At 43.1% G+C, this 108,805-nt stretch overlaps 2 protein-coding genes across 2 annotated transcripts; both read left to right on the top strand.

Moving 5' to 3' along the window:
* Positions 1 to 3,901: 3,901 nt before the first annotated feature.
* Positions 3,902 to 17,515, top strand: LOC128702595 (structural maintenance of chromosomes protein 4-like; the record flags this gene model as incomplete). Its single annotated transcript, XM_070080825.1, has 4 exons — positions 3,902 to 4,093; positions 6,999 to 7,231; positions 8,744 to 8,927; positions 15,993 to 17,515. Coding segments are annotated over 4 exons (822 nt in total), but the record flags the coding sequence as incomplete, so codon positions are not given.
* Positions 17,516 to 23,474: 5,959 nt separating this feature from the next.
* Positions 23,475 to 108,799, top strand: LOC138851576 (ankyrin-1-like; the record flags this gene model as incomplete). The annotated part of the gene is made up of 5 exons (XM_070080824.1): positions 23,475 to 23,519; positions 49,116 to 49,562; positions 54,632 to 54,940; positions 85,518 to 85,843; positions 108,271 to 108,799. Coding segments are annotated over exons 1-5 (1,656 nt in total), but the record flags the coding sequence as incomplete, so codon positions are not given.
* Between the last annotated feature and the right edge of the window lie 6 nt (positions 108,800 to 108,805).

Below are 108,805 nucleotides of genomic sequence, written 5' to 3'. Positions count from 1 at the left end.
ATATAAAGGGACTATACATGCTCTCCTCCAATCCCTAGGTACCTTCCCCTCTTTCATACATTTATTAAACAAAAGTACCAACCACTCCAACACTATATCCCCCCCTGCTTTTAACATTTCTGTCATGATCCCATCAGTTCCAGCTGCTTTATCCCCTTTCATTCTACGTAATGCCTCACGTACCTCCACCACACTTACATTCTGCTCTTCTTCACTCCTAAAAGATGGTATACCTCCCTGGCCAGTGCATGAAATTACCGCCTCCCTTTCTTCCTTAACATTTAAAAGTTCCTCAAAATATTCTCGCCATCTACCTAATACCTCCCTCTCCCCATCTACTAACTCCCCTACTCTGTTTTTAACTGACAAATCCATACTTTCCCTAGGCTTTCTTAACTTGTTTAACTCACTCCAAAATTTTTTCTTATTTTCATAAAAATTTCTTGACAGTGCCTCTCCCACTCTTTCATCTGCTCTCCTTTTGCACTCTCTCACCACTCTCTTCACCTTTCTTTTACTCTCCATATACTCTGCTCTTCTTATAACACTTCTGCTTTGTAAAAACCTCTCGTAAGCTACATTTTTCTCTTTTATCACACCCTTTACTTCATCATTCCACCAATCACTCCTCTTTCCTCCTGCCCCCACCCTCCTATAACCACAAACTTCTGCCCCACATTCTAATACTGCATTTTTAAAACTATTCCAACCCTCTTCAACCCCCCCACTACTCATCTTTGCACTAGCCCACCTTTCTGCCAATAGTCGCTTATATCTCGCCCGAACTTCCTCCTCCCTTATTTTATACACTTTCACCTCCCTCTTACTTGTTGTTGCCACCTTCCTCTTTTCCCATCTACCTCTTACTCTAACTGTAGCTACAACTAAATAATGATCCGATATATCAGTTGCCCCTCTATAAACATGTACATCCTGGAGCCTACCCATCAACCTTTTATCCACCAATACATAATCTAACAAACTACTTTCATTACGTGCTACATCATACCTTGTATATTTATTTATCCTCTTTTTCATAAAATATGTATTACTTATTACCAAATTTCTTTCTACACATAGCTCAATTAAAGGCTCCCTATTTACATTTACCCCTGGCACCCCAAAATTACCTACTACTCCCTCCATAACATTTTTACCCACTTTAGCATTGAAATCCCCAACCACCATTACTCTCACACTTGATTCAAAACTCCCCACGCATTCACTCAACATTTCCCAGAATCTCTCTCTCTCCTCTACACTTCTCTCTTCTCCAGGTGCATACACACTTACTATAACCCACTTTTCACATCCAATCTTTATTTTACTCCACATAATCCTTGAATTTATACATTTGTAGTCCCTCTTTTCCTGCCATAGCTTATCCTTCAACATTATTGCTACTCCTTCTTTAGCTCTAACTCTATTTGAAACCCCTGACCTAATCCCATTTATTCCTCTCCATTGAAACTCTCCCACCCCCTTCAGCTTTGTTTCACTTAAAGCCAGGACATCCAGTTTCTTCTCATTCATAACATCCACAATCATCTCTTTCTTATCATTTGCACAACATCCACGCACATTCAGACTTCCCACTTTGACAATTTTCTTCTTCTTATTCTTTTTAGTAATCTTTACAGGAAAAGGGGTTACTAGCCCATTGTTCCCGGCATTTTAGTTGACTTTTACAACATGCATGGCTTACGGAGGAAAGATTCTTATTCCACTTCCCCATGGATATAAAAGGAAAAGTAATAAGACCAAGAACTATTAAGATAAAATCAAAGAAAACTCAGATGAGTGTGTATAAATAAACGTGTACATGTATGTGTAGTGTGACCTAAGTGTAAGTAGAAGTAGCAAGACGTACCTGTAATCTTGCATATTTATGAGACAGACAAAAGACACCAGCAATCCTACCATCATGTAAAACAATTACAGGCTTTCGTTTTACACTCACTTGGCAGGACGGTAGTACCTCCCTGGGTGGTTGCTGTCTACCAACCTACTACCTAAGAATTTGGTCAACTGGAATAATGTAATTGGCCAAAAATAGGAGTCAGTGGGCAAAATTGCTGATGCGTAAATATCGCTGACACATCAAAATTTGCGAGAGCATAATTTCATCAATTTTCCATCAAATTTCATACTTTTTGTTTTATTGCCTTTAAAAAAAGATTCTCTACCATTTCATAAGAAAAAATGACAAAAATTATTTTTGAAAATTCTTGGATCCCTTGGACAAGGCGTAGAACTACGGGACAGACCCTCAAAAGGTTAGTAAAGGTAGGGAAGTTTTCATTGCATTCGTTGATTTAGAAAAGGCATATGATACAGTGGATAGGGGAGTAATGTGGCACATGTTAAAAGTATATGGAATAGGTAGTGAGTTACTAAATGCTGTAAAGTTTTAATGAGGATCAGTGAGGCTCAGGGTGTGTAGGAGAGAGAGGGAGATTTCTTTCCAGAAAAAGTAGGTTTTAGACAGAGATGTTTAATGTCACCATAGTTTAACATATTTATAGATGGTGTTGTAAAAGAAGTAAATGCCAGGGTGTTGGGGAGAGGAATGGGATTAAATTATGGGGAATCAAATACAAAATGAGAGTTGACATAGTTATTTTGCTGATGATACAGTACTTTTGGGAGATTTTCAAGAGGTTGCAAAGTTTAGTGGACAATATTGTGATTGTGTGTAAAGGTAGAAAGTTGAAAGTGAACATAGATAAGAGTAAGGTTGATAAGGGTATCAAATGAGTTAGGTAAAGAAAAATTGGATATCACATAGAACAGAGGGAGTATGAAAGAAGTGGTTGTGTTGAGATATTTGGGAGTTGACATGTCAGCAGATGGGTTAATGAAGGATGAGGTTAACCATAAAACTGATAAAGGAAAAAAAGGTGAATGGTGCATTGAGGTATCTGTGGAGACAAAAGATGTTATCCATGGAGGCAAAGAAGGAAATGTACAAGAGTATAGTGGTACCATCATTTTTATGTGGGTGTGAAACATGGGTTGTAAATGCTGCAGTGAGGAGGAGGCAGGAGGCAGTAGAGATCATGTGTAAGGGCAGTGTGGTGTAAATATTTGCAGAGAATCCGTAATGTGGAAATTAAGAGGAGGTGTGGAGTTGTTAAAAGTACAGTGGACCCTCGACCAACGATGGCATCGTATAACGTTAAATTTGACTAGCAATACATTTTAACGTTAACATTTTGCCTCGACTAATGCTAAAAAAAACTCGACTAGCAATATTCGGTCTTGGGTACCAATTAATATCGTTAGTCAAGGGTCCACTGTATTATTCAGAGGGCTGAAGAAGGGTTGTTGAAATGGTTTGGTCATTTAGAGAGGATGGAGCAAAATAGGATGACTTGGAGGGTGTATAAATCTGTAGTGGAGGGGAGGAGGGGTAGGGGTCATCCTAGGAAAGGATGGATGGAGGGAGGGGGTAAAAGAGGTTTTGTGTGCAAGGGGCTTGGACATGCAGCAGGCATATGTGAGCTTGTTAGAGAGTGAATGGAGATGAATGGTTTTTGGGACTTCATGAGCTGTTTGAATGTGAGCAGCATAATATTTTGTGAAGGGACTCGGGGAAACCAGTTAGCTGAACTTGTGTCCAGGAGGTGGGAAGTACAGTGCCTGCACCTTAAAGGAGAGGTTTGGGATATTGGCTGTTTGGGGTGACATTTAAACTGTCATATCTGAGCACCACTGCAAAGACAGTAATTTTGTGTTTTTTTGGTCACCCTGCCTTGGTGGGAGATGGGCGAAATGTTGAAAAAAATATATATACTGTATGTGCATTGTAATTAATTTTTCTCTACTCTCCTGTGCTGTTTAAATATTAATTTAAATGTTGCTAAACATGTCTATATTTAAAAATTCTTTGTTAATTTAGCTGAGTCAACTTGAGCTGACTGAGATCCCAGTTGACAGAGAGGAAGTGGATGATGCTAAGTTAGTTGTCTTGGAAGCTGAAGCTCTAGATGAGCTCGACCCCAAGAAGCTCCAGTACCAGCTTACCATCTTGGAGGAGAAGCTGGCGCGATCAACACCCAACTTGGCCGTTCTTCAGGAATATTGCAAGAAAGTAATGTTAAACACATTTTTAATTGTCAGTGTTTGGGGAAATACATGAAAAAAACTAGCATGCTAGCTTGATAACATGCTAGCTTGATAACATGCTAGCTTGATAACATGCTAGCTTGATAACATGCTAGCTTGATAACATGCTAGCTTGATAACATGCTAGCTTGATAACATGCTAGCTTGATAACATGCTAGCTTGATAACATGCTAGCTTGATAGCATGCTGGCTTGATAGATTGCTGGCTTGATAGATTGCTGGCTTGATAGATTGCTGGCTTGATAGATTGCTGGCTTGATAGGGTACTTGCTTAATAGGATGCTAGTTTAATCCATTTTTGTCTACACACACATGCACTCTTTCTCCTTTCTCTTGCTCATTCTTGGTCACTTTCTTTCTCTCACTCTGGCACTCTTCCATGCTCTCTCTATGCCTTTCTTTCTCTCTCATGGTCACTCTTGGCTGCTCATCTTCTTTCTCTTTCTCTCTCACACTCTTTCTGTTTCTCTTTGATTCCCTGTTTTTCTCTCTCCCATTTTTTCTCGCAGAAATAATGCGAGGAGTTGTGACTCGACCCCCACCACCACAACTAGGCGAGTACATCCATAGATACATGTATGTGAACACGCAATAAAGATGCAAAACAGCCACAGTGGAGGTTGAATGATTGCTCTAGGCCTTTCATGTTGCAATCAACATATTTAGGAGCTTGCAATGTTGCAGAAATGAGTAGGAAGCAGATTAGGTAGGAGCCAGGACCAGGCTTCTACCTCATTCAAGCTAGAACCTTCCCCTCAACTAATCTGGGCTTCCTACTCATTTCTGTAACATTGAAAGCTTCTGATGTTTTGATTGTAACATGAAATACCTAAATCTATCACTCATCTCCCCCTGTGGTTGTTTTGCATTTACTTACTGTATATGTATGTCTTCTTTCTTTCAACACACCGGCTGTATCCCACCGAGTCGGGGTGGCCCACCAAGGCAGGGTGGCCCAAAAGGAAAAAACGGAAGTTTCTCCTTTTACATTTAGTAATATATACAGGAAAAGGGGTTACTAGCCTCTTGCTCCCGGCATTTTAGTCGCCTCTTACAACACGCATGGCTTACGGAGGAAGAATTCTATTCCACTTCCCCATGGAGATAAGAGGAAATAAACAAGAACAAGAACTAGAAAGAAAATAGAAGAAAACCCAGAGGGGTGTGTGTATATATATGCTTGTACATGTATGTGTAGTGTGACCTAAGTGTAAGTAGAAGTTGCAAGACATACCTGAAATCTTGCATGTTTATGAGACAGAAAAATGGACACCAGCAATCCTACCATTATGTAAAACAATTACAGGCTTTCGTTTTACACTCACTTGGCTGGATGGTAGTACCTCCCTGGGTGGTTGCTGTCTACCAACCTACTACCACAGGACGGTAGTACCTCCCTGGGCGGTTGCTGTCTACCAACCTACTACCTAGGATGGGTACAAATATGGGCCTTAATATGGGTACAAATGCTTAATTTTGTAATTTTGGTATTTGTTAATTGTTTGGAGGAATATAATTGTAATTACTTTATAAAAATGTTCCTAAATAGTCTGTATAGTTTGTCTGAAATACAGTGGACCCCTGCTTTATGATCAGCTCCCAATGCGACCAATTATTCAAGTGTATTTATGTAAGTGCGTTTGTACGTGTATGTTTGGGGATCTGAAATGGACTAATCTAATTCACAATATTACTTATGGGAACAAATTCGTTCAGTAATGGCACCTGAACATACTTCTGGAATGAAATAATATCGTAAACTGGGGGTCCATTAACATTGCATGTTAATGGCTTTGTGTTGTGTCTAACATTGTTTTGTTACATGTAAACTATGCCATCTTTGTTCACCACAAAAGAAAATTTAAAAAATTGAATATTAATGTGGCAATTCTCTTAAAAGTGAATGACAATATAATGTGGTATTAATAAGAAAGTTTGAAGCATTGGAAGATGTGGATGAGATATAAGGTCGTTAATGTTCAGCGCATGTGTATGAATGTGACAATGTGTTAGATGAGAGCAAGTTGTTTGTGGAATTTGTTCTTAGAATGCCAGCAGACTGGCAAGCCATACTGTGATCGCTTGTCTCTATCTACAGGAGCAGATCTATGCTCGTAGTGTCCAATCTTTAGTATTTAATCGACCATAATTTCATTCAATACCCAGCAGTTGTAGCAGTTTCTACGCTCTCTTCTACACTTAGTGCAGACCAAACTTTTAGTACATTTTTGGCAGCTCTTCTTTCTTAGGGTAATTATAGCCTCTTGTTCTGCCAGGTGATGGGGTAAGTAAGTTTTTTTTATTATCACACTGGCCGATTCCCACCAAGGCAGGGTGGCCTGAAAAAGAAAAACTTTCACCATCATTCACTCCATCACTGTCTTGCCAGAAGGGTGCTTTAAACTACAGTTTTTAAACTGCAACATTAACACCCCTCCTTCAGAGTGCAGTAAGTAAGTCTTCTATGTAAATTTTTAGCATTTGTCTCCTCTTATCCTTTTATTAACTTGAGATGATCTATTTTTTCAGCTTTCCTTCAGCACTCTTATATCTCAGGAAGTTACTTCACAGCTCATTTCTGAACTTTTTCTAGCTTATCCACATTGTTTTAAGTCGCTTGGAAGGTTAGTATGGACAAGTTAGTGTCTGCACACTGAACATATTGCGAGATGTTGTGGGTCGGCATTGGGCCTAAATGTGTCCTGGAAAAACCGCTGGAGAATAATGATAAATGTGTTTTCTTTGAGTCTTCTAAACTGTTCCTTGTTAGTGTTCATATAAGCTTTGCTCTGCTTTCTAAATAAAATGATCTCTGCATTTTGTCAGACTAATTTGAACATAATAACATCACTGGTATTTGTGTTTTCAGGAAGAGATGTATTTAAAGCGTGTAGCCGAACTTGAAGAGATTTCTCGCCAGAGAGATGAGCAAAGGAAGTACTATGAGACATTAAGGAAGCAACGTCTCAATGAGTTCATGAAGGACTTCGCTGTTATATCTAACAAACTGAAGGAAATGTACCAGATGATAACCTTAGGAGGAGACGCTGAGCTGGAGTTGGTCGATGCTCTTGATCCATTTAGTGAAGGAATTGTTTTCAGGTAAGAAACATTTTGTGGAAATAATGTTCATTGTGAATTTTCTGTTTGCAAACTAACCTGAAGTGGCTAATAAAAAAAAACCTTTGGTATAATGCCACCCAAATCCAAACTCTCTCAATAACACTGGTTGACTACAAATAAACGCATACAACCTTCTACTTGAAGCTTGTTAATGGAACTACAAATGTCCAACTAAATGATTAATGGCTCTCCCATTGCAAGACAAAAGAAAGGAAAATTCATAAGTCTTTACCTCAACAGCAACTTTAAATTCAACAGCTGCATTCAACATATAACAAAAAAGGTTGACATTATCTCCAAGATACATTACTATGTACCTCAAACAGCACCACTTACATAATACTACTCTGTAATCTATCTCTACCTCACCTGTGCTGTTGGATCACTACAACAAATTACCTAAAGTCAATAATAACTCTACATATAATGGCTGTATGAATGATCACCCAGTCTACTGCCAGACAACACAATCCCTCACTCCTCAAAAGCTTAAATCTACTTAATATACATAAAATTCACTCATACTACTATGCACACTACATATATAGGACAGTCAGTTCTAATATTTATCCTACTTTAAAACTTTCTTGATAGCTGCAATAGAACTCATGGGTATAATACTAGACACAAATAAATAACAAAAAAGGCACAATACCATGACTGGAACGATACACAAATAACCTGCACATAAAATAGAGAAGCTTACAACGACGTTTCGGTCAGACTTGGACCATTTACAAAGTCACACAGTGTGACTTTGTAAATGGTCCAAGTCGGACCGAAACGTCGTTGTAAGCTTCTCTATTTTATGTGCAGGTTATTTGTGTACTAGACACAAAAATCTATAATATTCCTTGTGTCTGACTTGTTCTGTGTAAAAACTCAATATGCATAAAAGGACCTAAAATATGTAACTCCTGAAGGTAGCAGATGTTCCCCGTCAGCCAGCCACTTCCAAGCTGCTGTGAGCAAGCTCCTCCCTGTCTTACTGTCATCCTCACAACAATTATCTCGTCATATTTAGTATCACAGCGTATAACTACCTTCATTCCTACCATAATTTTTCTTATAATTTTTATTTTGAATTACTGAATGCTTTAAATATTGTATAATGTAAATATTGTTATTGTCATGTACCTTGCTAGGACTTTATGTCCATATACAATGAGTCATTCTCACTGTGTCAGTTCTACTGTCAATATCATTAATATCCTGTATAGATACATGTAAAATACTATTTCTTCACTTTCTGTAATAATGTAATAATACACCTAACTAGTTTCACTCTTATTCAAGCTTTTATTAGATTATATTTTAATTAATGAAGTAATCTTAAATGATCAGTGGAGTAGTAATGTTTTTCTTGCCACCTCTGAGGACACTATATATTTCGGGGCCGTTTTTATTTTATTTTTTTTGTGTATGAAATTAGTAATTAATGATTTAAAAGTTCGTGCTTTGTTAAAAATTGTAATTACATTTCTTTTTCAGCGTTCGCCCTCCGAAAAAATCTTGGAAAACCATTGTTAATTTATCTGGTGGTGAGAAGACATTATCATCCCTGGCACTTGTATTTGCTCTCCATTACTACAAACCAACATCATTGTACGTCATGGATGAGATTGATGCTGCTCTCGACTTCAAGAATGTCTCAATTGTTGCCCACTATATTAAGGTATGGATACCTTGGTGACTCTTTATATAAACTTCTTTGAAAAATATGTACTGAGGACCATCTATCTTTAAAATTTAATTCTATCAATTAAAACCTAAACTGTGATCAGAATTATCTTCAAAACCACAAGTGAAGTTACTGGAATGGTTTATTAACTACAGTAGGGCCCCACTTATACGGCAGGTTAGGTTCCAGGCTACTGCTGGAAAGCAGAGCGCCATTTTTTTCCCACTTATAAATGCCAGATAGCGAGTTTACACTAACATATATTAAGTTAGTAATAGAATTAGACATTAAAACAATAAAAAAGTAAATTACACACACAGTACACTAATTATTTACTTCAAAATATTCGTAGTCTTAATGTAGGGCAAAAGGTGAGTAGTATTTACTGTAAGAAGTTAGGTGTAGTAGCCCCCCTGGCCACCCCCCACCCACATATAATATACTATGACGATGCTTGAAGCTCCATAGTGATAAAATGCATATGCTGTACACTTACTACTTATCTTAAAATATTTGTAGTCTTAATGTAGGTGAAAGGTGAAAAGTATTTATTTGTAGAAAGTGGCGTGGTAGGTAGGGTAGTGTGGGGAGGCCAGCCTGGCCACCCCACTCACTATGTAAACAAAGGGACGATGCAACTGGTTATGGTTCATACACATTCATACGAACACCTTACATTGTGTACAAGTTGTCGCCACAGTGGTACAGTAGAATGAATAAAGACCAACACTTTCATTCTCATGTAATTTTTAGAAGGAATGAAGCTGACAGATTATTACTTTTATTACAAATTATTATTATTACAAGTGGCAGATGTTGCAGGTGTATGGTGCAGGAGGTAGGTTACTGAAAGCAGTGAAGAGTTTTTTATGAGGATAGTGAGGTTCAAGTTAGAGTATGTAGGAAAGAGGGAAATTATTTCCCAGTAAAAGTAGACCTTAGACAAGGATGTGTGATGTCACCGTGGTTATTTAATATATTTATAGATGGGGTTGTAAGAGAAGTAAATGCGAGGGTCTTGACAAGAGGCGTGGAGTTAAAAGATAAAGAATCACACATAAAGTGGGAGTTGTCACAGTTGCTCTTTGCTGATGACACTGTGCTCTTGGGAGATTCTGAAGAGAAGTTGCAGAGATTGGTGGATGAATTTGGTAGGGTGTGCAAAAGAAGAAAATTAAAAGTGAATACAGGAAAGAGTAAGGTTAGGAGGATAACAAAAAGATTAGGTGATGAAAGATTGGGTATCAGATTGGAGGGAGAGAGTATGGAGGAGGTGAATGTATTCAGATATTTGGGAGTGGAAGTGTCAGCGGATGGGTCTATGAAAGATGAGGTGAATCATAGAATTGATGAGGGGAAAAGGGTGAGTGGTGCACTTAGGAGTCTGTGGAGACAAAGAACTTTGTCCTTGGAGGCAAAGAGGGGAATGTATGAGAGTATAGTTTTACCAACGCTCTTATATGGGTGTGAAGCATGGGTGATGAATGTTGCAGCGAGGAGAAGGCTGGAGGCAGTGGAGATGTCATGTCTGAGGGCAATGTGTGGTGTGAATATAATGCAGAGAATTCGTAGTTTGGAAGTTAGGAGGAGGTGCGGGATTACCAAAACTGTTGTCCAGAGGGCTGAGGAAGGGTTGTTGAGGTGGTTTGGACATGTAGAGAGAATGGAGCGAAACAGTGACTTCAAGAGTGTATCAGTCTGTAGTGGAAGGAAGGCAGGGTAGGGTCGGCCTTGGAAAGGTTGGAGGGAGGGGGTAAAGGAGGTTTTGTGTGCGAGGGGCTTGGACTTCCAGCAGGCATGCGTGAGCGTGTTTGATAGGAGTGAATGGAGACAAATGGTTTTTAATACTTGACGTACTATTGGAGTGTGAGCAAAGTAACATTTATGAAGGGGTTCAGGGAAACCGGCAGGCCGGACTTGAGTCCTGGAGATGGGAAGTACAGTGCCTGCACTCTGAAGGAGGGGTGTTAATGTTGCAGTTTAAAAACTGTAGTGTAAAGCACCCTTCTGGCAAGACAGTGATGGAGTGAATGATGGTGAAAGTTTTTCTTTTTCGGGCCACCCTGCCTTGGTGGGAATCAGCCAGTGTGATAATAAAAATAAAATTATTATTATTATAATCATAATAAAAAAGAAGCGCTAAACTCACAAGGGTCGTGAATTGCTATATGTATATAGTGAAGGCATATGAAAGGAATATTTATCTACAGTTATCCCCCAGTGTTTGACCAGAGAAAACATAATTCTTTCGACAAACCTACAAAGCCTCTTTGTAAACAAATCTCATATTTTCAAGTTTTATTCTGTGGGTGTATGTATAATGTTTATGTGCTATATAATTTTGAAGAAAATATCATAGCTGGATTAATGAAAATGTCTATATTAATGTAAAATAAGACATTTAACCCTTTCAGGGTCCAGAGGCCAAATTTCAAAGTGCGCACCAGTGTCCAAGAATTTTCAAAAAATAATTGTTATTTTTTCTTATGAAATGGTAGGGAATCTTTTTCTGAAGGTAATAAAACAAAAAGTGCGAAATTTGATGGAAAATTGACGAAATTACGCTGTTGTGAATTTTGATGTGTCAGCGATATTTATGCATTGGTGATTTTGCTGACTTTGACTCCCATTTTAGGCCAATTATATTACTCCAGTTCGCCAAATTCTTAGCTATTTCACTAGTATTACTTCTTTTCTACCGATTGAACACAGGAAATCGCCAACCGTTTCAACTACAAAATAAAGTGATCGGAAATTTGCAACTTGGCCAATTTAATGCAAAGTTCAAAATATTCCAATTTCAAAATAGGGTCCAGAATAAACAATGTAGGTATTCCTGGCACTAAACTAACATTTACTCTGTTCATTAGTTATGTTTTCAGGCTTTACAAATGAATTCCATTTTTATTTTTTATTCACATAATGAATTTTTATTCAAACCAAAAAATAGAAGATTTACTGTTATGCAATATTGTAATAATTGTATAAATAATATCACCACATTTGTGAACGTATATTAGACCCACCAGCTGGCGTGTATTAGATGTGTGGGATCATTTGTTTACTCTTGAACATCGGCAAAAATTTAATATTTCTGCTATTTTTAGTTCAGTTTCAAGCCATTTCCATTACTAAAACCAATCAAAATCATCTCTGTTTTTGTAATATACAGTAGACCCCCGGTTAACGAACTTTTTTCATTCCAGTAGTATGTTTAGGTGCCAGTACTGACCGAATTTTTTCCCATAAGGAATATTGTGAAGTAGATTAGTCCATTTCAGACCCCCAAACATACACGTACAAACGCACTTACATAAATACACTTACATAATTGGTCGCATTTGGAGGTGATCGTTATGCGGGGGTCCACTGTATCTTCCATTCTATCAAACGAGACCAAGAAATCGCAAATACAACTTCAAAAAAACATATGAAAAAACACTGCAAAGTCGCTGTTTTAATTGAAAATTACAGTCTGTTTTTTTCTCTCATTAAGCACTGTGTGCTGCAGGATTTTTTTTATGTGGTGCACACATACCACATAGATGTATTCTCTCATATCTAGGCCCAAATTTACTGCTCACAGCTTATCAGAGTGAGCTGAGCTCTTGGCGTAGACTTACAGTTTGGACCCTCAACGTATAACCGTAGATCTATGGCACGGACCCTCAAAGGGTTAATGTGTCAAGGAGATTATTATTATTACGTAGTACATATTATGGCATCATGAGTAGAGAGGGAGACTTTGTGATTTTAATGTGTACTTGCATGCCAGCACAGTGTGTAAGTATATTTAGGTACAGGTACACATAAGCATAATTATCAGAGTACATGTAAAATACACAATAACTTTAAAACACTTGAAATTTTGGAAAGTTTCCAGACACAGCAGATGTGCTCACTGTGAATGTAAACAAACCGGGTGGGGCGCGCCATATTTGAAAGACCTCTTATCATATAGCTAATTTTTGTCAAAATTTAACATCGCCGTATTAGCGGAACGCCATAAGGCGAAACGCTGTAAAGCGGGGCCCTACTGTATTTATTAAATATTAAAGGTAAGGATGAACCAAGGATTAAGTAATTATTTCAGGGGATGTATACATGGTAATATTCATGGACGTACACATGGTAATACTCGTGGATGTACACATGGTAATACTCGTGGGTGTACACATGGTAATACTCGTGGATGTACACATGGTAATACTCGTGGATGTACACATGGTAATACTCGTGAATGTACACATGGTAATACGCGTGGATGTACACGTGGTAATACTCGTGGATGTACACGTGGTAATACGCGTGGATGTACACGTGGTAATACGCGTGGATGTACACGTGGTAATACGCGTGGATGTACACGTGGTAATACGCGTGGATGTACACATGGTAATACGCGTGGATGTACACATGGTAATACGCGTGGATGTACACATGGTAATACTCGTGGATGTACACATGGTAATACTCGTGGATGTACACATGGTAATACTCGTGGATGTACACATGGTAATACTCGTGGATGTACACATGGTAATACTCGTGGATGTACACATGGTAATACTCGTGGATGTACACATGGTAATACTCGTGGATGTACACATGGTAATACTCGTTGATGTACACATGGTAATACTCGTGGATGTACACATGGTAATACTCGTGGATGTACACATGGTAATACTCGTGGATGTTCACATGGTAATACTCGTGGATGTTCACATGGTAATACTCGTGGATGTTCACATGGTAATACTCGTGGATGTTCACATGGTAATACTCGTGGATGTGCACATGGTAATACTCGTGGATGTACACATGGTAATACTCGTGGATGTACACATGGTAATACTCGTGGATGTACACATGGTAATACTCGTGGATGTACACATGGTAATACTCGTGGATGTACACATGGTAATACTCGTGGATGTACACATGGTAATACTCGTGGATGTGCACATGGTAACACTCGTGGATGTACACATGGTAATACTCGTGGATGTACACATGGTAACACTCGTGGATGTACACATGGTAACACTCGTGGATGTACACATGGTAATACTCATGGATGTACACATGGTAATACTCGTGGATGTACACATGGTAATACTCGTGGATGTACACATGGTAATACTTGTGAATGTACACATGGTAATACTCGTGGATGTACACATGGTAATACTCGTGGATGTACACATGGTAATACTCGTGGATGTACACATGGTAACACTCGAGGATGTACACATGGTAACACTCGTGGATGTACACATGGTAACACTCGTGGATGTACACATGGTAACACTCGTGGATGTACACATGGTAATACTCGTGGATGTACACATGGTAATACTCATGGATGTACACATGGTAATACTTAGACTGGCACATTTACCTATTCATTTTATTGTTTATCTTATGAATCTTGTATTATCAATTTTTTTTTTCTTTTGACAAGTGGGCCGTGTCCCACCGAGTTTATTAAAAGATTGGTTGGGTGCAAGTGCTTTACAAATTTGCATTGTTTTTCAAGAGGCAGTAAACCCGTGCGTGGTATCGATCAAGAGGAATGATAGAGGCTTGTTTGTCTTCCTGCTACTTGTAGTTCTTTCTTGTGTCATTCAGCCTCTTGTTAAATGAAGCAGAGAATGATTATTATACAGTGTCAGTAGAGTAATGACTGCTAGTGTACCTGGAGTATACCTGGTGAGGGGTTTCTGGGTTCAGCGCCCCCATAGCCCAGTCTGAGACCAGGCCTCATGGTGGATCAGCTTCATCAACCAGATTATTACTGCTGGCTGCATGTAAACCAACATAGGAGCCACAGCCCAGCTGGTCAGGTACTGACATTAGGTGCCTGTCCAGTGCCATCTTGAAGACACCCAGGGGTCTATTGGTAATCCCCCTTGTGTATGCTGGGAGGCAGTTGAACAATCTTGGGCCCCTCAGTGGTGGCAATATAAAACTTACTTTAATAAATTTGTTGAGTTAGGCATAAGAATTAACAACTGGGCATCTACACTGCAAACTGAATTGTTTGCAATCCTAATGGCACTAAAGCTAACCTATGACACTGAGCTTGACTCTATCATCATTACCCTATTCTATGTCATCATTGAAGGCTCTTGACTCATATAATGACTCCAACAACATGCTCATTGGAGAAGCCAGGTATAGATACTCAAAAATTAGGGGCAAAGGAATTAATGTACAATTGCTATGCATCCCATCACACATTGGATTACTCCTTCATGATAAAGTTGATATGTTAGCCAAGAAGAGTACCCAGAAGGAGAATGTAGAATATAACTTTCGTATAACTGTGTCTAGCATTAGGAAAAATATTATAAGAGAAGTAAATAATGAAAATGATTGTTATAGGAATGCAGTTAGAAGCCTGAGTAGATCTATAACCCACTATGATAACATGAACGTAGATAAGTATGTTTATGGAGCAACTTGCAATGTGAACAGACTGACTGATGTTGTAGTGGCCAGGCTTAGGCTTGGTTACAAGTACTTCTGGCAGTTTGGGAGACACACAGATGATGATCAAACTAAATGTAAATTATGTGATCAGGCATATGGTCACTGTCTTGAACACTATGTGCTTAATTGTCCACTTATTGAGGAATACAGAGACAGACAGTATAATAACCTATGTGACATGTCAAGATATCTTATTAATGAAAATAAGATACCAGATATACTAAGCAAATTTCCTAAATTTGCTTGTAACAGATAAGTGAACTAGGCCCCTTTGGGGCCTAGTTCCTAGGCCTTTTGTGTATCCATATGCTCTTGCGGTACCGTCCACAGGATGGATATGGGGTGCACAATAAACTAGCCACTTCGATGGCAAAATCTAAAATCTTTGTCTCCAAATGGGCTTCTCTATTTCCTCATATTAACATGAGCCAGAAACAGCAGGAGCAAATAGAGACAGCAGAAATTACATTAGTTTATTTTGGGTGTAAAATTAACTTACAATATAATAATGTTTTGTGTACTTTATATTTTACTAAGATATTGTTTTCTTGTCAAACACAGGAGCGCACAAAGAATGCCCAGTTTGTCATCATCTCACTACGATCACAGATGTTTGAGCTAGCAGACAGGCTAGTCGGAATCTACAAGACATACAATACCACAAAGTCTGTAACAATCAATCCTTCCAAAATTGGCGGAAAAATTAGTAGTGACAACAGTGAGAAATCCAACACTGGTGCTGCTGTGAGCCAGACACAGCACTTCCAGCTTTAACTGCAAATAGAGTTTAGAAGAGAGATTATTGTGTGGAAATATTTGTTAAATATCACAATATAACTTTTGCTAATCATAATAATCTTGAAATACTGTACTGTACATATATTTTATAAGTCAACACAGTATTTAAGTACAAGGTGGATGACAGTGTAAAGTGCCTCTAACAGCAGTCATTGTCAATATGAGGTGGATGACAGTGTAGAGTACCTCTAATAGCAGTGTCAGTATGAGGTGGATGACAGTGTAGAGTACCTCTAATAGCAGTGTCAGTATGAGGTGGATGACAGTGTAGAGTACCTCTAATAGCAGTGTGAGTATGAGGTGGATGACAGTGTAGAGTACCTCTAATAGCAGTGTCAGTATGAGGTGGATGACAGTGTAGAGTACCTCTAATAGCAGTGTCAGTATGAGGTGGATGACAGTGTAGAGTACTTCTAATAGCAGTGTGAGTATGAGGTGGATGACAGTGTAGAGTACCTCTAATAGCAGTGTGAGTATGAGGTGGATGACAGTGTAGAGTACCTCTAATAGCAGTGTGAGTATGAGGTGGATGACAGTGTAGAGTACCTCTAATAGCAGTGTCAGTATGAGGTGGATGACAGTGTAGAGTACCTCTAATAGCAGTGTGAGTATGAGGTGGATGACAGTGTAGAGTACCTCTAATAGCAGTGTCAGTATGAGGTGGATGACAGTGTAGAGTACCTCTAATAGCAGTGTCAGTATGAGGTGGATGACAGTGTAGAGTACCTCTAATAGCAGTGTGAGTATGAGGTGGATGACAGTGTAGAGTACCTCTAATAGCAGTGTCAGTATGAGGTGGATGACAGTGTAGAGTACCTCTAATAGCAGTGTCAGTATGAGGTGGATGACAGTGTAGAGTACCTCTAATAGCAGTGTCAGTATGAGGTGGATGACAGTGTAGAGTACCTCTAATAGCAGTCAGTATAATATGGCACCTATAACAACAGTCATTATCAGTATAATAAATATTTGACTTGTTATTAAGTAATATTGTGCCTAGTGTGTCCTACACTGTAAGAGCTTTGATGCAGGTGAGAGAGGTCTTGATCCAAGGAAGTGGAGCTTGCCTTCCCTTGTGTACACTGACTGCCTCTCATTCCTCGTCCACTGAATGACCCCTACGGGATTAGCACTTGCTACCTCATAATAATAATAATACTCTAGTGTTTGTTTACACATTCTTGGTTTAAATATTCATGGTGTAGGTGTTTGTAAATTCTGTTTTATTGTTTATAATTTTAATAATTTTTATTATAATGTTAGTAGTCAGTAAGAAATAATATTCATTATTGTTTTGATAACCCTAAGAACAAAGTTCTCTTGTTATTTATATATTGAAGAACATTGTTCTGGTATTGATGGTACCTTATATTGAAGAACATTGTTCTGGTATTGATGGTACCTTGAAGAACATTGTTCTGGTATTGATGGTACCTTGAAGAACATTGTTCTGGTATTGATGGTACCTTGAAGAACATTGTTCTGGTATTGATGGTACCTTGAAGAACATTGTTCTGGTATTATTCTTGCCATACTGGAGAACTGTAGTGTTATTAATGATTTATTAAAGTTTTTTGTTATTATTGATGATACTTTATATTGAAGAACATCATTCTGTTATTTATATCTCATATTGAAGAACAAGGTTGTTATATACCATCCATGATGAACAATGTTTTCTTTTATGTTGCAAAAGTTAAACTTGGAAACATTTTAAAATGGTTTGATTAATGTTTATAATTAAAGTAGCAGCAGATTATTTGTGTCTATATAAACACTAATGAAACATTTATGGAAACACATAACATGTGCATATTTTACACATTATAAGTAGAAGGTTGGTAGACAGCAACCACCCAGGGAGGTACTACCGTCCTGTGGTAGTAGGTTGGTAGACAGCAACCACCCAGGGAGGTACTACCGTCCTGTGGTAGTTGGTTGGTAGACAGCAACCACCCAGGGAGGTACTACTGTCCTGTGGTGGTTGGTTGGTAGACAGCAACCGCCCAGGGAGGTACTACCAGCCTGTGGTAGTAGGTTGGTAGACAACCGCCCAGGGAGGTACTACCGTCCTGTGGTGGTTGGTTGGTAGACAGCAACCACCCAGGGAGGTACTACCGTCCTGTGGTAGTTGGTTGGTAGACAGCAACCGCCCAGGGAGGTACTACCGTCCTGTGGTAGTAGGTTGGTAGACAGCAACCACCCAGGGAGGTACTACCGTCCTGTGGTAGTAGGTTGGTAGACAGCAACCGCCCAGGGAGGTACTACTGTCCTGTGGTAGTTGGTTGGTAGACAGCAACCGCCCAGGGAGGTACTACCATCCTGTGGTAGTAGGTTGGTAGACAGCAACCGCCCAGAGAGGTACTACTGTTCTGTGGTATTTGGTTGGTAGACAGCAACTGCCCAGGGAGGTACTACCATCCTGTGGTAGTTGGTTGGTAGACAGCAACCACCCAGGGAGGTACTACCGTCCTGCCAAGTGAATGTAAAACGATAGCCTGTAATTGTTTTACATGATGGTAGGATTGCTGGTGTCCATTTTTCTGTCTCATAAACATGCAAGATTTCAGGTACGTCTTGCTACTTCTACTTACACTTAGGTCACACTACACATACATGTACAAGCATATATATATATATACACCCCTCTGGGTTTTCTGCTATTTTCTTTCTAGTTCTTGTTCTTGTTTATTTCCTCTTATCTCCATGAGGAAGTGGAACAGAATTCTTCCTTCGTAAGCCATGCATGTTGCAAGAGGCGACTAAAATGCCGGGAGCAAGAGGCTAGTAACCCCTTTTCCTGTATATACAGTGGACCCCCACATAACGATTACCTCCGAATGCGACCAATTATGTAAGTGTATTTATGTAAGTGCGTTTGTACGTGTATGTTTGGGGGTCTGAAATGGACTAATCTACTTCACAATATTTCTTATGGGAACAAATTCGGTCAGTACTGGCACCTGAACATACTTCTGGAGTGAAAAAAACATCATTAACCGGGGGTCCACTGTATTACTAAATTTGAAAAGAGAAACTTTTGTTTTTCTTTTTGGGCCACCCTGCCTCGGTGGGATATGGCCGGTTTGTTGAAAGAAAGATTTTACACATGTGCGTATTTAACATGTTTGGCTATTTTACACACATCCTCATGTGTAAAATATCAATACGTGCAAAATATACACATTTTACATGTACATTTGGCACAAACGGATATTCTACACATGGGTATTAACAAGGGAGATATAAATAGTCCTCAGGATATCCCTTCGAGAGAACCCACAGTAATGGATTCAAATTAGATAAGTTTAGATTTAGAAGGGATATAGTGTTCTCCATGGGGAAATGGATAAGAATTCTTCCTCTGTAAACCAGAGTAGGTTGGTAGACAGCAACCACCCAGGGAGGTACTACCGTCCTGCCAAGTGAGTGTAAAACGAAAGCCTGTAATTGTTTTACATGATGGTAGGATTGCTGGTGTCTTTTGTCTGTCTCATAAATATGCAAGATTACAGGTATGTCTTGCTACTTCTACTTACACTTAGGTCACACTACACATACATGTACACGTTTATTTATACACACTCATCTGAGTTTTCTTTGATTTTATCTTAATAGTTCTTGGTCTTATTACTTTTCCTTTTATATCCATGGGGAAGTGGAATAAGAATCTTTCCTCCGTAAGCCATGCGTGTTGTAAAAGTCAACTAAAATGCCGGGAACAATGGGCTAGTAACCCCTTTTCCTGTAAAGATTACTAAAAAGAATAAGAAGAAGAAAATTGTCAAAGTGGGAAGTCTGAATGTGCGTGGATGTTGTGCAAATGATAAGAAAGAGATGATTGTGGATGTTATGAATGAGAAGAAACTGGATGTCCTGGCTTTAAGTGAAACAAAGCTGAAGGGGGTGGGAGAGTTTCAATGGAGAGGAATAAATGGGATTAGGTCAGGGGTTTCAAATAGAGTTAGAGCTAAAGAAGGAGTAGCAATAATGTTGAAGGATAAGCTATGGCAGGAAAAGAGGGACTACAAATGTATAAATTCAAGGATTATGTGGAGTAAAATAAAGATTGGATGTGAAAAGTGGGTTATAGTAAGCGTGTATGCACCTGGAGAAGAGAGAAGTGTAGAGGAGAGAGAGAGATTCTGGGAAATGTTGAGTGAATGCGTGGGGAGTTTTGAATCAAGTGTGAGAGTAATGGTGGTTGGGGATTTCAATGCTAAAGTGGGTAAAAATGTTATGGAGGGAGTAGTAGGTAAATTTGGGGTGCCAGGGGTAAATGTAAATGGGGAGCCTTTAATTGAGCTATGTGTAGAAAGAAATTTGGTAATAAGTAATACATATTTTATGAAAAAGAGGATAAATAAATATACAAGGTATGATGTAGCACGTAATGAAAGTAGTTTGTTAGATTATGTATTGGTGGATAAAAGGTTGATGGGTAGGCTCCAGGATGTACATGTTTATAGAGGGGCAACTGATATATCGGATCATTATTTAGTTGTAGCTACAGTTAGAGTAAGAGGTAGATGGGAAAAGAGGAAGGTGGCAACAACAAGTAAGAGGGAGGTGAAAGTGTATAAACTAAGGGAGGAGGAAGTTCGGGCGAGATATAAGCGACTATTGGCAGAAAGGTGGGCTAGTGCAAAGATGAGTAGTGGGGGGGTTGAAGAGGGTTGGAATAGTTTTAAAAATGCAGTATTAGAATGTGGGGCAGAAGTTTGTGGTTATAGGAGGGTGGGGGCAGGAGGAAAGAGGAGTGATTGGTGGAATGATGAAGTAAAGGGTGTGATAAAAGAGAAAAAGGTAGCTTATGAGAGGTTTTTACAAAGCAGAAGTGTTATAAGAAGAGCAGAGTATATGGAGAGTAAAAGAAAGGTGAAGAGAGTGGTGAGAGAGTGCAAAAGGAGAGCAGATGAAAGAGTGGGAGAGGCACTGTCAAGAAATTTTAATGAAAATAAGAAAAAATTTTGGAGTGAGTTAAACAAGTTAAGAAAGCCTAGGGAAAGTATGGATTTGTCAGTTAAAAACAGAGTAGGGGAGTTAGTAGATGGGGAGAGGGAGGTATTAGGTAGATGGCGAGAATATTTTGAGGAACTTTTAAATGTTGAGGAAGAAAGGGAGGCGGTAATTTCATGCACTGGCCAGGGAGGTATACCATCTTTTAGGAGTGAAGAAGAGCAGAATGTAAGTGTGGTGGAGGTACGTGAGGCATTACGTAGAATGAAAGGGGGTAAAGCAGCTGGAACTGATGGGATCATGACAGAAATGTTAAAAGCAGGGGGGGATATAGTGTTGGAGTGGTTGGTACTTTTGTTTAATAAATGTATGAAAGAGGGGAAGGTACCTAGGGATTGGCGGAGAGCATGTATAGTCCCTTTATATAAAGGGAAAGGGGACAAAAGAGATTGTAAAAATTATAGAGGAATAAGTTTACTGAGTATACCAGGAAAAGTATACGGTAGGGTTATAATTGAAAGAATTAGAGGTAAGACAGAATGTAGGATTGCGGATGAGCAAGGAGGCTTCAGAGTGGGTAGGGGATGTGTAGATCAAGTGTTTACATTGAAGCATATATGTGAACAGTATTTAGATAAAGGTAGGGAAGTTTTTATTGCATTTATGGATTTAGAAAAGGCATATGATAGAGTGGATAGAGGAGCAATGTGGCAGATGTTGCAAGTATATGGAATAGGTGGTAAGTTACTAAATGCTGTAAAGAGTTTTTATGAGGATAGTGAGGCTCAGGTTAGGGTGTGTAGAAGAGAGGGAGAATACTTCCCGGTAAAAGTAGGTCTTAGACAGGGATGTGTAATGTCACCATGGTTGTTTAATATATTTATAGATGGGGTTGTAAAAGAAGTAAATGCTAGGGTGTTCGGGAGAGGGGTGGGATTAAATTATGGGGAATCAAATTCAAAATGGGAATTGACACAGTTACTTTTTGCTGATGATACTGTGCTTATGGGAGATTCTAAAGAAAAATTGCAAAGGTTAGTGGATGAGTTTGAGAATGTGTGTAAAGGTAGAAAGTTGAAAGTGAACATAGAAAAGAGTAAGGTGATGAGGGTATCAAATGATTTAGATAAAGAAAAATTGGATATCAAATTGGGGAGGAGGAGTATGGAAGAAGTGAATGTTTTCAGATACTTGGGAGTTGACGTGTCGGCGGATGGATTTATGAAGGATGAGGTTAATCATAGAATTGATGAGGGAAAAAAGGTGAGTGGTGCGTTGAGGTATATGTGGAGTCAAAAAACGTTATCTATGGAGGCAAAGAAGGGAATGTATGAAAGTATAGTAGTACCAACACTCTTATATGGATGTGAAGCTTGGGTGGTAAATGCAGCAGCGAGGAGACGGTTGGAGGCAGTGGAGATGTCCTGTCTAAGGGCAATGTGTGGTGTAAATATTATGCAGAAAATTCGGAGTGTGGAAATTAGGAGAAGGTGTGGAGTTAATAAAAGCATTAGTCAGAGGGCAGAAGAGGGGTTGTTGAGGTGGTTTGGTCATTTAGAGAGAATGGATCAAAGTAGAATGACATGGAAAGCATATAAATCTATAGGGGAAGGAAGGAGGGGTAGGGGTCGTCCTCGAAAGGGTTGGAAAGAGGGGGTAAAGGAGGTTTTGTGGGCGAGGGGCTTGGACTTCCAGCAAGCGTGCATGAGCGTGTTAGATAGGAGTGAATGGAGACGAATGATACTTGGGACCTGACGATCTGTTGGAGTGTGAGCAGGGTAATATTTAGTGAAGGGATTCAGGGAAACCGGTTATTTTCATATAGTCGGACTTGAGTCCTGGAAATGGGAAGTACAATGCCTGCACTTTAAAGGAGGGGTTTGGGATATTGGCAGTTTGGAGGGATATGTTGTGTATCTTTATACGTATATGCTTCTAAACTGTTGTATTCTGAGCACCTCTGCAAAAGCAGTGATAATGTGTGAGTGTGGTGAAAGTGTTGAATGATGATGAAAGTATTTTCTTTTTGGGGATTTTCTTTCTTTTTTGGGTCACCCTGCCTCGGTGGGAGACGGCCGACTTGTTGAAAAAAAAAAAAAAATAGCAATGAGTTTCTTGAAGAATGCTCTCTCATTGAACAGGTATTTTCTGAACTTCTCTATCCTTGTCACTTCACTAGAGACTGCAGACGCCAGGCATATAACATAATTAAAGTAGCAACAATAGAGATGTGTACCTTGCTTTGTGAAGACTTGTCTAGTGTGCTCTCTCTGAATCTGAACCAAGATGGCCTCTATTGAGCAACTTGACCAGCTTAAGGAAGAACTGAGGGTAGCTAAGTTCAAGATACAGAGATTGGCAGAGGAAAACAAGAGGATTTATAGTAGTTGTCAGTCCTCGGGTCAGGAGAGGGAACCTAGAAGTGGCCAGACACCATAGAAGGAAGTAGATTATAAGGTGTGTTTTGCGGATGATGCAAAGGTACAGACCAACACTACCTTAGTGTTCGAGAACTGTTGGTGTGGCTCCTGTGTGTACTGCATGAGGAAACTTAGCCAAAACTCCCACACTGGAAACATCTTGTATTTGATTTCTATGGGTAGTAGGTTGGTAGACAGCAACCACCCAGGGAAGTACTACCGTCCTGCCAGATGACTGTGAAACAGAAACCTGTAACTGTTTTGCATGATGGTAGGATTGCTGGTTTCTTTTTCTGTCTCATAAACACGCTAGATAACAGGGATATCTTGCTACTCCTACTTACACTTTGGTCACACTTCACAGACACGCACATGCATATATATATACATACATCTAGGTTTTTCTCCTTTTTCTAAATAGCTCTTGTTCTTCTTTATTTCTTCTATTGTCCATGGGGAAGTGGAAAAGAATCTTTCCTCCGTAAGCCATGCGTGTCGTATGAGGCGACTAAAATGCCGGGAGCAATGGGCTAGTAACCCCTTCTCCTGTAGACATTTACTAAAAAAGAGAAGAAGAAAAACTTTATAAAACTGGGATGCTTAAATGTGCGTGGATGTAGTGCGGATGACAAGAAACAGATGATTGCTGATGTTATGAATGAAAAGAAGTTGGATGTCCTGGCCCTAAGCGAAACAAAGCTGAAGGGGGTAGGGGAGTTTCAGTGGGGGGAAATAAATGGGATTAAATCTGGAGTATCTGAGAGAGTTAGAGCAAAGGAAGGGGTAGCAGTAATGTTGAATGATCAGTTATGGAAGGAGAAAAGAGAATATGAATGTGTAAATTCAAGAATTATGTGGATTAAAGTAAAGGTTGGATGCGAAAAGTGGGTCATAATAAGCGTGTATGCACCTGGAGAAGAGAGGAATGTAGAGGAGAGAGAGAGATTTTGGGAGATGTTAAGTGAATGTATAGGAGCCTTTGAACCAAGTGAGAGAGTAATTGTGGTAGGGGACCTGAATGCTAAAGTAGGAGAAACTTTTAGAGAGGGTGTGGTAGGTAAGTTTGGGGTGCCAGGTGTAAATGATAATGGGAGCCCTTTGATTGAACTTTGTATAGAAAGGGGTTTAGTTATAGGTAATACATATTTTAAGAAAAAGAGGATAAATAAGTATACAAGATATGATGTAGGGCGAAATGACAGTAGTTTGTTGGATTATGTATTGGTAGATAAAAGACTGTTGAGTAGACTTCAGGATGTACATGTTTATAGAGGGGCCACAGATATATCAGATCACTTTCTAGTTGTAGCTACACTGAGAGTAAAAGGTAGATGGGATACAAGGAGAATAGAAGCATCAGGGAAGAGAGAGGTGAAGGTTTATAAACTAAAAGAGGAGGCAGTTAGGGTAAGATATAAACAGCTATTGGAGGATAGATGGGCTAATGAGAGCATAGGCAATGGGGTCGAAGAGGTATGGGGTAGGTTTAAAAATGTAGTGTTAGAGTGTTCAGCAGAAGTTTGTGGTTACAGGAAAGTGGGTGCGGGAGGGAAGAGGAGCGATTGGTGGAATGATGATGTAAAGAGAGTAGTAAGGGAGAAAAAGTTAGCATATGAGAAGTTTTTACAAAGTAGAAGTGATGCAAGGAGGGAAGAGTATATGGAGAAAAAGAGAGAGGTTAAGAGAGTGGTGAAGCAATGTAAAAAGAGAGCAAATGAGAGAGTGGGTGAGATGTTATCAACAAATTTTGTTGAAAATAAGAAAAAGTTTTGGAGTGAGATTAACAAGTTAAGGAAGCCTAGAGAACAAATGGATTTGTCAGTTAAAAATAGGAGAGGAGAGTTATTAAATGGAGAGTTAGAGGTATTGGGAAGATGGAGGGAATATTTTGAGGAATTGTTAAATGTTGATGAAGATAGGGAAGCTGTGATTTCGTGTATAGGGCAAGGAGGAATAACATCTTGTAGGAGTGAGGAAGAGCCAGTTGTGAGTGTGGGGGAAGTTCGTGAGGCAGTAGGTAAAATGAAAGGGGGTAAGGCAGCCGGGATTGATGGGATAAAGATAGAAATGTTAAAAGCAGGTGGGGATATAGTTTTGGAGTGGTTGGTGCAATTATTTAATAAATGTATGGAAGAGGGTAAGGTACCTAGGGATTGGCAGAGAGCATGCATAGTTCCTTTGTATAAAGGCAAAGGGGATAAAAGAGAGTGCAAAAATTATAGGGGGATAAGTCTGTTGAGTATACCTGGTAAAGTGTATGGTAGAGTTATTATTGAAAGAATTAAGAGTAAGACGGAGAATAGGATAGCAGATGAACAAGGAGGCTTTAGGAAAGGTAGGGGGTGTGTGGACCAGGTGTTTACAGTGAAACATATAAGTGAACAGTATTTAGATAAGGCTAAAGAGGTCTTTGTGGCATTTATGGATTTGGAAAAGGCGTATGACAGGGTGGATAGGGGGGCAATGTGGCAGATGTTGCAGGTGTATGGTGTAGGAGGTAGGTTACTGAAAGCAGTGAAGAGTTTTTACGAGGATAGTGAGGCTCAAGTTAGAGTATGTAGGAAAGAGGGAAATTATTTCCCAGTAAAAGTAGGCCTTAGACAAGGATGTGTGATGTCACCGTGGTTGTTTAATATATTTATAGATGGGGTTGTAAGAGAAGTAAATGCGAGGGTCTTGGCAAGAGGCGTGGAGTTAAAAGATAAAGAATCACACACAAAGTGGGAGTTGTCACAGTTGCTCTTTGCTGATGACACTGTGCTCTTGGGAGATTCTGAAGAGAAGTTGCAGAGATTGGTGGATGAATTTGGTAGGGTGTGCAAAAGAAGAAAATTAAAAGTGAATACAGGAAAGAGTAAGGTTATGAGGATAACAAAAAGATTAGGTGATGAAAGATTGGATATCAGATTGGAGGGAGAGAGTATGGAGGAGGTGAATGTATTCAGATATTTGGGAGTGGACGTGTCAGCGGATGGGTCTATGAAAGATGAGGTGAATCATAGAATTGATGAGGGGAAAAGGGTGAGTGGTGCACTTAGGAGTCTGTGGAGACAAAGAACTTTGTCCTTGGAGGCAAAGAGGGGAATGTATGAGAGTATAGTTTTACCAACGCTCTTATATGGGTGTGAAGCATGGGTGATGAATGTTGCAGCGAGGAGAAGGCTGGAGGCAGTGGAGATGTCATGTCTGAGGGCAATGTGTGGTGTGAATATAATGCAGAGAATTCGTAGTTTGGAAGTTAGGAGGAGGTGCGGGATTACCAAAACTGTTGTCCAGAGGGCTGAGGAAGGGTTGTTGAGGTGGTTCGGACATGTAGAGAGAATGGAGCGAAACAGAATGACTTCAAGAGTGTATCAGTCTGTAGTGGAAGGAAGGCGGGGTAGGGGTCGGCCTAGGAAAGGTTGGAGGGAGGGGGTAAAGGAGGTTTTGTGTGCGAGGGGCTTGGACTTCCAGCAGGCATGCGTGAGCGTGTTTGATAGGAGTGAATGGAGACAAATGGTTTTTAATACTTGACGTGCTGTTGGAGTGTGAGCAAAGTAACATTTATGAAGGGGTTCAGGGAAACCGGCAGGCCGGACTTGAGTCCTGGAGATGGGAAGTACAGTGCCTGCACTCTGAAGGAGGGGTGTTAATGTTGCAGTTTAAAAACTGTAGTGTAAAGCACCCTTCTGGCAAGACAGTGATGGAGTGAATGATGGTGAAAGTTTTTCTTTTTCGGGCCACCCTGCCTTGGTGGGAATCGGCCAGTGTGATAATAAAAAACAAGACACACTACAGTCTTACAAGACACACTACAGTCTTACAAGACACACTGTAGTCTTACAAGACACACTGTAGTCTTACAAGACACACTACAGTCTTACAAGACACACTGTAGTCTTACAAGACACACTACAGTCTTACAAGACACACTGTAGTCTTACAAGACACACTACAGTCTTACAAGACACAGTCTTACAAGACACACTACAGTCTTACAAAGACACACTACAGTCTTACAAGACACACTACAGTCTTACAAGACACACTACAGTCTTACAAGACACACTACAGTCTTACAAGACACACTACAGTCTTACAAGACACACTACAGTCTTACAAGACACACTACAGTCTTAATAGACACACTACAGTCTTACAAGACACACTACAGTCTTACAAGACACACTACAGTCTTACAAGACACACTACAGTCTTACAAGACACACTGTAGTCTTACAAGACACACTGTAGTCTTACAAGACACACTACAGTCTTACAAGACACACTACAGTCTTACAAGACACACTACAGTCTTACAAGACACACTTCAGTCTTACAAGACACACTGTAGTCTTACAAGACACACTGTAGTCTTACAAGACACACTGTAGTCTTACAAGGCACACTACAGTCTTACAAGACACACTACAGTCTTACAAGACACACTACAGTCTTACAAGACACACTACAGTCTTACAAGACACACTACAGTCTTACAAGACACACTACAGTCTTACAAGACACACTACAGTCTTACAAGACACACTACAGTCTTACAAGACACACTACAGTCTTACAAGACACACTACAGTCTTACAAGACACACTACAGTCTTACAAGACACACTACAGTCTTACAAGACACACTGTAGTCTTACAAGGCACACTACTGTCTTACAAGACACACTACAGTCTTACAAGACACACTACAGTCTTACAAGACACACTACAGCCTTACAAGACACACTACAGTCTCACAAGACACACTACAGTCTCACAAGACACACTACAGTCTTACAAGACACACTACAGTCTTACAAGACACACTACAGTCTTACAAGACACACTACAGTTTTACAAGACACACTACAGCCTTACAAGACACACTACAGTCTTACAAGACACACTACAGCCTTACAAGACACACTACAGCCTTACAAGACACACTACAGCCTTACAAGACACACTACAGTCTTACAAGACACACTACAGCCTTACAAGACACACTACAGTCTTACAAGACACACTACAGCCTTACAAGACACACTACAGCCTTACAAGACACACTACAGTCTTACAAGACACACTACAGTCTTACAAGACACACTACAGTCTTACAAGACACACTACAGTCTTACAAGACACACTACAGTCTTACAAGACACACTACAGTCTTACAAGACACACTACAGTCTTACAAGACACACTACAGTCTTACAAGACACACTACAGTCTTACAAGACACACTACAGTCTTACAAGACACACTACAGTCTTACAAGACACACTTCAGAACCCAAGGAATAAATTTCTATCGATATTTCCCCTGAAGGTGAAGAGAGGGTCCGACCTCTCTCATCAACATCAACATCAGCGACAGCGGCAACAGGAACCTTGTCCTCTATTTTTACTTCTACCTGAGGTTCCCAGCAGCCCAGTGATGACCTAATCAAGACCCGCATAACACTAACATGTGTGGATACCCAGAATGATATAAAGCAACTGCAGAAATCACCCAAACGTTCACAAATTACCAACTAATAGGACTCGTTCTAGCAACTCCTACCCCATTGAAGTGATACTCCACAACATTCACCCATCACCCATCGCCTACTATTCACCCGAAGCCACAGCCAATGGACAAGGGTCAGAACAATAAAAGAAGATCCAGTAACCAGCTAAGGACTCCTAACATCAAAGGTGAGAGCAGTAATAACACGAGGAAAACTTGTGGTACTGCCAGCCAGGACACAACCCTCATCACCCACTGGCACCACCACAACACACGACAGACGACAACAAACATGGCCGCCGCTACACTCCAAGATAACTCCTTCCCAGTATTTGATGTCAAGAAGATCACCGACCCAGAAATAGCTAAACTCCTTATGATTCAGAACCAAACGATCACCAAACTAACTCAGGAAATGCAGGAACTAAAGGCTAGCAATGCAGATTACCTCAACAAGATCACTGCTCTAGAACATAAACTAGACACTCTAGAACAACAAAGCAACATCCACACCCGGTCCCTAGACACCATCAACACTTTAAAAGACCAAGTCACCCTACTTACTACCAACATTACAGAGGAAAGATCAAGAGTGGACCAACAACTTGCCAATGTCATAACCAACTTCCAAGACCATAATGACCAACAGCAGCTATCTGACGCTGTTGTAGTTAACAGCAAACATCTCCCACCCACAGTCACCCAAGAGACCTGCATGGAGACCACCCTACAGCTTATCAAGGACCACCTTCGCCTTAACATACGTAGTGATGACTTAAAGGATTGCAAACTGATGGGCTATCATGCAGGTAAAAAAAAAACAGTGCTGTTAAAATTCCAAAATAGCTTACAAAGAAACAACCTACTAAAAACATCTATTACTATGAAAACTGATGTTTACGTCAATGAGTGCCTTACCAAAACGAGACAAAACCTTCTTTATCGGCTAAGAAAACTGCGCTATGCCCAAAAAATCCACCAATGCTTTGTGAGGGATGGAAAAATAGCAGTTAGGAAACAGCCCACTGGAAAGAGATACTTCATCTCCACAGAACATGACCTTAAAACATTCCTAAGTGAGGCTGGTCTAACAGAATCAGAGTAAAGTGCAGATAATACCCATAGTCCACCGTTAGTGTTATATTGTCATAAATTTGTGCCCCCCTAAAATTCTAATACTCCAACTACTTTTAATTGTCATTGTTGTACTCGACGACCATTCTACCTCATAGTCTTAATTGTATTAAATATCTACAGAATCTATCTCCTTTTTTACAACTTACCACATCACTGTTCCATCTTATTTTTTTATAAACTAACCATAACTTGTCTTCAATAATTCTACCTCACTTTAAAAAATACTCAATTGCCCAATTTTATTCTAAATCCCTATTATTGCCCAATTTTACTTTAAACTATATTGATCAAACTTCTTTTACTGACCATTTTTATTCCATACTTTTTTAAACTAGTATTTTCAACTACAACTTTTATATCATCCTGTCTACCATCTTACTAGCATATTATAACCAAGTCATTGCCATTTTTATTTTTATCAATTCTTTTTTTTATTATCTTGCTACCTTAATTTGTGTATTTTATCCTGTCAATTTAAATCTAATTATACTCTAATTCTTGTAAACAACTTATATAAGACCTTAGTGCAATTACAATTGAGAGTCTTGTTCCTTTATTATATTATTAGATTAATCACAGTTTTACTCTAGCTCATTCTAGCTCAATACATAATCAATACCAAATTCACTATACTAGACCATAGTGCAATTACTAGTGAGAGACTGGTGCTATTTGTAATTTGTATTTTTATATTATTAGACTAAACCTAGTTGTACTATAGCTCTTTATAGCTCAATACATAGTCAATACCAATTTCACTATATTAGACCATAGTGCAATTACTAGTGAGAGACTAGTTCTATTTTTAATTTGTATTTTTATATTACTAGTTTATACCTAGTTGTACTTTAGCTCATTCCAGCACAACACACAGACAACATCAACTTCATTATGTGTAGTAGTGACTATACCCTACATGACCAAAATACTCTAGCTATATACTTGTCCAAACTTCCAACCACTTCAGATATCAGTAGTAGAACTCAACACACAACTCAGGATATAAATAATCATAATTCTAAACCTAGAAGATGATTGATCACGTCGACCCTGATCTAAACCTCCATAATCTGCCACCCAATCAAAACCTATTGGAAAGTAACTGCCTTTATTACACAGCATCACAAGCCACCACTATCCTAAACAATGCTAAAAGTCTATCAGTACTTAACTACAACATCAGGTCCTTAAGCAAACACTATGATGACCTCCTAGCACTCCTTGAATCACTAAAGACACCCTTCTCCTGCATTATTCTTACTGAGACCTGGCTTAAGCAGGACACAATAGATATCTACCCTCTACCAGGATACACAGCAATCCACAACTGCAGACCAAACCAAGTTGGGGGTGGTATTGCAATCTATTACTCTAACCAATTATCTTGTCTTAGCACCACTTGCTTTAGTGATGAATATGGGGAATACATTTTTGCTAATTTTACTGTAAAAAACCTTAAGACGCCTATAACAGTCGGTGCCATTTACCGGATACCTCACACAAACATCCCAAATTTCAGTGAGAAATTAAAGTCACTAATAACAAACAGACAAATGAATAAGCACCACCTTCTCTTAGCTGGAGACTTCAACATCAACCTTGGCTTACTAGATGATCAGCCTGTAACTGATTTCATCAACAATATGAACAACACACTTCTCATACCAACAATAACTAAACCAACCAGGCTCACTGAGACAAGTGCAACCATAATAGACCACATATGGACCAATATACTAGCCCCCCTTAAAGAGGGAGCAGAGATATTTTGTGAGCCATTAACAAAGATCTTCAACGCATCATTTGAAACTGGGCAACTCCCTGAGGTATGGAAAATGGCAAATGTAGTCCCAATTTTTAAAAAGGGAGACAGACATGAGGCACTAAACTACAGACCTGTATCACTAATGTGTATAGTATGCAAGGTCATGGAGAAGATCATCAGGAGGAGAGTGGTGGGGCACCTGGAAAGAAACAAGTGTATACCTGGAGTTTACCTGGAGAGAGTTCCGGGGGTCAACGCCCCCGCGGCCCGGTCTGTGACCAGGCCTCCTGGTGGATCAGAGCCTGATCAACCAGGCTGTTGCTGCTGGCTGCACGCAAACCAACGTACGAGCCACAGCCCGGCTGATCAGGAACTGACTTCAGGTGCTTGTCCAGTGCCAGCTTGAAGACTGCCAGGGGTCTGTTGGTAATCCCCCTTATGTGTGCTGGGAGGCAGTTGAACAGTCTCGGGCCCCTGACACTTATTGTATGGTCTCTTAACGTGCTAGTGACACCCCTGCTTTTCATTGGGGGGATGGTGCATCGCCTGCCAAGTCTTTTGCTTTCGTAGTGAGTGATTTTCGTGTGCAAGTTCGGTACTAGTCCCTCTAGGATTTTCCAGGTGTATATAATCATGTATCTCTCCCTCCTGCGTTCCAGGGAATACAGGTTTAGGAACCTCAAGCGCTCCCAGTAATGCGCGCCGTGAAGGTTCTCTGTACATTTTCTAGGTCAGCAATTTCACCTGCCTTGAAAGGTGCTCTTAGTGTGCAGCAATATTCCAGCCCAGATAGAACAAGTGACCTGAAGGGTGTCATCATGGGCTTGGCATCAACAGTTTTGAAGGTTCTCATTATCCATCCTGTCATTTTTCTAGCAGATGCGATTGATACGATGTTATGGTCCTTGAAGGTGAGATCCTCCGACATGATCACTCCCGGGTCTTTGACGTTGGTGTTTCGCTCTATTTTGTGGCCAGAATTTGTTTTGTACTCTGATGAAGATTTAATTTCCTCGTGTTTACCATATCTGAGTAATTGAAATTTGGAATATGTAGCAACAGTGTGCAAGGAGGCTGAGGAGAGGTTTGTACCCAAGGGTAACAGGAATAATGAAAAAGCCAGGATGAGCCCATGGTTCACCCAAAGGTGCAAGGAGGCAAAAACCAAGTGTGCTAGGGAATGGAAGAAATATAGATGGCAAAGGACCCAGGAGAATAAGGAGAGCAGTCGTAGAGCCAGAAACGAATATGCACAGGTAAGAAGGGAGGCACAACGACAATATGAAAACGACATAGCAGCGAAAGCCAAATCTGACTCGAAACTGTTATACAGCCACATCAGGAGGAAAACAACAGTCAAGGACCAGGTAATCAGGCTAAGGAAGGAAGGAGGAGAGACAACAAGAAATGACAGTGAAGTATGTGAGGAACTCAACAAAAGATACAAAGAAGTGTTCACAGAGGAGACAGAAGGGGCTCCAGAAAGACGGAGAGGTAGGGTATACCACCAAGTGCTGGACACAGTACACACAACCGAGGAAGAAGTGAAGAGGCTTCTGAGTGACCTAGATACCTCAAAGACAATGGGGCCAGATAACATCTCTCCATGGGTCCTGAGAGACGGAGCAGAGGCGCTATGTGTACCCCTAACAACAATATTCAATACATCTAACGAAACAGGGAGATTGCCTGAGGCATGGAAGACTGCAAATGTAGTCCCAATCTTTAAAAAAGGAGACAGACATGAAGCACTAAACTACAGACGAGTGTCACTGACATGTATAGTATGCAAAGTCATGGAGAAGATTATCAGGAGAAGAGTGGTGGAACACCTAGAAAGGAATGATCTCATCAACAGCAGCCAACATGGTTTCAGGGACAGGAAATCCTGTGTCACAAACCTACTGGAGTTCTATGACATGGTGACAGCAGTAAGACAAGAGAGAGAGAGGGGTGGGTGGATTGCATTTTCTTGGACTGCAAGAAGGCGTTTGACACAGTTCCACACCGGAGATTAGTGCAAAAACTGGAGGGCCAAGCAGGGATAACAGGGAAGGCACTACAATGGATCAGGGAATACTTGTCAGGAAGACAGCAGCGAGTAATGGTACGTGGCGAGGTGTCAGCGTGGGCACCTGTGACCAGCGGGGTCCCACAGGGGTCAGTCCTAGGACCAGTGCTGTTTCTGGTATTTGTGAACGACATGACGGAAGGAATAGACTCTGAGGTGTCCCTGTTTGCAGATGACGTGAAGTTGATGAGAAGAATACACTCGATCGAAGACCAGGCAGAACTACAAAGGGATCTGGACAGGCTGCAGACCTGGTCCAGCAATTGGCTCCTGGAGTTCAATCCCACCAAGTGCAAAGTCATGAAGATTGGGGAAGGGCAAAGAAGGCCGCAGACGGAGTACAGTCTAGGGGGTCAGAGACTACAAACCTCACTCAAGGAAAAAGATCTTGGGGTGAGTATAACACCAGGCACATCTCCTGAAGCGCACATCAACCAAATAACTGCTGCAGCATATGGGCGCCTAGCAAACCTCAGAACAGCATTCCGACATCTTAATAAGGAATCATTCAGGACCCTGTACACCGTGTATGTTAGGCCCATATTGGAGTATGCGGCACCAGTTTGGAACCCACACCTAGCCAAGCACGTGAAGAAACTAGAGAAAGTGCAAAGGTTTGCAACAAGACTAGTCCCAGAGCTAAGAGGTATGTCCTACGAGGAGAGGTTAAGGGAAATCAACCTGACGACACTGGAGGACAGGAGAGATAGGGGGGACATGATAACGACATACAAAATACTGAGAGGAATTGACAAGGTGGACAAAGACAGGATGTTCCAGAGATTGGACACAGTAACAAGGGGACACAGTTGGAAGCTGAAGACACAGATGAATCACAGGGATGTTAGGAAGTATTTCTTCAGCCACAGAGTAGTCAGTAAGTGGAATAGTTTGGGAAGCGATGTAGTGGAGGCAGGATCCATACATAGCTTTAAGCAGAGGTATGATAAAGCTCACGGCTCAGGGAGAGTGACCTAGTAGCGATCAGTGAAGAGGCGGGGCCAGGAGCTCGGACTCGACCCCCGCAACCTCAACTAGGTGAGTACATACACATATACATACATACATACATACATACATACATACACACATGCATATGGACATACGTACATACATACATACATACATACATACATACATACATACATACATACATACACATGCAAAGTCATGGAGAAGATTATCAGGAGAGTGGTGGAACACCTGGAACGGAACAAGATTATATATGAAAACCAGCATGGGTTCATAGAAGGCAAATCCTGTGTCACAAACCTTCTGGAGTTTTATGACAAGGCGACAGAAGTAAGGCACGAGAGAGAGGGGTGGATTGATTGCATTTTCCTAGACTGCAGGAAGGCCTTTGACACAGTTCCTCACAAGAGATTAGTGCAGAAGCTGGAGGATCAGGCGCATATAACAGGGAGGGCACTGGAATGGATCAGGGAATACCTGACAGGGAGGCAGCAACGAGTCATGGTACGTGAAGAGGTATCACAGTGGGCGCCTGTGACAAGCGGGGTCCCACTGGGGTAAGTTCTAGGTCCAGTGCTATTTTTGATATATGCGAACGACATGATGGAAGGAATAGACTCTGAAGTGTTCCTATTCGCAGATGATGTGAAGCTGATGAGAAGAATTAAATCGGATGAGGATGAGGCAGGACTGCGAAGAGACCTGGACAGGCTGGACATGTGGTCCAGAAACTGGCTTCTCGAATTCAACCCTGCCAAATGCAAAGTCATGAAGATTGGAGAGGGGCAAAGAAGACCGCAGACAGAGTATAGGCTAGGTGGACAAAGACTACAGACCTCACTCAGAGAGAAAGACCTTGGGGTGACCATAACACCGAGCACGTCACAGGAGGCACACATCAACCAAATATCCGCTGCAGCATACAGGCGCCTGGCAAACCTGAGAATAGCGCTCTGATACCTTAATAAGGAATCGTTCAAGACACTGTACACTGTGTATGTTAGGCCCATACTGGAGTATGCAGCACCAGTCTGGAACCCACACCTGGTCAAGCACGTCAAGCACGTCAAGAAGTTAGAGAAAGTACAAAGGTTGGCAACAAGGCTAGTCCCAGAGCTCAGGGGTATGTCGTACGAGGAAAAGTTGTGGGAAATCGGACTGACGACTGGAGGACAGAAGGGTCAGGGGAGACATGATAACGACATACAAGATACTGCGGGGAATAGACAAGGTGGACAGAGATAGGATGTTCCAAAGAGGGGACACAGAAACAAGGGGTCACAACTGGAAGCTGAAGACTCAGACGAGTCACAGGGACGTTAGGAAGTATTTCTTCAGTCATAGAGTCGTCAGGAAGTGGAATAGCCTAGCAAGTGAAGTAGTGGAAGCAGGAACCATACATACCTGGAGTTTACCTGGAGAGAGTTCCGGGGGTCAACGCCCCCGCGGCCCGGTCTGTGACCAGGCCTCCTGGTGAATCAGAGCCTGATCAACCAGGCTGTTACTGCTGGCTGCACGCAAACCAACGTACGAGCCACAGCCCGACTGATCAGGAACCGACTTTAGGTGCTTGTCCAGTGCCAGCTTGAAGACTGCCAGGGGTCTGTTGGTAATCCCCCTTATGTGTGCTGGGAGGCAGTTGAACAGTCTCGGGCCCCTGACACTTATTGTATGGTCTCTTAACGTACTAGTGACACCCCTGCTTTTCATTGGGGGGATGTTGCATCGTCTGCCAAGTCTTTTGCTTTCGTAGTGAGTGATTTTCGTGTGCAAGTTCGGTACTAGTCCCTCTAGGATTTTCCAGGTGTATGTAATCATGTATCTCTCCCGCCTGTGTTCCAGGGAATACAGGTTTAGGAACCTCAAGCGCTCCCAGTAATGTGCGCCGTGAAGGTTCTCTGTACATTTTCTAGGTCAGCAATTTCACCTGCCTTGAAAGGTGCTCATAGTGTGCAGCAATATTCCAGCCCAGATAGAACAAGTGACCTGAAGGGTGTCATCATGGGCTTGGCATCAACAGTTTTGAAGGTTCTCATTATCCATCCTGTCATTTTTCTAGCAGATGCGATTGATACGATGTTATGGTCCTTGAAGGTGAGATCCTCCGACATGATCACTCCCGGGTCTTTGACGTTGGTGTTTCGCTCTATTTTGTGGCCAGAATTTGTTTTGTACTCTGATGAAGATTTAATTTCCTCGTGTTTACCATATCTGAGTAATTGAAATTTCTCATCGTTGAACTTCATATTGTTTTCTGCAGCCCACTGAAAGATTTGGTTGATGTCCGCCTGGAGCCTTGCAGTGTCTGCAATGGAAGACACTGTCATGCAGATTCGGGTGTCATCTGCAAAGGAAGACACGGTGCTGTGGCTGACATCCTTGTCTATGTCAGATATGAGGATGAGGAACAAGATGGGAGAGAGTACTGTGCCTTGTGGAACAGAGCTTTTCACCGTAGCTGCCTCGGACTTTACTCTGTTGACTACTACTCTCTGTGTTCTGTTAGTGAGGAAATTATAGATCCATCGACCGACTTTTCCTGTCATTCCTTTAGCACGCATTTTGTGCGCTATTATGCCATGGTCACATTTGTCGAAGGCTTTTGCAAAGTCTGTATATATTACATCTGCATTCTTTTTGTCTTCTAGTGCATCTAGGACCTTGTTGTAGTGATCCAATAGTTGAGACAGACAGGAGCGACCTGTTCTAAACCCATGTTGCCCTGGGTTGTGTAATTATGGGTTTCTAGATGGGTGGTGATCTTGCTTCTTAGGACCCTTTCAAAGATTTTTATGATATGGGATGTTACTGCTATCGGTCTGTAGTTCTTTGCTGTTGCTTTACTGCCCCCTTTGTGGAGTGGGGCTATGTCTGTTGTTTTTAGTAACTGTGGGACGACCCCCGTGTCTATGCTTCATCTCCACAGGATGGTAAAGGCTCGTGATAGGGGTTTCTTGCAGTTCTTGATGAACACGGAGTTCCATGAGTCTGACCCTGGGGCAGAGTGCATGGGCATGTCATTTATCGCCTGTTCGAAGTCATTTGGCGTCAGGATAACATCAGATAGGCTTGTGTTAACCAAATTCTGTGGCTCTCTCATGAAAAATTCATTTTGATCTTCGACTCTCTGTCTGGTTAGCGGCTTGCTAAAAACTGAGTCATATTGGGACTTAAGTAGCTCACTCATTTCCTTGCTGTCATCTGTGTAGGACCCATCTTGTATAAGTAAGGGCCCAATACTGGACGTTGTTCTCGACTTTGATTTGGCATAGGAGAAGAAATACTTTGGGTTTCTTTCAATTTCATTTATGGCTTTTAGTTCTTCCCGCGATTCCTGACTCCTAGAAGATTCCTTTAGCTTAAGTTCGATGCTTGCTATTTCTCTGACCAGTGTCTCCCTACGCATTTCAGATATATTGACGTCTTTTAGCCGCTCTGTTATTCTTTTCCGTCGCCTGTAAAGGGAGCGCCTGTCTCTTTCTATTTTACATCTACTCCTCCTTTTTCTTAGAGGAATAAGCCTTGTGCATACATCGAGTGCCACCAAGTTAATCTGTTCTAGGCATAAGTTGGGGTCTGTGTTGCTTAGTATATCTTCCCAGCTTATATCGGTTAGGACTTGGTTTACTTGGTCCCACTTTATGTTTTTGTTATTGAAGTTGAATTTGGTGAATGCTCCCTCGTGACTAATTTCATTATGTCGGTCTGGGGCTCCGCACATACATGTCTGAACCTCAATTATGTTGTGATCTGAGTATATTGTTTTTGATATGGTGACATTTCTCATCAGATCATCAATGTTAGTGAAGATGAGGTCGTAGGCTCTATTATTTGCTGGTTTAAATTGAATTTTGTGCAGAGATTTAAAAGCTCGTGTGAGTGTGAGTTTTCGTCAGAGCTGCCTCCTGGTGTTATTACTGCAACAATATTATTTGCTATATTCCTCCATTAGGTGCCTTAAGTTGAAATCCCCCAGGAGCAAGATGTTGGGGGCAGGAGCTGGAAGATTTTCCAGACAGTGGTCAATTTTTAACAGCTGTTCCTGGAATTGCTGGGATGTTGCATCCGGAGGCTTGGAGACTACCACAATGACTAGGTTTTGGTTCTCGACCTTTACTGCTAAAACTTCCACTACATCATTTGAGGCATTAAGCAGTTCTGTGCAAACAAGTGACTCTGTGATATACAGGCCAACAACCCCCAACCTAGTAGCGATCAGTGAAGAGGCGGGGCCAGGAGCTGAGTCTCGACCCCTGCAACCACAATTAGGTGAGTACATACATACATACATACATACATACATACATACATACATACATACATACATACATATATACATACATATATATGCATACATACATACATACATACATACATACCCACAGTGGGCGCCTGTGACAAGCGGGTTCCCACAGGGGTCAGTCCTAGGACCAGTGCTATTTTTGGTATATGTGAATGACATGATGGAAAGGATAGACTCAGAAGTGTCCCTGTTTGCAGATGATGTGAAGTTAATGAGGAGAATTAAATCAGATGAGGACCAGACAGGACTACAAAGAGACCTGGACAGACTGGACACCTGGTTCAGCAACTGGCTTCTCGAATTTAACCCTGCCAAGTGCAAAGTCAAGAAGATTGGGGAAGGGCACAGAAGACCGCAGACGGAGTATAGACTAGGTGGCCAAAAATAACAAAAAGGCACAATACCGTGACTGGAACGATACACAAATAACCCGCACATAAAAGAAAGAAGCTTACGACGACGTTTCGGTCCGACTTGGACCATTGACAAAGTCACACTAACAGAGGTGGAGCAGGACGGCTATATATAGGCAGGAAGAGGTGGAGGTAGTAGTAGTAGTAGTAGTAGTAGTACAAGAATTGTATACAATACCGACAAGATGAAATTAAGACACATGCACAACACCCGGGCATCCCCATCGTAGACGCTTCACCATCCAGCCAGCCACTGGATGGCGAATCGTCCACAACAAAGACAACCAGACGCCGCACATGTGTCTTAATTTCATCAGTAGTTGTAGTATTAGTAGAAGAAGAGGTAGTAGTAGTAGTAGTGGTAGAAGTGGGAAATAAGGATGACGAGCCAGTCAAAAAAAAAAAACAAAGGAAGGGGAGCACTGCAAGAGAGCTAGATGCCCACAGAGGGAGAGCAAGCGCACAGAGATGCGTGAAAGGGGAAGTGGTGAAATAAAATAAATGAAGAAGGAACAGAAACACGAGACAGGAGAGAGAAAGACAGCCCAGAGGAGAAAAGGAAAGAGGAAAGGGGAAGAGGAAGAAGAAAAAGAAAGAAAAAATGAGGATTCAGGTTAAGTCACGGGTGTTCTGAAGTTTGGAGCATTTTACAATGTAGTGGGAGAGGAAGGCATCTACAGAGACGAAGCCAGGGCTAAGGTTCATACAAGGAAAGTTGAGTATTAGAGAGGATTCAACTAGACGGCGACTGTTCGAGTTGGAAGTAGGGAAGACAGTTTTAGCAGAAGACCAGTCAATAGGAGTAGCAAGATATCCCTGTTATCTAGCGTGTTTATGAGACAGAAAGAGACACCAGCAATCCTACCATCATGTACAACAGTTACAGGTTTCTGTTTCACAGTCATCTGGCAGGACGGTAGTACTTCCCTGGGTGGTTGCTGTCTACCAACCTACTACCTTAATTTTATATTCGTTTAAAAGACTGATTTTGTTTTGGGCATTGAAAATGTGTCAAGTTCGGAGACTCCTGAGTTAAGATGTGGTTCGGAGACTCAAGTTCGGAGACTCCTGAGTTAAGATGTGGCGGAGTTCGGAGACTCCTGAGTTAAGATGTGGCGCTCGTAGTGTCAAGTTCGGAGACTCCTGAGTTAAGAAGTGGCGCTCGTAGTGTCAAGTTCGGAGACTCCTGAGTTATAAAGTGGCGCTCGTAGTGTCAAGTTCGGAGACTCCTGAGTTAAGATATATTATTATAATCAAGAGGGAAGCGCTAAACTCGTAGGATTATACAGCGCCTGTGGGGGGGATGTGGAAGGTATTATGGTTTAATTCAGGGAACTGGAGCACACATCCAATTCCCTAGATCAAGAGCCCCTCACCAGCATTAAGTAACCTTCCTGAGTAGGGGTGGGTTAAGTAACCTTCCTTGGGTAGGGGTGGGTTAAGTACCCTTTTTTGGGTAGGGGTGGGTTAAGTAAGCTTCCTTGGGTAGGGGTGGGTTAAGTAAGCTTCCTTGGGTAGGGGTGGGTTAAGTAAGCTTCCTTGGGTAGGGGTGGGTTAAGTAAGCTTCCTTGGGTAGGGGTGGGTTAAGTAAGCTTCCTTGGGTAGGGGTGGGTTAAGTACCCTTCCTTGGGTAGGGGTGGGTTAAGTAAGCTTCCTTGGGTAGGGGTGGGTTAAGTAACCTTCCTTGGGTAGGGGTGGGTTAAGTAAGCTTCCTTGGGTAGGGGTGGGTTAAGTAAGCTTCCTTGGGTAGGGGTGGTTAAGTACCCCTTGGGTTTTAAGTAAGGGTAGGGGTGGGTTAAGTAAGCTTCCTTGGGTAGGGGTGGGTTAAGTAACCTTCCTTGGGTAGGGGTGGGTAGGGGTGGGTTAAGTGAGCTTCCTTGGGTAGGGGTGGGTTAAGTAAGCTTCCTTGGGTAGGGGTGGGTTAAGTAACCTTCCTTGGGTAGGGGTGGGTTAAGTAAGCTTCCTTGGGTAGGGGTGGGTTAAGTAACCTTCCTTGGGTAGAGGTGGGTTAAGTAAGCTTCCTTGGGTAGGGGTGGGTTAAGTAAGCTTCCTTGGGTAGGGGTGGGTTAAGTAAGCTTCCTTGGGTAGGGGTGGGGTGGGTTATAAGTAAGTAAGCTTCCTTGGGTAGGGGTGGGTTAAGTAAGAGGGTAGGGGTGGGTTAAGTGAGCTTTCTTGGGTAGGGGTGGGTTAAGTAAGCTTCCTTGGGTAGGGGTGGGTTAAGTAACCTTCCTTGGGTAGTGGTGGGTTAAGTAAGCTTCCTTGGGTAGGGGTGGGTTAAGTAAGCTTCCTTGGGTAGGGGTGGGTTAAGTAAGCTTCCTTGGGTAGGGGTGGGTTAAGTAAGCTTCCTTGGGTAGGGGTGGGTTAAGTAAGCTTCCTTGGGTAGGGGTGGGTTAAGTAACCTTCCTTGGGTAGGGGTGGGTTAAGTAACCTTCCTTGGGTAGGGGTGGGTTAAGTAACCTTCCTTGGGTAGGGGTGGGTTAAGTAACCTTCCTTGGGTAGGGGTGGGTTAAGTAACCTTCCTTGAGTAGGGGTGGGTTAAGTAACCTTCTTTGGGTAGGGGTGGGTTAAGTAACCTTCCTTGGGTAGGGGTGGGTTAAGTAACCTTCCTTGGGTAGGGGTGGGTTAAGTAACCTTCCTTGGGTAGGGGTGGGTTAAGTAACCTTCCTTGGGTAGGGGTGGGTTAAGTAAGCTTCCTTGGGTAGGGGTGGGTTAAGTAACCTTCCTTGGGTAGGGGTGGGTTAAGTAACCTTCCTTGGGTAGGGGTGGGTTAAGTAAGCTTCCTTCCTTGGGTAGGGGTGGGTTAAGTAACCTTCCTTGGGTAGGGGTGGGTTAAGTAACCTTCCTTGGGTAGGGGTGGGTTAAGTAACCTTCCTTGGGTAGGGGTGGGTTAAGTAACCTTCCTTGGGTAGGGGTGGGTTAAGTAACCTTCCTTGCTTTGGGAGGGGTGGGTTAAGTAACCTTCGTTGGGTAGGGGTGGGTTAAGTAAGCTTCCTTGGGTAGGGGTGGGTTAAGTAACCTTCCTTGGGTAGGGGTGGGTGGGTTAAGTAAGCTTCCTTGGGTAGGGGTGGGTTAAGTAAGCTTCCTTGGGTAGGGGTGGGTTAAGTAAGCTTCCTTGGGTAGGGGTGGGTTAAGTAAGCTTCCTTGGGTAGGGGTAGGTTAAGTAAGCTTCCTTGGGTAGGGGTGGGTTAAGTAACCTTCTTTGGGTAGGGGTGGGTTAAGTAACCTTCCTTGGGTAGGGGTGAGTTAAGTAACCTTCCTTGGGTAGGGGTGGGTTAAGTAACCTTCCTTGGGTAGGGGTGGGTTAAGTAACCTTCCTTGAGTAGGGGTGGGTTAAGTAACCTTCTTTGGGTAGGGGTGGGTTAAGTAACCTTCCTTGGGTAGGGGTGGGTTAAGTAACCTTCCTTGGGTAGGGGTGGGTTAAGTAACCTTCCTTGGGTAGGGGTGGGTTAAGTAACCTTCCTTGGGTAGGTGTGGGTTAAGTGACCTTCCTTGGGTAAGTAAGCTTCCTTGGGTAGGGGTGGGTTAAGTAAGGGTAGGGGTGGGTTAAGTGACCCTTGGGTAGGGGTGGGTTAAGTAAGCTTCCTTGGGTGGGTTAAGTAAGCTTCCTTGGGTAGGGGTGGGTTAAGTAAGCTTCCTTGGGTAGGGGTGGGTTAAGTAAGCTTCCTTGGGTAGGGGTGGGTTAAGTAAGCTTCCTTGGGTAGGGGTGGGTTAAATAAGCTTCCTTGGGTAGGGTTGGGTTAAGTAACCTTCCTTGGGTAGTGGTGGGTTAAGTAAGCTTCCTTGGGTAGGGGTGGGTTAAGTAAGCTTCCTTGGGTAGGGGTGGGTTAAGTAAGCTTCCTTGGGTAGGGGTGGGTTAAGTAACCTTCCTTGGGTAGGGGTGGGTTAAGTAACCTTCCTTGGGTAGGGGTGGGTTAAGTAACCTTCCTTGGGTAGGGGTGGGTTAAGTAACCTTCCTTGGGTAGGGGTGGGTTAAGTAACCTTCCTTGAGTAGGGGTGGGTTAAGTAACCTTCGTTGGGTAGGGGTGGGTTAAGTAAGCTTCCTTGGGTAGGGGTGGGTTAAGTAAGCTTCCTTGGGTAGGGGTGGGTTAAGTAAGCTTCCTTGGGTAGGGGTGGGTTAAGTAAGCTTCCTTGGGTAGGGGTGGGATAAGTAAGCTTCCTTGGGTAGGGGTGGGTTAAGTAAGCTTCCTTGGGTAGGGGTGGGTTAAATAAGCTTCCTTGGGTAGGGTTGGGTTAAGTAACCTTCCTTGGGTAGTGGTGGGTTAAGTAAGCTTCCTTGGGTAGGGGTGGGTTAAGTAAGCTTCCTTGGGTAGGGGTGGGTTAAGTAAGCTTCCTTGGGTAGGGGTGGGTTAAGTAAGCTTCCTTGGGTAGGGGTAGGTTAAGTAAGCTTCCTTGGGTAGGGGTGGGTTAAGTAACCTTCTTTGGGTAGGGGTGGGTTAAGTAACCTTCCTTGGGTAGGGGTGGGTTAAGTAACCTTCCTTGGGTAGGGGTGGGTTAAGTAACCTTCCTTGGGTAGGGGTGGGTTAAGTAACCTTCCTTGAGTAGGGGTGGGTTAAGTAACCTTCTTTGGGTAGGGGTGGGTTAAGTAACCTTCCTTGGGTAGGGGTGGGTTAAGTAACCTTCCTTGGGTAGGGGTGGGTTAAGTAACCTTCCTTGGGTAGGGGTGGGTTAAGTAAGCTTCCTTGGGTAGGGGTGGGTTAAGTAAGCTTCCTTGGGTAGGGGTGGGTTAAGTAAGCTTGGGTAGGGGTGGGTTAAGTAACTTCCTTGGGTAGGGGTGGGTTAAGTAACCTTCCTTGGGTAGGGTGGGTTAAGTAAGCTTCCTTGGGTAGGGGTTAAATAAGCTTCCTTGGGTAGTGGTAAGTTCCTTGGGTAGGGGTGGGTTAAGAAACCTTCCTTGGGTAGGGGGGTTAAGTAAGCTTCCTTGGGTAGGGGTGGGTTAAGTAAGCCTTCCTTGGGTAGGGGTGGGTTAAGTAACCTTCCTTGGGTAGGGGTAGGGTTAAGTAACCTTCCTTGGGTAGGGGAAGTAACCTTCCTTGGGTAGGGGTGGGTTAAGTAACCTTCCTTGGGTAGGGGTGGGTTAAGTAACCTTCCTTGGGTAGGGGTGGGTTAAGTAACCTTCCTTGGGTAGGGGTGGGTTAAGTAACCTTCCTTGAGTAGGGGTGGGTTAAGTAACCTTCGTTGGGTAGGGGTGGGTTAAGTAAGCTTCCTTGGGTAGGGGTGGGTTAAGTAAGCTTCCTTGGGTAGGGGTGGGTTAAGTAAGCTTCCTTGGGTAGGGGTGGGTTAAGTAAGCTTCCTTGGGTAGGGGTGGGTTAAGTAAGCTTCCTTGGGTAGGGGTGGGTTAAGTAAGCTTCCTTGGGTAGGGGTGGGTTAAGTTAAGTAAGGGTGGGTTAAGTAAGCTTCCTTGGGTAGGGGTGGGTTAAGTAAGCTTCCTTGGGTAGGGGTGGGTTAAGTAAGCTTCCTTGGGTAGGGGTGGGTTAAGTAAGCTTCCTTGGGTAGGGGTGGGTTAAGTAAGCTTCCTTGGGTAGGGTAAGTAAGGGGGGTGGGTTAAGTAACCTTCCTTGGGTAGGGGTGGGTTAAGTAACCTTCCTTGGGTAGGGGTGGGTTAAGTAACCTTCCTTGGGTAGGGGTGGGTTAAGTAACCTTCCTTGGGTAGGGGTGGGTTAAGTAACCTTCCTTGAGTAGGGGTGGGTTAAGTAACCTTCTTTGGGTAGGGGTGGGTTAAGTAACCTTCCTTGGGTAGGGGTGGGTTAAGTAACCTTCCTTGGGTAGGGGTGGGTTAAGTAACCTTCCTTGGGTAGGGGTGGGTTAAGTAACCTTCCTTGGGTATGGGTGGGTTAAGTAACCTTCCTTGGGTAGGGATGGGTTAAGTAACCTTCCTTGGGTAGGGGAGGGTTAAGTAACCTTCCTTGGGTAGGGGTGGGTTAAGTAACCTTCCTTGGGTAGGGGTGGGTTAAGTAACCTTCCTTGGGTAGGGGTGGGTTAAGTAACCTTCCTTGGGTAGGGGTGGGTTAAGTAACCTTCCTTGGGTAGGGGTGGGTTAAGTAACCTTCCTTGGGTAGGGGTGGGTTAAGTAACCTTCCTTGGGTAGGGGTGGGTTAAGTAACCTTCCTTGGGTAGGGGTGGGTTAAGTAACCTTCCTTGAGTAGGGGTGGGTTAAGTAACCTTCGTTGGGTAGGGGTGGGTTAAGTAACCTTCCTTGGGTAGGGGAGGGTTAAGTAACCTTCCTTGGGTAGGGGTGGGTTAAGTAACCTTCCTTGGGTAGGGGTGGGTTAAGTAACCTTCCTTGGGTAGGGGTGGGTTAAGTAACCTTCCTTGGGTAGGGGTGGGTTAAGTAACCTTCCTTGAGTAGGGGTGGGTTAAGTAACCTTCCTTGGGTAGGGGAGGGTTAAGTAACCTTCCTTGGGTAGGGGTGGGTTTAGTAACCTTCCTTGGGTAGGGGTGGGTTAAGTAACCTTCCTTGAGTAGGGGTGGGTTAAGTAACCTTCCTTGAGTAGGGGTGGGTTAAGTAACCTTCCTTGGGTAGGGGTGGGTTAAGTAACCAGGCGACGGAAAAGAATAACAGAGCGGCTAAAAGAGGTCAATATATCTGAAATGCGTAGGGAGACACTGGTCAGAGAAATAGCAAGCATCGAACTTAAGCTAAAAGAATCCTTTAGGAGTCAGGAATCGCGGGAAGAACTAAAAGCCATAAATGAAATCGAAAGAAACCCAAAGTATTTCTTCTCCTATGCCAAATCAAAATCGAGAACAACGTCCAGTATTGGGCCCCTACTTAAACAAGATGGGTCCTACACAGATGACAGCAAGGAAATGAGTGAGCTACTCAAGTCCCAATATGACTCAGTTTTTAGCAAGCCACTAACCAGACTGAGAGTCGAAGATCAAAATGAATTTTTTATGAGAGAGCCACAAAATTTGATTAACACAAGCCTATCCGATGTTATCCTGACGCCAAATGACTTCGAACAGGCGATAATTGACATGCCCATGCACTCTGCCCCAGGGCCAGACTCATGGAACTCCATGTTCATCAAGAACTGCAAGAAGCCCTTATCATGAGCCTTTTCCATTCTATGGAGAGGGAGCATGGACACGGGGGTCGTCCCACAGTTACTAAAAACAACAGACTTAGCCCCACTCCACAAAGGGGGCAGTAAAGCAACAGCAAAGAACTACAGACCAATAGCACTAACATCCCATATCATAAAAATCTTTGAAAGGGTCCTAAGAAGCAAGATCACCACCCATCTAGAAACCCATCAGTTACACAACCCAGGGCAACATGGGTTTAGAACAGGTCGCTCCTGTCTGTCTCAACTATTGGATCACTACGACAAGGTCCTAAATGCACTAGAAGACAAAAAGAATGCAGATGTAATATATACAGACTTTGCAAAAGCCTTCGACAAGTGTGACCATGGCGTAATAGCGCACAAAATGCGTGCTAAAGGAATAACAGGAAAAGTTGGTCGATGGATCTATAATTTCCTCACTAACAGAACACAGAGAGTAGTCGTCAACAGAGTAAAGTCCGAGGCAGCTACGGTGAAAAGCTCTGTTCCACAAGGCACAGTACTCGCTCCCATCTTGTTCCTCATCCTCATATCCGACATAGACAAGGATGTCAGCCACAGCACCGTGTCTTCCTTTGCAGATGACACCCGAATCTGCATGACAGTGTCTTCCATTGCAGACACTGCAAGGCTCCAGGCGGACATCAACCAAATCTTTCAGTGGGCTGCAGAAAACAATATGAAGTTCAACGATGAGAAATTTCAATTACTCAGATATGGTAAACATGAGGAAATTAAATCTTCATCAGAGTACAAAACAAATTCTGGGCACAAATTAGAGCGAAACACCAACGTCAAAGACCTGGGAGTGATCATGTCGGAGGATGTCACCTTCAAGGACCATAACATTGTATCAATCGCATCTGCTAGAAAAATGACAGGATGGATAATGAGAACCTTCAAAACTAGGGAGGCCAAGCCCATGATGACACTCTTCAGGTCACTTGTTCTATCTAGGCTGGAATATTGCTGCACACTAACAGCACCTTTCAAGGCAGGTGAAATTGCCGACCTAGAAAATGTACAGAGAACTTTCACGGCGCGCATAACGGAGATAAAGCACCTCAATTACTGGGAGCGCTTGAGGTTCCTAAACCTGTATTCCCTGGAACGCAGGAGGGAGAGATACATGATTATATACACCTGGAAAATCCTAGAGGGACTAGTACCGAACTTGCACACGAAAATCACTCACTACGAAAGCAAAAGACTTGGCAGACGATGCACCATCCCCCAATGAAAAGCAGGGGTGTCACTAGCACGTTAAGAGACCATACAATAAGTGTCAGGGGCCCGAGACTGTTCAACTGCCTCCCAGCACACATAAGGGGGATTACCAACAGACCCCTGGCAGTCTTCAAGCTGGCACTGGACAAGCACCTAAAGTCAGTTCCTGATCAGCCGGGCTGTGGCTCGTACGTTGGTTTGCGTGCAGCCAGCAGCAACAGCCTGGTTGATCAGGCTCTGATCCACCAGGAGGCCTGGTCACAGACCGGGCCGCGGGGGCGTTGACCCCCGGAACTCTCTCCAGGTAAACTCCAGGTGAGTAGGGGTGGGTTAAGTAACCTTCCTTGGGTAGGGGTGGGTTAAGTAACCTTCCTTGAGTAGGGGTGGGTTAAGTAACCTTCGTTGGGTAGGGGTGGGTTAAGTAACCTTCCTTGGGCAGGGGTGGGTTAAGTAACCTTCCTTGAGTAGGGGTGGGTTAAGTAACCTTCGTTGGGTAGGGGTGGGTTAAGTAACCTTACTTGAGTAGGGGTGGGTTAAGTAACCTTTCTTGGGTAGGGGTGGGTTAAGTAACCTTTCTTGGGTAGGGGTGGGTTAAGTAACCTTTCTTGGGTAGGGGTGGGTTAAGTAACCTTTCTTGGGTAGGGGTGGGTTAAGCAATTGACTGAAACAACTCATTGATCAAAAGAGACACATTTGCAGGTGAATCAAAAGAGGGAAGTGATTTACATATCAACTGGTTTATCTGCTGAGTGGTTTACCTAGTAACTGGTGTGCCAGCTGAATGGTTTACCTAGTAACTGGTGTGCCAGCTGAGTGGATTACCTAGTAACTGGTGTGCGAGCTGAATGGTTTACCTAGTAACTGGTGTGCCAGCTGAATGGTTTACCTAGTAACTGGTGTGCCAGCTGAATGGTTTACCTAGTAACTGGTATGCCAGCTGAGTAGTTTACCTATCAACTAACACACTGGTAGTACTTGGTTTTCCAGCTCATTAATCAAATAATCACCACACAGTATCTTTAAAAAAAATTCATACACCAATTTAGTTCATTTATAGGAACAAGTGTCAAATAAACGTATTGATGTTGCAGGAGTGACGTCGCTGCACCTGGCAGCTAGACGAGGTCGCTCGACCTCTGCCAGAGCCCTGATCGACGCCGGAGCAAACCTGGACGCCCAAGACAATGCTCTACGGACGCCTCTACATGTCTCTGTCCTGGGGGAGGCCACAGAAGTTATGAAACTACTACTGGAAGCAGGTTGCAACTACAATGCCCTCAATAATACCTCCTTCACGGCTATGCATGTGGCGGCCTTGTCTGGTAATGAAAAGGCTATTCAGGAACTGTGTGCAGCTGGTCTGAGCCCAGAAGAGAGGGATGAGTTAGGTCTCCTGCCTGAGGAAGTTGCTGAAGCATGGGGCAAACATAACACCGCTTGGCTCCTACGTAAGATGCCTAAAAGCAAGGACAATAGCGGCCCTAAGCCTATCCGACAAATGTTGGTAAGCTGCTCCTGACTCACCAAATCGTAATAACACGAATGTAAACAAATTACGGATTATTATTATTGTTATAATCAAGGGGAAGCGCTAAACCCGGAGGATTATACAGCGCCTGGGGGGGATGTGGAAGGCATTCAGGCTTAATTCGGGGAACTGGAGCACAGATCCAATTCCCTAAATCAAGAGCCCCTCACAACATCAAGGAACCTTCCCTGAGGGGAACAAATTATGGAATGGGTGGGGTTTGAAACCTTATTATGTGAGTCCTATACACCTTCTGTGGTGATAAATTAGACACGTGTGCGACTCTTGGATATCTTTATTACCTGGAGTTTACCTGGAGGAAACGTTTCGCCACACAGTGGCTTCATCAGTCCATACGTAGGAGAAACTTGAAGAACAGGAGGAGAATGAGGTAATCAGTCCCTCGACCTTGAGTCGATGTGTTCAGTGCATCAATCTTGAATAGAACACGGCATATGAGCGGAGAAGCAGCTTATAACCCGTATGGCAGGAGAGGTGCAGCAGTCATAGGTCGTGTAACATTTGTTCAATGTGGAAGTAGGTCGTGCCCAAGAATTAGGCAAGCGAAGAATTCCCAAGTATTAAGATCCCAAGAAGTTGCAGTGTCTGACAGGTTTGTTGATGAATGGTTCAGAGAACAGACATGTTGATAAATTAGACAACATGTAGGTTCTCTGAACCATTCATCTACAAACCTGTCAGACACTGCAATAAGTAAGTAAGTAAATTTATTCAGGTATACACAATACAGTTACATAGAATTATCATACATAGCAGCATATGTGTAGAGAACCTGGGATAACCCAAAAAAGTCAGACAGAGTGACTTATTTCCATTGGGGTCCTTTTACCTTATTATTATAATATAAAGGTTATAATATTTTCTTATTATTCTATAATGAAGATAACATCTTATTATCATACTAAAAAGACTATCTACTACATGAGGGTCATTAAGACTATCTACAATACGAGGGTCATTAAGACTATCTACTACCCGAGGGTCATTACGACTATCTACAATACGAGGGTCATTACTAGGGATAAGGTAAAATTTACACGTATTTTAGCTAAAAAATAGAAAATCATTCCCCTCCCTTTCTGTTGCTTCGTTCATCAGACACTTTTTGGCAGTCTTCTTGAACTGGTTCAAGCTATGACTGGCCTTGACATTTGTGGGTAGTCTGTTCCATTCCTTTATTGCTGTACAATAAAAGGTGTTTGAAGCCTGGCCACTGACTGTGGGTACTACAAAGTTGTGCTCTCTCCCCCTAGTACTATGATTGCTTTGGTTCCCAACCTTGACAAAATTGACAGCAAGATATTCTGGACACTGTTCGTGAGCAATTTTATAAACATGATTTAGCTTCAGTTGTTTTACTCTGTCTTCAACATTCAGCATATCCAACTGCTGTAATTCATCCTGGCCTACATGTTCTCTTGGTCCCAGCCCCAGGATGAATCTTACGATTTTGTTCTGGGTGATTTGCAGTCTATCTTTCAGTTTTTTTGTCAAGGCAGAGTACCAAGAAGAGCAAGCGTAATCCATATGGCATTGTATAAGGGCTAGACATAGGGTCCTGCGAGCCTCAGTAGGTAGACACCGTGCTTGTCTATACAGGAACTTCAGCCTGGCATTCGCTTTCTTTACTACACTGTTCCCTATCAATTCTCCTGACATGCATGGGTCAAAGGGGATTCCCAGATATTTAACTGATGAAACCAAAGTGATGGACTCCCCATTACACTGAACATTAAAATTATTTACCCTTCTCAGTTTATGTTTCGTTCCAAAGAGAATGGCTTCAGTTTTCCCTAGGTGTAATGATAGTTTGTTGTCTACTAACCATTTGCTGCAGGACTCCAGTTCCAGTGTTAAAACATTAGCAATATCTTGTGGGTCTTTACCTGTCACTAACAGAGCACTGTCATCTGCATACAGTAGGAGTTTGCACTTGACACTGATAGGCATATCATTGACATAACATAAGAATAGTAAGGGACCCAGAATACTACCTTGGGGAACTCCACATGTTATCGGCAGGGGTTCTGATTCTGTTTTGTTGATTTTGACTATTTGTCTCCTGTTGCTAAGGTAGGACTTAAACCAGTCTACAGAACCTATACCGATAGCTTGAAGTTTATTACATAATATATTGTGGTTGACAGTATCGAAGGCCTTTTGCAGGTCTAAGGTTACCATACCTATGAGGTTCCCTTTTGACATTTCAGTTCTCAGGTAATCCATCAGATTAATAAGGGAGGTATCGGTTGAGTAGGATCTTCTAAAGCCCGATTGATAGCTATGGAGAATGCTGTTGTCATTAAGGTACTTAACTACTTGAGAATACACCGCCCTCTCCAGAATTTTAGATATTATACTGAGTATACTAACAGGTCTATAGTTGCTTACATCAGACCTATTATTTTTCTTGAAGATAGGAGTAACTCTGGCCTCCTTGAACCCCTCTGGTACGGTATTAGTGGTGATTGATAGATTTATTATGTGAGCAATAGGGATTGACAGTTCAAAAGCACCATCTTTTAGGAACTTAGACGGGATGTTATCAGGGCCTGTGCTCTTAGTTGGGTTTAACCTGCTTAGTTCTTTTTGAATGAAGTCATGAGATACACTTACTAGTTGACAACTGTTTGGGGTTACCCCTTTATTGGTATAGTATGTTTGAAACTTATCAGAGTCTGTGTTAAAGGTATTTGATGCAGCTGGTAGTTTACTTACTAGTGTTGATGCAACAGATGTGTAGTAGGAATTAAAGCAATTTGCCACCTTAGATGTTTCGTGGCATACCTCATTATCGATAGTGAGTACTATGTTAGACCTATCTACTGGCTTATGGCTATACCCCAACTGTTTTAGTTGTTGCCAGAGCTTTCTGGGGTTATGCTTATATTCTTCAATTTTTGAGCAATAGTGCTTTGCCTTTGCTCCTTTTATAAGCCTCTGTACTCTGATCCTCACCCTTTGGAATTCATTTAGTGCTGCAATATCCTGTCTGTTTGCTTTAAATCTTTTTAGCAGCTGGTCTCTGAATTTCATATTATCTAATATCTCAGTATTCATCCAGGGTTCAGTTCTTCGTTTAATCCTAACCTCTTTAACTGGTGCAATATTATCAAGGATGGTAGTGAACATTGTTTTGAATTTTTCCCAGGCATCGTTTACGTCCGTGCAACTTGTTATCTCTGTCCAGTCACAATTGTGTAGCCTATTTACCAGTGTTTCTTTACTGTAGTTTCTAGTTGACCTCATTTTTATTGTCCTGTGTAGGCCTATCCTATCCCTAGTGATTTTCCTGGTGCACAACATGTCGGTTCTCTGAACCATTCATCTACAAACCTTCTGTGGTGTATGGAAATATATCTAGGTGGATGAATCTTATTAGAGGCAGCTGGCTAATTGGCTTGCGCACTGACCTCTGACTTTTAGGACTCCCTGGCAATGAGTTCAAGTCCCTCCCGCTTCGTGAATTGTTGACAAGCTTGCCAGCTAACTGGTTATGTACTAGTTGTATACTAGCCTATATGCAATTATTATTAAACAAGTGCCAGTAGTTCAGTGTAAATGGTCGTAAGGTTCAAGCCTCCTTCCTCTTACCTGACCACCCAGGTTATTGGTGATTGCGTTAAGCAGGTGATGTTGTACCTAGCTATATATATTCGTGAATCTGTACCAGCGCTTCCCTTTCGTGAATCAAACCTGATTTTCTTCCATTGGCCAGGAAGTGTATGGTCTGCCACCAGCCTGGCGCTTCCTCATCTACGTAATAACAATGTACTTGGTTAGGTTATATTTGTATAGTCTGACCTTGTCTTACTACACTGCGTACATGTGGTGTTAGCCACACTGTACCTGTGGTGTTAGCCACACTCTGTACCTGTGGTGTTAGCCACACACTGTACCTGTGGTGTTAGCCACACACTGTACCTGTGGTGTTAGCCACACTCTGTACCTGTGGTGTTAGCCATACACTGTTCCTGTGGTGTTAGCCACACTCTGTACCTGTGGTGTTAGCCACACACTGTTCCTGTGGTGTTAGCCACACACTGTTCCTGTGGTGTTAGCCACACACTGTTCCTGTGGTGTTAGCCACACTCTGTACCTGGGGTATTAGCCAAATTGTGCTTGTGGTGTTAGCCAAACTCTTCATGTGGTGTTAGCCACAGTGTGTACCTGTGGTGTTAGCCACACACTGTTCCTGTGGTGTTAGCCACACACTGTACCTGTGGTGTTAGCCTGTGGTGTTAGCCACACACTGTACCTGTGGTGTTAGCCACACACTGTACCTGTGGTGTTAGCCACACACTGTACCTGTGGTGTTAGCCACACACTGTACCTGTGGTGTTAGCCACACACTGTATTAGCCTGTGGTGTTAGCCACACCACTGTGTACCTGTGGTGTTAGCCACAGTGTGTACCTGTGGTGTTAGCCAAACCTGTGGTGTTAGCCACACACTGTGTGGTGTTGGCCAAACTCTTCATGTGGTGTTAGCCACAGTGTGTACCTGTGGTGTTAGCCACACACTGTTCCTGTGGTGTTAGCCACAGTGTGTACCTGTGGTGTTAGCCACACCATACCTGTGGTATACACTGAAAGCAGCACTGTATACATACAGATTTAGGTATACGTGTTTCTAAGTATTTACAAACTTGGAGGTTACTACTAACACTGCGTGTTAATTTAAAACTGTTGATGTACAGGTGAGAATCAGTCGTAATATCTCACATGAATATATAAAAATTGTCTCGGAAGTAAATGATACCCATATTTCTCACCTTGTTTAAAACAGGACGAGTATCATACTTACTTACTTACTTACTTACTTATACATGTTTGTGTTTGATTATAGTAAGACTAAGTGATTTATTCAATAATTGTCTTATTTGTATAATAATAATGATATAAAATATATATTGTTATTAATAATAATATGTGATATAAAATCACTAATGAGAATTACGTTTTATATATATAGTTTTCTGGTTATTGTGAAGTCATAAGAAATATTAATTACTAATATTTACAGAGAAGAAGCTGGGAGGAATATGAATCAGAAGGTGAGAAAACTCTCAGTTGGGTACATCAAGAAACCTTGGTCTTTATTAAAGAAAACATTCCTGAGAACCGTGATGGACATTACCAGAACCCTGAGGGTTTGACGGCCCTCCACGTGGCTGCCAAGTTGGGCCACACAGCTATAGCAAGGGTGTTGATGGACTCGTGTGGGGCCCTACCTGGAGTGCTGACCTATGACTGCCAGACTCCTGCAGACCTGGCACGGCAGGCAGGTCACAGGGACCTGGCCAAAATTATCACGGATGCTGATCAGCCTCAGGTACATAATGTTAGTCTTCTTATCTGGAGACATTCTATTTAGAGGGGAGGGGAGGGTGTAGGGGGAGGGGGAGGGGAAGGGGGGTGATACTACAGTTCAATACTGCAAGTATTCCCACCCCTCCATCAGAGTGCAAGTACTGTACTTCCCACCTCCACCCCTCCATCAGAGTGCAAGTACTGTACTTCCCACCTCCACCCCTCCATCAGAGTGCAAGTACTGTACTTCCCACCTCCACCCCTCCATCAGAGTGCAGGTACTGTACTTCCCACCTCCACCCCTCCATCAGAGTGCAGGTAGTGTACTTCCCACCTCCACCCCTCCATCAGAGTGCAGGTACTGTACTTCCCACCTCCACCCCTCCATCAGAGTGCAGGTACTGTACTTCCCACCTCCACCCCTCCTTCAGAGTGCAGGCACTGTACTGCTCAAATCCAGCTAACCGACTTCTCTGAATCCCTTCATAAATGTTAACTGGCTCACACTCCAACAGCATATTATGTCATAAAAGCCATTTACCTCCACTCACTTCTAACATGTTCACGTACGCTTGCAGGATGTCTAAGCCCCTCACTCACGAAACCTTCACTCCCTCCTCCAACCTTCCCAAGACGACTTCTACCCCGCCTTCCCTCCGCTACTGATTTATACGATCTCCAAATCATCTTATTTCGTTCCATCGTCTCTAAATGTCCGAGCCACTTCAACAACCCCTATCCAGTTCTTTAGATAATACCTTTAATAATCTCACAACTCCTCCTAATCTCCAGGGTACCTCAGCATAATATTCACACCAAACATTGCCTGAGACACGACATCCCCACTGCCTCTAGCCTTCTCATTTCTGCAGCATTCGCCACCCATACTTTACACTCAAATAACAGCATTGGCACCATTATGCTCTCATAGAGTCCCCTTTTGCCTCCATGGATAACGTTCTTTGCCTCCACAGATTCTTCAAAGCACCACTCACCTTTCTTTCCTCGTCAGTTCTATGGTTCACCTCGTCTTTCATAGACCCATTTGATTATAAGTTCTATCCAAAATATCTGATCACATTTAATTCCTCCATACTCCTTCCCTTGAATCTGATCAACAATCGTTCATTACCTAAATTTTTGTTACCCTCATCACTTTGCTCTTTCCAATATTCACTTTGAATTTCTTTTACATACCCTCCCAAATTTGTCCACCAATCTTTGCAATTTCTCTTCAAAATCTACCAAAAGCACCGTGTCATCAGCAGAAACCAATGGTAACAGCTCCCACTTTGTGTTAGATTCTTTATCTTCCATACCAGCACCTCACTCCCACACCCCTGCCTTCACTTCTCTTACAACCTAATCTATAAATATATTAAGCAACCATGGTGACATCACACATCCTTGTCTAAGGCCTAATTTTACCGGGAAATAATCTCCTTCTTTTCTCCATACTCTAACCTGTGCCTCACAATCCTCAGACAAACTCTTAACTGCTTTAAGTAGCCTACCACCTATTCCATATTCTTGCAAAATTTTCCAGTGCTCTCCTATCCACCCTATCATATGCCTTTTCAAAATCACTTCTTTCAATAATAACTCTATCATACACTTTACCAGGTAGTCTGAACATGCTTCCCTATAATTCTTACACCCTCTTTTATCCACATTGCCTTTATGGAGAGGAATTATGAATCCTCTCTGCCAGTCCCTAGTTACCGTCCCCGCTTTCATACAATTCATCAGTGACGAACTTCAGTTCTACACGGTTCTAAACTGACGAATTGAGTATCATTCAGGCTCTGCAGCTCTGTTAACCTTATGGATAAACCAGCATTTACCTATGAGTGGTCAGCCTCTAGAAATAGAATTGTTTTCCCATTTGCTGCTTCCCCTAGACTCATTTTCTCTGTATGTGATGGAATTTTCCTACTGATACATGCCAGATACTTTTTAGATCAGAATATTAAAGTCTTTTATAATGATATGATACGATGGTCAGTTATTGATATTCATCATGTCACAATGTTGTGGTTGCTAGGGCACTGCTAAATATTTAATGTCATTGGGCTTTTATATGCTCTCTACTGCTACTGTTTTTAAATCTTACCTTCAACTTTCTGGTACCTGACACTGGTCTGCTTGATACCAACTCATTCTAACTAGAGTAGTTCCCTAGAATGGATCTACTTGGACTTCCTAGTTATTTCTGCAACATTGTAAGTTCCTGATGATGCATTGATTGCACCACAAAAGGCCTAGAGCTATCATCCAACTCTAGGATTTTCCAGGTGTATATAATCATGTATCTCTCCCTCCTGCGTTCCAGGGAATACAGGTTTAGAAACCTCAAGCGCTCCCAGTAATTGAGGTGTTTTATCTCCGTTATGCGCGCCGTGAAAGTTCTCTGTACATTTTCTAGGTCGGCAATTTCACCTGCCTTGAAAGGTGCTGTTAGAGTGCAGCAATATTCCAGCCTAGATAGAACAAGTGACCTGAAGAGTGTCATCATGGGCTTGGCCTCCCTAGTTTTGAAGGTTCTCATTATCCATCCTGTCATTTTTCTAGCAGATGCGATTGATACAATGTTATGGTCCTTGAAGGTGAGATCCTCCGACATAATCACTCCCAGGTCTTTGACGTTGGTGTTTCGCTCTATTTTGTGGCCAGAATTTGTTTTGTACTCTGATGAAGATTTAATTTCCTCATGTTTACCATATCTGAGTAATTGAAATTTCTCATCGTTGAACTTCATATTGTTTTCTGCAGCCCACTGAAAGATTTGGTTGATGTCCGCCTGGAGCCTTGCAGTGTCTGCAATGGAAGACACTGTCATGCAGATTCGGGTGTCATCTGCAAAGGAAGACACGGTGCTGTGGCTGACATCCTTGTCTATGTCGGATATGAGGATGAGGAACAAGATGGGAGCTAGTACTGTGCCTTGTGGAACAGAGCTTTTCACCGTAGCTGCCTCGGACTTTACTCTGTTGACGACTACTCTCTGTGTTCTGTTAGTGAGGAAATTATAGATCCATCGACCGACTTTTCCTGTTATTCCTTTAGCGCGCATTTTGTGCGCTATTACGCCATGGTCACACTTGTCGAAGGCTTTTGCAAAGTCTGTATATATTACATCTGCATTCTTTTTGTCTTCTAGTGCATTTAGGACCTTGTCGTAGTGATCCAGTAGTTGAGACAGACAGGAGCGACATGTTCTAAACCCATGTTGCCCTGGGTTGTGTAACTGATGGGTTTCTAGATGGGTGGTGATCTTGCTTCTTAGGACCCTTTCAAAGATTTTTATGATATGGGATGTTAGTGCTATTGGTCTGTAGTTCTTTGCTGTTGCTTTACTGCCCCCTTTGTGGAGTGGGGCTATGTCTGTTGTTTTTAGTAACTGAGGGACGACCCCCGTGTCCATGCTCCCTCTCCATAGGATGGAAAAGGCTCGTGATAGGGGCTTCTTGCAGTTCTTGATGAACACAGAGTTCCATGAGTCTGGCCCTGGGGCAGAGTGCATGGGCATGTCATTTATCGCCTGTTCGAAGTCATTTGGCGTCAGGATAACATCGGATAGGCTTGTGTTAATCAAATTTTGTGGCTCTCTCATAAAAAATTCATTTTGATCTTCGACTCTCAGTCTGGTTAGCGGCTTGCTAAAAACTGAGTCATATTGGGACTTGAGTAGCTCACTCATTTCCTTGCTGTCATCTGTGTAGGACCCATCTTGTTTAAGTAGGGGCCCAATACTGGGCGTTGTTCTCGATTTTGATTTGGCATAGGAGAAGAAATACTTTGGGTTTCTCTCGATTTCATTTATAGCTTTTAGTTCTTCCCGCGATTCCTGACTCCTAAAGGATTCTTTTAGCTTAAGTTCGATGCTTGCTATTTCTCTGACCAGTGTCTCCCTGCGCATTTCAGATATATTGACCTCTTTTAGCCGCTCTGTTATTCTTTTCCGTCGCATGTAAAGGGAGCGCCTGTCTCTTTATATTTTACATCTACTCCTCCTTTTTCTTAGAGGAATAAGCCTTGTGCATACATCGAGTGCCACCGAGTTAATCTGTTCTAGGCATAAGTTTGGGTCTGTGTTGCTTAGTATATCTTCCCATATTCTCCAGTCTAGTAGGCTCTATTATTTGCTGGTTTAAATTGAATTTTGTGCAGAGATTTAAAAGCTCGTGTGAGTGTGAGTTTTCATCAGAGCTGCCTCCTGGTGTTATTACTGCAACAATATTATTTGCTATATTCCTCCATTTTAGGTGCCTTAAGTTGAAATCCCCCAGGAGCAAGATGTTGGGTGCAGGAGCTGGAAGATTTTCCAGACAGTGGTCAATTTTTAACAGCTGTTCCTGGAATTGCTGGGATGTTGCGTCCGGAGGCTTGTAGACTACCACAATGACTAGGTTTTGGTTCTCGACCTTTACTGCTAAAACTTCCACTACGTCATTTGAGGCATTAAGCAGTTCTGTGCAAACAAGTGACTCTGCAATGTACAGGCCAACCCCCCCCTTTTGCCTGTTCACTCTGTCACATCTGTATAGGTTGTAACCTGGGATCCATATTTCATTGTCCAAGTGATCCTTTATGTGGGTCTCAGTGAAAGCCGCGAACATTGCCTTTGCCTCTGCAAGCAGTCCACGGATGAAAGGTATTTTGTTGTTTGTTGCTGGCTTTAGACCCTGTATATTTGCAAAGAAGAATGTTATCGGACTGGTTGTATTGTTGGTACTGGGGGGGGATTTTTTTTCCGGCATTAGTATCTGTATCTGTTGGTTTGGAGTGGAGGCCATCGACTGTGGTTCCACTCCAGGAATGACTGGATTTGGTGTACGATTTCTGCCATTTCCTGCCAGTTTTTTTTCCTTCCTGGCACTAAAAAACCTCTCCCTCTTGAGTGGCTGTGGCTACCCAGGTTTTCCCATGGCCTGGATGTTTTGTATCTTTTTGTCCCCTTTAGATGGTATGCCTGGCAATTTAAGTTATAGCACAGTCTTTCCTGTACTGAAGAGGTACACATTTCAGGGTGAAAAAGCTTACAGGAAGGGAGTTTGCATTTTCCTGTTGTCATATGGGCATGGCATTTTCTAGGGTGGTAATAGTTGCACGTCCCATCTGTTTTTCCAGATTTCCCATGCCAGCAGATACCAAGTGCATAGTATGTGCACAGGCTTGGTTTCCGTTTGCCTTGGGTTTCTGTGACTGTATTCCCTGTTTGTGCATGTTTGCCTGTCTTACTTCCATCCTCCCTAGCACCAACAATGGAGCTCCCACCATCTACCCTCTCTGAATAATATTTTACTAACCCCACGCCTCCTAGTCTCCAAGCTACGGATTCTCAGCATTATATTCACTCCACACATTGCCTTCAGACACAACATCTCCACTGCCTCCAGCCTTCTCCTTGTAACATTCACCACCCATGCGTCACACCCATACAAGAGCATTGGTACCACTATACTCTCATTCGTTCCTCTCTTTGACTCAATGGTTAATGTTCTTTATCTCCACAGACTCCTCAGTGCACCACTCACCTTTTTCCCCTCATCATTTCTGATTCACCTCATCTTCCATAGACCCATCTGCTGACAGGTCCACTCCCAGATATCTGAGTACATTCACTCCCTCCATACTCCCTCCCTCCATACTCCCTCCCTCCATACTCCATCCCTCCATACTTCCTCCCTCCATTCAATCTTATATCCAATCTTTCATTACATTTTTTTTGTTAATCTCATCACCTTGCTTTTTCTTATGTTCACTTTTAATTTCCTTCTTTTACATACCCTTCCAAACTCGTCCATCAACCTCTGCAACTTCTCTTCAGAATCTCCCAAAAGCACAGTGTCATCAGCAAAAAAGCACAGTGTCATCAGCAAAAAGCACAGTGTCATCAGCAAAAAATCAGTGTCATCAGCAACCATGGCAACTTCAACTTTGTGTCATATTCTTTATCTCTTAATCTTGCACCGCTTACCAACACCTGAGATTCGCTTCCACGGTGACATCTCGCATCCTTGTTTATGTGAACTTTATTCATAAACAAAATACATTAGCAAAGACACAATGGGAAGGAGAGCAACATGAAAGCCACCTCAGGGCCTACATCTCAAATACTTCATAAAGCTCCCCAGCAGTGGGTCGTGTGCCCAGAATGCTGCAGGCATTTTCCCCTCTGGATCACAGAACTGTCTCTGAAAGAGGAAGCTGGTTGCTCTGGGGTCCTTGGTTTCCATGGTGATTTTTTTCACCTAAGCCTTTCAGGAATTCTAGAGCACATTTAACCCATGCTCGAAAGGTCTCTGACCCTACTAATAAATTTTAGCAAGGTGGCAGTCCTCTGTCTTCTGGGTCTCTCTGGGTCTCAGTGAAACTGGTGGCCCCAACCTCTTCGACTTCAGAGTATGACAAGAAGGTGTCAGCCAACGCAGAGGCACAGGTGTAGTCCTATGCAATCTGCTTACCATCCTTCCAGGGTAGCATAGTGACTCCATTTGGACACGTTTTTCTTCCGTCAGACCACAGCCCATTACCCATTCTGCTGGGTAATGGGCTGTGGCGAGACTAATCTTGATGTCATTGACCTCCTCATGTTTGGTATACTTCCTTTCTGATGTATGACAGATGAGACCATGTAGTCCAAATTGATCTGTTAAAGCCTTGCCCCAGATGCACCTATGTTTGGTGAATTTTGAGGTGGCTAAGAGGAGAGCTACACCAGTCCCAATGGCCTATGGGTCGAGTCGAATGCTAAAAGGAAATTTCCTGAATGTAGTGCCATCATCTCTAGGAGACAAGCTTTGTCCTTTCCTGAAGCGATGTTGAGCACTGCGTTGGCGATTTTTCCATGATTTCTTTGTCCCAGTGGGACTGTTTATGCTCCCTAGGAAGAGCTGGTCTGCTTCAAGAGTCAGCAAGGCTCTCCCATTGCGTGGCTGCTTCGATGAACTTGGGGTCTTGAGCTCCTAATGCATCTCTCAAGCGTTCGAGGACAATCTTCTATACTAACTCACTTCAGGCCATACATGAAGACAGAATTGCAGGTAGTGCTACCTGTGTTGCCTTGCTCACCCCTATACCTCCTAGTCGCACTGGGAGAGTTGATTGATCCCATTGGTAATCCTCCGGTGACAGATTTAATGCCTTAATAAAGACAGACTTCAGGAGTGCGTCATATTCACTAAGTGTTGGGTTGTCAAAGGAGGGTGCACACCTCACGGCGCGCATAACGGAGATAAAACACCTCAATTACTGGGAGCACTTGAGGTTCCTGAACCTGTATTCCCTGGAACGCAGGCGGGAGAGATACATGGTTATATACACCTGGAAAATCCTAGAGGGACTAGTACCGAACTTGCACACGAAAATCACTCACTACGAAAGCAAAAGACTTGGCAGACGTTGCAACATCCCCCCAATGAAAAGCAGGGGTGTCACTAGCACGTTAAGAGACCATACAATAAGTGTCAGGGGCCCGAGACTGTTCAACTGCCTCCCAGCATACATAAGGGGGATTACCAACAGACCCCTGGCAGTCTTCAAGCTGGCACTGGACAAGCACCTAAAGTCGGTTCCTGACCAGCCGGGCTGTGGCTCGTACGTTGGTTTGCGTGCAGCCAGCAGTAACAGCCTGGTTGATCAGGCTCTGATCCACCAGGAGGCCTGGTCACAGACCGGGCCGCGGGGGCGTTGACCCCCAGAACTCTCTCCAGGTAAACTTCAGGTAAACCTCATGAGATTAGTCTTGGCAGAGTTAGACATCTTGTGAGAAGATACAGGGCATCATGGGCATCCAGATCATTTATTTTCTCCTCCCTCCTCTTCAGGTGATTCAGTTTGTCCATGAGGACTGTGTTGATGGCCAGATAATTAAGCAGTACTCCCAATTTGAGGCTCTAGGATGGGATGGTAGAGGTTTCAGGAAGGATTGTTCACACAACTGTAATTATTTTCTGGTTTGTTGTGATGATTTCGCACTTGTGACTTCACCTGTTGTAGGTCCTCTAGGAAGGACTCTTCCGTACCTGCCAGAGTAGGAAGGTAGTTCTCTTACCGCCATGCAGAAGAGAAATGGAGCAAGTGGGTCACCCTACTGAACCCCATTTATGAGGGAATTTCATGCTCACCAAATAAAAGAATTGAAGATATGCTGTAGCCAACTGAAATGAAGGGAAAAAGACTGGGGAAATGCTCTCAAACTGCTGCAAGATCATATATATTTTCACCATATTATAGGCATTCCTAAAGTCTATGTTGACTAAGGCCTTGTCTTCTGGTAAGTCCCTGATGTAGGCCCTTTCTGCATGAGCTGCCGCTTCATTGCCTTGAGAGACCACAAAGCCCACTTGGTGTGGCTGGAGTAAACTGGCGGCTTCTTTGCAAATGTTTCTTACTGCTTCTTTGGCAATGAGGCGGTGAAGTGTTACCGACAGCAATGGGTCTGATTCCCCCATCACATAGTGTTGGAGTGGTTGGTATCTTTGTTTAATAAATGTATGAAAGAGGGGAAGGTACCTAGGGATTGGCAGAGAGCATGTATAGTCCCTTTATATAAAAGGAAGGGGGACAAAGGAGACTATAAAAACTATAGAGGAATAAGGTTATTGAGTATTCCAGGTAAAGTGCACGGCAGGGTTATTATTGAAAGAATTAGAGGATGAGCAAGGAGGTTTCAGAGTGGGTAGGGGATGTGTAGATCAAGTGTTTACACTGAAGCATATATGTGAACAGTATTTAGATAAAGGTAGGGAAGTTTTTATTGCATTTATGGATTTAGAAAAGGCATATGATAGAGTGGATAGGCGAACAATGTGGCAGATGTTGCAAGTATATGGAATAGGTGGTAAGTTACTAAATGCTGTAAAGAGTTTTTATGAGGATAGTGAGGCTCAGGTTAGGGTGTGTAGAAGAGAGGGAGACTACTTCCCAGTAAAAGTAGGTCTCAGACAGGGATGTGTAATGTCACCATGGTTGTTTAATATATTTATAGATGGGGCTGTAAAAGAAGTAAATGCTAGGGTGTTCGGGAGAGGGGTGGGATTAAATTATGGGGAATCAAATACAAAATGGGAATTGGTAGTTACTTTTCGCTGATGATACTGTGCTTATGGGAGATTCTAAAGAAAAATTGCAAAGGTTAGTGGATGAGTTTGGGAGTGTGTGTAAAGGTAGAAAGTTGAAAGTGAACATAGAAAAGAGTAAGGTGATGAGGGTATCAAATGATTTAGATAAAGAAAAATTGGATATCAAATTGGGGAGGAGGAGTATGGAAGAAGTGAATGTTTTCACATACTTGGGAGTTGATGTGTCGGCGGATGAATTTATGAAGGATGAGGTTAATCATAGAATTGATGGAGGAAAAAAGGCGAGTGGTGCCTTGAGGTATATGTGTAGGCAAAAAAACGTTATCTATGGAGGCAAAGAAAGGAATGTATGAAAGTATAGTAGTACCAACACCCTTACATGGGTGTGAAGCTTGGGTTGTAAATGCTGCAGTGAGGAGGCAGTTGGAGGCAGTGGAGATGTCCTGTCTAAGGGCAATGTGTGGTGTAAATATTATGCAGAAAATTCGGAGTGTGGAAATTAGGAGAAGGTGTGGAGTTAATAAAAGTATTAGTCAGAGGGCTGAAGAGGGGTTGTTGAGGTGGTTTGGTCATTTAGAGAGAATGGATCAAAGTAGAATGACACTGAGAGTGTATAAATCTGTAGGGGAAGGAAGGAGGGGTAGGGGTCGTCATCGAAAAGGTTGGAGGGAGGGGGTAAAGGAGGTTTTGTCGGTGAGGGGCTTGGACTTCCAGCAAGTGTGCATGAGCATGTTAGATAGTGAATGGAGATGAATGGTATTTGGGACCTGATGAGCTGTTGGAGTGAAAGCAAGGTAATATTTAGTGAAGGGATTCGGGGAAACCAGTTATTTTTATATAGCCGGACTTGAGTCCTGGAAATGGGAAGTACAATTCCTGCACTTTAAAGGAGGGGTTTGGGATATTGGCAGTTTGGAGGGATATATTGAGTATCTTTATATGTATATACTTCTAAACTGTTGTATTCTGAGCACCTCTGCAAAAACAGTGATTACGTGTGAGTGAGGTGAAAGTGTTGAATGATGATGAAAGTATTTTCTTTTTGGGGATTTTTTTCTTTTTGGGTCACCCTGCCTCGGTGGGAGATGGCCGACTTGTTAATATATATATATATATATATATATATATATATATATATATATATATATATATATATATATATATATATATATAGAGTGGTTGGTGCAATTATTTAATAAATGTATGGAAGAGGGTAAGGTACCTAGGGATTGGCAGAGAGCATGCATAGTTCCTTTGTATAAAGGCAAAGGGGATAAAAGAGAGTGCAAAAATTATAGGGGGATAAGTCTGTTGAGTGTACCTGGTAAAGTGTATGGTAGAGTTATAATTGAAAGAATTAAGAGTAAGACGGAGAATAGGATAGCAGATGAACAAGGAGGCTTTAGGAAAGGTAGGGGGTGTGTGGACCAGGTGTTTACAGTGAAACATATAAGTGAACAGTATGATTAGCAGCAAAGAGGTTTGTAGTAGTTTAGGCCAGGATAGGGGGCACGTGGCAGATGCCGTAGCGTAGGCGTAGTGTTGTCGATATGCAAAGAGCCATTATATATGGTCGGGTTGTAGCATGCAGGAAATTTTTTCCCAGTAAGTCTCAAGACGTGCGGATGTCGTCGCGGTTGTCAATATCAGACGGCCGTAGCATAGCAACGGTGGTTCAGCAGGCGAGTTGCACAAAGAACACACACAGCAGCCGCTTCGCCGACACCGCAAAGCTCGGGACTTTGCATAGTCAGGCCGATGGTAGGCGTGCAGCACAATATACCAGCAGAATACAGGTTATGGTAATATGAGGACAACAAAGACAGTATTGTTACGAACAGTCAGATTGCGAGCGGAGAGGCAATGCAGCTCGGCTGGCTTGGGAGCGGACACCGGTGATGCCGAGGTAAATCATACTGATGAGGGAAAAGAGTGAGTGGTGCATTGAGTCAGGAGACAAACTGTTCCGAGGCAAAGAATGGCGATATATAGTTTCACCAACCGCCTATATGGGTGTGAAGTAAGATGAATGCCAGTAGCGAAGTAGCTGAGCGCAGGAGAACATAGCCCGAGTGGCAATGCGGTGAACAGGTAATGCAGTATAGTCCAGTTTGAAGCTGGGGGAGAGGTGGACACCAAAGCTGTTCAGAGGCTATGAGTTGTTGAGAGCCTGACAAAAAAAAAATATATATATATATATATATATATATATATATATATATATATATATATATATATATATATATATAATTATTTTTTTATCATACTGGCCGATTCCCACCAAGGCAGGGTGGCCCGAAAAAGAAAAACTTTCACCATCATTCACTCCATCACTGTCTTGCCAGATGGGTGCTTTACACTACAGTTTTTAAACTGCAACATTAACACCCCTCCTTCAGAGTGCAGGCACTGTACTTCCCATCTCCAGGACTCAAGTCCGGCCTGCCGGTTTCCCTGAATCCCTTCATAAATGTTACTTTGCTCACACTCCAACAGCACGTCAAGTATTAAAAACCATTTGTCTCCATTCACTCCTATCAAACACGCTCACGCATGCCTGCTGGAAGTCCAAGCCCCTCGCACACAAAACCTCCTTTACCCCCTCCCTCCAACCTTTCCTAGGCCGACCCCTACCCCTCCTTCCTTCCACTACAGACTGATACACTCTTGAAGTCATTCTGTTTCGCTCTATTCTCTCTACATGTCCGAACCACCTCAACAACCCTTCCTCAGCCCTCTGGACAACAGTTTTGGTAATCCCGCACCTCCTCCTAACTTCCAAACTACGAATTCTCTGCATTATATTCACACCACACATTGCCCTCAGACATGACATCTCCACTGCCTCCAGCCTTCTCCTTGCTGCAACATTCATCACCCATGCTTCACACCGATATAAGAGCGTTGGTAAAACTATACTCTCATACATTCCCCTCTTTGCCTCCAAGGGCAAAGTTCTTTGTCTCCACAGACTCCTAAGTGCACCACTCACTCTTTTTCCCTCATCAATTCTATGATTCACCTCATCTTTCATAGACCCATCCGCTGACACGTCCACTCCCAAATATCTGAATACGTTCACCTCCTCCATACTCTCTCCCTCCAATCTGATATTCAATCTTTCATCACCTAATCTTTTTGTTATCCTCATAACCTTACTCTTTCCTGTATTCACGTTTAATTTTCTTCTTTTGCACACCCTACCAAATTCATCCACCAATCTCTGCAGCTTCTCTTCAGAATCTCCCAAGAGCACAGTGTCATCAGCAAAGAGCAGCTGTGACAACTCCCACTTTATGTGTGATTCTTTATCTTTTAACTCCACGCCTCTTGCCAAGACCCTCGCATTTACTTCTCTTACAACCCATCTATAAATATATTAAACAACCACGGTGACATCACACATCCTTGTCTAAGGCCTACTTTTACTGGGAAAAAATTTCCCTCTTTCCTACATACTCTAACTTGAGCCTCACTATCCTCGTAAAAACTCTTCACTGCTTTCAGTAACCTACCTCCTACACCATACACTTGCAACATCTGCCACATTGCCCCCCTATCCACCCTGTCATACGCCTTTTCCAAATCCATAAATGCCACAAAGACCTCTTTAGCCTTATCTAAATACTGTTCATATATATAATATATATATATATATATATATATATATATATATATATATATATATATATATATATATATATATATATATATATATATATTATTATTATTATTATTATTATTATTATTATTATTAACAGTAAAGCTGTCCTAAATGATTGATCAAAGTCCAGAGACAATAAAGTTTCAATAAGTGTCCTAAATGAAAGCAGTCATGTCATTTTCCCCTCTTGCTGTCTGTAGTCAGTTATTTTTTTAGTAAATGACAATAGTATTCTGATACAATTTTTGTGGTTACTACAGATGTTTGAAAATGGAGTCAAGGTGCATCACAGACACAGACAGGTTATTATGGACAATGAACTTCATTATTTATGTTATGGAAATAATGGCAATAGTTTTTAAGCTGTGGTAGACTCGGATAATTATACTTATGTATACCTGTACTTAAATAAACTTACATACTGTGCTGGCATGCAGGTACACATTAAAATAGTTTTTAAGCTGTGGTAGACTCGGATAATTATACTTATGTATACCTGTACTTAAATAAACTTACTGTGCTGGCATGCAGGTACACATTAAAATAGTTTTTAAGCTGTGGTAGACTCGGATAATTATACTTATGTATACCTGTACTTAAATAAACTTACATACTGTGCTAGCATGCAGGTACACATTAAAATAGTTTTTAAGCTGTGGTAGACTCGGATAATTATACTTATGTATACCTGTACTTAAATAAACTTACATACTGTGCTGGCATGCAGGTACACATTAAAATAGTTTTTAAGCTGTGGTAGACTCGGATAATTATACTTATGTATACCTGTACTTAAATAAACTTACATACTGTGCTAGCATGCAGGTACACATTAAAATAGTTTTTAAGCTGTGGTAGACTCGGATAATTATACTTATGTATACCTGTACTTAAATAAACTTACATACTGTGCTGGCATGCACGTACACATTAAAATAGTTTTTAAGCTGTGGTAGACTCGGATAATTATACTTATGTATACCTGTACTTAAATAAACTTACATACTGTGCTGGCATGCACGTACACATTAAAATAGTTTTTAAGCTGTGGTAGACTCGGATAATTATACTTATGTATACCTGTACTTAAACTTACATACTGTGCTGGCATGCACGTACACATTAAAATAGTTTTTAAGCTGTGGTAGACTCGGATAATTATACTTATGTATACCTGTACTTAAATAAACTTACATACTGTGCTAGCATGCAGGTACACATTAAAATAGTTTTTAAGCTGTGGTAGACTCGGATAATTATACTTATGTATACCTGTACTTAAATAAACTTACATACTGTGCTGGCATGCACGTACACATTAAAATAGTTTTTAAGCTGTGGTAGACTCGGATAATTATACTTATGTATACCTGTACTTAAACTTACATACTGTGCTGGCATGCACGTACACATTAAAATAGTTTTTAAGCTGTGGTAGACTCGGATAATTATACTTATGTATACCTGTACTTAAATAAACTTACATACTGTGCTGGCATGCAGGTACACATTAAAATAGTTTTTAAGCTGTGGTAGACTCGGATAATTATACTTATGTATACCTGTACTTAAATAAACTTACATACTGTGCTGGCGTGCAGGTACACATTAAAATCAGTGTGTTTTATGTCTTCAGACGTCATATTAGTAATGATAATAATAATCACCGAGTCTCATTTAAATGTCGTATATTACGTTAATATACACATTTTCATTAATCCATCTATGATATTTTTTTCAAAATTATATCATAAAAACGATGCATAACATATAAATATGATAAATACACCCCACAGTAGAATAAATAAACATAAATATGAGATGTCGTATATCGTATATCAATACTGTACATCGATCAGTCATTTATAACATATTTCATCTTGACCATTGAGAGCCAGGTGATGTATGCATAAGTGTTTCCAACTGCTGACCAAACCTTCAACTGGGAAAGTGTAGGATGTAACAGCAGTGTTAGAAACACACAAGACTGTTGTACACAAGTAACTGCATCGGGGATACAACCCTCACTCTCTTGCCTGGGCGCAAAAAAGTGAATGCATAAAAAGATTTATGGTTTGTATAGTAAGAACATCTGAAAGACAAATTTAGTGTACAGGAGACCATCATTTAACACGGTTTTGACTGGCACGTTTTGGTTATAGCACTACTGAAGAATTGCGGGACATTTCTGAATAACACTTCATAAAATTAACTTAACATGGTTCACGAGAGGGGAGAAAATTTTGAGCGCGTCACCTGCGAGATACCACCCCCACCAACCTTCGCCACAACAATCACATTTGTACCAAGGAGCCACATACTAGAAGATGAAGAAGAACCTGAAGAAAAGCAGTTAACATTGCAGCAGTTACGTGAGGAGTTCCATGTTTCTGCTTAAAGTAGACGTTGCCACTGAAGAGGACCCTGACAAATCTAGAAGCAGCATTTTGTAATGGGGTCTAGACCACCTGATGATGTCTTACCATCAGCTCTATAATGTACTACAGGGTAAAAAAAAACCAGAGATCCATTACAGAATTTATGCACACTCCAGTGCAACCATCAACTATAGTGCCAGAACCTCTACCATCCACTTCTGCAGACAACCAACAACCAGCCACCTCAGCCTGGTAGGGCCAAAACATCCATCTCCACTCTCTTCACAATCATCCACAAACACCATTACTCACAATTTAATGTAAGAAACACTATTATTTAATTTTTCGTTTGAAGTCTTAAAAAGTAATTTATCTCAACAATGAACAACAATTACATTATTCACTTACAACAATTACAAACATAATCACTACCACCATTACTGTTACAACCATCACCACAGCAATCATCACCACTACAACCATCACCACAGCAATCATCACCACTGCAACCATCACTACAATCATCACTACTACCACCATCACTGCTACAACCATCACCACTACCACCATCACTGCTACAACCATCACCACTACCACCATCACTACTACAACCATCACCATTACCACCATCACCACTATAACCATCATCATTACCACCATCACTACTACAATCACCACCACTGTAACCATCTCCACTACCACCATCACTACAACCATCACCACTACCACCATCTTCACTACAACCATCACCATTACGGCCATCACCACTACAACCATCACCACTACAACAATCACCACTTCCACCACCACTACCACTAGAACCATCAGCACTGCGACCACCATCACCAGTACCACCGTCACCACTACCACCATCACCACAAGCACCGTCACCACTAGCACAATCACCCCTTCCACCATCAACACTACCACCATCACCACTACCACCATCATGACAACCACCACCACTAAAATCATCACCAGTACAGTCATCACCACCAGCACTAAAACTATCACCACTACAAGCATCTCCACTATAACCATCACCACTGCAATCATCATTACTACAACCATCACCACTACAAAAATCACCATTATCACCATCACAACTACAACCATCACCAATATAACCACCATTATTACCACCATCATTACTACAATCATCACCTCTGCCACCCTCTCCACTACCACCATCACCACTACAACCATCACCACTACAACCATCACCACTACCACCATCACCACTACAACCATCTCCACTACCACCATCACCACTACAACCACCACCACTACAACCATGACCTCTGCATGTCACTACCATCATCAGCACTTCAACCATCACCAGTACAACTATCACCAGTACCACGATCACTAATACCACTACAACTATTACCACTACAACCATCAGCACTAGAACCATCACCACTGCCACCACCATCATCAGTTCCACCATCACCACTACCATAATCACCATTACCACCATCACCTCTACCACCATCATGACAACCATCACCACTAAAATCATCAGTACAGCCATCACCACCAGCACTACAACTATCACCAGTACAAACATCTCCACTATAACCATCACCACTGCAATCATTTCTACAACCATCACCAATACAACCATCACCACTACTACCATCATCACTACCACCATCATCACGGCAACCATCACTACGATAATTATCACCACTAACATTATCACTACTGCCACCATTACCACTACAACTATCATCACAACACCCATCAGCACTACAACCATCCGCACTACCACCATCACTACAACTATCACCACCCCCACCACTATCACTACGACCTCCGCCATCACCACTACCACTAACACGTTTACCAGTACCATCACCACTTCCACCATCACCTTTCCCACCACCATCACCACTACCACAATCACCACTACAATCATCACCACTACAACCATCCACACTACCACCATCACTACAACTATCACCACCCCCACCACTATCACTACTACCACCACCATCACCACTGCCACCATCACCACTACCACCATCACCACTACCACCATCACCACTACCACCATCACCACTACAACCATCACCACTACCACCATCACTACAACTATCACCAATACAACTATCACCCTCCACTGCTATCACTACTACCACTGCCATCACCACTACCACCATCACCTTTACCAGTACCATCACCACCACCACCAGCATCACCACTACCACCATCACCACTACCACCATCACCACTACAATCATCACCACTACAACCATCCCCACTACAACTATCACCAATACAACTATCACCCTCCACCGCTATCACTACTACAACTGCCATCACCACTACCACCATCACCTTTACCAGTACCATCATGTTATTTCTATTCTTCTGCTGAACAACGGTTTAGTGCCGATAGAGGTAGCGTAGGTAGCAATGATACGGCCGTGGACTAGTTTGGCTTTAATTGGGTAGGAGTGAGTACACAACGGGCAGTGTGAGGGAGTGACCGCAAGCCAGTCCGTGGAGGGGGAGCACTTGTGTCTGTCAAGTCGGTCGGCCTAGGAGTGAGGGAGAGGCATGGGCTGGCAGGCTGGCGTGCCTACCTAGAGGCCTGGCTACAGAGGGCAGCACCTGAGTGGCGCAAAATATGAACTAAGCTGGCAGACAGCATGGGCTGTCTGTGCAGACAGTACAGGCTGTCTACATACGCTCGGCCACCTACTGCGCATCGTCCCGACGCGACAATACTGGTGGGCCCGTAGGTATAAAGGAATTACGTACACTAGCTACCCCAGAGAGGGACTGGCTTTCGCTCACTAGTAAATAAAAAATGGACATAAAAATGCAACAGGCAAAAAAAAAACTCTCCCATCCAGGGGAAGAGAAAACTGGTTTGCCCGCGCTGTTTCATCGAGGAGAGAGTCCGGAGACGTCAGCACTGGAACTAAAATCTTCTATATACAGGTTGTCCGCAGGGCTGAACATCAGTTGACCACTCGTCTACGAACGTTGTTGCACCCTCACATCTGCAAACAATGACTGACAGTAGCATTTCCTAAGGTGTGACATGTGACTCAGAGGGCAGCACTGCCCTGACCGTAATACAGGCTTTTTTTTTTTATATAAAAACACTGGTGCACATACCTACAATAATACTATATCCATGGAATTCATTACACTCTGGGTACCCTTCTAAAAGTATTTACATAATTACATGATGTTGTCCACCCTGACTCTATTATCGACTAGCTATACAATGTGTGTGCATTTATACCCATTTCTGCAAGCAAACAATTAGCATAACTAGCGTAGGAGTCAGACAAGTCAGTAGGTACGTCAATGTCACAGAAATGTACTGTTGTCCTGGGTCGCAGGCCATAAGTATGGAGCCTTACTGGGCCGTCTTCCGTACCAGTAGTAGTGGGAGAAGGGATAGACGGTTTGTCCCTAACATTAGTCTGATCGTGGCGTTGCAACGCACGCGCCTCCAGCTCTGCTTCGGCCTGCATATGGTCCACATACTTCATGTGATCAAGGTGGGCTTCCTTGATAGTTCCCGTAGCAATCTCCCTCACCTCGAACTTATTGCCACGGAGCTGTCGTAGGACACGGTAAGGACCCACAAACTTTGGGACAAGTTTGTGCATACCTGGGGTCTGCACTGGGTTGAGCAACATAACTTTGCAACCTGGTTCCACTTTGCTTTCCTTGGCGCGGGCATTGCGCTCAGACGTGAACCTATCAGTAGCTTTCATAAGGTTCTCTCGTACCCACTGGAAGACAAGCTGCGTTGTCCTCATCTTTACTATACTGGGGTTATCAGTATCGTAAGTAGGTCTAGGTGGAGCAAACAGAATTTCATAATATTTTGTGACATTATTTAACTGTCCTGCACCAATACAGTTACAGTTACTGAAGCCATACTTCAGTAAATTGTTCAGTGTCATCAGTGCACATTTTGCCACTTTACCTACAGCTTCTTAAATTTTGTAAATTTATTTTTGCACTCCTACATTTTAAATTCCAGTATTTTATTCTGCGTCCTTGCACCTCAGTTATTGATTTAAATTGTTCAGTGTTAACCATTTATACAATTTACCTCTCACATACAGTTTTCATGTAATCCCTGTGTGCTGTTATTTTGTTAGTTGCACCTGCAAGTTAGCCACAGATTGTTGACAACCCTGCACTGTTTTGTTTGTTAGTGTTTTTTTCTTTTAATAAGTGTAATCTTCAAGTACTTAAGTATTAGTTTATTCTACCTGCAGTGATACAATCTGTGCCTAGCCCATTAAACTTTTCTTCTGTTTCCCCATTTATTTGCTCTACATATATTCTATGTTTTATCTGTGAATATTCACCTATGTGCATTGCATTTTGCTATTTTGTATACCCAAGTCATTGAGTGTATTTTTGGGAACCTGCTTATTTACCATTAATTACCAAAATTCCTTGTGAAGTTAATTAATTTTGACCTTGAGATTGTGCAATTTTTGTTTTGCCAGTGTACACCCTGCTAACACCAGTGTACACCCTGCTAACACCAGTGTACACCCTGCTAACACCAGTGTACACCCTGCTAACACCAGTGTACACCCTGCTAACACCAGTGTACACCCTGCTAACACCAGTGTACACCCTGCTAACACCAGTGTACACCCTGCTAATACCAGTGTACACCCTGCTAACACCAGTGTACACCCTGCTAACACCAGTGTACACCCTGCTAACACCAGTGTACACCCTGCTAACACCAGTGTACACCCTGCTAACACCAGTGTACACCCTGCTAACACCAGTGTACACCCTGCTAACACCAGTGTACACCCTGCTAACACCAGTGTACACGCTGCTAACACCAGTGTACACCCTGCTAACACCAGTGTACACCCTGCTAACACCAGTGTGCACCCTGCTAACACCAGTGTGCACCCTGCTAACACCAGTGTACACCCTGCTAACACCAGTGTACACCCTGCTAACACCAGTGTACACCCTGCTAACACCAGTGTGCACCCTGCTAACACCAGTGTGCACCCTGCTAACACCAGTGTACACCCTGCTAACACCAGTGTACACCCTGCTAACACCAGTGTACACCCTGCTAACACCAGTGTACACCCTGCTAACACCAGTGTACACCCTGCTAACACCAGCTAACCTTTGCCATATTCTTGAATTTAATAATTTGCATTTTTATTAATTTTATTTTGTGTGCAATATAGCAATTCTGGATACAGTGTATTTTTTTTTCTGTGATTTTTGGCACTATTCCATACTCTGATATCTTTTCTGTGCCAACTTTCCCTTGTGCAAGTGAATTACCCTTTTTTTGCGTTTCAATTTGCAACTGCCAGCACCCGCAATCCCACCGCTGTCACCACTGTTATTTCTATTCTTCTGCTGAACAACGGTGTAGTGCCGATGGAGGTAGCGTAGGTAGCAATGATACGGCCGTGGACTAGTTTGGCTTTAATTGGGTAGGAGTGAGTACACAACGGGCAGTGTGAGGGAGTGACCGCAAGCCAGTCCGTGGAGGGGGAGCACTTGTGTCTGTCAAGTCGGTCGGCCTAGGAGTGAGGGAGAGGCATGGGCCGGCAGGCTGGCGTGCCTACCTAGAGGCCTGGCTACAGAGGGCAGCACCTGAGTGGCGCAAAATATGAACTAAGCTGGCAGACAGCATGGGCTGTCTGTGCAGACAGTACAGGCTGTCTACAATCACCACTTCCACTACAACTATCACCACAACACCCATCAGCACTACAACCATCCCCACTACCACCATCACTACAACTATCACCAATACAACTATCACCACCTCCACCACTATCACTACTGCCAATGCCATCACCACTACCACCATCACCTTTACGAGTACCATCACCGTTTCCACCACTACCACCATCACCACTACCGCCATCACCACTACCACCATCACCACTACAATCACCACTACAATCATCACCACTACAATCATCACCACTACCACCATCACCACTACAATCATCACCACTACCACCATCACCACTACCACCATCACCACTACAATCACCACTACAATCATCACCACTACCACTGTCACCACTACAATCATCACTACAATCATCACTACCACCATCACCACTACAATCATCACCACTACCATCACTACCATCACCACTACCACTATCACTACAATCACAACTACAATCACTACAATCATCACTACAATCATCACCACTACCACCATCACTACAATCATCACTACCATCACCACTACAATCATCACCACTACAATCATCACCACTACAATCATCACTACCACCATCACCACTACAATCATCACTACAATCACCACTACAATCATCACCACTACCACCATCACTACAATCATCACTACAATCACCACTACCATCACCACTACAATCATCACCACTACAATCATCACCACTACCACCATCACCACTACAATCATCACCACTACAATCATCACCACTACCACCATCACCACTACATTCACCACTACAATCATCACAACTACCACCATCACCACTACCACCATCACCACTACAATCATCACCACTACAATCATCACCACTACAACCATCTCCAGTACCACCATCACAACAACAATCATCACTACCACCAATACTATGACCACTTCTGACACCATTATCACCATCAAAGCTACCACCATCACCACTACCACCATCACCACTACATCACCACTACAACCATCCCCACTATCACCATCACTACAACTATCACCACCTCCTCCACTATCACTACTACCACAGCCATCACCACTACAACCATCACCTTTACTTTACCAGTACCATCACCACTTCCACCACCACCGTTTCTACCACTACCACCATCACTACCACCAACACCACTACCACCATCACCACCACAATCATCATCACCACAACCATCTCCAGTACGATCACTAATACCACTACAACTATTACCACTACAATCATCACCACTACAACCATCTCCACTACCACCATCTCCACAACAGTCATCACCACCACCAATACTACGACCACTTCTGTCACTATTATCATCACCAAAGCTACCACCATCACCACTACTGCTATCACTACAGCCACCACTATCAGTAATGTTTATAATTCGAATGTGACTATATTTCTAAAATCTTACTAAGAGTGTTGATGTCAACGATAAAGCAGTACAAGTTAGACATTTCCATTTTATCTTGCATCTATTTCGTCGTTTACGTCACCGTAAGATAAAATCAAAATGAGACCAACAAGAATCATGACAGCGTTTGCCATGTTTATCATGGCCACTCTCGTGGGACTTATGTGTGTTAGTGATATGTATTGCAAAAGTGTGAATGAAGGAGAGGCAATCTCCCAGGCAATTATTAAAAAATATTACAAAATTTACGGAGCAAGGATAAAAGTCAGACAGATACCTATATTGGGGTATTTTGTTTCTGCTCCTCCTCCACTTGTTAACTAGGAGCCAAAAAGCTCCTGGACCTTCCCGGCCACCATCAACATCTTTCTGGGAAGACAAAACAAAGCACTACAACTCAAACTGGAGGAGCTGGAAAAAACTGAGGACAATTTCTTTTTTTCTCATTTATCTAATATGTATATAGGTGGTGAAGGGACCTCCCATGGCGATCATGGCTCTACTATTGAAGGCGTTGTTACCCTCACACTCATTCTTGTATTAGGAAGCATTTTGTTCCTTTAATATGAAATATGGGAGGTGGAGGCAAGTGAGTCCAACGTCCTCTGTGATGCACTCATTGTGTGTCAAGATTCTCAAGAGGAGAGTTCCTTACCACCCTCCATGGTAATCCCCTCCACCCAGGAAATCCCCTCCACCAAGGAAATCCCCACAACCCAGGTAATCTCCACCACCCAAGAAATCCCAACCGCCAAGGAAATTCCCACCAGCCAGGAAATCCCCACAACCCAGAAAATACCCACCACTCAGGAAATCCCAACCACCCAGGAAATCCCCTCCACCAAGGAAATCCCCACAACCCAGGTAATCTCCACCACACAAAAAATCCCAACCGCCAAGGAAATTCCCACCAGCCAGGAAATCCCCACAACCCAGAAAATACCCACCACTCAGGAAATCCCAACCACCCAGGAAATCCCCACAACCCAGAAAATCCCCAACACCCAGAAAATCCTCAAGGGAACAAGTGATGACTCAAGGATCAAAGACGCAATAGAAAACTTCGTAAATATCTTCATTGAGGAAAACGGCTACTTTATCCAGGAGGATTTGGCAGCCCTTCCCCTAAGTGGTAAGTATATGGAATTTCTGTTCACTGTTGTTTTCGGTCGTGCTGGATATAATCCTTACGAACACCACCAACTCTGTACACTGATGACCTTAGTGGAAGGTACCCACGGACGATACAAAAGTGAAAATCTACGCTCTAGTACTCACTTTTCAATGACACTCAACAGACATGTCCTCGTGTCTTTAGAAAAGGTCAATTGCTTTAAGAAAACCTCTTTTTTCCTAACAAATTTATTGTTGTTTTTGGTGAGAATTACATATGCAAAGCAGCTAAGTCTTCAGTTCATGCTTGAACCTTTGTCAGGGCTGCTGAGCACGGATGAAGAGATATGTACTCCGTCCATTGTGGCATGTCTAAGGTACATCCATATATTTGCAAGAGATCAACGAGGCCACTTACGCAAAGAGGACGCAATAGAGCTACGGCATTTTGAGTCCTATTTAAAACAACAAGGAGAAAAGAGTTCCAGTGACCAGGTTCGATCTTTAATAAATATGTACTTCCGAGACGGAAAGTGTTCGCAGAGCATCACTTGTAACCCAGAAGGAAAATATTATGGAGGAGAGACAAGGCGTGGTCTCCCAAGAAGCCAGGCCAGGGGTGGTCTCCCAGGAAGGCAGACCAGGGGTGGTCTTCCAGGAAGGCAGACCAGGGGTGGTCTCCCAGGAAGGCAGACCAGGGGTGGTCTCCCAGGAAGGCAGACCAGGGGTGGTCTCCCAGGAAGGCAGACCAGGGGTGGTCTTCCAGGAAGGCAGACCAGGGGTGGTCTCCCAGGAAGGCAGACCAGGGGTGGTCTCCATGGAACAAACGTGTGATCACCTTTCAGCATTCTTTATTAACATAATCTTTGTTGAAGCATATTGTTATTATTATTATTATTATTATTATTATTATTATTATTATTATTATTATTATTATTATTATTATTATTATTATTATTATTATTATTATTATTATTATTAATAATAATAATTTTTACTAATAATATTAAAGTTTTATTATTAGCATTGTTTTTAATTATTTATTTATTTATTAACACACTGGCTGATTCCCACCAAGGCAGGGTGGCCCGAAAAAGAAAAACTTCCACCATCATTCACTCCATCACTGTCTTGCCAGAAGGGTGCTTTACACTACAGTTTTTAAACTGCAACATTAACACCCCTCCTTCAGAGTGCAGGCACTGTACTTCCCATCTCCAGGACTCAAGTCCGGCCTGCCGGTTTCCTTGAATCCCTTCATAAATGTTACTTTGCTCACACTCCAACAGCACTATCAAACACGCTCACGCATGCCTGCTGGAAGCCCAAGCCCCTCGCACACAAAACCTCCTTTATCCCCTCCCTCCAACCTTTCCTAGGCCGACCCTTACCCCGCCTTCCTTCCACTACAGACTGATACACTCTTGAAGTCATTCTGTTTTGCTTCATTCTCTCTACATGTCCGAACCACCTCAACAACCCTTCCTCAGCCCTCTGGACAACAGTTTTGGTAATCCCGCACCTCCTCCTAACTTCCAAACTACGAATTCTCTGCATTACATTCACACCACACATTGCCCTCAGACATGACATCTCCACTGCCTCCAGTCTTCTCCTCACTGCAACATTCATCACCCATGCTTCACACCCATATAAGAGCGTTGGTAAAACTATACTCTCATACATTCCCCTCTTTGATTCCAAGGACAAAGTTCTTTGTATCCACAGACTCCTAAGTGCACCACTCACCCTTTTTCCCTCATCAATTCTATGATTCACCTCATCTTTCATAGACCCATCCGCTGACACTTCCACTCCCAAATATCTGAATACATTCACCTCCATACTCTCTCCCTCCAATCTGATATCCAATCTTTCATCACCGAATCTTTTTGTTATCCTCATAACCTTACTCTTTCCTGTATTCATTTTTAATTTTCTTCTTTTGCATACCCTACCAAATTCATCTACCAATCTCTGCAACTTCTCTTCAGAATCTCCCAAGAGCACAGTGTCATCAGCAAAGAGCAACTGTGACAACTCCCACTTTATGTGTGATTCTTTATCTTTTAACTCCACGCCTCTTGCCAAGACCTTCGCATTTACTTCTCTTACAACCCCATCTATAAATATATTAAACAACCACGGTGACATCACACATCCTTGTCTAAGGCCTACTTTTACTGGGAAATAATTTCCCTCTTTCCTACATACTCTAACTTGAGCCTCACTATCCTCGTAAAAACTCTTCACTGCTTTCAGTAACCTACATCCTACACCATACACCTGCAACATCTGCCACATTGCCCCCCTATCCACCCTGTCATACGCCTTTTCCAAATCCATTTTTTTTTTTTTTATTATCACACTGGCCGATTCCCACCAAGGCAGGGTGGCCCGAAAAAGAAAAACTTTCACCATCATTCACTCCATCACTGTCTTGCCAGAAGGGTGCTTTACACTACAGTTTTTAAACTGCAACATTAACACCCCTCCTTCAGAGTGCAGGCACTGTACTTCCCATCTCCAGGACTCAAGTCCGGCCTGCCGGTTTCCCTGAATCCCTTCATAAATGTTACTTTGCTCACACTCCAACAGCACGTCAAGTATTAAAAACCATTTGTCTCCATTCACTCCTATCAAACACGCTCACGCATGCCTGCTGGAAGTCCAAGCCCCTCGCACACAAAACCTCCTTTACCCCCTCCCTCCAACCCTTCCTAGGCCGACCCCTACCCCGCCTTCCTTCCACTACAGACTGATACACTCTTGAAGTCATTCTGTTTCGCTCCATTCTCTCTACATGTCCGAACCACCTCAACAACCCTTCCTCAGCCCTCTGGACAACAGTTTTGGTAATCCCGCACCTCCTCCTAACTTCCAAACTACGAATTCTCTGCATTATATTCACACCACACATTGCCCTCAGACATGACATCTCCACTGCCTCCAGCCTTCTCCTCGCTGCAACATTCATCACCCACGCTTCACACCCATATAAGAGCGTTGGTAAAACTATACTCTCATACATTCCCCTCTTTGCCTCCAAGGACAAAGTTCTTTGTCTCCACAGACTCCTAAGTGCACCACTCACTCTTTTTCCCTCATCAATTCTATGATTCACCTCATCTTTCATAGACCCATCCGCTGACACGTCCACTCCCAAATATCTGAATACGTTCACCTCCTCCATACTCTCTCCCTCCAATCTGATATTCAATCTTTCATCACCTAATCTTTTTGTTATCCTCATAACCTTACTCTTTCCTGTATTCACCTTTAATTTTCTTCTTTTGCACACCCTACCAAATTCATCCACCAATCTCTGCAACTTCTCTTCAGAATCTCCCAAGAGCACAGTGTCATCAGCAAAGAGCAGCTGTGACAACTCCCACTTTGTGTGTGATTCTTTATCTTTTAACTCCACGCCTCTTGCCAAGACCCTCGCATTTACTTCTCTTACAACCCCATCTATAAATATATTAAACAACCACGGTGACATCACACATCCTTGTCTAAGGCCTACTTTTACTGGGAAAAAATTTCCCTCTTTCCTACATACTCTAACTTGAGCCTCACTATCCTCGTAAAAACTCTTCACTGCTTTCAGTAACCTACCTCCTACACCATACACTTGCAACATCTGCCACATTGCCCCCCTATCCACCCTGTCATACGCCTTTTCCAAATCCATAAATGCCACAAAGACCTCTTTAGCCTTATCTAAATACTGTTCACTTATATGTTTCACTGTAAACACCTGGTCCACACACCCCCTACCTTTCCTAAAGCCTCCTTGTTCATCTGCTATCCTATTCTCCGTCTTACTCTTAATTCTTTCAATTATAACTCTACCATACACCTTACCAGGTACACTCAACAGACTTATCCCCCTATAATTTTTGCACTCTCTTTTATCCCCTTTGCCTTTATACAAAGGAACTATGCATGCTCTCTGCCAATCCCTAGGTACCTTACCCTCTTCCATACATTTATTAAATAATTGCACCAACCACTCCAAAACTATATCCCCACCTGCTTTTAACATTTCTATCTTTATCCCATCAATCCCGGCTGCCTTACCCCCTTTCATTTTACCTACTGCCTCACGAACTTCCCCCACACTCACAACTGGCTCTTCCTCACTCCTACAAGATGTTATTCCTCCTTGCCCTATACACGAAATCACAGCTTCCCTATCTTCATCAACATTTAACAATTCCTCAAAATATTCCCTCCATCTTCCCAATACCTCTAACTCTCCATTTAATAACTCTCCTCTCCTATTTTTAACTGACAAATCCATTTGTTCTCTAGGCTTTCTTAACTTGTTAATCTCACTCCAAAACTTTTTCTTATTTTCAACAAAATTTGTTGATAACATCTCACCCACTCTCTCATTTGCTCTCTTTTTACATTGCTTCACCACTCTCTTAACTTCTCTCTTTTTCTCCATATACTCTTCCCTCCTTGCATCACTTCTACTTTGTAAAAACTTCTCATATGCTAACTTTTTCTCCCTTACTACTCTCTTTACATCATCATTCCACCAATCGCTCCTCTTCCCTCCTGCACCCACTTTCCTGTAACCACAAACTTCTGCTGAACACTCTAACACTACATTTTTAAACCTAGCCCATACCTCTTCGACCCCATTGCCTATGCTCTCATTAGCCCATCTATCCTCCAATAGCTGTTTATATCTTACCCTAACTGCCTCCTCTTTTAGTTTATAAACCTTCACCTCTCTCTTCCCTGATGCTTCTATTCTCCTTGTATCCCATCTACCTTTTACTCTCAGTGTAGCTACAACTAGAAAGTGATCTGATATATCTGTGGCCCCTCTATAAACATGTACATCCTGAAGTCTACTCAACAGTCTTTTATCTACCAATACATAATCCAACAAACTACTGTCATTTCGCCCTACATCATATCGTGTATACTTATTTATCCTCTTTTTCTTAAAATATGTATTACCTATAACTAAACCCCTTTCTATACAAAGTTCAATCAAAGGGCTCCCATTATCATTTACACCTGGCACCCCAAACTTACCTACCACACCCTCTCTAAAAGTTTCTCCTACTTTAGCATTCAGGTCCCCTACCACAATTACTCTCTCATTTGGTTCAAAGGCTCCTATACATTCACTTAACATCTCCCAAAATCTCTCTCTCTCCTCTGCATTCCTCTCTTCTCCAGGTGCATACACGCTTATTATGACCCACTTCTCGCATCCAACCTTTACTTTAATCCACATAATTCTTGAATTTACACATTCATATTCTCTTTTCTCCTTCCATAACTGATCATTTAACATTACTGCTACCCCTTCCTTTGCTCTAACTCTCTCAGATACTCCAGATTTAATCCCATTTATTTCCCCCCACTGAAACTCTCCTACCCCCTTCAGCTTTGTTTCGCTTAGGGCCAGGACATCCAACTTCTTTTCATTCATAACATCAGCAATCATCTGTTTCTTGTCATCCGCACTACATCCACGCACATTTAAGCAACCCAGTTTTATAAAGTTTTTCTTCTTCTCTTTTTTAGTAAATGTATACAGGAGAAGGGGTTACTAGCCCATTGCTCCCGGCATTTTAGTCGCCTCATACGACACGCATGGCTTACGGAGGAAAGATTCTTTTCCACTTCCCCATGGACAATAGAAGAAATAAAAAAGAACAAGAGCTATTTAGAAAAAGGAGAAAAACCTAGATGCATGTATATATATATATGCATGTGCGTGTCTGTGAAGTGTGACCAAAGTGTAAGTAGGAGTAGCAAGATATCCCTGTTATCTTAGCGTGTTTATGAGACAGAAAAAGAAAACCAGCAATCCTACCATCATGTAAAACAGTTACAGGTTTCTGTTTCACAGTCATCTGGCAGGACGGTAGTACTTCCCTGGGTGGTTGCTGTCTACCAACCTACTACCTCCTGTTGATGATTTATTAAGTTTCTTATCTGAAGAACTCGTTAATTATGATTTACCATTGCCAGTTCCTACTATCATTAAACTTATTACACTTTGCATTGTTGATGCAAAATTTGTATTTAATGATAAGTTTTACACTCAGAAGTTTGGTATGTCAATGGGAAATCCTCTTTCACCTGTTCTTAGTAACCTATACATGGAATTTTTTGAAACAAGGTTGCTTAACACAATCCTCCCTAATAGACCTAAATGGTTCAGATATGTTGATGATATTTTGTGTCTTATGCCCAAAAATGTAGATATACACCATTTTCTTGGAAAATTAAATAGCTTAGCCCATTCTATAAACTTTACTGTTGAATTTGAAGAAAATAACTCATTGCCTTTTCTAGATGTTTTGCAAACAAACCATACCCCCGGCCGGGATTGAACCCGCGGTCATAGAGTCTCAAAACTTCAATCCCGGCTGGGGGTATGGTTTGTTTGCAATCGTGTCATTATCCTTTGGTTTATATATTAGATATATATATATATATATATATATATATATATATATATATATATATATATATATATATATATATATATATATATATATATATACATATATATATATGTATATATGTCATACCGAATAGGCAGAACTTGCCATCTTGGCTTAAATAGCAACGCTCATCTTGCCATATAGGACAAGTGAAAATTTGTGTATGCAATAATTTCGCCAAAATCATTCTGAACCTAACGAAAAAAATATATTTGATTGTGTTTGTTTAGTACTAAATTATTGTAAACGTATTTAAAATATATTTAGTTGGGTTAGGCTAAAATAAATTGCTCTTGTTATAATAAGGTTAGGTAAGTTTTCTAAGATTCTTTTGGTGCAAAATTAAAAATTTTTACATTAACATTAATGAAAAAAATATATCTTTAAACGTATAAGAGAAAATTTCAGAAAGGACTTAATTTTAAATGAGTTCTTGCTAATTGACCAGTTTTACATATTCGGCACGACATATATATATATATATATATATATATATATATATATATATATATATATATATATATATATATATATATATATATATATAACTATAATTAAAAAGAGAAACTTTTACTTTTCTTTTTTGGGTTATCCTGCCTCGGTGGGATAAGGTCGGTTTGTTGAAAAAAATTATTTATTTAATTTAATCTATTTTTTATGATCTTTCCCAGCCAGAAGAACCTATATAACCAAACTGCTTTTGTCTGTATGAACACAACTGAGATAAAATGAATTTCAGGCAGAAGATGCAGCACCTGTGTTATATAAGAAGTTGCTGACGGTAATCAGCGCTGGTGATGACGTGATGGCCGCATACCATCTACTGCGCTCTGGTGCGCCTCTTGAACCTGTTGGTGACTTCTATACCAGCGCCCTCGTCCTGGCCATCACCTGTAACAGACCCAGGATACTGAGTCTTCTGGTTGCAGCTGGAGCACCACTTACCACCTGTTCAGGTGGCCTCTCACTCCTTCAGGTGGCTTGGCGCTCGCATGATGTCACTGTCCGAGTCAGAGTTCTCGTTACTAGAGTAAGTCTTATTGATCCAGAGTTCTCGTTACTAGAGTAAGTCTTATTGATCCAGAGTTCTCGTTACTAGAGTAAGTCTTATTGATCCAGAGTTCTCGTTTCTAGAGTAAGTTTAATATGTTTATTATGCACCCCATACCCATCCTGTGGGCGGTAGTCAAAAGATTACAGAGGTACATAATTGCTCCAGGGACTGGATTCCGAAGTTTTGATAGCTGAGCAAGTTACGAAGGTAATGAACTAGATCTGGTCACAATCATGACTAAGTAACAAAGGTAATGAGCTCCATGTAGAGCTGGTCACACTCATGACTAATTACAAAGGTATTGAATCATAAACACATTAATACATGGTTACAATTATCAACAAATTACAGAGTAATGAGCAATTAACAAACATTGTGGGGAATTCATTCACTGCCCCAACAACAGATGGTGCTAGGTGCCTGTCTCTCCTCGGCAGAACAGCCAGACAGCCATTGCAAACAGCAGCAGGTTGCGCCAGGAACTGCTGTTTGCAGGAGCACCATCGACCCTCCCCAAGAAGTCGAAGAGGCCAGCGACTCGGCTAGCAGCCCGAGGGAGAGCCACTCTGGGGACGTGTCAATGTCCTGGTGACGCCAATTTGACTGAAGATTCCACGCCCTTTTTAAAGGTGAAGGTGCGGCTGCTGTCACCTCTGTCTGCTGGGAGGGGCTGTTGGTTGTTTCCACCTGGAGCCCTCCGGGTGCCCAGACACCCACCGTGTGCACGGATGTTGAAGCTTGAGGAACTGAGTGCACACTGCCTGTGACACACCTGACAGCTGCCTCGTAGTCGAACTCCACGGCGCTGTCCCTGCAGTGCCATCGCTGACATGGGCTGGGAGGGGAAAAGTACCCTCTACAGTTGGGGTGGCGCTGGGGGTTGGGTGGGTGAGGCAGGGGAGTTGAATGGTAGAGGCGCAGGGGTGAGGGATTATGAGAGGGTCACTGTTTACTACACACGGGGCAAGACCCGGGGAGGGGGGTGAGGGGCACTTCCCTACACACTGATTATGCACTGTTGTTCACACTGTCCTGCCTACAGCAAACACAACATTTATTTGTTTCCCATGCACATCATGAAAGATATGGGAATGTGACTCAACAAAACCAACAGTGTTCTATTCATCTTCACTAACACACCCCGCCCCCTCCTCCTCGGCAGTGTGGGGAGGGAATGGCACTGCCTGGTCCCAACCTGGGCACTCTCACCACACCCAACACTCACAAAACTGCACAACACTTCAACTATTTACACTGAAACAATGCACTGGGCCTGGGATCTTCAATCAACTTGGCGTCCACCAGGACGCTGACATGTCCCTAGGGCAGCTCTCCATCGGGCTGCTAACGGAGTCACTGGCTTCTTGGACCTCTTGGGGAGGGTCGATGGTGCTCGTGCAAGCAGCAGATCCCGGGGCAACTTGCTGCTGTTTGCAATGGCTGTCTGCCGAGGAGAGACAGGCACCTAGCAACATCTGTTGTTGGGGGCAACCCTCCGGGGTTAAAAATCCGACTGGATGAATTCCCTACTATGTTTGTTAACTGCTCATTACTCTGTAATTTGTCTATGATTGTAATCATGTCATAACGTGTTTATCATTCATTACCTTTGAAACTTGTCATGATTGTGACCAGCTCTAACTGGAGCTCATTACCTTTGTAAATTCTCATGATTAATGTTTTTGATTCATTACCTTTGCAATTATTCATGAGTGTGACTAGCTCTACCTGGAGCTCATTACCTTTGTAACTTGGTCATGATTATGACCAGATCTAGTTCATTACCTTTGTAACTTGCTCAGCTATCAAAACTTTGGAGTCCAGTCCCTGGACCAATTATGTACCTCTGTAATCTTTTGACTACCGCCCACAGGATGGGTATGGGGTGCATAATAAACATATTAAACTAAACTAGGATGTCCTCTCACCACTCTGGAATCTTCTCAAAGCATTCACACAGCTCTGCTCAGTCGTGACCTGATCAGCCTCTTTGATCAGGAGCTATCCTTGAAAATCCCACAGCTAGCCTGCTACGTGTCCTGCCGTGTCGGCCATGTTGGTGGAGTGCTCGTTATTAGAGTAAGTCTTATTGAGTCAAGAGTTCTCATTACTAAAGTCTTATTGAGTCAGTGTTCTCATTACTAAAGTAAGTCTTGAGTGAGAAACTTTAAAAAACTTGTTGGCTCTATATCCATTTGTTTTATATTCGTCGGTTTAAAAGTCTTTTAGGCTGTTCAATTTTTCTCGCTAACTCACATGTACAGTTTTTATTTTGTGATTTATTTGTAACTGCCTGATTTCACCCACAGAAGAACTATGATGGCTGTGTTTAGACATAAGAATTTGTTCGTGTGTGCGTGTGTGTGTGTGTGCACGCAGGCTCACCTATTTAATATCTTTATTTACTACCAGTACATGTGCAAAGTATACACGACTATAGCTGACATCAGTGACATACTACTATATAGAAAACCCATTGTTATACTGAGCATTTCAGGCAAATTAGGTCAGTTTTGTCCCAGGATGCAACTCACACTAGTCGACTAACACCCAGGTACCCATTTTAAACTGATGGGTGAACAGGGACAGGGACAGCAGGTGTCTTATGGAAACACGTCCCTAATGTTTTACATTTGTTCTGGAGGAGATTCGATCTCCGGACCTCAATGTGAGCTGAGTGCCCTGTCGATCAAGCTATGGGACAGGGGGTCGATTCGCAAATGTATGTGTGGGGGTGTATACTCACCTATTTGTGGTTGCAGGGGTCGATTCACAGCTCCTGGCCCTGCTTCATAATGCTACTTATGGGTTCCTGCCTCCACTACATCACTTTCCAGATTGTTCCTCTTTCTGACAACTTTATGACTGAAGAAATATTTCCTAACTTTCCTGTGATTAATCTGAGTTTCCAACTTCCAGTTGTAACCCCTTGTCACTGTGTCTCATCTCTGGAGCATTCTATCCTTATCCTCCTTGTCGATTCCTTTTGGTATTATATATACCGTTATCATGTCCCCCATATTCCTCCTGTCTTCCAGTGTCGTCAGGTTGATTTCCCTTAACCTCTCCTCATTGGACATATCCATTAGCTCCAGGGCTAGTTTTGCTCCAAATCTTTACACTGTTTCTAATTTCTTGACGTGATTGACCAGGTGTATGTTCCATACTGGTGCTGCATACTCCAATATGGGCCTGACGTACACGGTGTACAGTGTCTTCAATGACTCCTTACTTAGATGTCAAAACATTATTCTTAGGTTTGCCAGGCACCCACATTTTGCAGCAGCTATTTAGTTGATGTGTGACTTAGAGGATCTGCTCGGTATGATACCCACCCCGAGGTACTTTTTCCTGGGTGAGGTTTGTAGCCTTTGGCTGCAAACTTTGCTCCATCTCCAGACTTCATCGACCTTCACCAATCTTCAAGATTTTGTACTTGGTGGGGCTAAACTCCAGGAGCCATTTGTTGGGCCAGGTTTGCAGCCTGTGTAGATCCCTTTGTAGCCCTACACGATCCTCATTTGTTTGAATTCTCTGCATTAGCTTTACATCATCTGCAAACAGGGACACCTCTGAATATATGCCTTCTGTCTTGCTATTCATATAGCATTGGCCCTAGGACTGACCCTTGCGGAACCCCACTCGTCACATGTGCCCACTCATCATGTACTAACTCTCATTGCTTCCTTCCTGTCAGGTATTCCCTGATCTATTGCAGTGTCTTTCCTGTTATTCCTACCTGCTCCTCTATCATCTACAGTAATCTCGTGTGTGGTACTGTGTGTATACTCACCTATTTATAGTTGCAGGACTCGATTCACAGCTCCTGGCCCCTGCCTCTTTGCTGGCTGCTACTAGATCCATTCTCTCCATGCCACATGATCCTTATCATGTATGTATGTGTGTGCATGCATGTAATCACACCTACATATACTGTACTCGCATTTTAACTCTTGGTCCCTCCACTTCGCAGGCTTCTACTGAATTCTCTCTTGGCTGAGTGAACTCCATCAGTACTCTTCTTTAAGTTATATCAGGATCTGTCTCTTCCACCTCACTGTCCAGGTGGTTCCACATTCTGACCACCCTGATGCTGTACAAATGTATCATAATGTTCCTGTGACTCATCTGTTTGTTTATCTTCCTCGTGTTCTCTAGTAGTTTCTTTATGTCCACACTGTCAAATACTCTCAGTATTATGTACATCATTATCAGATTTAGGCCTCTAGTCTCTCATCACAACCCAGTGCTATTACCTCCGGGACTAGTCACACTGCAAACCTTTTTTCAAGCTTCTTGACTGGTTTGTTTGTTGTGGTGCTGCAACTCTAGTATGGGCCTGACATACACGGTGTACAAAGTCCTGAACCATTCCTTACTTAGGTTTGCTGGTTACCAATATGCTGCAGCAGTTATTTGGTTCTTGTGTGCCTCAGGAGATGTGCTCGGTATTATACTCACTCCAAGATCCTTTTCCTTGAGTGAGGTTTGCAGTCTTTGTCCCTTTAGACTAAACTCTGTCTGTGGTCTTTGCTCTTCCCTGATCTTCATTTTGCACTTGGTGGGGTTAACCTCCAGGAACCAGTTGCAGGACCAGGCTTGCAGCCTGTTCAGATCCATTTGTAGTTCTGCCTGATCCTCATCTGATTGAATTCTCCTCATTAGCTTCACATCATCTGCAAACAGGGACAATTCTGATTTTATCCCTTCCGTCATGTCATCCACATGTACCAGAAACTGCACTGGTCCTAGGAGTGACTCCTGTGGAACCTCGCTCGTCAAAGGAGCCCACTCTGTCACCTCATCACATACAATGACTGGCAGTTGTAGACAAATGGTTCAGAGAACCGACAAGTTGATAAATTAGACACATGTGCAACACTTGGGTATCTTTAATGAGGAAAGGTTTCGCCACACAGTGACTTCATCAGTCCATTCAAAGGAGAATGGTGAAGAGCAGGAGGAGTTTGGGATAATCAATCCCTCAGCCTTGAGTAAATGTAGTCAGTCCATCAATCTTGAAAAGAATACAGCACATGTGCGAAGAAATGGCTTATGTACTGTAGGTACGTGAGATGCAGCAGTCGTAGGTTGTATCACATTTGACAAATCCAAATGTGGAAGTAGATCATGCCTAAAGGTTAGGCAAGTGAAGAATTCCCTGTATTAAGATCCCAAAATGTTGCTGTGTCTGACAGGACACAGCAACATATGCTGCATTCTTTTCAAGATTGATGGACTGATTACCTTGACTCAAGGCTGAGGGACTGATTACATTGACTCAAGGCTGAGGGGCTGATTACCTCAAACTCCTGTTCTTTACCATTCTCCTTTGTATGGACTGATGAAGCCACTGTGTGGCGAAACGTTTCATTATTAAAGATAAGTAAGTGTTGCACATCTGTTTAATTTATCAACATGACTGGCAGTTGCTTTCCTGTCAATTATTCTCTTATCCACTGCAGTTCCTTCACAGTTATACCTGCCAGGTCCTCCAGCTCATGCACTAACCTATTGTATGGAACTGTATCAAAAGCCTTCTTGCAGCCCAGGAAAACACAATCTACCTACTTCTCTCTCTCTCTCTCTCTCTCTCTCTCTCTCTCTCTCTCTCTCTCTCTCTCTCTCTCTCTCTCTCTCTCTCTCTCTCTCTCGTCTTACTGCCATCACTTTGTCAGAACTTTAGTAGGTTTGTGACACAGGATTTCCCATCCCTGAAATCATGCTGAATGTCATGAATAAGCTCATTTCTTTCTAGGTGCTCGAAAACTCTTCTGATAATCTTCTCCATGACTTTGCATACGTCAGTGACACTGGTCTGTAGTTTAATGCCTCGTGTCTGTTTCTTAAAAATTGAGACTATATTTGCTGTCTTACACACCTCAGGTAGTCGCCCTGTTTCGATAGATGTGTTGAAGATTGTTGTTAGTGGTATACAGAGCACCTCTGCTCCCTTTCTCAGGACCCATAGAGAGATGTTGTCTGGCCCCATTGCTTTCTGTGTACTCACCTAATTGTGGTTGCAGGGGTCGAGACTCAGCTCCTGGCCCCGCCTCTTCACTGATCGCTACTAGGTCCTCTCCCTCTCTGCTTCCTGAGCTTTGTCATACCTCTTCTTAAAACTATGTATGGTTCCTGCCTCCACTACTTCACTTGCTAGGCTATTCCACTTCCTGACAACTCTATGACTGAAGAAATACTTCCTAACGTCCCTGTGACTCGTCTGAGTCTTCAGCTTCCAGTTGTGACCCCTTGTTTCTGTGTCCCCTCTCTGGAACATCCTATCTCTGTCCACCTTGTCTATTCCCCGCAGTATCTTGTATGTCGTTATCATGTCTCCCCTGACCCTTCTGTCCTCCAGTGTCGTCAGTCCGATTTCCCTCAACCTTTCCTCGTACGACATTCCCCTGAGCTCTGGGACTAGCCTTGTTGCAAACCTTTGTACTTTCTCTAACTTCTTGACGTGCTTGACCAGGTGTGGGTTCCAGACTGGTGCTGCATACTCCAGTATGGGCCTAACATACACAGTGTACAGTGTCTTGAACGATTCCTTATTAAGGTATCGGAACGCTATTCTCAGGTTTGCCAGGCGCCCGTATGCTGCAGCAGTTATTTGGTTGATGTGTGCCTCCGGTGACGTGCTCGGTGTTATGGTCACCCCAAGGTCTTTCTCCCTGAGTGAGGTCTGTAGTCTTTGTCCACCTAGCCTATACTCTGTCTGCGGTCTTCTTTGCCCCTCCCCAATCTTCATGACTTTGCATTTGGCAGGGTTGAATTCGAGAAGCCAGTTTCTGGACCACATGTCCAGCCTGTCCAGGTCTCTTTGCAGTCCTGCCTCATCCTCGTCCGATTTAATTCTTCTCATCAACTTCACATCATCTGCGAATAGGGACACTTCAGAGTCTATTCCCTCCATCATGTCGTTCACATATATCAAAAATAGCACTGGTCCTAGAACTGACCCCTGTGGGAACCCGCTCGTCACAGGCGCCCACTGTGATACCTCTTCACGTACCATGACTCGTTGTTGCCTCCCTGTGTCCATTGCAGTGCCCTCCCTGGTCCACCAGTTTTTGCACTGTGTGTGTGTGTGTGTGTGTGTGTGTGTGTGTGTGTGTGTGTGTGTGTGTGTGTGTGTACTCACCTAGTTGTACTCACCTAGTTGAGGTTGCGGGGGTCGAGTCCGAGCTCCTGGCCCCGCCTCTTCACTGATCGCTACTAGGTCACTCTCCCTGAGCCGTGAGCTTTATCATACCTCTGCTTAAAGCTATGTATGGATCCTGCCTCCACTACATCGCTTCCCAAACTATTCCACTTACTGACTACTCTGTGGCTGAAGAAATACTTCCTAACATCCCTGTGATTCATCTGTGTCTTCAGCTTCCAACTGTGTCCCCTTGTTACTGTGTCCAATCTCTGGAACATCCTGTCTTTGTCCACCTTGTCAATTCCTCTCAGTATTTTGTATGTCGTTATCATGTCCCCCCTATCTCTCCTGTCCTCCAGTGTCGTCAGGTTGATTTCCCTTAACCTCTCCTCGTAGGACATACCTCTTAGCTCTGGGACTAGTCTTGTTGCAAACCTTTGCACTTTCTCTAGTTTCTTCACGTGCTTGGCTAGGTGTGGGTTCCAAACTGGTGCCGCATACTCCAATATGGGCCTAACGTACACGGTGTACAGGGTCCTGAATGATTCCTTATTAAGATGTCGGAATGCTGTTCTGAGGTTTGCTAGGCGCCCATATGCTGCAGCAGTTATTTGGTTGATGTGCGCTTCAGGAGATGTGCCTGGTGTTATACTCACCCCAAGATCTTTTTCCTTGAGTGAGGTTTGTAGTCTCTGACCCCCTAGACTGTACTCCGTCTGCGGCCTTCTTTGCCCTTCCCCAATCTTCATGACTTTGCACTTGGTGGGATTGAACTCCAGGAGCCAATTGCTGGACCAGGTCTGCAGCCTGTCCAGATCCCTTTGTAGTTCTGCCTGGTCTTCGATCGAGTGAATTCTTCTCATCAACTTCACGTCATCTGCAAACAGGGACACCTCAGAGTCTATTCCTTCCGTCATGTCGTTCACAAATACCAGAAACAGCACTGGTCCTAGGACTGACCCCTGCGGGACCCCGCTGGTCACAGGTGCCCACTCTGACACCTCGCCACGTACCATGACTCGCTGCTGTCTTCCTGACAAGTATTCCCTGATCCATTGTAGTGCCTTCCCTGTTATCCCTGCTTGGTCCTCCAGTTTTTGCACCAATCTCTTGTGTGGAACTGTGTCAAACGCCTTCTTGCAGTCCAAGAAAATGCAATCCACCCACCCCTCTCTCTCTTGTCTTACTGCTGTCACCATGTCATAGAACTCCAGTAGGTTTGTGACACAGGATTTCCCGTCCCTGAAACCATGTTGGCTGCTGTTGATGAGATCATTCCTTTCTAGGTGTTCCACCACTCTTCTCCTGATAATCTTCTCCATGATTTTGCATACTATACATGTCAGTGACACTGGTCTGTAGTTTAATGCTTCATGTCTGTCTCCTTTTTTAAAGATTGGGACTACATTTGCTGTCTTCCATGCCTCAGGCAATCTCCCTGTTTCGATAGATGTATTGAATATTGTTGTTAGGGGTACACATAGCGCCTCTGCTCCCTCTCTCAATACCCATGGGGAGATGTTATCTGGCCCCATTGCCTTTGAGGTATCTAGCTCACTCAGAAGCCTCTTCACTTCTTCCTCGGTTGTGTGCACTGTGTCCAGCACTTGGTGGTGTGCCCCACCTCTCCGTCTTTCTGGAGTCCCTTCTGTCTCCTCTGTGAACACTTCTTTGAATCTCTTGTTGAGTTCTTCACATACTTCACGGTCATTTCTTGTTGTCTCTCCTCCTTCCTTCCTTAGCCTGATTACCTGGTCCTTGACTGTTGTTTTCCTCCTGATGTGGCTGTACAACAGTTTCGGGTCAGATTTGGCTTTCGCTGCTATGTCATTTTCATATTGTCTTTGGGCCTCCCTTCTTATCTGTGCATATTCGTTTCTGGCTCTACGACTGTTCTCCTTATTCTCCTGGGTCCTTTGCCTTCTATATTTCTTCCATTCCCTAGCACACTTGGTTTTTGCCTCCCTGCACCTTTGGGTAAACCATGGGCTCATCCTGGCTTTTTCATTAATCCTGTTACCCTTGGGTACAAACCTCTCCTCAGCCTCCTTGCATTTTGTTGCTACATATTCCATCATCTCATTAACTGGCTTCCCTGCCAGTTCTCTGTCCCACTGAACCCCGTTCAGGTAGTTCCTCATTCCTGTGTAGTCCCCTTTCTTGTAGTTTGGCTTCATTCGTCCTGGCCTTCCTGCTTCTCCCTCCACTTGTAGCTCTACTGTGTATTCGAAGCTTAAAACCACATGGTCACTGGCCCCAAGGGGTCTTTCATATGTGATGTCCTCGATATCTGCACTACTCAAGGTGAATACTAAGTCCAGCCTTGCTGGTTCATCCTCTCCTCTCTCTCTTGTAGTGTCCCTTACGTGTTGGCACATGAAGTTTTCCAGTACCACCTCCATCATCTTAGCCCTCCATGTATCTTGGCCCCCATGTGGGTCCAAGTTCTCCCAATCGATCTCCTTGTGGTTAAAGTCACCCATGATCAGGAGCTTTGCCCTGCATGCATGAGCTCTTCTGGCCACTCTAGCCAGTGTGTCAACCATCGCTCTATTGCTCTCGTCGTACTCTTGCCTTGGCCTCCTGCTGTTCTGTGGTGGGTTATACATCACTGCTATTACCACCTTGGGACCTCCAGAGTGAAGTGTTCCCACTATGTAATCACTTTCTTCTCCGCTGTCTCCTCTCTCCAGCTCATCAAAATTCCAGCGATTTTTGATCAGCAACGCCACTCCTCCACCCCCCCTGTTCCCTCTGTCTTTCCTCAGGATTTGGTATCCCGTTGGAAAGATGGCATCTGTTATCATACCTGTAAGCTTGGTTTCTGTGAGAGCTATGATGTCCGGTGATGCTTCTTTGACTCTTTCATGCCACTCCTCCCACTTATTTGTTATTCCATCAGCGTTTGTGTACCATACCTTCAGTTTCCTTTCCAACACTGTGGTTTGGGGGGCCTGTGAGGGTGGGAGACCTGGTGGCATACTGTGGGATTCTATAGCTCGGTGTTGGGTGGAGGCTGTGGGTATGGATTGTAGTGTGTGTTGGGATGGTGTGATAGGTTGTATGGTTCTGAGAATAGTTGTGTGTGTGCTTGCCCTTGCTGTTCTGTTCTGCTCTGACTGACCTCTGCTGGTTCCCTCCTTGTCTCTTTTCCTAGCTCCTTTCGCTTTTTTGTCCTCTCCCTCAGCTGCTGTCGTTCTGATTTTGTTCTGTCTCTGTCTAGGAACACCCTCTTGTACTCTTCCGAGTATTTCAATCGTGGTTTCTCTTGGAGGATCCTGTTCCGCACTGTTTCCGTCCTGAGAATCAGCTTGATTGGTCGGTTTCTCCCCTTCGAGTACCCCCCTATTCTCTGAAAATTTACAATCTCGTCCATCTCTTCACCTATTTCCGTGATGATTTTCTCAATCTCCTTTCTTTCTTCCTGCTGCCTTTCAGTGTGTGTCCTTTCCTCTCTCTCCTGAAGCCCATGGATAAACACTGATTTTGCCCTTTCTTCCTCCCATTGCCTCACCCTCTGTGACTCTGGATCCTGCCTGTATGTGGTCAGTTTCTCCCTTGATTTTTCCAGTGGCTCTTGATAGCCTGGTTGTGCCTCAGCATTCGACCTATCACCCTCTCCATCTGCAACCAGCTGATCTTCCCTTTCACTCCTTGGTCCTCCTTGGCAGATGATATGACCTTAGCATAATTCATAATTCCTTCCTTCCTGTTCGGCCTCGCAGCTTCATATGCTGTGTCTTCTCTGGTCACTGCCCCTGTAATTCGCTTCAGCCTATTTATCTCAACTTCTAGGACCCTTATCTTGGCTACTGCAGTTTCGACTTGTGCCTCCCAATTCTTTGTCTCCTTCTGTGTGTGTGTGTGTGTGTGTGTGTGTACTCACCTATTTGTACTCACCTATTTGTGGTTGCAGGGGTCGAGTCCTAGCTCCTGGCCCCGCCTCTTCACCGGTTGCTACTAGGCCCTCTCTCTCCCCGCTCCATGAGCTTTATCAAACCTCGTCTTAAAACTGTGTATGGTTCCTGCCTCCACTACGTCATTTTCTAGGCTATTCCACTGCCTTACAACTCTATGACTGAAGAAATACTTCCTAACTATCTCTCTGACTCATTTGTGTCTTCAACTTCCAATTGTGGCCTCTTGTTTCTGTGTCCCCTCCCTGGAACATCCTGTCTTTGTCCACCTTGTCTATTCCACGCAGTATTTTATATGTCGTTATCATGTCTCCCCTGACCCTCCTGTCCTCCAGTGTCGTCAGGCCGATTTCCCTTAATCTTTCTTCATAGGACATTCCCCTTAGCTCTGGAACTAACCTTGTCGCAAACCTTTGTACTTTCTCTAGTTTCTTGACGTGCTTTATCAAGTGCGGGTTCCAAACAGGTGCTGCATACTCCAGTATGGGCCTGACATACACGGTGTACAGTGTCTTGAATGATTCCTTACTAAGGTATCGGAATGCTGTTCTCAGGTTTGCCAGGCGCCCATATGCTGCAGCAGTTATCTGATTGATGTGTGCTTCCGGAGACATGCTCGGTGTTATACTCACCCCAAGATCTTTCTCCTTGAGTGAGGTTTGCAGTCTTTGGCCACCTAGCCTATACTCTGTCTGTGGTCTTCTGTGCCCTTCCCCTATCTTCATGACTTTGCATTTGGCAGGATTAAATTCGAGAAGCCATTTGCTGGACCAGGTGTCCAGTCTGTCCAGGTCTCTTTGAAGTCCTGCCTGGTCCTCATCAGATTTAATTCTCCTCATTAACTTCACATCATCTGCAAACAGGGACACTTCTGAGTCTAACCCTTCCGTCATGTCGTTCACATATACCAAAAATAGCACTGGTCCTAGGACCGACCCCTGTGGGACCCCGCTCGTCACAGGTGCCCACTGTGATACATCATTACGTACCATGACTCGTTGTTGCCTCCCTGTCAGGTATTCTCTGATCCATTGCAGTGCCCTTCCTGTTATATGCGCCTGATGCTCTAGCTTCTGCACTAATCTCTTGTGAGGAACTGTGTCAAAGGCCTTCTTGCAGTCCAAGAAGATGCAATCAACCCACCCCTCTCTCTCTTGTCTTACTTCTGTTATTTTATCATAAAACTCCAGAAGGTTTGTGACACAGGATTTGCCTTCCGTGAATCCGTGCTGGTTGGCATTTATACTCTTGTTCCGTTCCAGGTGCTCCACCACTCTCCTCCTGATAATCTTCTCCATAATTTTGCATACTATACACGTCAGTGACACAGGTCTATAGTTTAGTGCCTCTTTTCTGTCTCCTTTTTTAAAAATGGGAACTACATTTGCCGTCTTCCATACCTCAGGTAGTTGCCCAGTTTCCAGGGATGTGTTGAAGATTGTGGTAAGTGGCTCCCTCTCTAAGGACCCACGGGGAGATGTTGTCCGGTCCCATTGCCTTTGAGGTATCGATGTCTCAGTTTCTTCACCTCTCCTCAATGTATGTCGTCCACACCACTGGTCTGGAGTCCTTCCTGTCTCTATGTTGTGTGTGTGTGGTCCCATTGCCTTTGTGTGTGTATGTGTGTGTGTGTGTGTATGTGTGTGTGTGTGTGTGTGTGTGTCATGTGTGTGTGTGTGTGTGTGTGTGTGTGTGTGTGTGTGTGTGTGTGTGTGTGTGTGTCACCTATTTGTACTCACCTATTTGTGGTTGCAGGGGTCGAGTCACAGCTCCTGGCCCCGCCTCTTCGCTGATTGCTACTAGGTCCTCTCTCTCCCTGCCCCATGAGCTCTATCATACCTCGCCTTAAAACTATGTATGGTTCCTGCCTCCACCACATCACTTTCTAGGCTATTCCATGGCCTGACTACTCTATGACTGAAGAAATACTTCCTAACATCCCTTTGATTCATCTGAGTCTTCAACTTCCAATTGTGACCTCTTGTGTCTGTGTCCCATCTCTGGAACATCCCGTCTTTGTCCACCTCGTCTATTCCGCGCAGTATTTTATATGTCGTTATCATGTCTCCCCTGACCCTCCTGGCCTCCAGTGTCGTCAGGCCGATTTCCCTCAACCTTTCTTCATAGGACAATCCCCGTAGCTCTGGGACTAGTCTTGTTGCAAACCTTTGCACTTTCTCTAATTTCTTGACGTGCTTGACTAGGTGTGGATTCCAAACTGGTGCTGCATACTCCAGTATGGGCCTGACGTAGATGGTGTACAGAGTCTTAAACGAATCCTTACTGAGGTATCGGAACGCTATCCGTAGGTTTGCCAGGCGCCCGTATGCTGCAGCAGTTATCTGATTGATGTGCGCCTCAGGAGATATGCTCGGTGTTATACTCACCCCCAGATCTTTTTCCTTGAGTGAGGTTTGCAGTCTTTGGCCATCTAAACTATATTGTGTCTGCGGTCTTCTTTGCCCTTCCCCAATCTTCATGACTTTGCATTTGGCAGGGTTAAATTCAAGGAGCCAGTTGCTGGACCAGGCTTGTAGCCTGTCCAGATCTCTTTGTAGTCCTGCCTGATCCTCGTCCGATTCGATTCTTCTCATTAACTTCACATCGTCTGCAAACAAGGACACTTCTGAGTCTATCCCTTCCGTTATGTCGTTCACGTATACCAAGAACAGCACAGGTCCTAGGACTGACCCCTGTGGAACCCCGCTTGTCACAGGCGCCCACTCTGACACCTCGTCGCGTACCATGACTCGTTGTTGCCTCCCTGTCAGATATTCTCTGATCCATTGCAGTGCCTTTCCTGTTATGTGTGCCTGGTCCTCTAGCTTTTGCAGTAACCTCTTGTGAGGAACTGTGTCGAAAGCCTTCTTGCAGTCCAAAAATACGCAGTCGATCCACCCCTCTCTCTCTTGTCTTACTTCTGTCACCTTGTCATAAAACTCTAGTAGGTTTGTGACACAGGATTTTCCTTCCCTGAAACCGTGCTGGTTGTCAATTATACACTTGTTTCTTTCCAGGTGCCCCACCACTCTCCTCCTGATGATCTTCTCCATGACCTTGCATACTATACACGTTAGTGATACAGGTCTGTAGTTTAGTGCCTCATGTCTGTCTCCCTTTTTAAAAATTGGGACTACATTTGCCATTTTCCATACCTCAGGGAGTTGCCCAGTTTCAAATGATGTGTTGAAGATCTTTGTTAATGGCTCACACAATATCTCTGCTCCCTCTTTAAGGACCCATGGAGAGATGTTGTCTGGTCCCACCGCCTTTGAGGTGTCAAGTTCGCATAGCAGCTTCTTCACCTCCTCCTTGGTTATATGTACCTCATCCAGCACTTGCTGGTGTGCCCCCCTGTTCTGATTTCTTGGAGTCCTACTGGTTTCCACTGTAAATACCTCTTTAAATCTTGTGTTGAGCTCCTGACATACCTCTCGGTCGTTTCTTGTGAATTCCCCATCACCCTTCCTCAGTCTGATTACCTGGTCCTTGACTGTTGTTTTCCTCCTGATGTGGCTGTACAACAGCTTCGGGTCAGTCTTTACTTTTGATGCTATGTCATTTTCATATTGTCTCTGAGCCTCCCTTCTTATCTGTGCATATTCGTTTCTGGCTCTTCGGCTGATTTCTTTATTTTCCTGAGTTCTCTGTCTTCTGTACCTTTTCCATTCTCTAGTACACCTAGTTTTTGCCTCCCTACACCTTTGGGTGAACCAAGGACTCGTTCTGTTCTTCCCATTATTTCTGTTTCCCTTGGGAACAAACCTCTCCTCTGCCTCCTTGCATTTTGTTGCTACATAGTCCATCATTTCTTGTACTGGTTTTCCTGTCAGTTCCCTCTCCCACTGAATGTCTTGAAGGAAGTTCCTCATGCCTGAGTAGTTCCCCCTTTTGTAGTTTGGTTTTTCCCAGCCTATTCCTGCTACTCTCTCCACTTGGAGCTCAACTATGTAGTCGAAGCACAGAACCACATGATCACTAGCTCCCAGGGGCCTTTCATACATGATACCCTCGATGTCCGAACTACTCATGGTGAATACAAGGTCCAACCTTGCTGGTTCATCCTCTCCTCTCTCTCTGGTAGTGTCTCTAACATGTTGATGCATGAGGTTCTCCAGTACCACATCCATCATCTTGGCTCTCCATGTTTCGGGACCCCCATGGGGCTCCAGGTTTTCCCAGTCAATCTCCTTGTGATTGAAATCACCCATAACTAGTAACTTTGCTCCCCCCATGTGTGCTCTCCTGGCCACCTCGGCTAGTGTGTTGATCATTGCTCTGTTGCTCTCATCGTATTCTTCTCTTGGCCTCCTGCAGTTCTGTGGTGGGTTGTACATTACTGCAATTATCACCTTATGTCCCTCAGACTGGATTGTTCCTACTAAGTAGTCCCTTTCGCCCATGCCATCCATTCCTTCCATTTTCTCAAAACCCCACTGGTTTTTAATGAGCAGTGCAACTCCTCCTCCCCCTCTCCTCCCTCTGTCTTTCCTGAAGATTTGATATCCGGATGGAAAGATTGAATCTGTTATTATTCTGGTGAGTTTTGTTTCTGTGAGTGCTATTATGTCTGGGGATGTCTCTTTGATTCTTTCGTGCCACTCCTCATACTTGTTTGTTATTCCATCTGCATTTGTATACCACACCTTCAACTTCTTTTCTAAGACTGTGGTCTGGGAAGTATATTGGGGTTGGGGAAGTGGGAGACCTGGTAAGGAACTATGGGTTGTTGCTGTGGGGGTGAAGTTTGTAATGTAGTGGGTGGGGGCATTGGATGTGGCATGGGTGTTTTGATTTAGAGTGTTTGGTTGCACTGGGGTTGACCTGGTTGGGAGGCTTCTATAGAAAGTTGTGAGGGAGGCTGTATTAGATCTTCTTCCTGGGTCTGGGATCTCCTGTCTGTCTTCTCCATCCCCTCTCTTTCCTCCTTTCGCCTTTGTACCATCTCTCTCAGTTTCTTCCTTTCTTCTTGTGTTCTGTCGCGGTCGAGATACACCCTCCTGTATGCCGTCATGTCCCTTAATCGTGCTTTCTCCTGCAGTATCCTGGTCCGAGTCGCTTCTGCCTTGAAGGTCACTCTCACTGGCCGGGTTCTTTTTTTTACAAACCCCCCTATTCTCCGAAAATTTTCCAGCTGGGTCATATCGTCTTCTCCTATTGCTTTCATGATGCTTTCAATTGCTTTTTTTTCCCCTTGTTTTCTTGCTTCATATGTTTCCCCTTCGACTTCCTGGAGCCCATACACAAAGACTGACCTCACCCTTTCATTCTCCCACTGCATATCCCTGTGTATCCCCTCATTTAATTTGGTTTCCTCCACTGCAGCTTTCCTTTCATCAGTTTCACTGGCTAATGTACTTGGGCTCAGTGGCCTGTCATTTTCCCTTCTCGGCTTTCCTTGGGCTCTGTTGTTGTCTGTTAGGGCCTCCACATAAAGCTTAGCTCTTTCATTTGCTACAGTCTCCTCTGATAGAGCATCTCCATGCAGTTGTGCCCCTTCTTTCCCTACAGTCCCCTTATTTGTGGCTGAGGTAGCAGTCTCTGTTGTCAATCCCAAAATGTTCTTTAGTTCTTTAGGCTGTTTCAGATTTTTCAATTCCTCTTCTAAACTCTGTATCCTAGCTTCTGCTGCTTTGACATGCACCTCCCACTTCCTGCTTTCCATATCTATCCTCTCTTCCATTCTCATGCTAAGTTCTTCTAGTTTCTTTTCCCATTCATGATCCCTTTTTATGAGCTCTGCTGCCCAATCTTCCTTTGCATTTTCCTCCTCCTGTCCCTTGGTTTTTCTTGTTGCTCTCTGGCAACCCATTTTTGTTTTATCCTGATTGCCTCAGAGTGGGAAACCTATGTAGTTCTGTATGTTAGGTTAGTAGTGTGTGTGTCAGAGTGTGGGGGGGGGGTAGTGGAGGAACTGTGGCTATTTGGGAGCTGAGTGGGGAGGGGTGGGGAGGGTTTGGGGTGATCAGGGGAGGGGAGGGTGATCGAGGGAGGGGATGGATCAGGGGAAGTAGTGAGATGTCGGTGGTGAGGGGGGAGTGTATGTGTGTCTGGATATGTGTGTGTGTGTGTGTGTGTGTGTGTGTGTGTGTGTGTGTGTGTGTGTGTGTGTGTGTGTGTGTGTGTGTGTGTGTGTGTGTGTGTGTGTGTGTAATTTTGTGTGTAATTGTGTGTGGAATTATGTGTGGGTTTATTATGTACTGAAAGGTAGGTGGCTTGTGCGTTTAAGGTAAGTCTCAGTGGTCCTTGGCTGCCCACACCTTCTTGTGACCTGACCCCCAACCTCCTGGGACTTACCGCACTTACAGTGTGTGTGTGTGTGTGTGTGTGTGTGTGTGTGTGTGTGTGTGTGTGTGTGTGTGTGTGTGTGTGTGTGTGTGTGTGTGTATGTGTGTGTGTGTGTGTGTGTGTGTGTGTGGGTGTGTGTGTGTGTGTGTGTGTGTGTGTGTGTGTGTGTGTGTGTGTGTGTGTGTGTGTGTGTGTGTGTGTGTGTGTGTGTGTGTGTGTGTGTGTGTGTAATTATGTGTCGAATTATGTGTGGGTTTATTATGTGTCTGAAAAGTAGGTGGCTTGTGCTTGGAGTGTAATGTAGATTCTCAGTTGTCGCTTGTGTCCACAACCTCTTGTGACCTGACTCCCACCCTTGCAGTGTTGCCTATATCACCTGCTTATAGTGAGTTAATCGCCTTGTTCAATGGATTACCATTTGCTAAACCTTATTGAATACTTGAGTGCCTATTCTTTATCGTGCTATGAGAGTTAGACCATTCACATTCAGCTTGGCGGTTAATTGGAACCTGGACCCCACACCCAAACAACCACTCATAGGTGATACAGTACTTGTAGTGCAGCTGTAGCAGTGTAGATTGTCCAGGTCGATGTGACGTCCTGGAGTAGATCCAGCTCGATGTACGTCCTGGCGTAGATCCACCTCAATTTCTTCTCGTTAATAATGTACCCTATTCACTGTATTTCTTTCACTGGTCACACTATTGTTTCACTTTATTAAAATCTTGGGTGACACTTGGCAACGCCGCCTTCACACTAGCCTGCGCCACAACGCTTTTATTTTCCAGATCACTTTCAAAATTGTGGCTCTCCCCACACTTGTGTGGCTCAGGCAATTAAAAAAAAACACTTCTAGGATTGTTGACTACCCTGACACACTTAGCAACCCTTGCAGAACACTTAGTAGCCCTCAAAAACACTTAAATCCCCGGAGCACCGACGGCGTGACTAGCCCGCTCGCTGTCCCTACTGTGTGTGTGTGTGTGTGTGTGTGTGTGTGTGGTCAGTCGTCACGTGAGGTCACAGACCCTGAGCTGCTTTGGGGATTAGTGTGGACGGTTACAAAGCATGGCTTGCTTCTGCAGTGTTTTAAAAATTGAGGTTGGAGAGTTGAAGGAGGAGGTCTTGCTTCTCCAGGAGGAGATTAGGAGGCTGAAGGTCCACCTCAATGGGTCTGGGAGAGAGTGTGAGGTGGCTGGAGTTGTGGGGAATGAGGCTTCTAGCAGCGAGGTGCAGTCTGTCTCTCGCTGTGAGGAGGCTGTAGTTGGGGAGGCAGCAACGGCTACCAGCAGTGAGGTGCAGCCCAGCACCTGCTACAAGTGGCGAGTAGTTCACAGTAATGGAAGGCGCATCAGAGTAAGGAAAGTTAAGAGTGAAGATCTGAAGGTAGGAAATCGCTTCTCTGTTCTTCAGGATGAATGTACTTCAGTGGCCAGTGAAGGTAAGGGTACTACTGCCCCTGCTAATGGAGGTAAGCGCATTCTTGTGGTTGGTGACTCTCAGGTAAGATACATTGACCGTGCTTTTTGTAATAGGAATAAGAAGATGAGAGATAGAGTGTGCTTCCCTGGAGCTGGTGTTGGGGACATTGTCAACAGGCTGGATAATATCATGTCAGGTAATGGGAGCAAGCCCATTATCTGTCTCAGTGCTGGTGGAAATGATATTGGGAAGGGTAGGAGAGAAGAGCTGCTAGATAAGTACAGGTCAGCTATAGATTTCATTAAGTCTAAGGGAGGGATCCCAATCATATGTAGCATCTTGCCTAGAAGGGGAGTAGGAAATGAATGGTTGTCTAGGGCAATTGGTGTAAATTGCTGGCTAGACAGATACTGCAAGGAACTTGCAATCCCATTCATTGACAACTGGAACAACTTTTATGGCAAACATGATATGTATGCAAGGGATGGGGTACATCTCTCTGGGGCTGGGGTGGTAGCACTTGCAGACTCGATTGAGAAGGCCATTGGTGAAATGCCTATGATTTTAAACTGATGGAAGATAGAGGTATGGGTGTGTGTGGGAAACAAGCAGGTTGCAACACTTGGGTTGGAAACAGTAAATGTATAAAAGGCATTCAGCATGAAGTTATAAATAAAGACAATAGATCAGGTCAGCAAACAAAGGGGGACAGCAGAGGGCAGCAAGGGACTAGCTCCCTTAAGGTTTACTATACTAATAGCAGGAGTGTAAGAAATAAGATAGATGAGCTAAGATTAATTGCAAGTGCAGGAAACATAGATATTATTGCTATAACAGAGACCTGGCTCAATCTGAAAGATAGAGAGATGCCCTCTGAATGTCACATACAAGGCTATAAATTATTCCACACTGACAGGGTCAACAGGAAAGGTGGTGGAGTAGCGATGTATGTCAGAGACAATTTAAATTGTTGTGTTAGACAAGATATTAAATTAGAAGCGTCAGCCACTGAATCTGTTTGGTTACAGCTTCTCGAGGGCCGAGAAAAACTAATTTTGGGTGTGATTTACAGGGCCCCAAATCTTGATAGGGAGTGCAGTAAACTTCTATGGGACGAAATTCGTAAGGCATCTACATACGAAAATGTTGTGCTAATGGGAGATTTCAACTATAGACAGATTGACTGGAGCAATTTGACAGGAAATTTAGAGTCAGGTGACTTTCTTGATACGATCCAGGATTGTTTTTTAAAACAGTTTGTGACAGAGCCAACTAGGGGAAATAACCTCCTTGACTTGGTTCTTGCCAGTAGGGAAACACTAATTAATAATCTTGAGGTTAATGATGAGCTTGGGGAAAGTGATCACAAATCACTCAGTTTTAATATATCATGGAATTCCCCTAATAATGGCAATCAAGTCTCCGTCCCTGACTTTCGCTTGGCTGATTTCATAGGACTGAAAAATTACTTAGGTGGGCTGAACTGGAATGACCTGACTAAGGGTCAGGTAGGTGGTGATGGTTGCCGATATGATGCTTTCCAGGGCATAGTTCTAGCTGCTCAGTCAAATTATGTTCCAAATAGGGAAATCAGATCAAACAAAAATGATCCTAAATGGATGAACAATAGATTAAAATATCTGATTGGTCAAAAGAGAGGCATATATAGGCAAATCAAAAGAGGAGAGGGGCAATTGAGAAATCGATATATTCAGTTAAAGAGAGAAATAAAAAAGGGAATTAGAAAAGCAAAAAGAGATTATGAGGTTAAAGTTGCAAGAGAATCGAAGACTAACCCAAAAGGATTCTTTCAGGTATACAGAAGTAAGATCAGGGACAAGATAGGCCCACTCAAAAGTTCCTCGGGTCAGCTCACTGACAGTGATAAGGAAATGTGTAGAATTTTTAACACATACTTCCTCTCAGTTTTTACACAGGAGGATACCAGCGATATTCCAGTAATGATAAATTATGTAGAACAGGACGATAATAAACTGTGTACTATTAGGGTCACAAGTGACATGGTCCTTAGGCAAATAGATAAATTAAAACCTAACAAATCCCCAGGCCCTGATGAACTGTATGCAAGGGTTCTAAAGGAATGTAAAGAGGAGCTTAGCACACCTTTGGCTAATCTTTTCAACATATCACTACAAACTGGCATGGTGCCAGATAAGTGGAAAATGGCAAATGTGATACCTATTTTCAAAACAGGTGACAGGTCCTTAGCTTCGAACTATAGACCAATAAGCCTAACCTCCATAGTGGGAAAATTTATGGAATCAATAATTGCCGAGGCAGTTCGTAGCCACCTTGAAAAGCATAAATTAATCAACGAATCTCAGCATGGTTTTACAAAGGGGCGTTCCTGCCTTACGAATTTATTAACTTTTTTCACTAAGGTATTTGAGGAGGTAGATCATGGTAATGAATATGATATTGTGTATATGGACTTCAGTAAGGCTTTTGACAGGGTCCCACATCAGAGACTATTGAGGAAAATTAAAGCACATGGAATAGGAGGAGAAATTTTTTCCTGGATAGAGGCATGGTTGACAAATAGGCAGCAGAGAGTTTGCATAAATGGGGAGAAATCAGAGTGGGGAAGTGTCACGAGCGGTGTTCCACAGGGGTCAGTGTTGGGCCCCCTGCTGTTCACAATCTACATAAACGACATAGATGAGGGCATAAAGAGCGACATCGGCAAGTTTGCCGATGACACCAAAATAGGCCGTCGAATTCATTCTGACGAGGACATTCGAGCACTCCAGGAAGATTTGAATAGACTGATGCAGTGGTCGGAGAAGTGGCAGATGCAGTTTAATATAGACAAATGCAAAGTTCTAAATGTTGGACAGGACAATAACCATGCCACATATAAACTAAATAATGTAGATCTTAATATTACGGATTGCGAAAAAGATTTAGGAGTTCTGGTTAGCAGTAATCTGAAACCAAGACAACAGTGCATAAGTGTTCGCAATAAAGCTAATAGAATCCTTGGCTTCATATCAAGAAGCATAAATAATAGGAGTCCTCAGGTTGTTCTTCAACTCTATACATCCTTGGTTAGGCCTCATTTAGATTATGCTGCACAGTTTTGGTCACCTTATTACAGAATGGATATAAATTCTCTGGAAAATGTACAAAGGAGGATGACAAAGTTGATCCCATGTATCAGAAACCTTCCCTATGAGGATAGACTAAGGGCCCTGAATCTGCACTCTCTAGAAAGACGTAGAATTAGGGGGGATATGATTGAGGTGTATAAATGGAAGACAGGAATAAATAAAGGGGATGTAAATAGTGTGCTGAAAATATCTAGCCTAGACAGGACTCGCAGCAATGGTTTTAAGTTGGAAAAATTCAGATTCAGGAAGGATATAGGAAAGTACTGGTTTGGTAATAGAGTTGTGGATGAGTGGAACAAACTCCCAAGTACCGTTATAGAGGCCAGAACGTTGTGTAGCTTTAAAAATAGGTTGGATAAATACATGAGTGGATGTGGGTGGGTGTGAGTTAGACCTGATAGCTTGTGCTACCAGGTCGGTTGCCGTGTTCCTCCCTTAAGTCAATGTGACCTGACCTGACTAGGTTGGGTGCATTGGCTTAAGCCGGTAGGAGACTTGGACCTGCCTCGCATGGGCCAGTAGGCCTTCTGCAGTGTTCCTTCGTTCTTATGTTCTTATGTTCTTATAACCGGCCTTCACGAAGCTGCTTCCCATGGTAACTCTGGTTGCTTGGTTTTGCTGCTCAGTCTGGGTGCATCTGCTATAAAACAAGACCGTTATAAACATACACCAGCCCACTTTGCTGCCATGTTTGGTCATAACACAACTTATCAGCAGTTAGAGGTGTTCATGAGGAAGCATCAGCCTGTGAGCAAAGCAGGAACAACACCTACGGACATAGTATTTAATTTTAAAGAATATTTACATCGTTATTTGAAGACGGATATCGATTCGGGCGAAACATTTGTTTTCAATCAACCGTCTGAAGCCATTAAAAAACTCCTAAATTTGACCAATATTAGAGATCTAACAAGACAACTGGATGATATCAGAGTTGACTTTTGTAAAGGCGAAGCTAAGCAAGTTAAAGATGGCGTTATTAAAGAGGTTCAGAATATTTTGGATGAAGTGAGTTCTATTGATAAGCTTTATGAAGGTGAACTTATCACTGTAGGGAGTTCGTCAGAT

This window comes from Cherax quadricarinatus, unplaced genomic scaffold, assembly GCF_038502225.1.
Source record: "Cherax quadricarinatus isolate ZL_2023a unplaced genomic scaffold, ASM3850222v1 Contig1074, whole genome shotgun sequence".
Classification (NCBI taxonomy): Eukaryota; Metazoa; Arthropoda; class Malacostraca; order Decapoda; family Parastacidae; genus Cherax; species Cherax quadricarinatus.
This window is presented reverse-complemented; position numbering and strand designations above follow the sequence as displayed.